This window comes from Rana temporaria, chromosome 4 (genome assembly GCF_905171775.1).
Source record: "Rana temporaria chromosome 4, aRanTem1.1, whole genome shotgun sequence".
Lineage (NCBI taxonomy): Eukaryota > Metazoa > Chordata > Amphibia > Anura > Ranidae > Rana > Rana temporaria.
In genome coordinates, this window is record NC_053492.1 from 321777906 (window position 1) to 321922084 (window position 144179).

At 43.6% G+C, this 144179-nt stretch overlaps 2 protein-coding genes across 2 annotated transcripts in view; both read right to left on the reverse strand.

The window, feature by feature from the left end:
- Nucleotides 1–7079: 7079 nt before the first annotated feature.
- Nucleotides 7080–109722, reverse strand: AGT (angiotensinogen). The gene is given in 6 exon segments (XM_040350690.1): nucleotides 7080–7311; nucleotides 59979–60123; nucleotides 60199–60472; nucleotides 80536–80791; nucleotides 80793–81328; nucleotides 109562–109722. Coding segments are annotated over 5 exon segments (1389 nt in total). The 5' UTR covers nucleotides 81315–81328; nucleotides 109562–109722; the 3' UTR covers nucleotides 7080–7119.
- Nucleotides 109723–139751: 30029 nt separating this feature from the next.
- Nucleotides 139752–144179, reverse strand: part of CEBPZ (CCAAT enhancer binding protein zeta) — a 173040-nt gene continuing 168612 nt past the window's right edge. Inside the window, 1 exon segment of the mRNA XM_040347790.1 lies at nucleotides 139752–140127. Coding sequence (XP_040203724.1) covers nucleotides 140003–140127 — 125 coding nt within the window. The 3' untranslated portion in view covers nucleotides 139752–140002.

The window sequence follows — 144179 nt, forward strand, 5'->3', positions numbered from 1 at the left end:
CCCGTCACACCGATCATCCCCGACTGTCACTGGAGATTGATGTGTGTGTACAGAAGTGACAGGGGGCTGCGAGCGCACTCTGCTTTTACCAAGAACGCGCTCTGCCTTTCCTGTGCACGCTCTGGCCAAGGGGATTGTAGAGGTGGGCAGGGAGTCTGCTGACATTATGACTCCACCCACCAAGCACCGATAACAGACCCACCCACTGAATCTGCTGTTTTTGGGGGGCTTCTAACTGCTAAACGAGACACATTTGGCAAGTAGGGATACATGCAGGAGGCATGTATATCCTAAGGCTTCATTTCCAAGGACGTTTTTACAGCCACTTTCTTTAGCCTTTTTTACAGCTTAAAAACGCTTAAAAACGCCTGTCCATGTTATTTATTTATTTGTATTTTATTTTTATTTTTATTTTTTTTTGAGCTGGAGCTCAAAAACGCAGCGTCAGCGTTTATGGGCGTTTTTGCGCGTTTTTAACGTCTGGCGTTTTTACAGCTCTACTTTTTTTTGCAGCTTAAAAACGGCTCAGTCATCTACAGCTCAAAAACGTCATAGTGGGCATGAGGCCATAGACTAACATGGAGAGCTGTTTTTAAGCTGCAAAAAACGCTCAGAAAAGTGGCTGTAAAAACGTCCATGGAAATGAAGCCTATGTCAGTAGTTTATAATTGATGAGAGTGGGTTTACATCCACTTTAATATAATACTGTTAATATTTGAGTATAAACATCTGACACTACTTTCCGTGGAAATGCATGTGATGGCATTCTTTGCGAAAATGTTTGCTTTTGCCCCGGGAAACTCTCCCTTGACCTTAAACTCATGTCATATTGTATCACCGTTTAGAGTTTCATCAGTGATTGTGTGCTTGCATTCCTTCGCATTCCTTCTAGAGCTTTTTTTTTTTTTTTGTTCCTTGGCAAGGTTTTTTGCATAGGGGTCTCCTTTGTAGTTCTTCCTGTCATCCCTTTTGTGATTTTGTTGAATTTGCATTTGGTTCTTTTGCGCCTCCTACTCCTTTAAACCTATGAAACATATTTTTCCTTTCACCTTGACACTCTGGGTTGCCTCCTCGTAGCCAGGACCTTTTCAAGATGTGTTTTTATAAGCTGCGGACTTGTCCTTTATTATTTCAATGAGCCTAAGCAGGGATGGATTTATGTTGAGGCCTAAAGCCTCCGTCCTTTCTCATGTGTTTTGGACATTCTATCTAACATGGGTTCCTCATCTGCCTGTCAAATTCCAGTGTTGTTGCAGCATATTGTTCTGGTGAGAAGTCTGGCTAGTCCAGGATTGCCAGATGAGGCCTTTAGACCCTAAGGCCACTTATCTGAACTTGACCCTTAATTGTTACTCAACCAGGGGGACCTCTCATATGGAGGAGGTTCATTTTATTTGAAGCGCATGCGTCTCTCAATGTGCATTGTTCTTTTTCTGAGTGAATACAAATTCAGCGCTATGGATGCTTTGTGTACCTTTTATACCTTTTAAAATGTACCTTATTGTAAAAAATAAAGCACAGTGTGCTTTAAACGATACAATAAACAAAATAATAACCAACTTGTGCGATTAGGAGAGGAGAGATGGTGGAAACCTCCACATTTGAACAATTGCAGAAATAAGGACGCAGAGCACTTTTTAGCAATATACATTTTATTGATTCTTGCATGTGAAGGAGGAAGATTTAACCAATTGTGAAATTGAGGAGGGATGATGGAAACCTCCATATATGAATAGTTGTTTTGTTTTTAGCACGTTGCATTAGGCACTTTATTTTATATTGCACATGTTGGTGCACTCCACTCCAGCTCAGGAATGTTTGCATGACCAGGCTAATTTTTGTAAAACGGCATTGTTATTTTATTTTTTATTCTACTTCATCAATTTAGGCCAATATGTATTCTGCTACATATTTTTGGTAAAAAGACAAAAAACAAAAACAATAAGCATACAGCTGTGCTCATAAGTTTACATACCCTGGCAGAATTGATGATTTCTTGGCCATTTGTTCCAAAGAATATGAATGATAACACACACTTTTCTTTCACTTATGGTTTGTGTTTTGCTGAAGCCATTTATTATGAATCAACTGTGTATACACTTTTAAATCATGACAACAGAAATTACCCAAATGACCCTGATCAAAAGTTTACATACCCCAGTTCTTAATACCGTGCATTGCCCCTTTACCATCAATGACAGCTTGAAGTCTTTTCTTTTGGATCCTCTGACAATTCTTTTGCTTTCCCCATGACTCAGAATCCAGAAAGGTCAGTGCAGCACTGGATGAAAGATGCAAGGGTCTGTCAGGAGTCCAGAAACTCATTGACCTTTTATATACACACACTAATTACAAGCAAACAGATGGTTACCTTTAATACCCATTCAAACCCCTTTGTGTCAACTTGTGTGCATGTTATCAGGCCAAATCACCAGGGTATGTAAACTTTTGATCAGGGTAATTTGGGTAGTTTCTGTTGTCATTTATGATTTAAAAATTGTAAACACAGTTGAATAATAAATGGCTTCAGCCAAACACTAAGACCCCTTTCACACTGAGGAGTTTTTCAGGCGGTACAGCGCTAAACATAGCGCTGCTATACCGCCTGAAAAACTCCTGCCCAGCAACCTCAATGTGAAAGCCGGAGGGCCTTCACACTGTCAGCAGCATCTTTGGAGTGGTGAGAGGAGCAGTATGTATACCGCTCCTTCCCGTTTAAAACAATGGGAAACCGCGGCAATACCGCCCGCAATGCGCCTCTGCAGAGGCGCATTGCGGGCGGTATTAACCCTTTATCGGCCGCTAGCGGGGGTTAATACCGCACCGCTAGCGGCCAAATCCCGCGCCAAATCCAATGGTATAGCGCCGCTATTTTTAGTGGCGCTATACCGCCACCGCGGCTCCTGCCCCAGTGTAAAAGGGGCCTAACCATGAGTGAAATTTTTTTTTCTGTTATCATTCATATTCTCTGAAAAATGCCCAAGAAATCATAAATTCTGCCAGGCTATGTAAACTTATGAGCACAACTGTATATTGATTGGTTTGCGCAAAATGTAGTCTCTACAAACTATGGAATATATTTTTTTAATTTTTATTAATTTATTTATTTTTAATAGTAATGGTGGATATCAGTAACTGCGATATTGCGGCGGACAAATCAGACACCTAACTGACACTTTTTTTGGGGACCAGTGACACTAATACAGTGATCAGTGCTAAAACATATGCACTGTCACTGTACTAATGACACTGCAAAGGAAGGGGTTAACATCAGGGGCAATCAAAGGGTTACATGTGTTCCTAGGGGGAGGGCTTGCTAACTGTGTGGGGGGTGCTTGTAGTGTGGGAAGGTAGACATCCGTGTTTCTGCTTGGCAAAACACAGGATCTCTTCTCCTCTTCTCACCGAATGGCGATCTGCCTTGTTTACATAGGCAGATCACCGTTTTTTCTGTTTTCCGAATGATCGGGGTGTCCCGCCGAACATTTAGCCCTCCGGACCTGCTGATTGGCTCCTGCCCCAGACCGGGAAGTGCAGAATTATGTGATTATGCCCAGAGCGGCCGTCCTGCCACAGTAAATTTATGTGGATCAGTCAGCATTTGGTTAAAGCACACTACATTTTCTTTTTACAGAAAAGGTGTGTGTGTATATGTATATTTGTATATGTGTGTGTGTATATATATATATAGATGCTTCTAATGTAGGACTACTTTGCATCTGATGGTCATTAAAAATAAGTTTCAAAAAGGTTCACAGAAGCCATTAAAGGCCAACTCCACAAAAAAATATCCACCCTTCCAATGGGATTTCCCTGACACTGCAAGGATTATTTGCTTGTTATGTCTAGGGAGTTCCAGAACAGGCAGTATTACTTACCTATAGGTAACAAGAAAAAAACTGCGCTAATAAATAATATAACCCTAAACAAGTATTGTGATCAAAGCAGCAATTCTGTGTGCATCACAAACACCTACAATAATAAATATAAAGAATTGCGCTATTAAATATAAAATTCATATATACATGAATAAAAAAGTGCCAAAGTGCACGTTGGCACTTTATTCATTCTTATATGTATATATGAATTTTAATTTATTAGCACAATTATTATTATTATTATTATTTAGTGTTACTTGTTTCCCTGCTCTAGTCGGGTTCAGCACTCTCCTCCTCTGCCGGAAAGCTCCGAACTGTAAGCTCATCCTCTGTGTCATCACATACAATGCAAGGATATTAACCCTGTAGTGTAAATTTTGAAGGCTGGATCGTGACTTGAGCAGGTCACAATTTACAGAAGGGCTATGGGGGACCAGTCTGACCGCTGGAGGGACCTTGCTGGAGCAAGGATTAAAGTATTTTCTCCTTGATCCTCTGCCTCCAGACTGAATGAGCAATTAACCCTTGCAGTGCAGGGGACCCTAACTGCAAGTGTGATTTTTATATATTTTTTTCATTTTCATGGAGTTGGGCTTTAGGATAATAGACAAATATGCTAAATTTAATTGTATGTGCAAATATTCACTCCAAGTACTCATGTCTGGCCAGTATAACTTGCATGTTCCCTGTGTCGGCTTTGAAAATTGATCTATTTAAGGACCATCGTTGTTGGTCATATTGGTGGGTAATAAATCTATTTAGTAATATCAGGCCAACCTATATTTAAGGTGTATTCCTTTGTGGTTTCACCAATTATCTCTTTCTATCTGCCCCTGTGATTTTGGAGCCCAATCTTATTGGTTTTTAAGATATTCATCAAATACGAAAGGGGTTAAAGCCGTTTAGGATATTCCCTTTCCGAACACAAGGCAGCTACCGACACCCCACAGTCAGGCGAACGAGACCCAAAGGAATAATTCCCCCCATTATCGAGACACAGCTCTGTTTTGAGGTTAAAGCAGGAAAAGACCATCTTTATTGAAAAGACCACAAGTTTTATACACAGTTAAAAGAGGAGGTGCATCATATTACTCTGGAATTACACCTGTGACCAGACTTAACATGCTAATTACCTAATCCCTTTTAAGCAGCCTGGTGCCTCAGACTTTCCTAGCCTGGCTGTCTCCTAAACTCCAATACACATCATCACAGTACTCCTTCATACAATACAGGGCCAATTAGCCCAATCCACAAAGAGAAGATCTTTAGAAGTTAGTCTGGATTCATTAACATTACAACAGGCAAGACAGGTGGTTGAAGTTGAACACATGAGCCTATTCAATTAACCTGTTGAGTTCATAATCCACAAACAGTAAATAGGTATTTTCAGATATCCTAGAATATATTGTGGATAATCATTACTGTCCCATCTCAGGTAGTCCAAGATATAATTTCTCAGTCATCCTATGCCCCTAGTGGACATAGGATGATTTTAGACATAAGAGGGTCTGGGGAAGCTGAAACAAGGGTATCTCATACTTTTCAGAAGCTTCTGGGTTCCACGGGCCCTCCCGTTACAATCAGTATTAAGGTAAGGGAAACCCTGGGATGATGTACAAGCTTATACATATGCAGTGGCGTCACCTGGTGCGGTAAAACTTGGTGTCACCCCCCTCCTGTCGAGGCTGCCCAGCGCCCTACAGGCAGCGCACGGTCATGGGATGCACCCCAAACCGGCCCCTGGAAATTATAGTATAGAGCGTTATAGTGGCAGGTTGGAGTGGTATAGGGCAGGTTAGAGTAGTATAGGGTGGTATATTGGATAGGCTAGGGTAGTATAGGGTGGTATATTGGATAGGCTAGGGTAGTATAGGGTGGTATAGTGGCAGGCTAGGGTTGTATAGGGTGGTATAGTGGCAGACTAGGGTGGTATAGGGAAGGCTAGGGTGGTGTAGTGCAGGTTGGGGTGTTATAGTGGCAGGTTGGGGTGTTATAGTGGCAGGCTGGGGTGGTATAGTGGCAGGTTGGGGTGGTATAGGGCAGGTTTGGACTTGTAACTTACAGCATGCCTGCAGATGAAGACACCCAGACGGGGCTGCTGTGTCCTCACCTCTTTCTCCTTCTTCAGCTACAGGATCAGCCAGAGTAAAGGAGTCTGTAAGAGGAGTGGAGGAGGCAGCCACACCCTCAGCTCTGACCCACCAACTCCAGCTGCCTCTGGAGATATTGGCGATCCCTGAGTGACAGCTTAACCAGACTGGGCAGTGTTAAAGGCAGCCATACTCACACGGCTGGGTGCCCTGCTCGCACCGCTCCGCTGTAAGCAATATTGACTGTGTAGTGGTGGCCGGGTGTCGGGTGTCACTCGGTGCGGCCCCCCATAGCGACGCCACTGTACATATGTATGTATATGAGATATATTAATTTGTTTCTGTATTAGTAATGTATCATTAAATTGTTTTGTTTCAATTGATATGTTTGTCTAAAAACTATTTTTAATTCTTGGAGATCATATATGCAGTACCTGATAAAAAATCTCCTGATGAAGCCATTGTACGGTGAAACGCTAATCCCCATGTATGTACAAAGGCAGACATTATTGAAATCCAGCCTGGGTAGCAACTACTGCTCCCTCCAAAGGGACAGGTGTGTTATTCACAGGATTACCAGGTTAAAAAAGCAAAAGAATACTAATGCCGCGTACACACGATCGGTCCATCCGATGAGAATGGACCGATGGACCGTTTTCATCGGTTAACTGATGAAGCTGACTGATGGTCCGTCGCACCTACACACCATCGGTTAAAAAACTGATCGTGTCAGAATGCGGTGACGTGCTAAAAAATGAAATTCAATGCTTCCAAGCATGCGCCGACTTGATTCTGAGCATGCGTGGATTTTTTAACCAATGGTTGTGCCTACTAACGATTGTTTTTTTCCCATCAGTTAGGAATCCATCGGTTAAATTTAAAACAAGATTGCTTTTTTTTAACCTATGGATGAATAACCGATGGTGCCCACACACAATGAAAACGGTCCATCAGACCATTCTCATCGGTTTAACCGATCGTGTGTACGCGGCATAATACATCCTCCATGTTTTAAAACTTGTAAGAGGCAATATATTACATATATTTTTTTTTGGGTGTAGATATGCTTCACTGTAATTAAGAAAAAAATAATTGATATGAATAACAAAAATGGTTATCAAATGTGTCTTTTAACTCATACATAACAGATATTAATTGATGTTAAGTGGATTTACAATTCTTCCAAGTAGTATCAATGCCTTTGTGGTCCCTTCAAAAAAGACAAAAATGAAGGGTTTGTTGAAATTTACTTCTAGAGGCTCCTGGCCTTTATTTTTCTCTGACATATAATTGGCTTCATTTTCACCACTGTCCTCCAGTTCAAAATGCACTATGTTAAGTATCTGTAATTAAAAAAAAAATTGATCACTGTCATGTGAATAAACATTTCATTACCAAGTAAGAAGAACATTATATTACACAGTTCCTATAAAATGAAGGTAGGCATTAGATGTGCTTAGCCCTACTACAGTGAGTTTGATCTGATTGTAGCAATTTGGAAACTCTACATCTGTGGTATACTCCAAAATCTTGCAGATGTTTTATTCATATTTTTTTTATATATATTTTTAAATAAAGGCAAAATAATTTGGTGTGGAAGATATTGTAATTGTTCATTTGATAAACCGTATGTATAGAATACCTCGCTGTGAGTCTCTAAATTTGATACTCATACTATAGGGGAGTCAGTCAGTCATTGTGCAAGCAAAAAGTCATTAAGTCCTTATGCTGGCCATCTGAAAAAGAGCCCAAGTAGATAATGGCAGGATCTATGGTGGTCCAGAGGAGGTGCAAGTATGTTCCTAGTGAAAATGGTTGTAACTTGGGAAGACCTCCCTCACACCATGGATAAGTGCGATTGATTAGTAATGTATAGCATATAGTGGATTATCCATATGAATAGGTAGTCCTTTTTCCAAAAGATGAATGTACAGCATTACATATAGCAGCTCCCTCAAATGCTTCAACAGTCACATATATATGAAAAGGAGATATAACTATCAGTCATTGTGCAAGCAGAAAATCCCTCAGTCCTTAAGCTGGTCATCTGAAAAGAGTTCCATCTATAGCAGGGGTGGGCAATTATTTTTTCGATGGGGCCACATGAGAAACTAAAAATATTTTGGAGGGCCGGGCCAAAAGGCTAAACTCAATACTGCATAAAATCAATTGTATTTCTTTATAAAAAGCAGTAAATATCATTGTTGGACAACTGGTACGAGTACTTGTTATAGACATGGCACAGGAGGGGGACAGACGCTGGGGACATGGCACAGGAGGGGGACAGAGGCTGGGGACATGGCACAGGAGGGGGACAGAGGCTGGGGACATGGCACAGGAGGGGGACAGACGCTGGGGACATGACACAGGAGGGGGACAGATGCTGGGGACATGACACAGGAGGGGGACAGACGCTGGGGACAGGCAGCCACTGTTTAATCAATAACAATTGATTAAACAGTGGCTGCATGTGATGGCACAGTGGCTGCGTGTGATGGCACAGTGGTTGCGTTTGATGAGCACAGTGGCGACAATTGATGGCACAGTGGCTGCGTTTGATGGCATGTCACAGTGGTGACAATTGATGGCACAGTGGCTGCGTTTGATGGCATGTCACAGTGGTGACAATTGATGGCACAGTGGCTGCGTTTGATGGCATGGCACAGTGGCGACAATTGATGGCACAGTGGCTGCGTTTGATGGCATGGCACAGTGGCGACAATTGATGGCACAGTGGCTGCGTTTGATGGCATGGCACAGTGGCTGTGTTTGATTGCACAGTGGCTGCGTTTGATGGCATGTCATAGTGGTGACAATTGATGGGCCCAGTGGCTGCCTGCATATGATGGGCACAGTGAGGCTTCAATTTTTTTGTTTGTTTTTTCGTTTGCGCGCCCCCCCCCCCCCCAAAAAAAAAAATTTGAGCACCAGCCGCAGGCCACTGGACAAACTAATGCAGACAGACAGTGCACAGTACCATGAGGAAGTAACAGCTGCCCAGGCCCCCAGCACACATGCCACAGCTATACTTACTTTTCTTTCAGTGTCTGAGAGGCTGGCTCACACTGTCAGTCAGACTCAGTCAGGTCGTTGGTCGGCCACACTCAGCACAGTCAGCACTGCAGCTCTCTCACCTCCTTGTCCACTCCTCAGCCCTCAACCCCACACTTCCCTGAGTTCCCTCACGCTGTGGACTCGAGATGGGCGGACGCAATTTGCAATTTGGCGCGGAGGCGCGCTGTGAATGCTAGGGCGGCCGCGGCGTCCTCGGCTCCTCCTCCTGATGTCCTGATCACTCTGCTTGCTAGGTGCCGGTCGCCGCGGTCGGCATCGCTCTGCTTTCCGCCGCAGCGCTAGTATTATAACTTTCTGCCGCCGGAATTTGCCGCTCCCTCCTAGGTGCCGCCTGGTACCAATGGTCCCATTGGGTCCCATTGACGGGCCGGCTCTGGCCCGGAGCACTCGCCCCTCCCGCCCCTGCCTTGTACCGGCCCTGCCTACCAGGGCCGCTGTTAGAAATCATGGGGCCCCGTACAGTCTACCTGAAGGGGCCCCCTTCAACCACGCCCTTGCCCCCCCCCCCGCCTTGAAGCGAAATGCAGGTTTGTTGCCGTTTACACAATGCATGTGTTTGCAATTAGTAAGCATGAAGGAGCAGGGGGCAGTTTAAATTTATTTTAAATTGTATTTTATTTATTACAAATAATAAAAAAATTAATCTTACACTGTATCTTTACATTTTTGCTTTCACAAGGGATGGACAACATCCCTTGTGATAGCATGGGCCATCACAGGTTCTCTTTATGGAGAGATATGAGGTCTTTTAGACCCCACATCTGTCCTCTGACCTCCAATGCATCTGATCAAACCGAGATCATTTTAATCAGATGCTTGTTCAAGTTTGTAATGGCTTCTTTACAGGAGCCTGAAACAGGAAGTGATAAAGTCCTTGTTACTGCTCCCCCAAATGAAGTTTTTACTGGGCACTTAAACCCCCTTCGTGCCCAGACCAATTTTCAGCTTTCAGCGCTGACGTATTTTGAATGACAATTGCACGGTCATACAACAGTGTACCCAAATTATATTTTTATAATTTTTTTCCCACAAATATAGCTTTCTTTTGGTGGTATTTGATTATCTCTGCGATTTTATTTTTTTGCGCTATAAACAAAAAAAGACAGAAAATTTTGAAAAAAAAAAACACAATATTTTTTTACTTTTTGTTATAATATCCCAATTTAAAAAAAAAAAAATTTCCCTCGGTTTAGGCCGATACGTATTCTTCTACATATTTTTGTTAAAAAAAATCGCAATAAGCGTATATTGATTGGTTTGCGCAAAAGTTATAGCGCCTACAAAATAGGGGATAGATTCTGTTTTTTTTTTTTTTTTACTAGTAATGGTGGCGATCAGCAATTTTTTTTTTTTGGCAGGCCTGCGATATTGCGGCGGATGTATCAGACACTTTTGACACAATTTTGGGACCATTCACATTTATACAGCGATTAGTGCTATAAAAATGCACTGATTACTGTGTAAATGTGACTGGCAGTGAAGGGGTTAACACTAGGGGGTGAGGAAGGGGTTAAACGTGTATCCTGGGTGTGTTCTAACTGTGTGGGGGGAGGGGACTGACTGGGGGAGGTGACCGATCTGTGTCTCTATGTAAAGGGACACAGATCGCTCTCCTCTCTCCCTGACAGCACGTGGAGCTCTGTGTTTACACACAGAGCTCCACGTCTCTGCTGTCACCGCCGATTGTGGGTACCTGGCGGACATCGCGGCCACCAGGTACACCATCGGCTTCCCAGCGATGCGCCGGGCATGTTGTTTGAGAATGACAACAACAGGACGTCCACCCGGCACTTGAGAGCCGCGCTGTGGACGTCTTTCATCCATAGCGCGGATCCCAAGTGGTTAAAGTAGCATATTTCTTATTATCATCAGGTTACAATTATCACACAGGCAGCACAGTAACCATGGGGTCGATCATGGCTCTATGTCACATGGCTGTTAGGTGCTGACTTAACTTATGGCTGTATTGTATATAACAGACTGTAACAGTACAACCATAACAAAGTCAGCACCCAACAGCAATGTGACACAGAGCCATGACAGAGACCCTGCTGTTCTGCCTCACCTGTGTGATGATTGTAACCTGATGTGCTGCAAGATACATATAATAGGACACAGTGAGTATTATTTCTCTATTGCCCACTCACTGTGTCCAAGTGCAGCCATGATCGCCTCCTGCTCTTCCTTGTCAGCCGCTCAACTCTATCATGTCTCATGAGAGAAGCAGCCGGGAGCCGAAAGGAGAATCGCCGTATCACTCCGCCTGCCGGGACTATTATAATAGTGGGGCGGCATGATGTACATGTGCCCGAAAACAAAGAAATAGTCCCTCCGCTGTGCTCCCCTCCTGGGCCCCTGTGTTGACCCGATGGGGTCCAGTAAATGTATATAACCACTCTGTAAGCAAGTGGAGGCGGGGAAGATTTTAGAAAACATTTTTTTTTTTAAATGCAGTAAAGCATTTTAATGATGCCCGGCCCCACTGTGTAGCTGATGGGGGCGGGCCCGGTACAACAGGGCTACTGTTATCACCGCGGCGGGAACATTACAGACAGCGTTCGTTTGAACAGCTGTTTTCCCCGCTGCGCATAGACACTCCCCCTTGGACGGATCTGTCCAATCGCGAGCAAGGGGTAGTGTCTATGTGACTCCCCCTTGCTCGCGATTGGACAGATCCGTCCAAGGGGGAGTGTCTATGCACGGCGGGGAAAACAGCTGTTCAAACGAACGCTGTCTGTAATGTTCCCCGCCGCGGTGATTAACATGGCAGCTGCGGCGGCGGCGATTTCGGCGGCGGGGGGGGGGCGGATTAAAAGGTCCGCCGGGCCGTATACGGCCCGCGGGCCGTAGTTTGCCCAGGTCTGATCTATAGGCTTAGAGGCTAAGCCTTAGAGGCCTGTCATGGGTCTCATCTAGCTCTATAAATGGCCGCCATGGCACCAAACAAGAGTCACATGGTGCAGATTTAGTTTAATCTTCTAATCCTTTTTGTCCTTATGTTTTATGACTCATTGGAAAATTTACATTTTTTACTTGTATAGATATAGATTAATTAAGATTTAAATATTGAAGGTACCTATGTTTGGCATGTAACCCATCATGTGTCTCTATAACCCAGCATCCATACTAGATTAGTAATTGTTACTATAGTCTATTTGTATTTGGCTTGCAATTAAAGCGGGAGTTCACCCATTTAAAAAAAAAAAAAAAATCTCCCCTTAGCTTCCTGCTCGTTCGGTCTAGGGGAATCGGCTATTTATATTAAAATATGTGCAGTACTTACCCGTTTTCGAGCTGCATCTTCTTCCGTCGCTTCCGGGTATGGGTCTTCGGGAGCCGGCGTTCCTTCTTGAGTGACAGCCTTCCGAGAGGCTTCCGACGGTCGCATCCATCGCGTCACTCGTAGCCGAAAGAAGCCGAACGTCGGCGCGGCTCTATACTGCGCCTGCGCACCGACGTTCGGCTTCTTTCGGAAAATCGTGACGCGATGGATGCGACCGTCGGAAGCCTCTCGGAAACCTGTCAATCAAGAAGGAACGCCCATTCCCGAAGCCCATACCCGGAAGCGACGGAGAGGATGCGTCTCGTAAACGGGTAAGTACTGCACATATTTTAAAATAAATAGCCGATTCCCCTAGTAATAACGAGCAGGAATCTAAGGGGGAAAAGTGCCCTCTAAGGGTGAACCCCCGCTTTAACTACAATAATGTGAAAAAAAATCACACATAGGTGGCGCTGTTGCACATTCAGAGCATGCAGACAGTGCTGTGATGTGTATACAGCTATGTCATCAACATGTGTGATGAGATGACAGATGAGATGAGGGCAACCAAACTGATAAGAGGCATGGAGGACCTATGAGGAAAGATTAGAGGAACTGAATTTTTTTCACTCTTGAGAAGAGGAGATTGTACAAATATATAAGGGGTCCATATCGTGAACTTGGAGTTGAGTTATTTACTTTATGGTCAACACTGAGGACAAGGGGGCACTCTTTACGTCTAGAAGAAAAGAGATTTCATCTCCAAATACGGAAAGGTTTCTTCACAGTAAGAGCTGTGAAAATGTGCTGTGAAAATAGACTCCCTCCATAGGTGGTTTTGGCCAGCTCAGTAGATTGCTTTAACCACTTCATTACTGGGCACTTAAACCCCCTTCCTGGCCAGACCAATTTTCAGCTTTTTCCGCTGAGGCCTCGTACACACGACAGAGATTCTCGGCAGAATTCACCGAGAAACTCGGTCAAAACCCGGATTCTGCCGAGAATCTCTGCCGTCTGTACAGTTTTGGCTCGATTGAGCCGCCGAGGAACTCGACGAGAAAATAGAGAACATGTTCTCTATTTTCTCGTTGTCCTCGTTCTTCTATGGGAGAAGCCGGCCCGCCGAGCTCCTCGGCGGCTTCATCCCAAAACTCGACGAGGAACTCGACGTGCCAAGCACGTCGAGTTCCTCTGTCGTGTGTACGGGGCCTGACGCATTTTGAATGACAATTGCGCAATCATACAACACTGTACCCAAATTATATTTTTATCATTTTTTCCCCACAAATAGAGATTTATTTTGGTGGTATTTGATCACCTCTGCGGTTTTTATTTTTTGCTTTTTGTTATAATAATATCCCAATTTTAAAAAAAAAATTTTTTTTCCTCAGTTTAGGCCGATACGTATTCTTCTACATATTTTCTGGTTAAAAATAAAAAATCGCAATAAGCGTTTATTGATTGGTTTGCACAAAAGTTATAGTGCCTACAAAATAGGGGATAGATTTATGTTTTTTTACTTTTTACTAGTAATAGCGGAGGTCTGCATTTACACACAGAGCTCCACGTCCCTGCTCTGTCACTGCCGATCGCGGATACCTGGCGGACATCGCGGCCGCCAGGCACGTGCATCGGCATCTCAGCGATGCGCCGGGCACAGATTTTCCCCACTGCGCACCCCCAGCGGCGCGCGCGGGGAATGCAAATAAAAGGATGTCCAGGGACGTCCACCCGGCAGTTAAGAGTCGCGCTGTGGACTTCTTTCGTCTACAGCGCGGGTCTCAAGTGGTTAAGAAAGGCCTGGATACTGTCCTAAATGTACATAATATACAGGTGATACTCGAAAAATTATAATATCGTGCAAAAGTTCATTTATTTCACTAATGCAACTTAAAAGGTGAAACTAATATATGAGATAGACTCATTACATGCAAAGCAAGATACAGTAGTTCAAGCCATGATTTGTCATAATTGTGATGATTATGGCTTACAGCTCATGAAAACCCCAAATCCACAATCTCAGAAAATTAGAATATTGTATGCAATCAATAAAACAAGGATTGTACATAGAACAATTTCGGACCTCTGAAAAGTAGAAACATGCATATATACTTAGTACTTGGTTTGGGCCCCTTTTGCAGCAATTACTGCCTCAATGCGGCGTGGCATGGAAGCTATCAGCCTGTGGCACTGCTGAGGTGTTATGGAAGACCAGGGTGCTTCAATAGCGGCCTTCAGCTCTTCTGCATTGTTCGGTCTCATGTCTCTCATCTTTCTCTTGGCAATACCCCATAGATTCTCTATGAGGTTCAGGTCAGGCGAGTTTGCTGGCCAATCAAGGACAGTAATCCCACGGTCATTGAACCAGGTTTTGGTGCTTTTGGCAGTGTGGGCGGGTAATTTCCTACTGGAAAATGAAGTCAGCATGGGGATAGAGCTTGTCTGCGGAAGGAAACATGAAGTGCTCCAAAATCTCCTGGTAGACAGCTGCGTTGACCCCGGACTTAATGAAGCACAGTGGACCAACACCAGCAGATGACACGGCTCCCCAAATCAACACAGACTGTGGAAACTTCACAGTGGACTTCAAGCATCTTGCAGTGTGTGCCTCTCCATTCTTCCTCCATACTCCGGCTCCTTGGTTTCCAAATGAGATGCAAATTTTTTGCTTTCATGAGAAAAGAGGAGCACTTTGGACCACTGAGCAACAGACCAGGTGTGTTTTTCTTTAGCCCATGTAAGATGCTTCTGACATTGTTTGTTGTTCAGGAGTGGCTTGACAGATGGAATATGATATTTGTCCAGGATCTGTCTGTTGATGCACTGACTTCAGCCTCAGTCCACTCCTTGTGAAAGTCCCCAACACTTTTGAATGGCCTTTTCCTGACAATCCTCTCCAGGCTACGGTCATCCTTGCTGCTTGTGCACCTTTTTCTTCCACACTTTTCCCTTCCCCATAACTTTCTATTAATGTGCTTTGATACAGCACTTCGGGAACATCCAACTTTTGCAATTACCTTTTGAGGCTTTCCCTCCTTATGGAGGGTGTCAATGATGGTTTTCTGCACAACTGTCAGGTCAACAGTCTTTCCCATGATTGTGATTCCTACTGAACCAGAGTGAGAGACCATTTAAAAGCTCAGGAACCCTTTGCAGGTGTTATGGCTTAATTAGCTGATTAGAGTGGGACACTTTGACACTTTGAACAGCCTAGAATATTGCACCTTTTCAAGCCTCGCTTGAATCGAGGAAAGTGTGCCCGCATTAACTCCCGTCAGCTAACAAACTCACCAGGATTACACAGAGGCATGCACACTGTTGTAATTATGATGAAGAAATAATAAGTTGTATAATCTTCTGGCGGAAATGTTTAATTTGGTTAGGCCTCAAGACAAGATAGATGAATTAAAGGTTTTTGTGACTTCATATGCTTTCCAAGTTTTAATGCATCAACTATTGAAAAATATACAAGCCTTATGTTGAAACAGAGACGCTTGATCAATAGTGGCTCTTTTCACAAAACCAGAAGATATTTACCTGTCCTTGTTGGGTAGATAAAGACAAACCCCGCCATTAAAAAAAAAGTTTCACAGATAGGTAACTAGGCTGTTATCACATGGAAATCACCCTTATCTAGCAAAACCCATTGTGTTGAAGTCTAGGACTTGTGTGTACAGCTAAATTCTGTCTAAATATTCATTGAGGCTGTTCAAAGGTCATTTCAACACATGTTAGGAAAAGATTTGAATTTTGTGCAGTCAGTATTACGTTAAAAATACCGATGTTTGGTTATAAGTCACTCAAATTATATATATTATAGTCCAATACCTAGATTTGATTATAAGTCATTCAAATTATATAATATATTCCAAGTCACAGATATGATCATTTTAGTATCTACTGACCCAATGATAAGTCTATCAAAAGGTAAAAATATAAAGGTAAAAATTTAAAGATTTTGATGTTTGTACAAGTAGAATTTTTTTTTTTTTAACGTTCAATTTTTCATTTAGTTATCAGAACATAAAATAACAAGTAAAGACATTAAGAAAAGTATAACAGGATTCACACCATTACAGTTACATAGTATAGCGAATGCATTTTTGATAAATACATTAAGTCAGTATAATAATTGTGAATAATCCTTCAAATTCATATCTTTAAATTCCGTTTCTAGCTAGTAAACCTCCAAGAATAAACCTATTCACCCCTAGGGGAGCAAACTGTGAACAGGTCTATTCTAACATGAATAAAAAAAAAAGAGAGAACAGGATGTCGTCAAGTAAATCAATGTATTCTAGCGAGTCAAACCAAATCGACCAGGAAATGAAATCGGCATAAGTCTCTGCAAGGAATAAGTGATACCAACAGGCTACCTAGTGGTAGTTAAGAATGAGCGTACAAGTCTTTTAGTGCTGTAGATGCTTTCGTTTGCATGATCCATACATGGCAGTGATTCCTAAAGTGAATTACATTATAATTTTTAAGTGCTAACAGTAATTCGTAGTATGCCTGGGTGTTGACTCTAAGAATGACATCACACAGGTTAGGGGCCTCAATTGATTTCCACATTTTCTTTATGGTAAGTCCAGTCACTATAAGAATATTCGCCACTAACATTGTGTATTGAAATGGGAAACTGTCAAGGTTGATACCTAAAAGGGCCATAGCAGGTGATAGTTTTAACAAGTTGCCTGTGAGAGAGGCAATAAAGGTGGATATCGAGTTCCAGAAACTGGTCAGATTTTTGCAACTCCAAAAATGTGGAATAAGGAACCAACTTTATCCATACAACACCAGTATAGTGGTGATGTAGATGGATATATTTTAGCTCATTTGTAAGGAGTTAGGTACCATCTATTCAATATTTTCTGGGAGTTGTCCCAATGCTCTAAGCAGGATGTTGCAGTTTGGTTTATTCTCATAGCATTGTACCAACATTCATCCAAAAAGTATAGTCCTAAATCTTTTTCCCATTTATACATATTAGGGTTTTTCTCATATTTAGAATACTTAGAAAAAACTTTATAGAAGAAAGCTATACTTTTATGTTATATGGGTTTGTTAAGGGTGAGGTGTGACCAAATTAAAGATGGAACTTCAAAATTCTGATGTGGTTCAAAGCTTTGCAGACGGTTAAGCTTATTTAACTTATCATCAATCGTGGCTTTGTATCCTGAGGGAAGGTGTACTTAAAAGTTAAAGCCCTCAGCAATCTATTTGTTCATCGAGAGTTGGCCTCTACAAGTGGTCAAGGGCTCTGAGCGGTATAGGTATATTTTGTAATAGCCCTAGAGCATGGAAGTTTGAGATAATAAACTTCCATGCTAACAGGGTAGCTTTAATCGAAAGCAATTTAGGAACTATGGGCCAGATCCACAGCCAGGCGGTTACACCAAAGAGCAAATAACAGCTCAATCAAATCCAGTGAAAAAGTGAGAATATCCAAACATCAAAATAAATAATATATATAAAAAAATGTATATAGAAATATATATATAATATATATAGTAATAATATACAATAGATATATAATTAATATGGTGGAGTCTATAACCGTGAAAAAGTGTCCATTAATAGGATGAGAAATAAATAAATAAATATGGTGATCCAGTGCCAGTAGTAAATCTTCAAATAAACATAAGCTGCCAAAAGAATGTAGCTGATGTGATCACAAGGCAATCCAGTAAAAAGTGTTGACAGACGGGTGTAATAATCCCTCCCTGAGCTCCCGGGACTCTTACCTCCGCGCAGATAATCAAGTGCATCCACTATAGGTATCTCAACCAGACCTCCGTATGTATGTTCCACTAATCCTCCTTAGATATCCATGACTGGGTCCTCTTATCCGTCCAGACAGTCAGTGTGCCCAAGAGAAGAAGCAGGGGAAACACAAAAACAAAGGAGGGGACTCCAATCGTGAAGTAGTAAGCACAAGCCGATATTTATTAAAAGGGGAAAAAGCTGCGCTTACATGTGATCTAAAAAATATATACAGCAAGGAACTATTTCAAAAACGAGCGGCGTTTCAAGCGCCTGTATACGTCACTCCAGGTGTACGTCCTCCCGTCCAATCCCTACGCGTTACGACACGTGACAACCTTTTTCCCCAGATGAAGACACGTGACACGTGTCGTAACGCGTAGGGATTGGACGGGAGGACGTACACCTGGAGTGACGTATACAGGCGCTTGAAACGCCGCTCGTTTTTGAAATAGTTCCTTGCTGTATATATTTTTTAGATCACATGTAAGCGCAGCTTTTTCCCCTTTTAATAAATATCGGCTTGTGCTTACTACTTCACGATTGGAGTCCCCTCCTTTGTTTTTGTGTTTCCCCTGCTTCTTCTCTTGGGCACACTGACTGTCTGGACGGATAAGAGGACCCAGTCATGGATATCTAAGGAGGATTAGTGGAACATACATACGGAGGTCTGGTTGAGATACCTATAGTGGATGCACTTGATTATCTGCGTGGAGGTAAGAGTCCCGGGAGCTCAGGGAGGGATTATTACACCCGTCTGTCAACACTTTTTACTGGATTGCCTTGTGATCACATCAGCTACATTCTTTTGGCAGCTTATGTTTATTTGAAGATTTACTACTGGCACTGGATCACCATATTTATTTATTTATTTCTCATCCTATTAATGGACACTTTTTCACGGTTATAGACTCCACCATATTAATTATATATCTATTGTATATTATTACTATATATATTATATATATATTTCTATATACATTTTTTTATATATATTATTTATTTTGATGTTTGGATATTCTCACTTTTTCACTGGATTTGATTGAGCTGTTATTTGCTCTTTTCTGTGTTATCACTGATTAGTATTTATATTTATTTATTTATTTATATTTACTACTTTCACCATGTCTGCGTGTTAGGATGCGCGGAACCCCTTACCCTTCTTCATCTATATATTTGTGTGTATTGTAAACACTCTAGGTTTTGCAGCAACTTATTGATACATTTTGTTTAGGGTTTATTTATTGAGGATCTATATTAGCGCAAAAGCACTGTCACTTTATTTAAGTTACACCGCCGCAAATTTCCCAAGTTAGTGCCCGATCCACAAAGCACTTACCTGGAAATTTGCAGCGGTGTAACTTAAATCCGTCCGGCGCAAGGCGTGCCCAATCTAATGGGGCGAGTCCCATTTAAATTAGGCGCGCTCCCGCGCCGGACATACTGCGCATGCTCCGTCGGGTAAATTACCCGACGTGCATTGCGCTAACTGACGTCGCACCGACGTCATTTGCTTAGACGTTAACGTAAATGGTGTCCAGCGCCATTCACGGACGTCTTAGGCCCCATACACACGAGAGGATTTATCCGCGAATACGGTCCAGCGGACCGTTTTCGCGGATAAATCCTCTCGAGGATTTCAGCGGATTTCTATGCGATGGAGTGTACTCACCATCGCATTGAAATCCGCGCCAAAATCCTCTGGCGATGACGTGTCGCGCACGTCGCCGCGATTATGACGCGGCGACGTGCGCGACGCTGTCATATAAGGAATTCCACGCATGCGTCGAATCATTACGACGCATGCGGGGGATCCCTTCGGACGGATGGATCCGGTGAGTCTATACAGACCAGCGGATCCATCCGTTGGGATGGATTCCAGCAGATAGATTTGTTTAGCATGTCAGCAAATATTCGATCTGCTGGAATCCATCCCAGGGGAGAAATATCCGCGGAAAAAGATCTGCTGGAGTGTACACACCATAGGATCTATCCGCTGAAACCCATTCGCTGGGATTTTTCAGCGGATGGATTCTATCGTGTGTATGGGGCCTTACGCAAACGACGTTGAGGTTTAAATTTCGACGCGGGAACGACGGCCATACTTACCATGGCTTAGTCAAATGTGACTCGGCCCTAGTTTTACGCGACGTAACTCGACGGAAACTACGTAGATTTAGATCGACGGGCCGTTCGGGACGTTCGGGGATCGCCGTAAGTCTTCATTTGCATATACTACGCCGGCCGCAATGGCCTCGCCACCTAGCGGCCGGCCTAGAATTGCATCCTTAAGATCCGACAGTGTAATTCAATTACACCTGTCGGATCTTAGGGCTAGCTATGCGTAAGGCCCCATACACACGAGAGGATTTATCCGCAGATACGGTCCAGCGGACCGTTTCCACGGATAAATCCTCTCAAAGATATCCGCTGATTTCGATGGGATGGAGTGTACACACCATCCCATTGAAATCCGCGCGGAAATCCTCTGCCGATGACGTGTCGCGCCGTCGCCGCGATTATGACGCGGCGACGGGCGCGACGCTGTCATATAAGGAATTCCACGCATGCGTCAAATCATTACGACGCGTGCGGGGAATCCCTTTGGACGAATGGATCCGGTAAGTCTGTACAGACGAGCGGATCCATCCGTTGGAATGGATTCCAGCAGATGGATATGTTGTGCAGCACAACAAATATTCGATCTGCTGGAATCCATCCCAGAGGAGATTTCTCCGCGGAAACAGATCCGCTGGCGTGTACACACCATAGGATCTATCCGCAGAAACCCATTTGCTGGGATTTATCTGCGGATAGATTCTATCGTGTGTACGGGGCCTAACTGATTCTAAGAATCAGTCGCATAGTTAGAAACAGAGATACGACAGCGTATCAGTAGATACGCCGTCGTATCTCGTTTGAGGATCTGGCCCTATGGGCCAGATTCACAGAAGAGATACGACGGCGTATCACCTGATTCGCCGTCGTATCTCTGAGATACGATTGTCGTATCTATGCGGCTGATTCATAGAATCAGTTACGCATAGATAGCCCTAAGATCCGACAGGTGTAACTACGTTGCAATTCTAGGCCGGCCGCTAGGTGGCGATTCCATTGCGGTCGGCGTAGAATATGCAAATGACTAGTTACGCCGATTCACGAACGTCCGCTTTGCCCGTCGATCTAAATTTACGTTGTTTCCGTAGAGATGCGTCGCGTAAAACTAAGGGTGCCCTCTAGGTGGTGTAACCCATGTTAAGTATGGCCGTCGTTCCCGCGTCGAAATTTTAAATTTCACGTCGTTTGCGTAAGTCGTCCGTGAATGGTGCTGGACACCATTTACGTTAACGTCGAAACCAATGACGTCCTTGCGATGTCATTTAGCGCAATGCACGTCGGGATAATTTGACGGACGGAGCATGCGCAGTACGTTCGGCGCGGGAACGTGCCTAATTTAAATGGTGCCCGCCCCATTTGAATTAGGTGGGATTGCGCCGAGCGGATTTACGTTACACCGCCGCAAGTTTACAGGTAAGAGCTTTGTGAATCAGGCACTTACGCTGTAAACCTTCGGCGGTGTAACGTAAATGGGATACGTTACGCCGCCGCAGCGTAACGTATTTGTACCTGAATCTGGCCCTATGACTTTAGGGAATATCATGTAAGCCACTGACAGGGCAAATAAATAATTTCCCTTGGTGATTTCTCTTTCAGTGGATAACCACAGCTTATCGTCATTTGGGAAGAACCAGTATTTAATTTAATTCAAAAGTGTTGCGTAGTAGTATTTATACTTATTAGGTAAGTTCATACCCCAGTTTGTTTTTAGAAGATGTTAAAATAGAGAAAGCTACCCTTGTTTTTTTGTTATTCCAGACCAGGTTTCTCTATTTAGTATAGTTAGAATCTTGAAAAGGCTAAGATATTGGAATAGGTATAGATCTAAAAAGGTAGAGATCTAAAAAGGTAGAGTATCTTGGGTAGGGTTTGCATTTTAAATGCTGCAATTTTGCCTATCCAGGATAGGTGTGTTTGTTTTTTATATTTTGAAAATCTTTAGAAATCAAGTCTAATAACTTAGGAAAATTAGCTGCATATAGTTTTTTTGCGGGAAATGTAAGGTTGATACCTAGATAGGTGAATGAAGATGCATCTGAATTATAATTATATTTTTCTTTGAGGATGGTAAAGGTATTGTTAGATATATTCATAGGTAGGGCAAAGCTTTTCCTATTGTTAATTTTGTAATAAGATACTTTACTAAAGGAGTTAAGTACTGATTGCAGCATGTTCAGGGATTTGTTGGGATTAGTTAAAAATAGAATGTTGTCATCAGAAAATAGTCCAATTTTATGTATTCTACCACCTATCTTTATTCCTGAAATATTTTCATTGCGCCTAATGGTTTACGCTAAGGGTTCAATTACCAAAGAAAATATAATGGGTGAGAGTGGGAAACCCTGTCTGGTGCATGAGGTTAAATGTCTTAGACAACATTCCTGAAGTGGAAACATTTGCTGATGGTTATGTATAAAGTACCATAATTGCTTCATGGATAAATCCTGAAAATCCAAACTTCTCAAGAGTCCTGGAGATATAGGGCCAGATTCAGGTAGAATTGCGGCGGCGTAACGTATCTTAGATACGTTACACCGCCGCAAGTTTTCATCGCAAGTGCCTGATTCACAGAGCACTTGCAATGAAAACCTACCACCGGCGTAAGCCCGCGTAATTCAAAGGGGCGTGTGCCATTTAAATTAGGCGCGCTCCCGCGCCGGACCTACTGCGCAAGCTCCCTTTTGAATTACCCGCCGTGCTTTGCGCGAAGTGACGTCATTTTTTCAAACGGCGACGCGCGTAGCGTAATTCCGTATTCCCAGACGGCTTATGCAAACGACGTGAATTTTTAAATTTCGACGCGGGAACGACGGCCATACTTTATACAGCAATACGTTTGCTGTGTAAAGTTAAGGCACCAAAAACGACGACTAACTTTGCGACGGGAAACTAGACTAGCGGCAACGTAGCGAACGCGAAAATCCGTCGTGGATCGTCGTAACTCCTAATTTGCATACCCGACGCTGGTTTACGACGCGAACTCCCCCCAGTGGCGGCCGCGGTACTGCATCCTAAGATCCGACAGTGTAAAACAATTACACCTGTCGGATCTTAGGGATATCTATGCGTAACTGATTCTATGAATCAGTCGCATAGATACTCTGAGAGATACGACGGAGTATCTGAGATACTCCGTCGTATCTCCGCTGTGAATCTGGCCCATAGTTCCAATGCACTTTATCAAATGCCTTCTCTGCGTCCAGACCTAGGAGCAGAGAAGGCGTTCGTGTGTTATCAATGTAGTTAATCAAATTGATCATCCTTCTCGTGCTGTCCAGGGCTTGACGACCCTTAACAAAGCCTACTTGGTCAGAGTCGGGGGTTAGGGGGTTATTTCTAACAAATGATTGGTCAATATTTTGGCATAAATTGTAATGTCTGTAATGTCTGAATTGAGCAACGAGATTGGTCGATAGTTTAAAGGAGATGTGAAGTCTTTGTCAGATTTCGGGAGAGTAATTATTGCCGCTTCTAATAGTTCTTTTGGGCAACATTTGGCTGTAGCTATGCAATTAAACAGGTTTGTTAAGTGCGGAGCTAAAATATTAATGAATGTTTTGTAATATTCGTTGAATAGACCGTCATTACCTGGCGATTTATGCAGCGGAAGGTCTTTTATAACTTTCTGGGTTTCCATTAACGATATGGGTTGATTTAGTGCGTCAAGTGTATTGGAGTCAATTTTGGGTAAATTCACTTTGTCTAAGAATACTGTAATGTCTTGTAATGTTGGTTGGATTGTATCCTTGTGAAAAAGTGATTTTTTTTTATAAATACAATTTTTTTGGATAAACATAAATCGTTGAGTTTTTACAAACGATATATTGACGACGTGATTTTGTTTTGGGAGGGGTCAGCCGTAGGTCAGAAGTTGTTTATAGAAAAATGAACAATAATAAATATGGGTTTACTTTTGTGGCAGAAACCAGCACTACTGTAGTAAACTATCTAGATTTAACAATTAGAAAAAAAGATTCAAGGTTTCAGACCCTTATGTTTTTAAAGCCACCGACCGGAATGGGTTTGTACCCACTCATAGCTTCCACCATCCCTTATGGATAGGGGCAGTGCCCAAAGGGCAGTATATGCGACTCAAACGCAACTGCGATACAGATGAAGATTTTACAGTACAAGCCAAACATCTCACAAATAAATTTTTGGAAAAGGGGTACACAGCAGATACACTGCAACAAGTTTATGCCCAGGTTGCTGGTTTGGTCCTTGCTGACTTCCAGTTTAAGAGTGAAGTTGCTTTTGTCTCCAGATTTCATAGACAATATCGGCAGGTTGAAGCCATTTTTAAACGGCACTGGCCCATTTTAATGAAAGACAAATATTTAAAAACATCTATTTCAAGTGTACCTAAATTCATTTATAGGAGAGCTCCAGGTCTCAGAAATAAAATAGCTTCCAATGTACCCGATCCATCTAAGAAACTTGTAACATTTTTGGATGGATCTGGTTTTCATCACTGCACTCGATGCAAGGCATGTAAAACCACGCGTAAATCAGGAGATAAAAATAAAATTACTCAATTCAAATCCAATGTGACAGGAGAGTCTTTCAAAATTAAACCCCTGATTACTTGTGGATCGGATCATGTCACTTACGTGCTGGAGTGTCCTTGTTCACTGCAATACGTGGGAAGGACTACACGACAACTTAAAATCAGAATCAATGAGCATCTAGCAAATATTGCAAAAAGTTTCCCGAACCATAGTGTGTCCAGGCATTTCGCCAATCATCATGACAGCGATCCCAGCCTGTGCACATTTTATGGTATAGATAAGATTAGTAGACATTGGCGGGGAACGCACATGACCCGTAGTGTCTCACAAAATGAGATGAAGTGGGTGCATAGACTACGTACAATGCAACCCCTGGGTCTCAATATCGAGCTAGATCTGAACTGCTTCTTAGCCAATGACTGATGTGAATAGTTCAGATCTAGCTCTATGGAGATTACATTTTGGTAACTATAGAAGTAACTTATGCCTAATGGTTAATGTTTAAGATCTGAGCACTAAACATTCGGATAGTAATTGAGGATAGGAGGGATTGTTAACGTGTGACAGAATCTAGTTATTGTGATGGTTAGTTTTTTATGTAATGATATGATGATTTTTTTGTCTTTTTGAGATAAGGACTTAATTTTATTATGCATTTTTAAATATGGGATTCAGGGATAATATTATGTTATGTCTCTTATCTATCTTACCAACATGGATGCCGGTTAAATCCTCCAAATTAGGAGATCGCTGTGCACATCTAGAGGGAGGCAGAGGTTGTTCCTTTTGTCTCTCTCTATTGTATTGATGCCAGGACTCCCGTAATATATATATTTAATATTTGTAATGATCAACACCTATATATATATATATATATATATATATATATATATATATATATATATATATATATATATATATATGTATTATACCATATCCCTCGATTAAGATATTTAATCCAACTATGTTTTTCGGTTGGATGTAATGCTGAATGTTCACCATTGGAAGACTAAGATGCACGTCCGGAGGGATGCGAGGGTGGCACTTGTTTCCCTTCCTATGTTTTCTTGTGCATGTTGCCAGCGTTTTAAAAATGTCTATTAATATGCTCTTATGTTTTATATTTTTATGTTATGAAGTGGTTCTCAGCTACTGTGTAGCAGCTTGTAATGTTTTTAAACCTAACGGCACTGAGGCTGCTCTGTAAATGACTTTCCCCATACGGACCAATGAGTAGTCTTTTGAGACTACATATACCATGATGCATCAGTGACCGGGCACGCCCCCCTGAAGACGTTCAATACAACGAAACGTACGTCGGAGGCGGTACCCGGTCACGTGACGTGCCCCCTGACTCGTGGAGCTGACAGCTGGGAACGCGGGGTTGTGCTACGGCGGTAGCAGAGATCCCGGACGACCCAAACATTCGTACCGCAATTTGGCGGTGAAACGTCTGCAGCCCCAGTGCCGGGTAGGCACCAATACAGTAAGAGGCCATCTTGGCTTTTCCTTTGTTTTTAAATACGTTTTTATTAAAGCAGTATTACGCTATTGGCTTCTCCATTGTTTTTTTTCACATATCCTTATTTGGAACTCCTGGTGATGAGGTTAACATCAATCTTTCCTGTCGGCATGTGTGCAGGCACAATCCTGCATAAGCTCTTTTGACTAACTTTTTCAGTAAAGTAGTTCATTCAATCTGGTAAGCGCATCCATTTTTCATCAGCACATATTTGGGTGTTAAAGAATTCGAGTGTGGTGGTGGATTTTATTTTCACATAAACAAGATACAGCAAAATAAGAAGATTTATTATCATCTATTTGTTACACTTCACTTATTTTGGGACTTGATGTCATCGAGTTGCTCATGACATAGAGACACTATTTTATTGAATTATATTTGTATTATTTATTTTAGTAATTTTAGTTCATACTATGATCACGAATATTAATGATTTATTGATTTATCACTGTGTGGATAGTATCCTTGTCATTTTTTAAGTTGTATAAATCTCCATAATAATCTGAGAAAGCATCTGCTATTTCTTATGGGTTTATTAATGCTTTCCCAGATTTATGGTGAATTCATCTATCAATTTTTTGCGTTATTTGGAGGTGACGTATACAGAGGCCATCAATTTGCATACCCTATTATTTTGGAAGTAATAATTCAATTTCAGTCGTTTGAGGTATTTGTCATGGTTAGTTAATAAAGTTGGCCTAAGCTCATTCCTTTTGTTGTTGAGTTTTTGTAATAAGTTAGAATTATCTGGAGATTGTTTATGTTCTTTTTCAAGACTAGATATATCTTTTAAAAGGGTATTGTAACGGTCAGGGGTTAACGGCATTTACGATATTCCATTCCGAGCCCACGACAGCTTATCGACACTCCACAATCCAGCAGACGAACACGGCCCATATGGATTCCCCAGAAACGAGACACACAGCTCTGTTCTCTGGTTCAAAACGGATAGGCTTTAATGGGAAACTCAGGCTTCTTATATACATACATTTTGAGTATAGCCTCAGATTGATTCTTTACTTAATAGTAAAATGTACCATCATCCAGGATCTTATAGAGAAAAGGAGGAACCGGGGAATAGAGTGGTCGCGGCTGCTAGCACCGCCAACCCACACCTACTATTACCCAGAAAAAATGTGTGTAAATGGACTTTCTCGGTACTGATAACACAAAACAATATGGTAAAACATTTATTTATTATACATAAAATTATACAACTTAAAAAACATGGCTAAGACAATCAACCTCACATTAGTTACAGCGATGGAATTAGAACGGAAGGCCGTAGAGTATCTAACGTTATGAGGTGAAGTCAGAGAAGGACCTCAAAGGTAATAGATAAAGTGATTGGTAAATGGTCTGACCAAGTGATATTATGAATTTGTGCATTTGAAATTTTTTGTAAGAGCATTTTGTCTGCAATGAAGAAATCAATTCTGGAATATGTTTTATGTACATTAGAGAAAAACGTGTAGTCTTTTTCAGTAGTGTGCAAACACCTCCATGGATCGTATAAATCTTACTCAGCGAAAATATTACCAAGACTCAATCTATTTGTCTTTTTTAGTAGTATCTAAATTAGGATCCATCGGGGCATTAAAGTCTCTGCAGTAATATGCCCTTTCTGTATTTTCCGTGCCTTTCTCAACAGCTTAGGGATGAATTTTTGTTGATGCTTGTTAAGAGCGTAAATGTTGGCTATTGTGTAAGTAACAGTGTCTATATTTGCAACTAAAATTATATAAAATGATATACTGACCATGGCCGTCTATTGCCGAGTCCAAAATGTGGAATGACACTGTCCCTTTGATTGCCGTTATAACACCTTTCTTGATTTTGAGGTTTTAGAGCAGAAGATATGAGGGAAAAGACAATGCAAAAATTGAGGTGCTTTATCCTTCGCAAAATGTGACTCTTGTACACATATGATGTCACTTTGAAGTTTGATAGCATCAGTCCAGAGAGCTTTTCTTTTATGAGGACTGTTAATGTTAAGCCCATTGGTGTTCAGAGAAAAAAAAATGTAAGTTCCACCCTTTTTTATAAGGTGTTGATAAGTAGCAGTGACATCCTATTGTGGATAAGCCAAGATATATAATGATCATGCTCCTGAGTGGAGAGACCAACCTTGAAGGAAAAAAGATAGATTCTCATACAATGTTTTGAAATCCTGTTGGAAAAAAGTATAAGGAGACAAAAATAGAAACAATCATAAAAATTCAGAACGTTGAAGAAAAACTTTGGGTCGCCATGCAACTGTAGGGTGCACCAATGTGCACTTATAGATAGAGGGAAATTTACCATTTCCTTCCGGGGTTAAAGTTTCCCTGAGAACAGATAGGTTTGAGGGTTTAGCAATATAAGCAGTGAACCGTAGTAATCCAGTGAGTTTAGACATGACCAATTGCTTTTCTGTGCGATTTATATGGCAGATTATTTGCTCTGTGAGTTATCATCTTCCATAGGAAGCAACCCCCATTTCCCCAACAACTTCAGGCCATCATCCAGTGAATGGATATTGTAGAAAACATCATTACGATCGACGATCAATTTGGTGGGGAAACCCCATCTATACTTGAGATTATGATCACAGAGTATCTTAGTAATGGAATTTAGGTTTCTCCATGCCAATAAAGTTGCTTGTGAAAGGTCTGAGTAGAAAAAAATACCTGCATATGGATCAGGTAGTGGGACATGTTGTTGTGCACTTTGCATCAGGAGATCTTTAATATGATAGAAATGAATTCTCACAATAACATCTCTCGGGAGTTTTTCTGGTATATGCGAAAGGTTTTGGAAATCGATGAGCCCTGTCAATTGTCGGCTCCTGATACAGGATTTTGGGGAGTAGGTCAGACATAATTTTTTCAAAAATCCCTGCAATTCAGTATTTTTGGGATTCCTCTGAATTTGATATTATTGCGTCTGGATCTGTCCTCGATAACTGACACTTTCAGCTTAAGTTGCCTCAATTCTTCTATTAGCTCAAAATGGGAGTCTACCAATTTATTTTGCGCGTCAGCGTCATCCTCCATTTTATTTTCCTTATGATCAATTCTTACTCCTAGACCTTCTATTGCCACATTAGTTTTGTGCATATATGACTGCACATCTTGTTGAATCGCTCCTCTCAAGGACAGAAGCATTTCTTTGATTTCTGTATCAAGTATTGGATGTCCAGATGTGGGGAAGGCAAGCAGTTTATCAGCACAGGGATTATTAACAGGTGGCAGGTCATAATCAGGCAGTGAACTACTGGCATGTTCATCTGAGGGGGAAATCCTTATTCTTTGTCTCTGAGGTCCAATAATTTCCTCCCCCATGTCAGGGTCAGTCACATATCTGTTGTTTTCAGTGTTACCAAGCTCACTGTTTCTGTCACTGAGGCGTGCTGTCTGCTGTCCAGTGCCAGGGTTCTGAGGTAAAGCTGTGACATTTTTCCTCACAGGATAATTATGGTGATTCTTAAATTACCCCAATTTCCTGGGTCCTCCATGGTCTTTCCTTTTCCTCATTGTGATACACTATTACTCCAGAATTATATATACATATATATATATATATATATATATATATATATATATATATATAACCATTTTATGTGATATTCATTAATCAAAATTATACTGAGAGTATTGTATATTATGCCGGTTACCAGAATCCCTGAATAATATATATTTCCTGACGCATTCATGGCTGCACACACTGGGTTGTGACTCCGCCCCCACAACCTGACAGGATTGGTTAGCTATAAATTCGAAGAGGAGACACCCGGCATCATTCTCTTTTTTTATCCTCACCTGACAAGGACGTGGTCGTACAGCTTGCCTCCTACCGCTATCGCCCCAGCAGGTTCAGCCTCTCCTGTTTGGAAGTCCCCCCTGTACAGTCTCTTATAGAGCTTTATGGGGGGATCCCCGCTCTGGTGGTCTCAGGGGCTAAATCCCGGCAGTATCCTGGCATCTAACAAGCTCTAAATGAGCTTAGAACACAGGCAGTGGGTCCCCTCCTAATCAGGTATTCTTGCATTGAAGTAAGCTGCAACCTATGTGCTTTCCCTTCGTTTTTATTGTTAGTGCATTTACCTTTTTCCAGCAGGCTTGCTGGACTGTGTAGTCCCATGCTTCCCCCCCCCGCTCCGCCGCGTCCCCCGTCCGTTCTGCGCATGCGCGCAGCATTCTGATGATGTGGCAGTCACTCTCGCCCTCATCCAAGGTGGCGATGGGATGCGCGCGGCGCTACTGCGCATGCGCGATGACGTCATCAGCGCCGTGATGGCGGCGCCAAATTTAAAAGTGCTTTTTGTATTTTTTCCTTTCTGAGGCTGCTGCTCTGCCGTTTTTCCTGGGAATTCTTCCTCAAGGTACCCAGCTCTTCTTCCCTTCCAGGCTCACCTCATTCTATTCATCCTGCCTTTTTTTAACCACTATTTTTGCTTTCCTTCAGCTCCCATATCTGCTGCTGTCTCTGCTCACTCCATGGAACCCACTGCCCTAGCAGACCACTACCAACAAACAAGGTATGGAGGCCATCATTTGACAGGTAAGTACTGAAGAGACAAAAAGAGAGCCGGCCACTGAACACTGCCTTTTTTTGCAGTCCCATCAGGCCTAGAGACGCAAGCCCACGGCGCAGGGAGAGATCGAGGCATGTATCAAGCAGGAGGTCCCACAAGAGTCGGTCAAGATCATCCTCCCGTTACCACCGATCAAGGCATAGCCGATCACGCCACAGCCGCTCCCGTCGCAGACGGTCTCCCTCATCGCACCGTAAACATTTCCATGCCTGTCCTGCAGCTAACGCTTGCTGGGTATGCAGTGCTACTGCAATGCCAGGGAAACTAGCCTGTCACTCCTGCTTTAATGAAGCAACGAAGGAAGGGAGACGGATGCTAGAGTCGCTTCTGGTCGTACAGGAGAGCCTGCGCAGGAAGCAGCCTGGACCATGGCCCCTCTGGCCTGCGAAGACCCCACCCCGGGCACCTCTTCAGCCTTCTGTCCGTATGCCCAGCTAGCAGGAACCTTTCCCGATCATGAGGAACATGAGATGATGTCAGGGTTTGATTTTAGCTTGGTCGAACCCTTTGCACGCTCTGTTAAGGAGGCCATAGGCTGGGAAGAACCTGTGGCGGAACCACCAAAGGTTGGGAAATACTTTCCAGAATTAAGGAGGGACCCCGAACTGTTCCCCTTCATTGAGGAATTAGAAGACCTCATCAAGGACGAGTGGGAAAAACCAGATAAGCGGCCTGGTCTGTCCAATAAACTCGCTAAGTTGTACCCTCTGAAGGAGTCTAAAGTTTCTTCCCTCATCAACGCTCCCATCGTTGATTCGTCCCTAATGCGGCTCGCCAGGCATGTCACGCTGCCTATAGAAGACGCTGTCTCGTTCCGAGATGTTCTCGACCGCAAGATTGACTTGGAGCTAAAGAAAGCATACTCTACGGCAGGGGGAGCATGCAGACCAGCTATTACCACGGCGGCTGTTGCCATTTCCGCATGGGCAGCCAATGCTGAGAAGGCCCTCCTAGAAGGTACTGACCAGGGGGAGGTGATATCCTCTTTACAGGAAATCAGACTGGCGGGCGACTTTGTGGCAGGGGCTTCAGTAGACGCCATTCGCTCCTCGGCTAGATCCATGCTAGCCTCAGTGATGGCCCGCAGAGCCTTATGGCTGAAACCCTGGGTCGCTGACACAGCATCGAAGTCCAATTGGTGCAAGATACCGTACGATAGCACAAACCTGTTCAGCGCTAAATTGGACTCAGCGATCTCCAAGGTCACTGGAGGAAAGTCGGGGCTTATTCCCTTAGGACAGGAGGCCCAAGCCTCAGAAGGGTCCTACCTTCAGGCGTAATCTGCCTGACAGATACAGAGAAGCCAGAACCTATCGCCCCGGCAAGGAGTTTAGGAGAGATTGGAGAACTACTCGCCCTCCCTTTGCAAAGGCTCAGAAGACCAAGGCCATTACCGCGGGGGACCAACCAAAGTCTTTTTGAAGTTTTGCCTGCCCACCCAGCTCAGGTGGGCGCCAGGCTCAGGGCTTTCGCACAAGTTTGGTCAGAGCACATAAAGGACCCATGGACTCTTTCCACGATCGATCAGGGTCACAAGTGGAACTTTATGGGGGCATTGCCTCACACAGTCTTCCAACCCACCAAGATTCCATCTTCTCTGGACAAGAGGAAGCTTCTCGTTCAATATTTTTCAGAGCTAATTCTGAAGGGAGCAGTCGTAGAAGTTCCTTCGCACCAAAGGGGCAGGGGATTTTATTCCCCTCTATTTTTGGTGCGAAAGAAATCAGGGGACCGTCGGCCCGTTCTGGACCTCAAGCGACTCAACAGGAGAATTCAGATAGAGGCTTTCAAGATGGAGAGTCTCCAGTCTATTCTTCTGGCAGTGAATCTGGGGGATTGGATGCTGTCAGTAGATCTTTCAGACGCTTACCTTCATGTGCCAATTCATCCTGCATTCCAGAAGTTTCTACGCTTTTCCATCAGCCAACATCACTTCCAGTTCCGATGCCTACCGTTCGGCATCTCTTCGGCATCTCTTCTGCCTCAGCGTACTGGGCTTGATGTCTTCAACTATTCCCATGATACAGTGGTCCCAATGGAACATGAGAGCCTTCCAGAACACCTTTCTAAAACAGTGGGACATAGTTTCAATGCACCAACACATCAGGATTCCCAGCCGAGTGAAACACGCTCTCTTGTGGTGGACATATCCTCCCAACCTCAGGAGATCCAGACCTATAGCTCCTCCGAGTCCGGAGATCGTGACATCAGATGCCAGCGAGAAGGGATGGGGGGCTCACTACCGGTACCAGACAGCCCAGGGACCGTGGCACTTCCCTGCTCGGGGCACAGTTTCAAACATACTAGAGCTCCGAGCTGCGTTCCAGGCCCTCTTAGCCTTCGCACCTCTGCTACAGGGGAAGACCGTTCTAATCCGGATGGACAACAGGGTGGCGGTAGCTTATGTCCAGAGACAGGGCGGTACCCAAAGCCACACTCTACTAGAGGAGGTTCACCCCATAATGGAATGGGCACAGAGACGGCAATCACGGCAGAACCATGGATCTGTGTGTGTAAACACACAGATCCATGTCCTGTCAGCGGTGAGTACAGAGGAACACACATCAGTCTCCTCCCCTTGTGATTCCCCCTCCCCCTACAGTTAAAACACACTTTAGGGAACATATTAACCCCTTCCTCTCCCACTAGTGTTAACCCCTTCCCTTGCCAGTCACATTTACACAGTAATCAGTGCAGTTTTATAGCACTAATCGCTGTATAAATGTGAATGGCCCCAAAAATGTGCCAAAAGGTTTCCGATATGTCCACCGCAATGTCACGGTCACAATAAAAATCGCAGATCGCCGCCATTACTAGCAAAAAAAAAAATGCCATAATTCGATTCCCTATTTTGTAGATGCTAGAACTTTTGCGCAAACTGATCAAATACGCTTATTGAGATTTTTTTTACCAAAAATATGTAGAAGAATACGTATCGGTCTAAACTGAGGAATTTTTTTTTTCTTTTTACAAAAAAATTATGATATTTATTAAATCAAAAAGTAAAAGATATTGAGCCAGATTCAGATACAATGGCGTATCTGTTGGACGGCGTAGCGCATCCCATTTGCATTAAGCCAATGTAACATAGTGAGGCAAGTACAGTATTCGCAAATGGGCCGGCGTAACCCTGCCTAATTCAAAGTAGGCATGTAGTGAGCGGGCTACATTTAAATTAACCGTGACCCCATGTAAATGAGGGCCGTTCATACGGCGCATGCGCGCGTCAGAATCACGTCGCAAATACTCCTTACGAAACAACGTTGGCTCAATGCTTTCGATGTGAAAGCCCAGCCCCATTCACGTACGCTGATGCAAACGACGTAAAATACGACGGCTGTTCCATCATCCATACCTTGCATGGGCTGCGCCATCTTTTTGGTGGTTTATCTTTACGCCGGCGTATGTCTTACATAAACGGCGTAGCTTACTGCGACGGGCGTACATACGTTCGTGAATCGGCGTATCTTGCTCATTTACATATTCAACACGTAAATCCACGTACAGCGTAAATATGCACATAATATACGACGGCGTAGGAGACTTACGTCAGTCGTATCTTAGCAACAGTGAGGCGTATCTCTTTTTAAGAATGCGCGCATTCGGACTTACGACGGCGTATCTACTGATACACCGTCGTAAGTCTTTCTGAATCCGGCTAATTGTGTTTTTTTTTTCAAAATTGTCGCTCTTCTTTTGTTTATAGCGCAAAAAATAAAAACAGCAGAGGTGATCAAATACCACCAAAAGAAAGCTCTATTTGTGGGATAAAAAGAGCATCAATTTGGTTTGGGAGCCACGTTGCACGACCGCGCAATTGTCATTCAAAATGCGACAGCGCTGAAAACTAAAAATTGGTCTGGGCAGGAAGGGGGTGAAAATGCCCTGTATTGAAGTGGTTAATAAGCACAACAACACCAAGCCTCATTTTTATTTTAACAGGCATCAGTATGCCACATAGACAAGGACCAGCGAAATGCCTCTCTCTCATAGAATTAACAGGGGACAAACATCCCAAGCCTTTGTTGTATGAAGGTTAAGTACACACATACGTATACAAGGAATATCAATGTATTGTGAATGGATAACATGTCACCCTAAAGTACATTCTGTGTCACCATCAAAGCAAACATTTCCCATTTCTTAAAGGGACCCGGAGCGATAATAACTAACATTAACTACACATATGTCCTAAATGTTGTGACATGGGATATCTCTCCCTACCTATGCTGGACCTAAAAAGAAAATGAAATGTGAAATTAAAAATGCAAAAATATTGATTGGGCCTGTACTCTGCTCTAACACCCCCAATAATTTGGTCTCACTCCCCTCGACACAGCTGTGGTGCAGTGCTGGTGTGAAGCTCAATAATAAAAGACTGAGGTGAATAGACACAGATTATATTCACTTTACCTGTGTTGTTACCCGGGCATACACTGCTACACCTGTTTGGAGAATTAACAAGCCTCACAACAGATTGTGTTAAAACAAAAGGTAAATTTACTAGAACAGGTTTTATCATTAACATGGAACCACAATTGGTATACAATAATGAGACAAGAGGTTGTAGGTGGCAATTGCCTGAGAGCCACCTGTATTGCTTCAGCAGGAGTGTCTCCAAGTGGAACTAATGCTCTGGCAACAACCTCAGCACTGGGCACCTTCCCACTTCCAGCACACCATGTAGACACTATGAAACCCCCTATGCGGCACACAGTATTTGTCAAGAATGATATATCACAGTATAATTAATCAATATTCCCCCTACAGTCTCTAGTAAGTGGTAACAGCACTGCAAGGCCCTGCAGTAAGAATACAGTATAGCCTCTGGTCTTCTTTCTTCTGTCTTCTGCTAGCTATTGTGAGACAAAGATTGTAATCCAAAGGGTTCTCTGGTCAATAAAGCAATGTAGAACAACATAGAACAGTAGCTTAAATTGTAAAAAGTATCTGTGTACTTCTTCTTAAAAATGTACCTCCAGCGGTAGTCACTAAATAGTTAAATCAGGCTTGAGGCCTATGCACAGGTGACTGTATTGAACTGAACTGTTCCGTGGAACTACCGGTCCCAGCAACACTATGCAATCAGTCTAGGTGTGTGAAAAGCAGTACAAAGTTCTGAGCATCAGCCCTCTCACCACACAAGGTCCAGACAGATGGATGCCTCTGCTCCACAGGATCTCAGTCTGTTTGCTGCGACCACACTGTCACGCTGTTCTGTTTTACAGATGACCGGGAGTCCTCAGTTACCTCCTTCAAGGGTCTCTGGTTCGACCACACTGCTGCTCCAGCACGCTGTGGTATAAAGCAGAATCAAAAGGATGCTGTTCTGCTCCGCACGATGTAGGCCAGAGCTCTATGGAACCCACACACAAACAGAGCTCTGCTAACAGGCCATGCGTCTCAGGGACAAGAGACCCAAGATGGCCACCTCAGGGCCTTTTATCTCCTACCCAGCATGCACTTCAGCCCTGAGTGTTCATGGGTAGGTCATTTGCATAATATTTCACAATGTTCTTGAAAACAAAAAAATAAATGAAGTCCATTTCACGTTTTAGCCACTAGGTGGTGCCAAATACCAATTTATAGCATTAGTCATGGAATAACACTGCACAACATTAATATAATATTAAAAGGCAAAAATGCCTGCGCTACATTAGTATTAATAAAGGCATTGATATCCTACTCTACATTCATTCCGAATGGAGAGTGGGATCTCAGCTCAAAAATCCAGAATGTTTCAAGTCTTGAAACGCCCCTTTTAGTTGAACCACCTTTTCAAGGGGGCACATATTTGTTAATGATCAAAAATGGTGTGCCTTTAGGGTCGTGATTGGAGTAACGTAAATAGTGTTTGGGAATGCTGTGATTGGTCAAGCCCTTTTTAGTATTGGCAATGTGTTCATTCATCCTCACAGAAAAATGGCGAATGGTCCTTCCCACATATTGTTTCCCACATGGGCAGGTTATCAAATAAACAATATTCTCAGTAGCGAAAATGCTTCATAGAATATGTTTGGTTGGTAACAGTAGATTTAAACTGATCTGTCTTTTTCTTGCCGCAGGTATTGTGATGATATACATTACACTTGCGGCAAGGGTAATAATCAAGTAAGTTGTCCTGACTGGAGGGTTAATTACATTGGGGCAACTTTGTTTTTGCAGTGAAGGGGTGCCTCTGTGAATAACCCCTGCTGTATCTGGAAGTAGTGGGGCCCAAAATACAATAATTTCTGATGATATCCCAATGTTTGTTGAGGATATTCCTAATCTGCCTGTTCTGAATGGGAAAATAAGTAAAAAAGACCATTTACATGTGTCCATCTTTATTTTGGCTTTCTTGATCTCAGTATCCTCCTCGCTCTTATTGTACCCTTTTTCCTTTGTCCTTTGTCTTAGGCTCAGAGCCTGTTGTTCAAGATCCTGGGTAGTGGAACAATTCTGCCGTAGTGGTCAAAATTGACCATGAGGGACTGACCGAAGCCACGCCATATGATAGCAACTGTCAATGGGAATAAACCTGTTGCGATCAGTAGGCTTGAAATACGTTTTAATCTTAATCGTGGTCCCAATTATTTTTTTTCCGCTTTAGTCACAAAATGGTTGGCTAGACTGTGGGGCAAATTTAGCCCTCATCGCATTTTTGCTTTGATGGTGACGCAGAATGTACATTAGGGAGACATGTTACCCATTCAGTATAGATTGGTATTCACTGTATACTTATGTGTGTACTTAACCTTCATACATCTATGCATAATTTATAACTGTTTATTGCATATGTTTTTTTAGTTTATTTTGGAGTTTTTTTTTTATGTCCAGTGAATTTGTGACCTGTCTCCAATCATATGAGATAAATGGGTTCATAACATAAATGGCTACTCCAATAAAGGCTTGGGACATTTGTCCCCTGTTAATTCTATGTGAGCGCGGCGGTTCACTGGTCCTTGTCTATGTGGCATACTGATGCCTGTTGAAATGAAAACGAGGCTTGGTGCGCATGCCTGGTCTGGCATTGATTTTAAGGGGAACTTCATGGCAAAAAAAAATAAAAAATTGGCGTGGGGTCCCCCCAAGATACAAAAATTAGACACTTAATTGAGCAAGCAGTCTGACAGGCCAGGAAAGTGGGGGACGAGCAAGCCCCCGCTCCTAACTCATACAAGGGCCACTTTCCCTCAGCATAGGGAGGGTGCTGTGGTCCATCTTCAATCACGCCGGCGGATGGACCCGAAAAGTAGATACAAGTAGAGAAAAAAAAACTCTGCCTTGATGGGAGGCCTCCATGTGACTGCTGTCTCTTGGCTGTAAGAGCTGTTATATAGGCAAGGCGGGGCTGTTATAAGTGAGGGCATGTGGTCTACTATGGTTCAGGAGGGGGGCTGGTATGGATTTTGGGGGGGAACTCACGCCATTTTTTTGCGTGGAGTTCCCCTAAAAATCCATACCAGACCCAAAGGGCCTGGTATGGACTGAGAGGGGGAACTAACGCCAATTTGTATTCCTTATTATTTAATCTATATTGCCGGGAGCTGACAATACATTGCAGCCGCAAGCAAGTTTAAATACAATTTTTTCCTTTAGAAATGTAATTGTGCTGCGGCACTGTTCTACACATTTCACAGATGTGCCACTTTACAGGCAGACTAAGGGGACCCCCCCAGGCACGATATTTAACCACTTCCCTACCCATGTATAGTCATATGACGTCCACAGGAGGGATCTCCCATCCTAGGTGGGCGTCATATGATGTCCTCTGTTTCCTGGCAGTATAGGACACGCCCGCCGTGTAACTGAGGAGCTGATGCACGTGCCCGGTGGTCGCAATGTCCGCCAGGCACTCGCGATCGCTAGTTACAGAGTAGGATCGTGGATCTGTGTGTGTAAACACATAGATCCACGTCCTGTCAGGGGAGAGGAGACAGATTGTGTGTTCCTAGTACAGAGAAACACTGATTGGTCTCCTCTCCTTGTCAGTCCCCTCCCCCAACAGTTAGAATCACTCCCTAGGTAACACATTTAACCCCTTGATCACCCCCTAGTGTTAACCCCTTCCCTGCCAGTGACATTTATACAGTAATCAGTGGCTATTTATAGCACTGTTCGCTGTATAAATGTCAATGGTCCCAAAAAAGTATCAAAAGTGTCCGATCTGTCCGCTGAAATGTCGCTCTTTGTTTATAGCGTCCGAAATAAAACCAGCAGAGGTGATCAAAAACCACCAAAAGAAAGCTCTATTTGTGGGGAAAAAAGGACAACAATTTTGTTTGGGTACAATGTCACACGACAGCGCAATTGTCTGTTAAAGCGACGCAGTGCCATATCGCAAAAAAATGGCCTGGTCATTAAGGGGGGAAATCCTTCCCGGGGCTGAAGTGGTTAAGAGGTTTTGAATGTTTGCTCAAACTTTTTGCCTGTTCGCATGTTCTGGTGTGAACCGAACCACGGGATGTTTGGCTCATCCCTCCAAACGACACAGACCTGATTGCGTGTGTGGAAATATAGGGCAACTTAGGAAACATCGACCACAGGTCAATTCCGTTCAGCATAAATCACAGAAGTAGGAAGCACAAAGCTACAAAGTACACTGAATTTCAAAAGAGCCAACTGCTCTAAACTGTGCTCTTTGCTACACGTTATTAAATGGGATAAAATCCTAGGAACAAGGAACACTGAGAAAAAATGGGAGTGCTTTAAGAGCACTAAATAAAGGTTAGTGCATTCCAATAGGCAATAAGTATAAATAAGTATAAAAAAGATAAAATTAATCCGGGGTGGCTAAACTCTAACATAAAAATGCACATAAAAGCAAATGAAAAGGGCCTCAAAAAATATTGTCAGCGTTACAACAATACAAAGAATGCAATAAAAAAATTAACAGCGCAATCAGAGCAGCTAAAATAGACCACAGAAGGCACATAGCGGAGGAGAGTAAAAAAATCCCAAGATATTTTTAAAATATATTAACAGTAAGGCCCCTTTCACACTGGGGCAGTATGTGCGGTGGCGGTATAGCGGCGCTATGCCGTCGGAATTGCGGTGGTATTCGGCCGCTAGCAGTGCGGTATTAACCCCCACTAGCGGCCGAAAAAGGGTTAATACCGCCCCGCAATGCGCCACTGCAGAGGCGCATTGCCGCAGGATTGCGGTGTCCCATTGTTTTCAATGGGAAGGAGCGGTATACTTACCGCTCCTCTCACCACTCCTAAGATGCTGCTTGCAGGAGATTTTTTTTTCTCCCACCAGCGCATAGCCTCAGTGTGAAAGCCCTCTGGCTTTCACATTGAGAATTCTGGGGCAGGAGTATTTCAGGCGTTATTTATGCGCTATTTTTATCGCTAAAATACCTGAAATACTCTGCAGTGTGAAAGGGGACTAGGAAAGTGAGGCCAGAGCATATTGGCCCCATGAGAGATGATCAGGGGAATTTTGTTATGAAAGAAAAGGACAAGGCAAAGGTTTTAAATGCATTATTTTCCTCCGTTTTTACAAGGGAAGCCAGTATCAGAAATAAAACGTAACACAAATAAATCACCAGGGTCCGAAGGTCCTTAACAAACTCTTAAGAACTCCTAAGAAAAGTGCTGAGATATATTCTGGGAAACTACAGGCCAGTCAGCCTAACATCAATAGTCTGAAAGCTATTGGAGGGGATAAGGGACTATAACCAAGATTTTAGTCATGAAAACAGTATCATTAGTAGTAATCAGCATGGATTCATGAATGATCTTTCTTGCCAGACCAATTTATTAACAGTTTACAAGAAAGTGGGCTGCCATCCAGATAAATGAAGGCCTGTAGACATTGAAGGCATTTGATATAGTTTCCCACAAACTTTTACTTTACAAACTGAGTTTTTTTGGCATGGACCATAGGGTATGTACTGTATCTGGATTAAAAACTGGCTACAGGGGTGGTGATAAATAGCGAGTACTCTAAATGGTCCGGTGTGGTAAGTGGGGTCCCCCAAAGATCTGTCCTGGGACCAATTTCTATTTAATTTATTTGTAAATGATATAGAAGATGGAAAAAATAGCTCAATCTCAGTATTGGTGGATGATACAAAGCTAAGCAGGGCAGCAATTTCTGTGCAGAATGTGGAAACTTTACAAGACAACCAAATAAAATAATGGGGTTGGCAACTACATGGCAAATCAGTTCTAATGTTAAAAAATTAAACCCACTAACGTATCAAATAAAACAACATGTTTCTAACTCCTCATTTAACCCCTTTGGGGCCAAAGAGTCGAACATGTAGATCCAAAATACCTCCCTTTTACATAGGAGAGAGAATCTCTCATTAGCAGTTAAGGTGCCTTTCGGTATAGTCTCTATCACGAATACCTCTAAAAGTTTGATATCCCTATTGTGAAATCTGATGTCAAGGTACACTATGCTCCACACAGCCTTTTTGGATAAGCCTGAGGTGGTCCCCTATATTTGCTCATAGTGCGCGTCTTGTGCGTCCCGTGTACAAGAAATCACAGGAGCACCGCAGTACGTAAACCACAAAATCAGTGGAGCATGTGACAAAATGTTTTATTACATACTCCTTGCCAGAGTTGGTACAAATTGTATTAGTCCCATGGATGATAAACTGGCATGTAAGACAACCCCTTTTCTTGCATTGAAAAATGCTTGTCCTGTTGTCAAAATAGGACCTAATGTCCAAAGGGGATCTAGAGGTCTTATTTGCAACTTTCCTCGGGCCCACTACATTTTTGACTGTTTTAGCTCTACGGAAAGTGACTTGTGGGGCAGGTGGTAATACCCAGCCTCTGAAGTCCTTATTGAAAGTGGAGACAAATCTCACAGTTTAGTTATCGTTTGTCTCATCTTTCAACCCGTCCTTATGACCTGGAGGGTTCAAATGGGACAAAAAAGCCTCCTTTACCAACTCTGGAGGATATTCTTTGTCCTCGAATTTCTTGGTCATAAGGATACTTTGTTCTATATAATCCTCTCTCCTAGTGCAGTTTCTTCTTAGTCTGTTAAACTGTCCACTAGGGATATTACGCTTCCAGGTAGGATGATGACAACTATTAAAATGAAGATAAAAATTGCCACTAGTAGGTTTTATGTGATTACGGGTGACAATTCTATCTTCTTTGTTAGTCAACACAAAATTAAGAAACACAAGCTCTTGTGAATCTAATAGATGGGTAAAAGTCAGCCCAAAAGTATTGGCATTACAATGTTCCATGAAGGAGCAAAACAACTCCGGACCCCTGCTCCATATAAACACAATATCATCAATGTACTGGCCAAAGTACACAATGAACTTGGCAAATGGATTGTTAGTCCAGATGTTCTCCTCCTCCCAGTGGCCCATAGTCAGGTTGGCATACACCGGGGCAAAATTAGACCCCATCACTGTACCTCTGCACTGTAAATAAAACTGTCCACAAAAGGTGAAGTAATTATGCTTAAGACAGAATTCGATATATTGCTTCAAAAACTGCGACGGAAGTGAATGAAAATCCCCACTTTTAGATAAAAAGTGTTGTACGGCCCTAAGGCCTATATTTATCAGGGCACCAATTCCGCCCAGTTCCACAGAGCGGCGCAATCGCGCCTATTGGCGCTGCGCGCGTGCACGTGTCCGGCCAATCAGAGCCCTGAGCGGGCAATTTAAACCAACCCCTTCCTCCTGGCTAGTTGCTGGCTTGTCACAGCGTTTGATGTGTGTACTTCCTGATTGAAGAAACTACTCTTGTTCCTGTTTACCTGACCTTTGGCTCTACTTACCGGATTGCTGTTTTCTCCTGACCTGGACTTTGGCTTGAACACCGGATTGTTGATCTCACCTGCCCTTGACCTTTGGCTTTGAACTCTGGATTATCCTGCTCTCTGAACTCCCCTGACCACGGCTTGTTTTCTGGACTATCTTCTGCTACTTCCTGTTTCCGGTTTTCTGGATTTCCAAGATTATCCTGGTGTGCATCCCAGTGACCTTCACCGGACTGTCTCCAGATTGGTTCCTGTTCCACGCACCCGGCCCCCACCTTCTTGTCGGTACCGGTGCCTCCTGGTGCGTCTTTCCCCCTGTCCCCACTTCAGGGGGAGGACCGCGCCAGGTCGTAAAGGAAGCCGCCCTCAGCATCTTGGCCTTGGTAAGTGTACTCTTGTTAACCCGTGATAATATCATGGGGTATAGAGGTGTAGAGGGAGGCCACATCTAGGGATGCCCACATGTACCCCTCCTCCCACGTATATTGCTGAAGAACATTAATTACTTCACTAGAATTCTTGATGTAAGCAGGTAATCGATTTACCAGAGTTTGCAGACAAGAATCAATATATATTGATAACCCATTAGTGAAACTGTTGGTACTGGCCACAATGGGTCTTCCCAGGGGGTCTATTAGGGACTTATGGACCTTGGGGAGATGATAGAAATGAGGGGTACTACACTCTGGTGGCAACATAAATTGCCGTTTTTTCTTGGTGAGTACACCATTTTCCCATGCCTCATAAACTAAAGATTCTAATTCCTGCTGGTATACTGGAAGGGGATTGGTACGTAACTTGAGGTAAGTTTCTGTATCAGCCAACAGTCAGTCTGCCTCCTTAATATAGTCTACCTTATTTTGTACTACTACACTGCCTCCCTTATCCGCTTGTCTAATGGTAATCTGCGTGTTGTCCATCAGGTGTTTTAGGGATTGATTTTCCGCTTCTGTCAGGTTATAATGTTTGTGCTTTTGGGGTTTGTCACAAAGTGTTATAAGATCTTTATACACGGCCTGATAGTATATTTCAATGTGTGGGCCTTTCGAATTTGTGGGAAAAAAAAGTAGACTTAGGCCTAAATGAAATATGTAGAATCGGTGGTTCTAACTGGGAAGTGCCCTCTAGCCACAACTCCTCGAGTATAAGTAAACGCATCTTCATCAAGTGCCATAGGAGATAAGGAATCTGCAATGGGCGCTATTGTATTATGATTTCCAATATAGTTAGGGAAATTAATTTGGGGGTTAGGGGCATAGTGCCGTTTGAGGGTCAAAGATCGAATTAACCGATGTAGGTCCTTAAACAGACCAAATGTATTCGGTCCTACAGTAGGGGAGAAACTCAAGCCTTTTTGAAGTAATAAAATATCAGAGGGGGTAAAGGTCCGGGAGGATAAGTTTAAGATTTGTATTGTACTAGCTGTTCTACTTGCTCTGTCCTTTCTTTTTTGTGAGTCCTTCCTGTTGGTTCCTCCTCTTCCTCCTCGTCTAATTTTCTTTTTACTACATGTGCTCCCTTTGGAAGCAATATCTAAAAAAAAACTGCCCAGTGAAGGGCAAACACGTATAAGCGGGAACCAAAGATGGAGATATGCCATCATTACTCTCTAGTTGTATAGGCCTGTCTCTTAACTGAATGCAACTCTCTAAGTCTCGAGCTAACGGACTGAAACTATTATGAGTGGAAATATTGAATACTGGAAATGAAGTAGATGGCGCTAAATCAACCACTTGTGTGGAGGTGAGGGGGATACGCGATTCTAATGTAGGGGAAAGGGAAGAAAGCAAAGGTGGGATGGGGTCCAAAATGGTTTCCTCGTTTTGAATACCCAAATGTGATGAAAATGACTGCGGGGGTATATGAGGTAATGTAGGTCTAGGCCTGGGTCCTTGTGGAAGTGATCCGGTGGTCCTATGTGAAGGTAAATGTGATTGATTAATATTATTTCTTTCTCTCTGATTTTTTGTTCTTAGACTTAGATTTATTTACCGGGTTCCTATTCAATTTCAATGGCAAGGGGTCGGTGTCTTCATGCAATGAGCGTTTCCAATTAAACACCTGACCATTGCCATAATCAAACAAATCACGTTCTAGTTTACTGGGGTTTTTTTTCTGAATTTTTACATTTTTTATTACGGACTTTTCTGGTACAAACAAGATGTATTAAACTCTTTTGACCGCGGTTTCTCTCTCTGCAGCCTGTAGTTGTACTGCAGCTAATTTTCTTTCTCTTTGAACCACCAGGATTTTAATCCATTTGATGGTACAAAACTCTGCCAAAGATCTCCATTCCTTAGACAGATCCTCATCTAAAAAACGGCATTGTTTTTGACACGGAGGCCTCGTGGGGTAATACCTAATTCTAAATATTTCTTAAGGAATGCCAGATCCCACCATTGGGTATGTTCAAATTCCTTAGCATCCTGTAGCTGTAAAAAAGCTTTCCTCATGCGAATCTCAAAGGCCTCGGTGTGTGGCAAGGAATTAAGGGCCAAATCCACAGCCCCGCAGCGCAACGTAACTTAAGTGATTTAAGTTACACTGCCGCAAATTTCCTAAGTTAGGTATTGATCCACAACACACTTACCTGGAAATTTGCGGCGGTGTAACTCAAATCTGTCCGGCGCAAGGCGTGCCGAATCTAATGGGGCGAGTCCCATTTAAATTAGGCGCGCTCCCGCGCCGGACGTACTGCGCATGCTCCATCAGGTAACTTACCCGACATGCATTGCGCTAACTGACGTCGCTCCGACGTCATTTGCTTAGACGTTAACGTAAATGGCGTCCAGCGCCATTCACGAACGTCTTACGCAAACGACGTAGAGTTTAAAATTTCGACGCGGGAACGACGGCCATACTTAATAGGGCTTAGTCAAATAGGACTCAGCCCTATTTTTACGCGGCGTAACTCGACGTAAACGACGTAGATTTAGCGCGACGGGCCCGTCGGAACGTTCGTGGATCGCCGTAAGTGTTCATTTGCATATTCTAGGCTGACCGCAATGGCCTCGCCACCTAGCGGCCGGCCTAGAATTGCATCCTTAAGATCCGACAGTGTAATTCAATTACACATGTCGGATCTTCTGCCTATCTATGGTAAACTGATTCTGTGAATCAGTTCCATAGATAGAAACAGGGATACGACGGCGTATCAGTAGATACGCCGGCGTATCCCTTTTGTGGATTACCCCCTAACTGTCTTGACGGCTCTACTGATATGGCATGGGTGCTGTTTTTACCAATATTATTGAAAATGGCTTGTAGCCAGTGGGCCCTGTCCATTCTATATATAGGGGGGGGGGGGAATAATAATGATAATAATGCAAGAAACACACACAATGTATAATAAAAACAATGACCACATAGGATAAGTACATTGAAAATATAGATATAATAAAAATAAAAATGCTTAAATAAATGGAAGATATCAGATATCAGATAAAAAGTCTCAACGACAGAAGAACTGCTCACTTCACCTTATAACATTAGACCCCCCCCCCCTCAAGGATTGAGATATACATGTATATATATATATTTATATTTGGTTTTAAGATTTGCATGTTGATTGAGCAGCGGGGGGGGGGGGGGAACACCAGTTGATTTTAGTAGAGCCCCTATGTCTATTGCCCCTCCTGTTTTTAAATTTCCCACCTGAATAATTCATTAAGTTTTTCGCCTCCCATTTTTCCCCTTCCTTTTTACTATTTAAATTCCCCTGGGTTTCCTTGACTGTGATAAAGCGCAGGTTGCGCGAAACACGTAGTCAAGGCTACCCAGGACCATCACTGTAAGACCAGGCTCCATTTGCCACTGATTATCATCACGTTTTTCTGCCTCCCAGGAGCTGTGGTTCTGTTGGATTCCATTACCAGTGGAAGGTTGCCAAGTGATTATCCCACAATGTGTTAATTTCATCACACATCTTTATTATACCATCAGCAGATAGACATGTCTGTGTGGAAGATATATCTTCAGTTCCGGTGTCACGGCCCATTGGTGCTGCTTGTTATTTTCTGTCCGCCTCGCCTGTGTGTCAGCTGGTCTGACACCACTAGCCGACGCGGGACCTGGCCGCCGCTCTCGCCTCCACCGCTTCAGTTACCATTGTTTCTGTTCCCTATACGCTGGAGGATCCCCCACAGTCTCACCGGATAGTCTGATCCCCTTTCTTTAGCCAACCAGGCGGCCGCCCTTGGGTTCCACTCCCGGGTTAGATAGGAAGACCTGTCGACTAGAACGGACTGGTGTTGGCTCCTTGCTTGCAATGGATGACAGGTGACTTTTATTCCTTGGAGATACTCTGCCTGTGTTTACCCAGTGTTCTAAATCCACAACTGTTCCTAGTTTTTATGGAAGTTTAAAAAAATGTTCTCTTAGTTTTATCAGCTTTAAGACTGCCTGCCCTTTCTTTTCCTGCCCATCGTGCGCTGGAAAATTTGTGTGTTTGGTGTGTCAGTGTAGTGGGGAAGGTGCTTTTACTAGTGTAAGGCATGGATCAGTGTTCCTGCTTTACAGGAACACATGATCCATGCCCTCTGTACTGACAGAACGGCAATCTGCCTTGTTTACATAGGCAAATCGCGGTTCTGCCTGTGTACAGAATGATCAGCGGGTGCCGATTGACATCAGGTTCACGGGACCCACTGATCAGCTCCCACTGAGTAGATTCATAGCAGGAGCGATACGCACCCGATACCCAAAAGTGCAGGATCACGTACTGTATATAGATTATCCTATGTGTTGCCCTGTAGCAGTAAATGTGCTATAGGGCGGTCGGCAACACCCTGGTCGTGAAGGGATAAAACCTTCTGGAGGTCAAGTGGTTAAATTTAGTTGAATTATGCACTTCCATCACCATTTCTACCATGAATGCAAGAAGCACATCTGCTGGTCTTCCAGTTGCTTGCTGTTCCAGAGACACATCTATAAGCCATCCTTTCCCAGTCAAGCCAATACCCTCTTATTCTGTAATTATTTTATAACAGGGGAATCACCCACCTAGCAATGATGGGGGAAAAGGCACAGACAGGGCCAGATTAAGAACACCATGGGCCTGGTGCTGAGGATTTTGGTGGGGCCTTTTATAAATAATAAATAAATGCATGGGAATGACATGAACGCAGCCCGGCCAAGGCACGGAATACCGGGTGAAGATGGAAGTGACCGGGCGCCGCCTGATTCATCAGAGCGCAGCACTGGAGGGCTCAGTCTGAAAATGTAAGTGTACCCTCATGTGCTAATATGCTGTGCATACTTGTACATTGTGGCATAACCTACCCCAGGGCCTCTAAAAAGTAGTAATGTCAGGAAAGTTTACTACCACTTTAATATCACAGGATCCCAGGAGCCTCTCATGGGGCCCCTACTTACCCAGTGGCCCTTGGGCAGTGCCTAAGTGCACAGTTGCCAACATTTAAAAAATATTTTCAGGGACACTTTTTTATATAAGTGCTATATTTAGAGTAGCTGAGATCCCCTATGTTCCTCTATACATCATAGTAGTAATCACAAAATTAAATGAGTACTAATAATGGGGCAGAACAAATATGAGAACTGAGATTTCCTTTAGTTGAACTAACAAAAGTGTGCCCATTCTAGAGCTGGTAACATTGAGGATATTCAGTATAAGTTTAAAGAACTGTTTTTGTGGGTAAGCGACATAGGGGAGGAGTATGGACGGTATATAAGTGGGAAGTATGTGCAGGTGAGGGAGAGGAATGTGGAGGGTCTTACAGTGGGCACTATGTACAGGAGAGGAGTGCAAAGGGTACGGCAAAATGCACTATGTATAGGAGAGGAGTGTGAAGGGTATGACAATGGGCAGTATTTACAGGAAGAGTGTGGGGGTATGACAGAGGGTAGTACGTACCAGAGAGAAGTGTGGAGGGTATGATAGTGGGCACTATGTATAGGAGAGGAGTGTGGAGGGTATGACAGTGGGCGCTCTGTATAGGAGAGGAGTGTGGAGGGTATGACAGTGGGCACTATGTACAGGAGAGGAGTGTGGAGGGTATGACAGTGAACAGTATGTACAGGAGAGGAGTGTGGAGGGTGCGACAGTGGGCACTATGTACAGGAGAGAAGTGTATGACAGCAGGCACTATGTACAGGAGAGGAGTGTGAAGGGTATGACAGTGGGCGCTCTGTATAGGAGAGGAGTGTGGAGGGTATGACAGTGGGCGCTCTGTATAGGAGAGGAGTGTGGAGGGTATGACAGTGGGCACTATGTACAGGAGAGGAGTGTGTAGGGTATGACAGTGGGCACTATGTACAGGAGAGGAGTGTGGAGAGTATGACAGTGAGCACTATGTACAGGAGTGGAAGGATATTTAGGGACTGCGTAGTGGTTAAGCGGGTCATGCATGGATTGAAATTACGCCAATTATGCAGAGACCAGCCATAGTCGATCTATGTATGGGCTAGCTGGTTTTACACAACTCAATCTATTAATCGACTTGAGTACAACTAGCCTGTTAGGTTTTTCCCAAAACAATCAGTGCTGCCAGCTATAGTTAGCAACACTGATCATTGTACTCACTGGCAGAACACAATAAGTGATTCCCCCATCCACAGGCCAGCAGGTGAGAGGGTGTGTGGGGACAGGCTGGGGAGAGATACTAGTCAGTGGCTGGGTAGGCACTGGTAGTATCAGAGCCAGATACACACAGGTTACATACGCCACGATCGTTAGAGCGAGAACAATAATTCTAGTAACTAGAATAATTTGTAGTAACTAATAATTCTAGTAACTCTAAACATGTAACCTAAAAAAATTTTAAAGCATCGCTTAGGATACCAAAAAAATCGTGCTAACTTAACTAACTAGTGTTTTTTTTAATGAATGAAAATACCGTGCTAGAGCTGCACAATTAATCGTTAAAAAAATCGTGATCTCGATTCAACCCCCCTGACGATCTCCAATGCAGAGTTTGCTGATTCTTTCATATGACAAGTGGAGAGATTTTCAGCTGTCAAAAGAAAATATCTTGGCAGTCTGCCAAGTTTTTAACAGGAAACATTGTAACTAACGCTTCCTTCTTAGATCAAAGGGATACACTTCTGTGTGTAAAGAAAAAATCTGGTCAGTCTGCCAAGTTTGTTGTAAACAACATTAAAACATTGTAACCAACTTCCTTCTTAGAACAAACTTCTGTGTGTAAATGCAGGAAATGTAACCACTTAAAGTCCAACACTTGTTTCTTAAGTTAAAAAGCAATATTATTTGCTAGAAAATTACTTGGAACCGCCAAACATTATATATATTTTAGCAGAGACTCTAGGGAATACAATGGCAATTGCTGCAATATTTTATGTCACACTGCATTTGCCCACTTTAATGAATAATAAAAACCATAAAAACAGTGAAGTTAGCCCATTTTTTTTTTTTTTTTGTTTTAATGTGAAAGATGATGTTACGCCGCAAGAATCGTGAGAGAATCGTGATCTATCTTCTAAGCAAAAAAATTGCAATTCTCATTTTAGCCAGAATCGTGCAGCTCTATACCGTGCAACATAAAAAGTGCAAGGACCACCATAGAGTAATTTTCTAGCAAAAAACAAATGATGATTTTTACATGTAGGAGAGAAGTGTCAGAATTGGCCTGGGTGGCAAGGGGTTAATTACCATGAGTAATATACAAATAATTATTATAAGTCCTTTGATCCTATCAGTTTGCTGCAGTGTGTCAGCTTGTATTTATACTGGCCGCTCTGAATGTAGCTTCTGACAGGCTGTGCAAGCAGGCCTGTATCTGTATCTGTATCATAAATGATAGCTGTCCCATATTTTGACCAGTTGTGGGGTAGGTCTTCCCCTGCCTACCCCCCAAATGTGGAGTTTCTGTGACCTCTGGTTGTCGAGCTACAACCCCCCAAAGTCGATCTTTTTTTTTTTTTTTTTTCTGAATTTTTTTTTTTTTTTGGGCAAATGGGCCTATCTTGAGAAAGGGGCCTGGAGCTGCAGCTCCATCAGCCCCCTTGTTAATCCGGCCCTGGGCACAGAGGATCGAAGAAAAGATGCTATGTTGTTGGCCACCTCTCAGTTTATTGCATTGGGACATCATGGGCCAGATTCTCGTAGAATGGCGTATCTTTGCGGCGGCGTAACATATCCGATTTAAGTTACGCCACCACAACTTACACGGGCAAGTGCTGTATTCTCAAAGCACTTGCTCCGTAAGTTGCGGCGGCGTAGTGTAAATCGGCCGGCGGAATTCAAATTCGGCGGGTAGGGGGCGTGTATCATTTAAATTAAGTGTGTCCCCACGCCGAACGAACTGCGCATGCGCCGTCCGTAAAATATCCCAGTGTGCATTGCTCCAAATGACGTCGCAAGGACGTCATTGGTTTCGACGTGAACGTAAATGACATCCAGCCCCATTCACGGACGACTTACGCAAACAACGTAACTTTTAAAAATTTCGACGCGGGAACGACGGCCATACTTAACATTGGCTGCGCCTCATAGACCCAGGGGCAACTTTACGCCGGGAAAAGCCTAACGTAAACGTCGTAACTTTACTGCGTCGGACGCACGTACGTTCGGGAATTCGCGTATCTAGCTAATTTGCATACTCGACACGGAATTCGACGGAAGCGCCACCTAGCGGGCCAAAAAAAAATGCAGTTAAGATCTGACGGCGTAAGAGACTTACGCCTGTCAGATTTAATGGATATCTATGCGTAACTGATTCTAAGAATCAGGCGCATAGATACGACGGCTCAACTCAGAGATCTGGAGATACGCCGTCGTATCTCCTTTGTGAATCTGGGCCCATATTCCTGTCATGTGTCCTGTACTGTACAAATAAGATAATGGGAATTTTAGACTTATTAGTAAATTCCATGAATCTTAAAATACAGTATAGGACACGGTTCCCTCCCCTCTGTCCTCTGTTTCTCCTCCCTCTATACTACAAAACTAAAGTCCAACAGAGTGGGTGGAGTTACATGAGAGTGCACTGGGGGTGTTTCCAGCAAAGATTTCATCAGTGTCACCTGAATCTAGCGGCATATGACTTCCTGAACCATACTTTACTCCAAAACATGGAATTTACTGGTAGGTTAAAATTCCAGGTTTTTTATTAAAGTTTAACTAAAGGGTTTAATTAGGTTCATTTAAAGTTTAACTAAAGATTAGAAAACAGTAACGTTTTTATTATTGTCTGTGCCCCCTCTAGGGGGATTTACCTTCTCTATTTGTGTTTACCATTATCAGTGAGAGTGATCGAGTACACACGATCATTTTTTTTTATAATTCTTTATTTTATATCTTTTTTCTACATACAAGTCAGAATAGGTACAGCTTCATCTTTACAACATACATTGCAATCCTTGTCTTAACATCTCTTATGCTTTATATTGCGACCTCCTGTACCCCTTCTGGTCCCCCTTCTACAGCCTGGGTCTCCTCTCTTGTGAATAGCCACGGTCTTCTTATACCATCCTCAGAGAGGTGTCCTGTGCCTCCGAGATTTTAAATCACCCTCCCTAACCTCCCCCCCCCCCCCCTTCCCACAACAAAAAAAAAAAAAAAAAGTCGGCCGTAGTCTCTCCCCTCTTCCCCCCCTACCTGCTCCGCTCCCTGTATTCCATGTATGGAGTCCATACCCTCCAGTAGGTCTCCTCTCGTTCCTGTATTCCCATTGTGAGGTTCTCCATCATCTGTATCTCGTTTATTCTACTTAGCCATTGCGATTTGGTTGGGGACGAGGTGTTCTTCCATAAGATTGGTATACACGCCTTAGCAGCTGTTATCAGATGACGTATTAGGGATTGTTTATAGTTTTCCATTGATATGGGAATGTCGAGTAACAAGAACGCCGCGGGTCTGTGTCCCAGGTCAATCCCGGTGATTTCCAGGACCGTCTCCGAGACCATCTCCCAGAATTCTCTTATCACCCGACAGTCCCAAAATATGTGCACCATAGTGCCCTCTTCCTTCTGACATCTCCAGCAGACTTTGGACGTATTAGGGAAGAGTCGGTTTAGTATTGATGGTGTCCTATACCACCTTGTCAGGACTTTGTATCCCCCCTCCTGGTACCTAGATGCGATTGAGGCCTTGTGTGTGAATGCAAAAATCTTGTTTTTCTGTGTCTCAGTGAACTTGGTACTCAGATCCTTTTCCCATGCCTGCATAAAGACGAGCTCTTGTGGGGCGTTAACTTCAGTCAATATGTTATACATATAGGACAACATATGTCTCATTGGTTCTTTTTTTAAGCAGATTTCCTCAAATTTGGAGGGGCTTCCTATTTCTGCCTCATGGATCTTCAGAGAGCCTAGAAACGTTCTTAGTTGATTTCGTCTCCAACTATCTATATCTTCTCCATATGCCATCTCTAAGTCTTCACTCTGCATTACATGGTTTTCTCTCGTGAAGTGTATCAGCCTACTGGCTCCCTTCCGTCTTAAGTTGTTGAACTGTCGGTCTCTTATACCTGGCTCAAAGCTCGGGTTTCCCAGAATAGGTGTCATAGGGCCAATACACTTCACCAGATTCGATTTCATACCTATCCTTCTGATAACTCTAAGTGTGGCCTTTATCATAGGATGTTTCTTTGCACACTGGGATATCTTATTCACATCCAGCCACGCCATTCCTTCTATGGGGATATTGCTTACTTCTTGTTCCAGGTTCACCCAGGGTTTGTTTGCCTGATGTGTACACCAGTCCACAACTCGTGCTAGATGAGAAGCCTCGTAATACCCCATAGGGTCTGGGAGGCCCACTCCTCCTTTTTCTTTGGGTAAGATCAATATGTTCCTCCGGACTCTGGCCGGTTTTCCTGCCCATATGAACTTCGTAAATTTAGAACTCAAGTCTTTCAAAAATCCCCTCGGGAGTGTTATGGGAAGGGTCTGAAATAAATAGAGTAATCTAGGCATCGTATTCATTTTAACTATATTTATTCGGCCAAACCATGAAAAGATTTCTTTGTCCCACCTTAGTAGATCTAGTTTTATTTGTTTTATTAGGGGTAGAAAATTTAGTTCATAAAGCCTGCCCAACTTCCTTGGTATTTTTGTCCCTAAATATTCTACATGGGATTCCGTCCATCTAAAGGGGAAATTACTGGCTAATTGTTGCCGCAATCTACTGTCCACCTCAACTCCCATTGCTTCTGATTTATTATAATTTACTTTGAAATTGGAAATTTTTCCGTATCTTTTTATTTCTGCTAATAGACATGGAAGCGATGTTATCGGGGATGTTGATGTGAACAGTAGATCATCGGCATATGCTGCCACCTTATAATCCACCTCCCCTACCCGGATACCCCGTATATCATTATTTGCTCTTATAATTCTTAAGAAAGGCTCCAGCGAGAGGACAAATATAATTGGGGATAGCGGGCATCCCTGCCGGGTACCATTATGAATAGGGAAGGGGTCTGATTTTTTCCCATTTACCCTAACTCTTGCCGATGGGCAGGAGTATAAGCTTGTGACCCAGTTCTGTACACCCTTCCCCAAACCAATATGTGACAACATCGCTTTTAGATACCCCCATTCCACCCTATCGAACGCTTTTTCTGCATCCGCGGATATCAGAACTACAGGCTTATGGCGTTGTTGGGCAAGGTATATTGTACTTATTATCCTTTGAGTGTTCTCTCTACCCTCTCTGCCCGGGATAAACCCCACTTGATCAGGATGTATCAATAACGGGATATATGTCAGTAGTCTATCGGCCAAAATCTTCGCCAGAATCTTTAAATCAACATCCAGCAAAGATATTGGCCGATAGCTGGAGCACTGGGCAGGGTCTTTCCCTTCCTTGGGGATCACTACAATCTCAGCCAACAAGGTTTCCGCCGGCATCCTCTGTCCAACGCGGATCGAGTTAAATGCCGCTACATACCTGGGCGCCAGTTTTTCCGCGAAAATTTTATAGTATCGCAGTGTATATCCGTCGGGACCTGGCGCCTTTCCCGCTTTTAGGGCGCCCAGTGCTCCCATAAATTCTTCTACAGTAATCGGGCCGTCTATCTTCTCTGCGCTTTCTTTGGGTATCCTTGACATTTCTGAGGACACTAAGTATTCCTTGATAATTTCTTCTCTTTCCACGAAGTTTGGTCTTAAACACTGCTTTTCTAGATTATATAGGTTTGAGTAATAATCTCTAAATGCTTCCGCTATTTGTTGTGTAGAGCTCACCATCCCGTTCCCCTGTGTTTTAATTTTCTCGATCTGATTACGGGCTCTCGTGTCTCTGAGTGCATTTGCCAATAGTCTGCTGGGTTTATTCCCATATTCATAATAAGTTCTTTTACACCTATTCAATGTAGCTTTTGCTTTATCCGTTAACATAAGATTTAATTTTTCCCGCAGCCCCGCCAATTTCTCTCCTATCTGGTGCGACTGTAGTTTCTTATGCGCCGTTTCCAGCGATTGGATTTCCCCCAGCAGACTATCGAGTTTAGCACTCTGAGTACGTTTTCTGTGTGCCCCCAATGATATAAGCACTCCTCTCAAATAGCATTTATGTGTTTCCCATATACTTATAGGCAGCGTTTCATCCAAATCGTTAGTAGAGAAGAAATTATCCAGTTCCTGGGCTATCTGTTTCTCATATTCCGGATCTTTTAGGAGTGTCTCATTAACTCTCCAGTTCCATTCTCGTGGGCCTCTCTCACCCCATTCTATGCTGCAATTGGTTGGCGCGTGATCAGATATTGTGAAAGATCCTATTTTTGCATCTCGTAGCCTAGAGAGAATGTTCTGGTCTAAAAAAATATAGTCTATCCTTGTGTATGTCTTATGCTTTGCGGAAAAAAAACTATAATCCTTGTCGTACGCATGCATTATCCTCCAGCTATCTATTAACTGTGTATCTTTCAGTAGACGCCTTGCTTTATGTAATTTTGTATTAGATATATGAGATACTCCCCTTGACACGTCTATTGCTGGGTCCAAAGCTATATTTAAATCGCCCCCCAAAATTAGAAACCCTTCCTTGTTTTGTTGTACCACTTCCAAATATTTTTCCAGTGTAGATATAGGATCCTCATTGGGTAAGTACAGATTCGCCAGAGTAACTTTTTGATTCCATAATTCTCCTTTCACTATTAACATCCTTCCTACGTCGTCCGTAATTACATTTGATTCTTTCCAAATCATTTGTTTTGAAAACATAATTGCCACCCCGTTCGCTTTGGATGTTTGGGAGGCACCATGGTACACTGTCGGATATCTTTGATTGCCCAGTCTTGGAATTTTATCTCTTCTGAAATGTGTCTCTCGTAAAAAGATTACTTGAGCTTTGATTCTACTGAGTTCTGCCATTAATTTAGTACGTTTTTCTGGGCTATTCAGACCCTTGACGTTGTACGATGTGAAATTTATTATATCCATTTTATCGCCTTTCTAATCTGGTATACCTCACAAAGGGAGCCAGTAGTACAAAATAGAAACAAGGAGGGGGAGGGGGAGAAAAAGGGGAGAGAGACAGACAAAAAAAAAAAGGGACCCCCCTCCCTTTCCCCCGTACCTCGAGAACTAGTCACTCGTCCAAGTGCCCGAGTAATTACCCTCCCGCCCCCCACTCGTGTCCCCCCCTGATACTGGGGGCCAACCACCGCAGGCGCGGAAGGGACAAAAACAAAACCACGCTAAAAAAAAAAGAAAAAAAAAAAAAGAGAAAAAAAAAAAAAGGGACCAGAGAAAAAGTCCCTATCCCTTTATTTAACGCTTCCGGTTTACCTCACACGATCATTTTTCAGCATGAAAAAAAAAAAACGTTTTTCAGCATGTTGAAAAAACAACGTTTTTCCAACTTCATCATTAAAACGACGTTGCCCACACACCATCGTTTTAAAAAAATGATCTAGCAAAGCGCGGTGATGTACAACACGTACAATGGCACTATAAAGGGGAAGTTCCATTCGCCTTTGGGCTGCTTTAGCTGATTCCGTGTTAGTAAAAGACGATTCGCGCTTTTTTGTCTGTTACAGCGTGATGAATGCACTCCCGTCTCATAACTTGCTTCTGAGCATGCGCAGGTTTTTAACATCGTTTTAGCCCACACACGATCATTTTTTACAACCCGAAAAACAACATTGTTTAAAACAATGTTAAAAAATGCAGCATGTTCGAATTTTTTTTTTTTTGTCGTTTTTTAGAACCTGAAAAATGATGTGAAGCCCACAAACGATCATTTAACCACTTCCATACAGGGCACTTATACACCTTCCCGCCCAGACCAATTTTTAGCTTTCAGAGTTGTTGCACTTTGAATGACAATTGCGCGGTCGTGCTACACTGTACCCAAACAAAAATTTTATCATTTTGTACCCACAGAGCTTTCTTTTGGTGGTATTTGATCACCTCTGGGATTTTTATTTTATGCAAAAAATAATAAAAAATTACCGAAAATTTGGAAAAACAACTTTTTTTTGTTTCTGTTATAAAACATTGTAAATAAGTACGTTTTCTCCTTCACTGATGGGCACTGATGGTACTGCACTGACGGGCACTGATAAGGCAGCACTGATGGACACCGATGAGGTGGCACTGATGTGGTGGCATTGATGGGCACTAATATGCGGCACTGATAGGCGGCACGGATAGGTGGCATGGATGGGCATGGATAGGCGGCACGGATGGGCACAGATAGGCGTCACAGATGGGCACGGATAGACAGCACGGATGGGCACGGATAGGCGGCATGGATGGGCATTGATAGGCGGCATGGATGGGCACTGATAGGCGGCATGGATGGGCACTGATAGGTGGCACGGATGGGCATAGATGGGCACTGATAGGTGGCACTATCGTATGTGTTATACTAATGAATGCCAATCAGTGCCAAACAATGCCTGCCAATCAGTGATGCCTATTGTGGGCTCTGATTGGCATCCATTGCGGGCACTGATTGGCATCCATTTTTTGTGTCATTTTGTGTCAAACCCCCCTGTCACAGGAGCAGCCGATCGGCTCTCCTCTACTCGCGTCTGACAGACGCAAGTGAGGAAAAGCCGATTACCGGCTTTTCCTGTTTACTTTGTGATCAGCCGTGATTAGACACGGCTGATCACATGGTAAAGAGTCTCCGTGAGAGACTCTTTATCTAGATCGGTGATGCAGGGTGTCAGACTGACACCCTGCAACAACGATCGCCGCGATCGTCCACTCAGGATATTGAAACCACTTTTCCGACGTCAATTTGTCATTGGCGGGCGGCAAGTGGTTAAAATTACATTTTTTAAAAACAAAGTTTTTTTCATTCCGAAAAATGATTGTGTGTACGCAGCATGAGCAGTGGCGTATCTAGGGTATGGCAGCCATGGCAAGTGCCATGGGGGGGGGGTGGCAAAAAGCCACCCTGCATAAAAAAAACTCCACCCGCCTCCCGCACCAATGTAGCACCCAGCGTTGCAGTGCATTAACTTTAACTGAATGTGGACTGTTTAATAAGCAGGGGTGGCCTGACCCATCGGGCACTCAGGCACTGCCCAAGGGCCTGGGGCCATTAGGGGGGCACCATAAGAGGCTCTGCAAGACTGAAACACATACAGTCTAGCATGGGCAGTGGCTGTAATAGGACCTCTTATGGCGCACTGCTCCCAGCCGGCCCCTCCTTCCCTCCGTCCATCCCAGTGCTTGTACTGTAAATTACATCACCCAGGACAGATGAGAAGAGAGGAGGGGCTGGCGGGGAGCAGTGCGCCATGAGAGGTCTTATCATTACAGGCATTAGGCTGTGTACGTTTTACAGGAGTCTAGAGACACCAGGGCCGCCACCATCGGTGGAGGGGTAGCCAGTACAGATGTAGGGGATCTGGGCTCCCACAGGACCGCAGGAGGCCCAATGATATTCTCCTGGTCTCCCCAGGGTGTCCCCACCCCCACGCAGTGTCCCCCTCTCTTGCATCCCTCTGTGTCCCCTGTCCTCATAACACTGCGTCCCTCTGTCTGTCCCCAGCGTCCCTCTCTGTCCTTGACTCACTGTGTCTCTCCCTGTCCCCGGATTCCTTCTCTGTCCCCAGTGTCCCTCTCTGTCCTCGTCACACTGCGTCCCTCTATGTCCCCAGTGCCCCTCCCTGTCCCTGGTTATCTGAAAGATGGGTTTCAATTGTTTTGACAGGGGCACAGTTTCTGTGCTTGCCATAGGCGCCATTTTTACTAGATACGCCTCTGGGCATGAGAGTGAAAAAAATCCCAAATTCTGAATTGTCACCTCAACAGGAGTAGAGAATAAATCCTCCAATGGGAACACTAGTCTAGTTCTGGTTACAACCAGCGATTTTTTCCCTTTTCCTATGGCACAGGAAGTGAAATCTCACCAATGGCACGCGGATGGCTAAAAAAACTGAAAGGGTGTCAGTTTTGAAGAAAACTGTTTTGCCTTTAGTTCTACTTTAAGGATAACCTGAAATATTGTATATACAATTGGTATAGTATAGCAGATAGAGCTTTAGTGGTAGCTGAAATTTGTTTTCTTGTCACATGACATTAGCACATATGTTTATCAAATGCAAATTTGTTGTAAAAAACAAAAAACAAATACACAAATATTAATTGTAGTGCATGCAAATACAATATATTACCCATTTTTTTTCTTGTAAAATTTAAAATCCCTGTCTGTCAGCACCTTTGTAACAGCACTGTTTATTGTGTGGGGCTCTCTAAAAACAAGAATAGCAATGGCTGATGTTTAGTGAAACAAGTTATTTAGGACTGCGGCACTACATTGTTTTTTTTGCACTACACACTGCAAAAGAAAACCTTTACCTACCAGTAAGCCATGATAAAAAAAAATACAATAAATTATAATTTTGTTAATATTTACTTTCATTGCTAAGGAAAGCTTTAGGACAAAAAGATACGCTATGATGTAGCCACAAAATGTGTTTCTTCTGTTTTCTTTTGTGGGGGGCATGAGAGCAGCCTCACCAAACCAATTAAGCTTAATACATTTGACAGTCGCTTACAATCATGGACATTAACAATCTAACAAAAAGAGATCTAGTACCTCTTTTTGCATATACTACAAAATTCTTCTATGCCATTTCTAATGTGCAGAGGTAAGATTTTTGTTATGTCATGGCTACTTTAAAACAGAGCTTGCATGTATATGCAGAGTCTTGTAATTTCCTTGCTGCCTGCCCTGACCTCTGGAAGTTTTCTGGTTTTCCATGTCTGCCCTGACCTTTGGCTTGTATCCTAACCATCTGTACTTTAATCTGGTGACCTATTCCATGTCACTGTCACCTGCAGTTCACTTAAACTCTGCACTACAGGGGTGGATCCCATGGTCTGACTTGTTCGGTGAAGCTATGCCTAACCATAAGCTGGCTATTTGCCTATGCATTCTAGGTGTGCCTATCCAATTTCACTGGCTGTTCCATACAGTGTAACTAAAAGGGCCAGATCAGTGAAATCACCATTCTGACAAGTTGACAGTTCAAAAAAATTTCAGGTATAAATAGAAAAATGATATAGTAGATTACCTTTCCAATGTTTATTTGTTCATTACTCATTTTGCCAAAATGTGCAGTCTTTTGCAGCAGGCTGGACAGATTCATATAAGTAAGAAGGTCTTTGGCATCATATGAACATTCTATTTCAAGCTTTGGTATGGTTAAATGGAGGTATCTGTAAAATAAAAGAAGGTCATTTTATAGATGCAATTATATATACCACAAGACTGCTGAAACCGCTGAATCTTACCTGTTTGATAAACCATTTAGCCAGTTTAAAGTTTGCCAGTTATAGCTTGTGATGGAAGATTCTATGTTCTCAATGGTATTTCCATTAGTTGGTAGGATAAGCAACAGGAAATCATTTTCACCAAGATAAATCTTTAGAACCAATTGATTTTTAATACTGTCATCTTTGAACTGAAATATTCCTGATGCTGAAATCATGGGGACTGAGATTTGCCTGTTTGGCTTAATCCAAAATGGCTGAAACTCCGGAATTAAGAAAGACTTAGTCACTTTACCTTGAATAAAATACAAAAAAAATATAAAAAATTAATAGTAATTACTGGTATTTTATTTATACATAGGTTAAATGTAAATTCCAGCCAAATTCCTTATATATATGTTTAATTTAAGTTGTGAATAGTATTGGAAAGGATGTAAACCCATGTCAAGTATTCATACATATTTGTATCCAAGATTTCTTGTGTCAGTGACTATTAGCCAGATTCAGGTATAGTTACACCAGCGTATCAGTAGATACGCCGTCGTAACTCTGAATCCACGCCGTCCTACATTTAAGCGTATGCTCAAACTGAGATACGCTTAAATGTTGCTAAGAGACTAGCGACGTAAGTCTTCCTACGCCGTCGTATCTTAGCTGTCTATTTACGCTGGCCGCTAGGGGCGTGTACGCTGATTTACGCCTAGAATATGTAAATCAGCGAGATATGCCTATTCACGAACGTACGCTCGCCCGTCGCAGTAAAGATACGCCGTTTACGTAAGGTGTTTTCAGGCATAAAGATAAACCATCAAAAAGATGGCGCAGCCAATGTTAAGTATGGACGTCGGAACTGCCGTCGAATTTCACGTTGTTTGCGTCATTTGCGTAAGTCGATTCAGAATAGGGCTGGGCGTAGGTTACGTTCACGTCGAAAGCATTGACTATTTGCAACGTGATTTGGAGCATGCGCACTGGGATACGACCGCGGACGGCGCATGCTGAACTCTCAGCACTGGAGAAACTGCCGTTTATCATGTAACCGTGGTATACAGATCACCCAAAAAGGTATATAGTGGCAGTATTTTTATGTAAAAAGAAGATTTATAAGCTGTGAGCACTGTGGGTGGGGGGGAGGATGAACTATTTTCATATTACTGGGTTTAGTAACACTTTAAGATAACAAAGTATTATATTTTTGTCATTAGCTAGGCTTTCTTTTGGCCACACTGTCATGCAAAATTTTTTAAATTTGGTAAATACTCTATAGACTAAAACATGTAGATAAAGGTTTTTTTTTTTTCTGGTATGACCAATGTTTTAAAATGTGTAGTGATACTGTAGATGAAATGTATTAACTTTGCTCTATAATTTGTTCTATTTAAACAGACAGTAAATAAAGCTGAACTAAACCCTCTAAGGCCTTGTACACACGATCAGTCTAAACCGATGAGAACGGACTGAAGTTCAGTTTCATCAGTCCAAACCAACCGTGTGTGGGCCCCATCAGTCAGTTATCCTCCGGTCCAAAAATGTTGAACTTGCTTTAAAATTGAACTGACGGACTGATAACCGATAGGTCAAAACCGATGGTTAGTACGTAAAAGCATCGGTTCAAAACCCGCGCATGCTCAGAATCAAGTCGACGCATGCTTGGAAGCATTGAACTTCATTTTTTTCAGCACGTCGTTGTGTTTTACGTCACCACGTTGGACTCGATCGGTTTTTGAACTGATGGTGTGTAGGCACATCAGACCATCAGTCAACTCCATCGGTTAACCGATGAGAACGGTGCTTCAGTCTGTTTTCATCGGTTTAGACTGATCGTGTGTACAGGGCCTTATCCTTTTCAGACAAAGAGGCTGCCATCTTAGCCTATGTTTGAATTGCAATTGCTAAGGTGCTGCACATGTATTCAGGTAAGATTTCAGCCATTTGACAGTTTGGTTGAAAAACCCGGAAGCGGAACTAAACCCACTGATTTAACAGGTTCTAAAAACAGTTACTTTTGGGACATGCCATGAATGATACATTTGCTTGTAATCTCAATCAAACTGTCAAACTATCCAAATGCTGTCATGACTGATTACATTGTCAGCATCCATGGCAACTGCAGATTAGAGTTGGGCGAACGGTTTGGGCTGAGAAAAAATTTGGCCCAAACATCGCCTGTTCTCCCATTCAGCAAACAGCTGAATTTGGAGGGTGTTTGTTCGCCCCGCCGAACACCATGCAATGCACTGTGTGCTGCTCAGTGCATTCTGAGCCCTGATTGGGCAAAGCTTTCGGGTGCAGTAAATAGCTGGTTGTAAAGGAGTCGGCTGGGATGCTGGTTGTTTAGGAGCAGGATGTCCTGCTGACAGCTGAATTAAAAAAAGTGAAATAAAAGCGGCATGGAGTCCCCCCCCCCAAACCCATACCAGACCCTTATGCGAGCATGCAGCCTGGTTGGCCAGGAAAGGGGGGGCGAGCGAGCACTCCCCCTCCTGAACCATACAAGGCCACAGCCCCCTTAACACCCCCCACCCCAAGACACCTTGTCCCCACAACCCTGGGCTGTGGGGGTCTCCGGGGCAGAAGGCTTATCTGCATCTGTAAGGCCCCTTTAACAAGGAAGCCCCCAGATCCCACCCCACCCCCCCCCCCCATGTGAATATAGTACCACTACCCATTCACCAAAAAAGTGGCAAAAAGTAATAAAAACACAGAGACAGTTTTTGACAATTCCTTTATTAAAAAATAAAAGAACAGTGTCCCCCGATGTAAATCCATCAATCACAATGCCGACGTCACTGCAGGACCCAAAAAATAATAAAAAAGCTCCGTCATCAACTAAGGCAAACCGCCAAATGCCTGGCTTAGGTAAGGGGCAGAGCAACCTGGCAACATCACCTGATGGAACCGTCCCTTGAGACGTCACAAACCGGTGCTTGCTGTGTCGGTGACATCACAAGAGACGGTGCCATCAGGTGATGTTGCCAGGTTGCTCTGCCCCTTACCTAAGCCAGGCATTTGGCGGTTTGCCTTAGTTGACGACGGAGCTTTTTTATTATTTTTTTTTATTCCTTTCCTGGCCAACCAGGCTGCATGCTCGCATATACAGTATAAGCCATAACGACAAGCCAGGTATTCGGCGGTTCGGTGGAATCATTTTTTTGTTTTCTTTTTTGGGTCCTGTAGCCGCTGTCGTGATTGACGATACAGACATTTTTTTTTTTTTAAATACTGGAATTGTCAAAAACTGTCTTTATAAATTTTTGCCACTTTTTTGGTAAATAGGTAGGGGTATGTACCCTACACTCATTCACATGGGGGGGGTGAGGTCTTGGGACCGCCTTCTTCCACAGGGCCACAAAGCACCCACTTCCTAATGTTAAGGCAGTGGTTCTCAACTCCTGTCCTCAGGAACCACTAACAGGCCAGATTTAAATTATTACCTTGGGGAGATGCAGACTAGAATACTGCAATCACTGAGCAGCAAATAATTTCACCTGTGATGTATTTCAGTTATCTTGAAAACCTGGCCTGTTAGTGGGTCCTGAGGACAGGAGTTGAGAACCACTGTGTTAAGGGCATGTGGACTGGTATGATTTTAGGATGGGGGAGATGCTAACCCCCCCCCCCCCCCTTCTTTCCTGGCCTGCCAGCCTGCATGCTTGAATAAGGGTCGGATATGGATTTTGGGGGGACCCCACGCCATTTTTCCAAAAATTATATTGCCAGCAATGGTATTGTATTGCTGGCAATTTAAATGTTATTTCATAAAAAATATATATATTTAGAAATTTTATTTTTGCTGCAGCATGTTCTATACATTCTACAGATGCACCACTTTACAGACAGACTAAGGGGGCACCCCAGGTACTATATTTAATGATTTATGTATTCTTATTGTTGCACTTTAAGCTTCATTAACCACTAAAGGACAAAACCTCTTTTTGAGACTTGTTGACAAGTTAAAATATTTTTTTTCTGGAAAATTACTTAGAACCCCCAAACAAATATTATATATATAAGATATATATATTTTAGACACCCTAGAGAATAAAATGGCGGTCATTGCAATACTTTATGTAACACCGTATTTGCGCAGCGGTCTTACAAGTGAATTTTTTTGGGGGAAAATACACTTTTTTAAGTTAAAAAATAAGACAACAGTAAAGTTAGCCTGCTCGTGGAATAGCGACAAACTTTGGCATTTAAAAATTTCCATTGGCGACGTTTAAAAATTATAATTTATATTTTATTACACAAATTTTAGGGTTTTAGAATATGTTTTTCACAGACCTCCTCTGTAACTTAAAACGGGTAGCCTGTAGACATTTTTAAATGTCGCCAATGGAGATATTTAAGTGCCCAAGTTGTCGCTATTCCACGAACGGGCGCAATTTTGTACAAATAGAGCTCTTAGACAAAGAGAGCTCTTAGAAGCATGCGATCATATAAGCTGCCACGTCTCAGGGGTAAATCCTCACCCAAGGCCTGCTCCCATTTGCACGTTTAGACATGCTGAGGCCCGGTTGGTGACAGATCCGTTTTCAGGAGCTGGTAGGTGCGCAAAATCATACCCTTAGGGGACGAGCCCTCTAAACAGATTTCCTCAAACTCGGTTAAAGGGGAGAATTGGAGGTTTGTTACCAGAGATTTTGCAAAGTGACAGATTGGTATTTAGCTAAAAAAAAGCCTGTCTGGGCAAGTCATAAGCATCCCTCAGATCCCGAAAGGACCGCAAGGTTCTGGTATTCACCAATTGACTGTAGTGAAATAAGGCTCTTTCCATCCAGAAGTGGGACATCTGCAAGGTCAAACTGTCCGGGACATTGGGTGTGAACAGAAATGAGGTGATCAGGGAAGTAGTAGAGGTAAGTGGGTATAGTGGTTTAGCACGCCGCCATAGTATCTGCAAGAGCGCCATTGGTCCCAGCAGTTGTAACCCACCGAGCGGTACATCCGCACTCCACAGCATGGAATTTGGATGGGTGGGGGACCAGCCACAACTTCGCAATTTGTTTCCATTTATTATATGCATGGAGGGTACACCAAGAGGCTACAGGGTGCAACTGGATGACTAAATAATACTTGGCTACATTTGGGAGCCCAAGGCTGCCTTGGCCATGGGGTGCGAAGAGAATTGGTCTAGCGATCTAATGTCTCTTATAGTTCCAGAAGAAATTGATACATACAGGATACATACGGGATCTGGACAGGCTCAAGGGATCTACTGGTTAAATTTATCAACTCAACAATTCAGAAACTCAACATTAATAATTTACCCTTTACTCATAATTTTGATCCTGAGAATATACAATTTTTGTACCTTACAATCATTAAACATTCAGACGGTACACTTGTCACAGACCTCTATTGTAAACCGACAGCAGGCAACACTTTGCTGCATGCATCTGTAACGTTCCTGTCTTGCTATTTTTATATTTGATTACTTGGATCTCAACTGCGGAGGTTTCTCAGTGTAAACCAAAAGTCACTCTATAGTATGGTTAAGAGTTAATGGTTTATATCATCACAACCTCAGATAGAGCACCAGCATAATCAAGAAAGCCTATTAACTCATAAGCCTTTATAATGCAGTTTAAAGTCACAGTCTATGAACAAGTAGGTATAAGGTTTTGGGTAGCAGTATTACTTAATGTTTCTTACTGAAAGCAGTGCAGATAGAGCCAACACATATATGTATATATATATATATATATCTATATATATATATCACGAGCTGAGACCATGCATAAGTATATTCAGGCAGGACTTGGATATTGAGATATGCAATTGATAGACAAGCACAGTTCAGTATAGGCTGGAGATCTTAACAATTTGTGTAGAGATACTTGCGGTACTGCTGGTAGGAACAGAGATGGCTATATTCAGGTCTGCAGAGTGCTGGTACAGATGGGAAGCCTGAGAAGCTGATGGCTGAAGGGTGAGCTGATCCCAATCCTGGATGGTCAGACTGTAGGCAGAGGACTGCAGGGAGCGCTGATCCTGAGCTGGAGGGACAAGAGAGTGTCTCCTGATAGCAGGTTCACAGGGCTTGAGGAGCGGTTCCTGGGTGACGGCAGGGGTCCAACAAAATAGCGGAACACCCTGCCGTCATTGCTGTGTGTTTAAATAGCCCGCACAGCGCGGGAAACGAGGAGTCTTGCTGGGGGCGCGCTTCCGCGTTCCAGCGTGGAACGCAAGCCGCGGCGCACAGGAAGTGACACGCCAGAGTCAGGGAGACGAGCGCAGCTCACAGGATTAGGTAAGGCTGCGCTCGTCCTGTTCAATACAACGCCAGTAACGTTACATACTCCCCTCCTCAATGGGGCACCACCAGCGCCAATAATAGGTGAAGGACGAGTGGGGTACCTCTGATGGAATTGTCTAATTAAACGAGGGGCATGAATGTGAGAAGAATTTTCCCAAGAATCTTCAAGTTGGGAGTACCCTTTCCAACGTATTAAATATTGAATGCCAGAACCTCTTTGTCTAGAATCCAGAATCTTTTCTACTTCGTATTCTGTCTCGCCCAGAACTTCAACGGGTGGAGGAGGTTGGGCAGCCCGGTTGGAAAATGGATTGGGTACATACGGTTTTATAAGAGAGACATGAAAAACTGGATGTATCTTCCAATCAAGGGGTAAACATAGTTTTACTGCATTAGAGTTAATTACTTGAGAAATAGGATATGGACCTATGAATTGACGACCCAACTTTTTCGATGGTAAATTTAGACGTAGATTTCTGGTAGACAGCCAAACTAGGTCACCAACGTCGTAAGAAGGAGGTACTGATCTATGAAGATCATAATTTCGTTTTTGTCGTGTTTGCGCACTTTCTAGGTTTGACCGTATGATTGGAATGGTGTTTTTTAGGGTGGTGAGATAATCGTCTACTGCAGGTACTTCGTTAGAGAGAAATGAAGTCGGTAAACTGTTTGGGTGAAACCCATAGTTAGCAAAAAATGGTGAGAGTAGTGATGAAGAGCTGGTTGAATTATTGTATGCAAATTCTGCATGGGGAAGTAGTTGAAACCAGTCATCTTGGAGATGAGTGCAGTAACAGCGTAAATACTGTTCCAAGATTTGGTTAATACGTTCTGTCTGTCCGTTCGTTTGAGGATGGTAGGCCGTGGACATTCTATGATCAATTTTCAGTGCCTTACACAAAGCTTTCCAAAACTTGGAGATGAACTGAGATCCTCGATCGGAGATAATTTGAGTGGGTAACCCATGCAACTTAAGAACATTATTTATGAAAGCTGTTGCTGTCTCTAGTGAAGTTGGAAGATTCTTTAAGGGAATAAAATGTGCCATTTTAGTGAATAGGTCTACAGTGACCATAATGGTATTAGCCCCATTCGATCTAGGAAGCTCGACTATAAAGTCCATTGATACAACCTCCCATGGTCTATTGGGTATTGGGAGGGAGGTAAGTAGACCAAATGGCGGTCTCCTAGAAGATTTGTTGCTGGCACAAATCTCGCAGGAAGAAACATATTCTTGCACCATTTTAGCTAATTGAGGCCACCAATAGTGTCTTTTAACAAGATGTATTGTCTTGGTGATTCCGGGATGACCAGCTAATGGAGAATCATGTAATTGTCTAAGTAATAACAACCGTAATTTTGAAGGGACATACAATTTATTTTTATAAGTGTATAATCCGTCTGTTTGTTTTGTAACACCATTAGGAAGCTCAGAAGTATCTGTGGATATGGTTTGAGAGAGTAACTGTTTAAAGGAAGTAGTTATTCCTATGAATCGGTTATCAGGAATGATAGAATGAGGTGGTGACTCGGTAGAACGGTCTTCATTCATGCGGGATAAGGAATCCGCTTTTAAGTTTTGTGTACCCGGTCTATAGGAGATTTGAAAATCAAATCGATCAAAGAACAAGCTCCATCTCACCTGACGGGCAGACAAGGTTTTGCAGGCCTTCAGATGTTGCAAATTTCGGTGATCTGTCAAAATAGTGATCGGATGTGTAGAACCCTCTAGAAGGTGTCTCCAATTGGCTAGAGCATCTCTGATTGCTAGGAGTTCTTTTTCTCCAATTGGGTAATTCCTTTCTGCACTGGTTAAAGTTCTGGAATAGAATGCCACTGGATGTAAAGGTTCAGACCCATTTTGTTGTTGTGAAAGTACTGCGCCTAATGCGAAATGTGATGCATCAACTTCTACAGTGAAGAAGAATGAAGGATCAGGTAGTTGGAGAATAGGGGCAGTAGTATAAGATTGTTTGAGTGTCTCGAAAGCTGCTTGTGCCTCATTAGTCCATTTGAAAGGTGTGTTTTTACTTGTTAGGGCATTCAGGGGCTTCACAATCTGCGAAAAGTTTTTAATGAATTTTCGGTAATAATTAGAAAAACCAAGGAAGCGCTGTAAAGCCTTCCTAGAATGGGGAACTGGCCAGGAGAGAATACAATCAACTTTTGAATTGTCCATCTGTATACCTTCTGGGGTAATTTGGTACCCAAGGAAAGAAACACTGGTCTGGTTAAAAACACATTTTTCGAGTTTGACAAGAAGATTTGAAAAAGAAGATTTATAAGCTGTGAGCACTGTGGGTGGGGGGGAGGATGAACTATTTTCATATTACTGGGTTTAGTAACACTTTAAGATAACAAAGTATTATATTTTTGTCATTAGCTAGGCTTTCTTTTGGCCACACTGTCATGCAAAATTTTTTAAATTTGGTAAATACTCTATAGACTAAAACATGTAGATAAAGGTTTTTTTTTTTCTGGTATGACCAATGTTTTAAAATGTGTAGTGATACTGTAGATGAAATGTATTAACTTTGCTCTATAATTTGTTCTATTTAAACAGACAGTAAATAAAGCTGAACTAAACCCTCTAAGGCCTTGTACACACGATCAGTCTAAACCGATGAGAACGGACTGAAGTTCAGTTTCATCAGTCCAAACCAACCGTGTGTGGGCCCCATCAGTCAGTTATCCTCCGGTCCAAAAATGTTGAACTTGCTTTAAAATTGAACTGACGGACTGATAACCGATAGGTCAAAACCGATGGTTAGTACGTAAAAGCATCGGTTCAAAACCCGCGCATGCTCAGAATCAAGTCGACGCATGCTTGGAAGCATTGAACTTCATTTTTTTCAGCACGTCGTTGTGTTTTACGTCACCACGTTGGACTCGATCGGTTTTTGAACTGATGGTGTGTAGGCACATCAGACCATCAGTCAACTCCATCGGTTAACCGATGAGAACGGTGCTTCAGTCTGTTTTCATCGGTTTAGACTGATCGTGTGTACAGGGCCTTATCCTTTTCAGACAAAGAGGCTGCCATCTTAGCCTATGTTTGAATTGCAATTGCTAAGGTGCTGCACATGTATTCAGGTAAGATTTCAGCCATTTGACAGTTTGGTTGAAAAACCCGGAAGCGGAACTAAACCCACTGATTTAACAGGTTCTAAAAACAGTTACTTTTGGGACATGCCATGAATGATACATTTGCTTGTAATCTCAATCAAACTGTCAAACTATCCAAATGCTGTCATGACTGATTACATTGTCAGCATCCATGGCAACTGCAGATTAGAGTTGGGCGAACGGTTTGGGCTGAGAAAAAATTTGGCCCAAACATCGCCTGTTCTCCCATTCAGCAAACAGCTGAATTTGGAGGGTGTTTGTTCGCCCCGCCGAACACCATGCAATGCACTGTGTGCTGCTCAGTGCATTCTGAGCCCTGATTGGGCAAAGCTTTCGGGTGCAGTAAATAGCTGGTTGTAAAGGAGTCGGCTGGGATGCTGGTTGTTTAGGAGCAGGATGTCCTGCTGACAGCTGAATTAAAAAAAGTGAAATAAAAGCGGCATGGAGTCCCCCCCCCCAAACCCATACCAGACCCTTATGCGAGCATGCAGCCTGGTTGGCCAGGAAAGGGGGGGCGAGCGAGCACTCCCCCTCCTGAACCATACAAGGCCACAGCCCCCTTAACACCCCCCACCCCAAGACACCTTGTCCCCACAACCCTGGGCTGTGGGGGTCTCCGGGGCAGAAGGCTTATCTGCATCTGTAAGGCCCCTTTAACAAGGAAGCCCCCAGATCCCACCCCACCCCCCCCCCCCCATGTGAATATAGTACCACTACCCATTCACCAAAAAAGTGGCAAAAAGTAATAAAAACACAGAGACAGTTTTTGACAATTCCTTTATTAAAAAATAAAAGAACAGTGTCCCCCGATGTAAATCCATCAATCACAATGCCGACGTCACTGCAGGACCCAAAAAATAATAAAAAAGCTCCGTCATCAACTAAGGCAAACCGCCAAATGCCTGGCTTAGGTAAGGGGCAGAGCAACCTGGCAACATCACCTGATGGAACCGTCCCTTGAGACGTCACAAACCGGTGCTTGCTGTGTCGGTGACATCACAAGAGACGGTGCCATCAGGTGATGTTGCCAGGTTGCTCTGCCCCTTACCTAAGCCAGGCATTTGGCGGTTTGCCTTAGTTGACGACGGAGCTTTTTTATTATTTTTTTTTATTCCTTTCCTGGCCAACCAGGCTGCATGCTCGCATATACAGTATAAGCCATAACGACAAGCCAGGTATTCGGCGGTTCGGTGGAATCATTTTTTTTGTTTTCTTTTTTGGGTCCTGTAGCCGCTGTCGTGATTGACGATACAGACATTTTTTTTTTTTTAAATACTGGAATTGTCAAAAACTGTCTTTATAAATTTTTGCCACTTTTTTGGTAAATAGGTAGGGGTATGTACCCTACACTCATTCACATGGGGGGGGTGAGGTCTTGGGACCGCCTTCTTCCACAGGGCCACAAAGCACCCACTTCCTAATGTTAAGGCAGTGGTTCTCAACTCCTGTCCTCAGGAACCACTAACAGGCCAGATTTAAATTATTACCTTGGGGAGATGCAGACTAGAATACTGCAATCACTGAGCAGCAAATAATTTCACCTGTGATGTATTTCAGTTATCTTGAAAACCTGGCCTGTTAGTGGGTCCTGAGGACAGGAGTTGAGAACCACTGTGTTAAGGGCATGTGGACTGGTATGATTTTAGGATGGGGGAGATGCTAACTCCCCCCCCCCCCCTTCTTTCCTGGCCTGCCAGCCTGCATGCTTGAATAAGGGTCGGATATGGATTTTGGGGGGACCCCACGCCATTTTTCCAAAAATTATATTGCCAGCAATGGTATTGTATTGCTGGCAATTTAAATGTTATTTCATAAAAAATATATATATTTAGAAATTTTATTTTTGCTGCAGCATGTTCTATACATTCTACAGATGCACCACTTTACAGACAGACTAAGGGGGCACCCCAGGTACTATATTTAATGATTTATGTATTCTTATTGTTGCACTTTAAGCTTCATTAACCACTAAAGGACAAAACCTCTTTTTGAGACTTGTTGACAAGTTAAAATATTTTTTTTCTGGAAAATTACTTAGAACCCCCAAACAAATATTATATATATAAGATATATATATTTTAGACACCCTAGAGAATAAAATGGCGGTCATTGCAATACTTTATGTAACACAGTATTTGCGCAGCGGTCTTACAAGTGAATTTTTTTGGGGGGAAAATACACTTTTTTAAGTTAAAAAATAAGACAACAGTAAAGTTAGCCTGCTCGTGGAATAGCGACAAACTTTGGCATTTAAAAATTTCCATTGGCGACGTTTAAAAATTATAATTTATATTTTATTACACAAATTTTAGGGTTTTAGAATATGTTTTTCACAGACCTCCTCTGTAACTTAAAACGGGTAGCCTGTAGACATTTTTAAATGTCGCCAATGGAGATATTTAAGTGCCCAAGTTGTCGCTATTCCACGAACGGGCGCAATTTTGTACAAATAGAGCTCTTAGACAAAGAGAGCTCTTAGAAGCATGCGATCATATAAGCTGCCACGTCTCAGGGGTAAATCCTCACCCAAGGCCTGCTCCCATTTGCACGTTTAGACATGCTGAGGCCCGGTTGGTGACAGATCCGTTTTCAGGAGCTGGTAGGTGCGCAAAATCATACCCTTAGGGGACGAGCCCTCTAAACAGATTTCCTCAAACTCGGTTAAAGGGGAGAATTGGAGGTTTGTTACCAGAGATTTTGCAAAGTGACAGATTGGTATTTAGCTAAAAAAAAGCCTGTCTGGGCAAGTCATAAGCATCCCTCAGATCCCGAAAGGACCGCAAGGTTCTGGTATTCACCAATTGACTGTAGTGAAATAAGGCTCTTTCCATCCAGAAGTGGGACATCTGCAAGGTCAAACTGTCCGGGACATTGGGTGTGAACAGAAATGAGGTGATCAGGGAAGTAGTAGAGGTAAGTGGGTATAGTGGTTTAGCACGCCGCCATAGTATCTGCAAGAGCGCCATTGGTCCCAGCAGTTGTAACCCACCGAGCGGTACATCCGCACTCCACAGCATGGAATTTGGATGGGTGGGGGACCAGCCACAACTTCGCAATTTGTTTCCATTTATTATATGCATGGAGGGTACACCAAGAGGCTACAGGGTGCAACTGGATGACTAAATAATACTTGGCTACATTTGGGAGCCCAAGGCTGCCTTGGCCATGGGGTGCGAAGAGAATTGGTCTAGCGATCTAATGTCTCTTATAGTTCCAGAAGAAATTGATACATACAGGATACATACGGGATCTGGACAGGCTCAAGGGATCTACTGGTTAAATTTATCAACTCAACAATTCAGAAACTCAACATTAATAATTTACCCTTTACTCATAATTTTGATCCTGAGAATATACAATTTTTGTACCTTACAATCATTAAACATTCAGACGGTACACTTGTCACAGACCTCTATTGTAAACCGACAGCAGGCAACACTTTGCTGCATGCATCTGTAACGTTCCTGTCTTGCTATTTTTATATTTGATTACTTGGATCTCAACTGCGGAGGTTTCTCAGTGTAAACCAAAAGTCACTCTATAGTATGGTTAAGAGTTAATGGTTTATATCATCACAACCTCAGATAGAGCACCAGCATAATCAAGAAAGCCTATTAACTCATAAGCCTTTATAATGCAGTTTAAAGTCACAGTCTATGAACAAGTAGGTATAAGGTTTTGGGTAGCAGTATTACTTAATGTTTCTTACTGAAAGCAGTGCAGATAGAGCCAACACATATATGTATATATATATATATATCTATATATATATATCACGAGCTGAGACCATGCATAAGTATATTCAGGCAGGACTTGGATATTGAGATATGCAATTGATAGACAAGCACAGTTCAGTATAGGCTGGAGATCTTAACAATTTGTGTAGAGATACTTGCGGTACTGCTGGTAGGAACAGAGATGGCTATATTCAGGTCTGCAGAGTGCTGGTACAGATGGGAAGCCTGAGAAGCTGATGGCTGAAGGGTGAGCTGATCCCAATCCTGGATGGTCAGACTGTAGGCAGAGGACTGCAGGGAGCGCTGATCCTGAGCTGGAGGGACAAGAGAGTGTCTCCTGATAGCAGGTTCACAGGGCTTGAGGAGCGGTTCCTGGGTGACGGCAGGGGTCCAACAAAATAGCGGAACACCCTGCCGTCATTGCTGTGTGTTTAAATAGCCCGCACAGCGCGGGAAACGAGGAGTCTTGCTGGGGGCGCGCTTCCGCGTTCCAGCGTGGAACGCAAGCCGCGGCGCACAGGAAGTGACACGCCAGAGTCAGGGAGACGAGCGCAGCTCACAGGATTAGGTAAGGCTGCGCTCGTCCTGTTCAATACAACGCCAGTAACGTTACATACTCCCCTCCTCAATGGGGCACCACCAGCGCCAATAATAGGTGAAGGACGAGTGGGGTACCTCTGATGGAATTGTCTAATTAAACGAGGGGCATGAATGTGAGAAGAATTTTCCCAAGAATCTTCAAGTTGGGAGTACCCTTTCCAACGTATTAAATATTGAATGCCAGAACCTCTTTGTCTAGAATCCAGAATCTTTTCTACTTCGTATTCTGTCTCGCCCAGAACTTCAACGGGTGGAGGAGGTTGGGCAGCCCGGTTGGAAAATGGATTGGGTACATACGGTTTTATAAGAGAGACATGAAAAACTGGATGTATCTTCCAATCAAGGGGTAAACGTAGTTTTACTGCATTAGAGTTAATTACTTGAGAAATAGGATATGGACCTATGAATTGACGACCCAACTTTTTCGATGGTAAATTTAGACGTAGATTTCTGGTAGACAGCCAAACTAGGTCACCAACGTCGTAAGAAGGAGGTACTGATCTATGAAGATCATAATTTCGTTTTTGTCGTGTTTGCGCACTTTCTAGGTTTGACCGTATGATTGGAATGGTGTTTTTTTAGGGTGGTGAGATAATCGTCTACTGCAGGTACTTCGTTAGAGAGAAATGAAGTCGGTAAACTGTTTGGGTGAAACCCATAGTTAGCAAAAAATGGTGAGAGTAGTGATGAAGAGCTGGTTGAATTATTGTATGCAAATTCTGCATGGGGAAGTAGTTGAAACCAGTCATCTTGGAGATGAGTGCAGTAACAGCGTAAATACTGTTCCAAGATTTGGTTAATACGTTCTGTCTGTCCGTTCGTTTGAGGATGGTAGGCCGTGGACATTCTATGATCAATTTTCAGTGCCTTACACAAAGCTTTCCAAAACTTGGAGATGAACTGAGATCCTCGATCGGAGATAATTTGAGTGGGTAACCCATGCAACTTAAGAACATTATTTATGAAAGCTGTTGCTGTCTCTAGTGAAGTTGGAAGATTCTTTAAGGGAATAAAATGTGCCATTTTAGTGAATAGGTCTACAGTGACCATAATGGTATTAGCCCCATTCGATCTAGGAAGCTCGACTATAAAGTCCATTGATACAACCTCCCATGGTCTATTGGGTATTGGGAGGGAGGTAAGTAGACCAAATGGCGGTCTCCTAGAAGATTTGTTGCTGGCACAAATCTCGCAGGAAGAAACATATTCTTGCACCATTTTAGCTAATTGAGGCCACCAATAGTGTCTTTTAACAAGATGTATTGTCTTGGTGATTCCGGATGACAGCTAATGGAGAATCATGTAATTGTCTAAGTAATAACAACCGTAATTTTGAAGGGACATACAATTTATTTTTATAAGTGTATAATCCGTCTGTTTGTTTTGTAACACCATTAGGAAGCTCAGAAGTATCTGTGGATATGGTTTGAGAGAGTAACTGTTTAAAGGAAGTAGTTATTCCTATGAATCGGTTATCAGGAATGATAGAATGAGGTGGTGACTCGGTAGAACGGTCTTCATTCATGCGGGATAAGGAATCCGCTTTTAAGTTTTGTGTACCCGGTCTATAGGAGATTTGAAAATCAAATCGATCAAAGAACAAGCTCCATCTCACCTGACGGGCAGACAAGGTTTTGCAGGCCTTCAGATGTTGCAAATTTCGGTGATCTGTCAAAATAGTGATCGGATGTGTAGAACCCTCTAGAAGGTGTCTCCAATTGGCTAGAGCATCTCTGATTGCTAGGAGTTCTTTTTCTCCAATTGGGTAATTCCTTTCTGCACTGGTTAAAGTTCTGGAATAGAATGCCACTGGATGTAAAGGTTCAGACCCATTTTGTTGTTGTGAAAGTACTGCGCCTAATGCGAAATGTGATGCATCAACTTCTACAGTGAAGAAGAATGAAGGATCAGGTAGTTGGAGAATAGGGGCAGTAGTATAAGATTGTTTGAGTGTCTCGAAAGCTGCTTGTGCCTCATTAGTCCATTTGAAAGGTGTGTTTTTACTTGTTAGGGCATTCAGGGGCTTCACAATCTGCGAAAAGTTTTTAATGAATTTTCGGTAATAATTAGAAAAACCAAGGAAGCGCTGTAAAGCCTTCCTAGAATGGGGAACTGGCCAGGAGAGAATACAATCAACTTTTGAATTGTCCATCTGTATACCTTCTGGGGTAATTTGGTACCCAAGGAAAGAAACACTGGTCTGGTTAAAAACACATTTTTCGAGTTTGACGTAGAGGCAATGTGTTCTGAGTCTGCCTAAAACCCATCTGACATGCTTGGTATGTTCTTCAAAGGTGTCGGAATAAATCAAGATATCGTCGAGATAGATCACAACACAAACGTCTAGTAAATCACGAAAATGTCATTAATAAAGCGTTGGAAGGTTGCAGGTGCATTAGATAAACCAAATGGCATCACTAAGCACTCAAATAAACCGTAACGAGTTTTAAAGGCAGTTTTCCACTCATCGCCTGGACGAATTCTGATCAAATTGTAAGCACCCCTGAGATCTAGCTTTGTGAAAATTTTAGAAGTTTGCAGCCTTTCTATTAGTTCTGGAATTAGTGGCAATGGGTAACGATTTTTTATCGTGATGTTATTCAATGAACGATAATCGATTACAGGTCTGAGAGATCCGTCTTTTTTTTTTACAAAGAACATGGCAGCACTAGCTGGAGAGGTAGAGGGTCTAATGAAACCCTTTCTAAGGTTGTCATCCAGGTATTCCTTGAGATAACCCAGTTCAGGCTGTGATAATGGGTAAATTCTCGCAGTGGGAATGGTAGCCTCTGGGATTAGATCAATAGGACAATCATAAATTCTATGAGGTGGAAGGATCTCAGCTTTGGTTTTGCTGAAAACGTCCAAGAAGTCCATTAAATAAGATGGAACACCATTGAAGTTTACATTATTTACAAGAGAGTTATGTGAGGGATAGCAAGTATGTTTGCAATAAGGAGAATCTAAACAAAGTGAAGTTTTGGACCAATGAAAGGTTGGTTGATGGATGTGCAACCATGGTAACCCTAGAACGACCGGGAATAAGGGGGATGGGATGATGTCAAATACAAGATTCTCCATATGTACATTATCACATGTAACTAATAATGGGGCGGTTTGAGACAGTACTGGACCAAAGGAGGATTCGGATCCGTCAATGAAAGTGACAGACGAGGGATTTTGCTTTAACTCAGAAGGAATTTTATTTAAATTAACAAAACTCAAATCAATAAAATTGCCACAAGCACCAGTGTCGACCATCGCGTCAATGGTGGTCCTATCTTGGTCCCACTGTAAAGTAAGGGTGAGAAAGATGTATTGGTTAATATTTTGACGAGTTTTGGGTTTTGTCAAGTTTAAACTACTAATATTTAAGTTGTTACCTTCAGTTTTACTCCTTAAAATGGGGCAGGTAGAGACCATGTGGTCAGGGGCGGAACAGTAGAGACATAGATTGTTGCTTCTGCGTCTCTGTCTCTCAGCTGGGGTCAGTGGGCCCCTAACTGTACTAACTTCCATAGGAATCTCTTTGGGAGGTGATCTAGACCTCCTGATTGGTGCCGGTTGGTAGTAGTTCGCTCGTTCAGCCTTTCTTTCTCTGATGCGTCTATCAATTGAGAGGGAGAGATGCATGAGATCTTCCAGGGATGCTGGAATCTCCACACGTGCGAGCTCATCCTTGACGGATTCGGATAACCCAATGCGAAACTGATTCCTGAGAGCTATATCTGTCCATAAGGTTTCACGACACCAGCATTTGAACTCTGAAATATAGTCCTCCACTTGTCTCTTACCCTGTCTCAAATTTCTGATGGTATTTTCAGCTGTGAGCTGTTTGTTAGGGTCCTCATAAAGTAAAGACATCTCATCTATGAAAGTATTGAGGGTGCCTAGTAGATCGCCGTGCTCTTCAACATAGGCATCTGCCCAGACTCTGGGTTCCCCTTTAAGGTATGAAATTAAAGTCAGAATTCTGACTCTGTCAGAATAATAAGTCCGTGGGCGTAAATCAAACATTAACCGACATGAATTGATAAATTGACGAAAATTTTTCCTGTCACCAGAAAAGCATTCTGGGGGGCAGACCTTAGGTTCTGGTCGCTCCCTGGCTTGAGCAAAATTCTGATCCCTGAGGGCCTCATTTTCTAAACGGAGATCAGTCAAATTAGCAGTAAGTGTATCCACACGTTGTGACAAGCCCACTAAATGGTTTGTTAGCTCCGCTGGATCCATAATGTTAAAGGTTCCGCTATTATGTAACGTTCCTGTCTTGCTATTTTTATATTTGATTACTTGGATCTCAACTGCGGAGGTTTCTCAGTGTAAACCAAAAGTCACTCTATAGTATGGTTAAGAGTTAATGGTTTATATCATCACAACCTCAGATAGAGCACCAGCATAATCAAGAAAGCCTATTAACTCATAAGCCTTTATAATGCAGTTTAAAGTCACAGTCTATGAACAAGTAGGTATAAGGTTTTGGGTAGCAGTATTACTTAATGTTTCTTACTGAAAGCAGTGCAGATAGAGCCAACACATATATGTATATATATATATATATCTATATATATATATCACGAGCTGAGACCATGCATAAGTATATTCAGGCAGGACTTGGATATTGAGATATGCAATTGATAGACAAGCACAGTTCAGTATAGGCTGGAGATCTTAACAATTTGTGTAGAGATACTTGCGGTACTGCTGGTAGGAACAGAGATGGCTATATTCAGGTCTGCAGAGTGCTGGTACAGATGGGAAGCCTGAGAAGCTGATGGCTGAAGGGTGAGCTGATCCCAATCCTGGATGGTCAGACTGTAGGCAGAGGACTGCAGGGAGCGCTGATCCTGAGCTGGAGGGACAAGAGAGTGTCTCCTGATAGCAGGTTCACAGGGCTTGAGGAGCGGTTCCTGGGTGACGGCAGGGGTCCAACAAAATAGCGGAACACCCTGCCGTCATTGCTGTGTGTTTAAATAGCCCGCACAGCGCGGGAAACGAGGAGTCTTGCTGGGGGCGCGCTTCCGCGTTCCAGCGTGGAACGCAAGCCGCGGCGCACAGGAAGTGACACGCCAGAGTCAGGGAGACGAGCGCAGCTCACAGGATTAGGTAAGGCTGCGCTCGTCCTGTTCAATACAACGCCAGTAACGTTACAGCATCTAGGGCACACCCAAGATCTTTGGTGAGCAGTATCCCCTATGCACAGTTTCTCAGATTGCAGAAAAACTGCAGAGGAAGAAAATTTCTGTTTACAGGCCAATGCCCTGCGTGAGCGCCTTTTTTTCTCAGTTACCCTTGCACGGGCATGGGAAAGTCATTCAATCGGAACTTGTCTCGTACAAGGACTTCACTTCTTTATGGCCCCCCAAAACTAAACGGCCAGACACAGTTTAATTAGTTACCCGGCCCACCATCTTCAATTACACACCATTCTGTCACAGCACTGGCACTGGGGGATACCAGAGGTGGCAAGGGGGTCGCTATCATTCTACAGCGGGAACCCTGTGGATTGAGAGGCTCAATGCCACCATTCCACCGGGCCTCAATGAGGTGTTGTCCTATAGACTATTTCTGTGATGGGATGAAGTGTGGGATAAACTGTGATAAGATATTTGTTTTATTTAACGAACCCTGTCCGTTGGGAATAATGGGCGTCAAGGGCCTATATCAGGCCCTTGAGGTCTCCTACCACCAGTACCTGTCTAACCTTGCCTGTATGCTTGCCCCCCTCCTGATCTGATATTCCCAACATCACGCAACTTGGCATATTTGTTGGGATGTACCAACTCAGGACTGGATTCCCCAAGGCTCTTCCCTTTACCCCTCCTTCTAACTGTAACCCAGCTACCTACTGTACCTCTAGCTTCTGTACCTCCATATCTCCACCCCTTCTACACTAGCCTCCACCAGCACCTGCTGGGCAATGCTCAAACTCCTTTCCAGGTTGTTGATGCTGTGCAGTGTTGCCACCTGATTATCTAGATCCAAGATTTGGGCTTTCAGAAAAACAACTCGCCCACATCTCGCACCGCAGTATTCACCCTCGAACGAATGGCTCTTTAAGGAACCATACATGTAGCAAGATGTGCACTGGCTCGCATCACCAATCCTTGGACATTTTACCCGCAACTCTAATGGGGATATTAAATGGTTACTCTCAGTACTCTACACCAGTGTTTCTCAACTCCAGTCCTCACTCCCACTCCCGCACTGCTCCAGCTGTCAGTAAGTCGAGCTTCGGTCCCCTCACTCCCCGGTGCCCAGGCTCCCAGTCCACAGTGACTTTAGCTGCTTCTCCTGCAGCGTGTAGCATCCTCCTCATAGTGCCTTCCTCACAGCTCCTCCTCTGGTCAGTGACTGAACAGCCAAAATGTCAGTGGAAGGACATCAGATATTTTCTGAGAAATACCAAATATGTGATCTGTTGGTATGAGTATCATAGTCCTTTCTACACAAATAATTTGCTCTAGTATTAAATGTAGCTAGTATGTTGAGGAAGTCATTGGTTATGTGCACTTTAATGGTTTTCTTCATATACATGTATACTGATAAACTATTACAAGATTTTCATTCTTACAGTGTGCTGACCATGCTAACATCCGTCTTAATTATTCTGAACTTGGAAATAGATTTACCTACCTTTGTAATAAACATGGCTAATGTACATAACATTAGATGCTTCATCAAATGATGTCAGTCCAGATTTCATTTTTTTGGGTAGTTGAGTATCCAAAAACTCATTGATTAAATGTACTGCTATTGCTGAATTTGTGAAGTTTACAGCTCTTGTATACAAATGATCAGCAGATGGTCCCAAGTCATGAATAAAGTTTTCAGACAAAGGGACCCCTGGAGAGACAAAAATGCAGACTGTTCTCCACACTGAAATGCTGCCAATTTTTAGAAAAGAGCGCACTGTCAATGGTTTTCAATTTTGACATTATTTTTAAACCATTTACTTGAGAAGTGCAGCTTGTGCTTCCAGATGGATGTTCAAACCCTAGAAGTTTCTGCAAACTGATAGCAGTTTCTCCAGAAGCACCAAGATAAAAGGATACCATTGACCAATAAAAATTTGTTGAGGGTAGAAGGATAGTGTTACTTGTATGTATTCCTTTCAAAGCCTCAAAGGCTCGAAGACCCAAATCATTAATAAGTAAAGTCAGAAAGCTTTCAAGGTAACCAAAACGATGTTTTCCCGGGTACGTTTTGACTTTCCAGATTCTTTCTTCAGATGTGATCTCTGTTTCAATAGATATTGGCAGGAATGTTTTTTCAATTGTGTCATTTTGTGTTTGTATATGTTCACATTCACTTTTGTTGTACGCAAATAGGTTGAACGGATGAACATAGACCCGATTGCATGTTGATAAGACAAGGGACGCAATCAAGCACAGCAGAATATTTTGAAGATACATTGTTAAATGCAGATCTGTAAAAATAAGACAGTAAATGTATTACAAACTATACATTTTATCAAGCAGACATGTTGGCATTTCATTTGCAAATTGGTGTTGCTGAAACTATTTATTTAGGAAACAATTATGTCTTTATTTTTCCTGTGTCCACTTAATGCTACAATGCAAAGTAATTATACTTTAACCCCAAGAATATGTTGACAAATAGCATTCAAAATTCATCTTCAGTACCCAAATTAATACTACAGATTCAGTGTTTATGATTGCAGTATTATGAAATTATCTGCTTAATGTAGCATATCAAGAGATATCATATGTTATGATGACTTAACACCTGGAAGTTTTGCTTCTTTGATGAAATGGACAACTGAAATGTTTCCTTGTGATTTTAACATCTGATACACTAAGCTTTTATACAGAGTGAAAACGTAAAATGTGACAAGATTGTTTTAACATTTTTATCTTCAGTAAGATCAAAGGTTATTATTGCAAATGTAATAAAATTAAAATAGGTTTTGCTGTACAAAGAATCCACGCACATTAACATTTTTAGAATCACCTTTTGCAGCAATAATAACTTTGAAGGCAATATTATAAAGCAGTGAATCTTGCATTCAGCAAACATTCACTGTAGGTGAATCAATCTTCCAGATGCATGAATTTTAAATGAAGTTAACTGATTTATCACCAGTGAGGTTTCTTGTTTTTTTTAAAGAAAATAACACTCATTGTTTTATAAATATAGCCCTAAGTGTTGTGCCCGTCAGTCCAGGTAGCAGGATTTGGATATACACTAATTTTAAAGGGGTGTGCAATGATAGCTGTTCAATCTGTAGCGTTTGTGTGGGCAGGTGAAGGTAAGCTCCATGAAGGTATACTTTGTCATTAGACATGGTGTGTGCTGTAAGTGTCTATCTTTTCATGGTGGGAGGGGAAAGATGCTTGTGGGGAAGGGGCATGGTATGTATTTTTTTTTTTAATCAAGAAAAATGTTTTTATTGTGCAAAAATAAAAGAAATTCAGATACAGAGATATAAATCAGCATACATGAGAAATGCACAGAATATCGTCCACTGAAAGACAAGGTGGCTTACGCATGTCAGCACTGAGGCACAAGGAAAGATACCAAAACCATACATTGTCAATAACTAAAGTAACACAGGGTCAGGTAGGCAAAAAGACGCCTTGCCCTCCACTAGACCAAACACTAGGCCAACGGGCCACATTGAAATTCTGCACTTCACAGTCTGCCCAGACATTCAGAACCACCACCCACCAATAATGTAATCTCACGTGTCCACAGTATAATGCCCATAGTGTAAGACTTGCCATGCACAAACAGGTACTAACACCCCTGAGGGAGAATAACCCTACATCTGTAACAACCGAGTCATGACCAGTCTCGGAGGGTGCTAATCCAGGCGTCTCCAACCAGGGCTGCCAGATGGGAGGTAAATTTTTTGGATGCATTTTCTATGCTGATATGTATAGTGCTCCCTTACAATAATGAGGTTTACCTGATCGACCCATTGTTTTTTAGTCAGGACATGCGGAGGAAAACCAGAGTCTAGCTATCTGTTCCTTGCTAGATATAAAAGCCTAATCACTGCGATATTAACCAGTGGAGGATATACCTCTTCGTCAAAAGCGCCTAGTATGCATACCTTGGGGTCCAACGGGACCCTAACCTGGAACACCGAGGAAATAACCTCAGTGACACTCCTCCAGAACCGATGCAATTTGGGACAGCGCCACATTAGGTGAATAAGCGATCCTTCTCCCACAGTGTTTGGGGCACAGAGAGGAATCCCTCCTTCCCCAACGGAACAGTTGAATGGGTGTGCGGTAGACCCTGTGCAACAGAAACAGGTGAGACAATCTATGGGATGTGAAACTGAGGTCAAAGGGCCTGCTTGCAAACAGGAGTCCCATGTCTCCCCGTCAATGTCCCCCAGGTCCTCCGCCCAGCCTCTCCTACATGGTAAAGTCGCTGAGTTCTGTATAGACGACAGAAGGGAGTATACCTGGGATATCATTCCTTTTTTATCTTTGCCAGTAGATATATCTATGATCAGCCTATGACTAGATAATTGGAGGACAGAAATCCGACCTTGGGCCTGAAGGGCATGCCTGAGTTGCAGATATCTGTAGAATTGCTGTCTAGGTAGATCAAACTCATTTTGTAAGTCTTGAAACGATTTAAGTACATTGTTATGGTAAATCTGGGCAATATTTTGAATCCCCGCCAATTTCCAAGATTGGAAGCCGTCAAGTTTGAAGACCTCCGTCAAATTCAGGTTGTCCCACAAAGGAGTGTCCACTAAAAATCCCGAGACGCCCAAAGTTGACTTGACCGTAGTCCACAGTTTTCCTAAGAGGACCACAGTGGGCGCCGCCCGTGGCAGATGCGGAAACCCCGCCGCCAGACACGCCAAAACCGACGCATCCCCCGATCCCACTCGGAGCAGCTTGTCAACGGAGTCACCGTCGTTAACTCGCCCCATACCACACAGATGCTGTAATTGGGAGGCAAAAAAATAAAATTTAGGATTGGGGACCGCTGCTCCCCCTGGTCTTTGTCATATTGCAATGTAGAGTCGAATGCGGGCAACCTTCTTTTTTCCCAAATCAATGATCGAAACAGGGAGTCTATCCCGGGTGAACCAGCGACGAGGTATCCACTGAGGAGAGTATGCATAATATATAAAGTTGGGGGCCCCACACCATCTTAATTAAATTTATTCGTCCTATCACTGACAACGGGAGTTTACACCAGGTATTACACGTCGATTGTAAGCGTTTGAAAAGGGGTAAGAGGTTCTCCTCCAAATATTTCTGTGGGTTGACTGACACCTGAACCCCCAGGTATTTGAAGGAAGTAACCACCTGTAAGGACCCTGCCGCCTCTGGTAAAGAGTCAATCGGGCCATCAACGGGTAACAGAACGGATTTGCTCAATTAATTGAAAAACTGACAAGGAGCCAAAAGCGTTGGATCAGCTCCATAGCCGCTGTGAGGGATGTATCCACATCTCCCAGATACAACAAGGTATCATCTGCGTAAAGTGAAATCTTCTCTATACAGTCGCCTCTCTGGAATCCGGCTATCGAGGGGGAGGACCTAATTAGTGCCGCCAACGGTTCAAGGGCCATGGCAAAAAGCAGGGGTGACAAGGGACACCCCTGCCTCGTGCCTCTATACAAAGGAAAGGGGTCCGTGAGGTCCCCATTCACTCGAAGCTGACCGTGGGGGCAGCATACAGTAGGCGTACCCATTGCCACAAAGTTGTCACCCAATCCAAAACGACACAGGACCTCCCATAAATAAGGCCATTCGACGCTGTCAAAGGCCTTGGCCGCGTCTAAAGAAAGTATTGCTCTCTGGCCTTCTTTATCGGCGGGTATCTGTAGATTAAGAAAAAGACGCCTAATGTTAATGGCCGTGGATCGGGAAGGGATGAAACCTGACTGATCTGTGTGTATGAGCTTATTTATGACCTTGGCTAATCTGGTGGCCAATACTCTGGCTAATAATTTAACGTCAGTCGTCAATAATGATATAGGTCTATAAGAATCAGCACTCTTACCCGGTTTCAGTAATAATACTAATATGGCTTCATTCATAGATTGGGGCAGTGAGGATTGTCTCCTTTCCCAGTGGATGCCTATTAGAAGGGCGAAACGCAGCGTAGGTTGGAGTCTATATTTTTGCAAAAGACATTGCCATGTTTTAGCTTGCTGTGTTACCGGAGCTAATTTGATTTTAAAGATACCGCTTTTTGTTTCTGTGTAAACTAATGCTTCACAAGTATCAAAACTGTGTTGTTTCTACTCAGAACTTTTTTATTAAAGGAGTGTTTTGCTACTAAGTATTACACTATGAAGTCTTCTTTTTCTTTTTTCATTTTGTTGCTAATTGTTTCCTAAACACCCGGGGAGAGCTGTATATGCTAATCATCCCACTGCTGAAGAGTTGATCATCTCACTGCCGAGGAGTGAATTACAAGTACTGCTACACCTGAAGCTCAGAACGCCAGATCCTGTCGGCTTGCATGAACTACAGCTCCAGGTCGGGGATGACATGCCTATGAAATCGTCTCTCTGGTAAGAGCTCATTTATCTTGCATCTTCCATTGTATTACCCATACTGCATGGATGTAGAATTTTTCCTATACTGAAGCAAGCTGATCGTTGGTGTCAGAAATTAGGAATTTTCTTTCCCCCCTTTTTTTTGGACTATATGTGATTTTATGCACCTAATCTCAACATTTTATGTTTTTTGGACTATTTATATTTCATGTTTGTGGGTTGCGCATTATTACTATATTAACACATCTTTGCTTGCTGAATATTCCAGCAAATTCCACTATTGCAGCACCAAATTGAAAACTTTTTTCATCTCAAACTCTCCTTTCACCTATTGAATTCTATTGGAGTCCTTTGGTATCCCAATTAGAACCCAATTTTTTGTTTAACACCCCACCCACTTATTTGTCAACACTTTTTTTCATTTATTTTTTAATATCTGCTACCAATAAGGAGAAGCGCAAATCTACCTTGCTTTACAGATAGCAGAATATCCCTTTGATGAACCAAGTCCGTGCAACTGGGCATAACCTGTTGAAGGCAAAAGTTAGGCAGACTGTAAGTACGCCGTCCAACAGGACGCATTTTTAAACTCAAAAAAGTCAAAATTAAGAAAAAAAATCAACAAACTGAAGAAGAAACCACCCCGTCCACGAGGGACCCATTGTCAGGGGGCTAAGTTCACTAGCCAGCTCAAAGGCCTCCACGATCAGCAGACCTTTAGTCAGGGTAACTCAAAACGTAGTCAAACAGTGTAGGCACTTCCCATGGAAATAGTCCTCCGCCTTGTTAGGAGATTGAAATAGAACAGTGCTTCGTCCCCGCTGTCAGAAAGCGCAATTAGCAAAAACAGACCCGATAGGGGACAGTCAATCATTTCTGCGTCTTCTCCCCAAATCTTCCCGCAAGGAGCGTTCCTCCCTATCCATCCACTGCATGGCTTGAGCAGGTCTCTCAAAGAAGTGTACTTCATTTCTGGCTACCACTCGCAGCCGGGCAGGATAAAAAATGGCATATTGCAATTCCGGGAAGCGCAACCGCTTCTTAACCTCATTAAAATTGGGCACGCTGTTTTTGCACCTCTGCAGAAAAATCTGGGAACAGGGAAATCTTGGAGTTGTCCATCACTAGAACATCTCCCAAAGTGCGCGCCTTAGACAGAATGACATCTCTATCCCTGCAATGTAAGAGTTTGAACAGGAAGGCCCTGGGGGGATTCCCCAGGGGGTAGAGGCCTCAAAGGGACACGATGCGCGCGTTCCACAGCAAACATATTTGAGAATGATTCCTTGCCAAACTTTTCTGTCAGGCCATTGTTCTATGAATGTCACTGGATTTTTCCCCTCCATCCTCTCAGGGATCCCAATAGCTCTAACATTATTGCGGCGCATTCTGTTCTCGAGTTCATCAATTTTTGCCGCGTGCTTGGCGACCAATAATTGCTGGGCATGAGCCTCCCTTTGCATGGGGGCTAAGTCATCCTCCAGTACACTCACACGTCCCTCCACATCAGTAGTGCGGTCTCGCAGTTTTTGCATGTCTTGGCGCAGAATGACATTTCTGCCTTACCCCTTTAAGCTCAGCTGCCATATGTGTCACCGAGGAATTACACGCTGTTATTGCGGTGAATATGTCTCTGAGCGTGGGCTCGGGCTCGTCCGAGCCCGAGGCCTCCACAGTGCCTTGCACGTGGGACCCCGGTGAGATACTCACTGCGTTCCATGGCAGCACCGGAGCAGACGGATCCTCCAGGGGTACTGTGTCGTCGGCATCCGACTGGGAGCCACTGCGATTGTCCTCGGCATCCCCGGGGACCTCCAGCAGCTCCCGGGTACTGATCGGGGAGAACAACTTCTGGGCAGCCGCCCTGTACTTCTCCTTTGCTAACTGCGCGGCGCCGCCATCTTGGCTCGCGTGGTCCGGAGCCGCGCGGCCTGCAGGAATTCGCCGAGACATCGTTCCAGGGCCGATTTGAGGTCGCCAAGGGTGCTCGGATCAGCCGGGGGGAGCCGAGTATGTTGCGGAATCAAAGGTAAGCCTCTGGGGGCCAGTTAGAAGGATAATCGGACGGATTCTCGGCGGAGCTCCTAGGACGTGCGACCTTCTACATCCCCAGCCAAGCCACGCCCCCCATGGTATGTATTTTAGTACTGGTAGTGTAAATGTTGTGTGATCATCAGGGACGATGTGTGCAAGTGGCTTTCAATTTTTGGTAGAGTTTGAAGTTGCCTTCAGTCCAGGGCATGTTGCCAGTTTCATTCTGGATCGGATTGCAGATTGGGGTTAGTGGTCAGTATTTGTAACAGGTAAGATGGCATAAGTGAAGGATGGAATAGAGTTACCAATAAGACTGGGGAACAGGTTACATGTTGTAGTTTGTCAGAGACAAGAGAGTGCAGATAATCATCACTGGGAGTACTAATGGTGTTATTCAGTACAGGGTGCATACAGGTAGCCATCAGTCCAGGGAGTAGGGGATGCAGGCAGATGTTTTTATGTCTGGAGGGTGTAAGTAGGTATCTTAAATTCTTCAGGATCAAGGGTCACAGGTACTGTAGGTGTCTTTACACTAGACAGAAACGCAAAAACAGTGTTCTCCGTATAACTTTTAAGCTGGACTCACTGCTGTGAGCAGCGGCCGCAGCATGTGTGAACCTAGCCTTAACCTCCAAGGCGGTATGATTCCTTATTATACAAAAGTACATGTAGGGCACTGGGCAGACCACTGGGGACAAAGGGTGTGTGTATTTTTTACATACAGTACTGTAATCTGTAAGATTACAGTATACTGTATGTAATGTGTTTATTTACTTTTTTGAATTTGGCGCCGTTCTCCGCCCCCGTGCGTCGTACGTCATAGGGAACGGAGATCGGTGGCACACAGGGACTGTGTGAATCGAGCGAGGACGCCGCTCGCTACACAGCGGGAGGCATCGCAGGATCCTGGGACAAGGTAAGTAACTTTGCCTGTGGCTGCTACGAGGCGATCCCGAATACGCCCAGGGGGGGTTAAACCATGTGATCTGCCCATAATGCCCAATTATACCTATCTCAGAAATCATCAGTGGTACATTTTGATATAGAGTGGCAAAACACTCTTAGCAGCAGTATTTGCACCTGACATAGATACAGTACAGACCAAAAGTTTGGACACACCTTCTCATTCAAAGAGTTTTCTTTATTTTCATGACTATGAAAATTGTAGATTCACACTGAAGGCATCAAAACTATGAATTAACACATGTGGAATTATACATAACAAAAAAGTGTGAAACAACTGAAAATATATTTAATATTCTAGGTTCTTCAAAGTAGCCACATTTTGCTTTGATTACTGCTTTGCACACTCTTGGCATTCTCTTGATGAGCTTCAAGAGGTAGCACCCCATCACTCTCCTTCTTGGTCAGATAGCCTTTACACAGCCTGGAGGCAGGGCCAGATTAAGAACATCATGGGCCTGGTGCTGAGGATTTTGGTGGGGCCTTTTATAAATAATAAATAAATGCGTGGGAATGACATGAACGCAGCCCGGCCAAGGCAAGTGACCAATGGCACAGAACCCAGAAGGAAGACCGGGTGAAGATGTAAGCGCCGGGGCCCCGCCTGATTCATCACAGCGCAGCACTGGAGGGCTCAGTCTGAAAATTTAAGTGTACACTAATGTGCTAATATGCTGTGCATACTTGTACGTTGTGGCTTACCTAACCCCAGGGCCACTAAAAAGTAGTAATGTCAGGAAAGTTACTACCGCTTTATTATCACAGGATCCCAGGAGCCTCTCATGGGGCCCCCTACTGACCCAGTGGTCCTTGGGCAGTGCCCAAGTGCACAGTTGCCAACATTTAAAAAATATTTTCCTGGACACTTTTTTATATAAGTGCTATATTTAGAGTAGCTGAGATCCCCGATGTTCCTCTATACATCATAGTAGTAATCACAAAATTAAAGGAGTGCTAATAATGGGGCAGAACAAATATGAGAACTGAGATTTCCTTTAGTTGAACTAACAAAAGTGTGTCTATTCTAGAGCTGGTAACATTGAGGGTATAATTTTAAAGAACTGTTTTTTGTGGGTAAGCGACATAGGGGAGGAGTATGGACGGTATATAAGTGGGAAGTATGTGCAGGTGAGGGAGAGGAATGTGGAGGGTCTAACAGTGGGCACTATGTACAGGAGAGGAGTGCAAAGGGTATGGCAAAAGGCACTATGTACAGGAGAGGAGTGTGAAGGGTATGACAATGGGCAGTATGTACAGGAAGAGTGTGGGGATATGACAGAGGGTAGTACGTACCAGAGAGAAGTGTGGAGGGTATGATGGGGCAGTATGTACAGGAGAGGAGTGTGGAGGGTATGACAGTGGGCAGTATGTACAGGAGAGGAATGTAGATGGTATGATAGTGGGCACTATGTATAGGAGAGGAGTGTGGAGGGTATGACAGTGAGCAGTATGTACAGGAGAGGAGTGTGAAGGATATGACAATGGGCAGTATGTACAGGAAGAGTATGGGGGTATGACAGAGGGTAGTATGTACCAGAGAGAAGTGTGGAGGGTATGATGGGGCAGTATGTACAGGAGAGGAGTGTGGAGGGTATGCCAGTCGGCAGTATGTACAGGAGAGGAATGTGGATGGTATGATAGTGGGCACTATGTATAGGAGAGGAGTGTGGATGGTATGACAGTAGGCACTATGTACAGGAGAGGAGTGACAGAGGGTATTACGTACCAGAGAGAAGTGTGGAGGGTATGATGGGGCAGTATGTACAGGAGAGGAGTGTGGAGGGTGCGACAGTGGGCACTATGTACAGGAGAGAAGTGTATGACAGCAGGCACTATGTACAGGAGAGGAGTGTGAAGGGTATGACAGTGGGCGCTCTGTATAGGAGAGGAGTGTGGAGGGTATGACAGTGGGCACTATGTACAGGAGAGGAGTGTGTAGGGTATGACAGTGGGCACTATGTATAGGAGAGAAGTGTGGAGAGTATGACAGTGGGCACTATGTACAGGAGAGGAGTGTGGAGAGTATGACAGTGAGCACTATGTACAGAAGTGGAAGGATATTTAGGGACTGCGTAGTGGTTAAGCGGGTCATACATGGATTGAAATTACGCCAATTATGCAGAGACCAGCCATAGTCAATCTATGTATGGGCTAGCTGGTTTTACACAAGTCAATCTATTAATCGACTTGAGTACAACCAGCCTGTTAGGTTTTTCCCAAACCTATTCCCAGACACTATTATTTTTGTTCTTTTTCTTTCTTGTTTCCAAAACAATCAGATCCGCCAGCTATAGTTAGCAACACTGATCATTGTACGCACTGGCAGAACACAATAACACTGCAGGAGTGATTCCCTCATCCACAGGTCAGCAGGTGAGAGGGTGTGTGGGGACAGGCTGGGAGAGATACTAGTCAGTGGCTGGGTAGGCACTGGTAGTATCAGAGCCAGATACACACGGTTACATACACCACGATTGTTAAAGCAAGAACAATAATTCAGTACTAGACCTCCTCTGTAACTCTCAAATGTAACCTAAAAAAAATTAAAGCATCGCTTAGGATACCAAAAAAAATTGTGCTTTACTCAACTAACTAGTGTTTTTTTTTAATGAATAAAAAAAGTAAAAAAAAAAACATGTTTGAAGAATTGCAGGCAAATACCGTGCTAGAGCTGCACAATTAATCATTAAAAAAATTGTGATCTCAATTCAACCCCCCCTGACGATCTCCAATGCAGAGTTTGACGATTCTTTCATATAACAAGTGGAGAGACTTTCAGCTGTCCAAAAGAAAATATCTGGCAGTCTGCCAAGTTTTTAACAGGAAACATTGTAACTAACACTTCCTTCTTAGATCAAATGGATTACACTTTTGTGTGTAAAGAAAAAATCTGGGCAGTTGCGAAGTTTGTAAACAAAATGAAACATTGTAACTAAATTTAACCACTTAAAGTCCAACACTTGTTTGTTAAATTAAAAGTAATATTAATTGCTAGAAAATTACTTGGAACTGCCAAACATTATATATAATTTAGCAGAGACTCTAGGCCCTAGAGTCTCTGCTAAATTATATATAATATAATAAATATAAATAAAAAAGCGAATATGCCTTTGAAAAACTCACTGCAATAGTCACGGATGGAGCACCGTCGATGATTGGCTCAGTAAATGGACTTGTGGGTCTTTGTAAAGGTGATGACGCCTTCCCTGAATTTTGGAACTTCCACTGCATCATCCATCGTGAGCAACTTGTGTCCAAAACACTGAATTTAGACTACGTTATGAAGCCTGTGATGGAGATTGTGAACTACATCCGTACGCACGCCCTTAATCACCGGCAATTCAAGAAACCTCATTGCAGAACTTGACGCAGACTTGCCCGGTGACCTGCCACTGCACAGCGCAGTGAGATGGCTCTCAAGAGGCAAAGTAGTTTCGTGCTTTTTTGAGCTTTGGAAGCAGTAAAATTGTTTATGGCAGAGAAGAACAACACATATCCTCTGCTTTCAGACCCCGAGTGCTTATGGATTTGGCATTTTTAGTGGACATGCTTTCACACTTGGATAAACTAAACATGGACCTGCAGGGGAAATTAAAAACTCTTCATGAGCTGACACAAAGTGTATTCTCCTTTGTAAACAAGTTGAAGCTTTTTAAAGCACACATTCAAAACAGCAATCTATCCATTTTCCTTCTTTGCGCAGCACCCTGCAGAAGACCGGTATTAAAACAGATATAGCTGGATATGTGAAACAACTTACACAACTGCAAGAGAAGTTTACTTTGCGGTTTGAGGACTTGGACCAAAAAAGACCACAGATCACTTTTCTCATCGACCCGTTTAATGCTGACACCGACTGCCTGAAAACCCCACTTGTTACTGATGAGGCAGCGAGTGAACTAGAAATGATTGAGCTACGCGAGGACGATTAGACTGAAATCTCTTTTGAAGGAAGGCCATGTTACGTTTTGGAGAGCTGTGCCAACTGAAAATACCTGTGTGTAAAAAGAGCGCTCTCAAGCTGCTTTCTATGTTCTCGTCAACATACGTCTGTGAGCAGCTGTTTTCTACTTTGAAACACGTGAAATCAAAGCACCGGTCCATTCTGACCGACACTCATGTAAAGGAACTGCTCCGAGTGGCTACAACTGAATACAAACCTGATTTGCAGAAGATTACTGAAAACAAAAGATGCCAGAAATCCCACTGAGATTATCATCCCATCACTCCAACAAGGTAACAAAAAACACCTGACTGAGCATGTTATATTATGTGTTTAATATATTATTGTTAAAATGATATGCTTTTGTGTGAGTGTTTGGTCTGTTTGGCAGGTCACTGCGTGGTGTGGCTCTCTGACTCTCACAGTTTAAAATGTTGGCTCTTTTTGTCCGCCACCCCTGCTCTAGGGAATACAATGGCTATTGCTGCAATATTTTATGTCACACTGCATTTGCCCATTTCAATGAATAATAAAAACCATAACAACAAAACAGTGCAGTTAGCCCATTTTTTTTGTTTGTTTTTTTGTTTTAATATGAAAGATGATGTTATGCCGCAAGAATCGTGATCTATCTTCTAAGCAAAAAAGTTGCAATTCTCATTTTAGCCAGAATCGTGCAGCTCTATACCGTGCAACATAAAAAGTGCAAAGACCACCATAGAGTAATTTTCTAGCAAAAAACAAATGATGATTTTTACATGTAGTAGAGAAGTGTCAGAATTGGCCTGGGTGGTAAGGGGTTAATTACCATGAGTAATATACAAATAATTATTATAAGCCCTGTGATCCTATCAGTTTTGCTGCAGTGTGTCAGCTTGTATTAATATTGGCCGCTCTGAATGTAGCTTCTGACATGCTGTGCAAGCAGGCCTGTATCTCTGGAACCATAAATGATAGCTGTCCATATTTTGACCAGTTGTGGGTAGGTCTTCCTATGCATACCCCCCAAATGTGGGGTTTCTATGACCTCTGGTCGTCGAGCTACAACCCCCCAAAGTCGATCTTTTTATTTATTTATTTTTTCTGAATTTTTTTTTTTTTTTGGGCAAATGGGCCTATCTTGAGAAAGGGGCCTGGAGCTACAGCTCCATCAGCCCCCTTGTTAATCCGGCCCTGCCTGGAGGTGTGTTTGGGGTCATTGTCCCTGTTGAAAAATAAATAATGGTCCAACTAAACGCAAACCGATGGAATAGCATGCCGCTGCAAGATGCTGGTGGTAGCCATGCTGGTTCAGCATGCCTTCAATTTTGAAGAAATCCCCAACAGTGTCACCAACAAAGCACCCCCACACCATCACACCTCCTCCTCCATGCTTCACGGTGGGAACCAGGTATGTAGAGTCCATCCGTTCACCTTTTCTGCCTCACACAAAGACACGGGGGTTGGAACCAAAGATCTCAAGTTTGGACTCATCAGACCAAAGCACATATTTCCACTGGTCTAATGTCCATTCCTTGTGTTCTTTTACCCAAACAAGTCTCTTCTGCTTGTTGCCTTTCTTCAGCAGTGGTTTCCTAGCAGATATTCTACCATGAAGGCCTGATTCACACAGTCTCCTCTTAACAGTTCTAGAGATGTGTCTGCTGCAAAAGGTGGCTACTTTGAAGAACCTAGAATATGAAATATATTTTCAGTTGTTTCACACTTTTTTGTTAGGTATAATTCCACATGTGTTAATTCATAGTTTTGATGCCTTCAGTGTGAATCTACAATTTTCATAGTCATGAAAATAAAGAAAACTCTTTGAATGAGAAACTTTTGGTCTGTACTGTACACAGTGGGGGTTATTTATGAAAGGCAAATCCACTTTGCACTACAAGTGAAAAGTGCACTTGAAATTGCACTTGGAAGTGCAGTCACTGTAGATCCAAGGGGGACATGCAAGGAAAATAAAAAACAGTATTTTAGCCTGCACACGATTGGATAATAAAACAGCAGAGATCCCCTCATTTCAGATCTACCCCTCAGATTTACAGCAAATGCACTTCCATGTGCACTTTCAGATGCAATTTCAAGTGCACTTGTAGTGCAACGTGGATTTTCCTTTGTAAATAACCCCCAATGTTCAATTTTGTACTCAGTGTCTTGTAAAAAAAAGCTGTCGAAGCCCATTGTTGCAGGCAGAATGGGGTCGATTTACTAAAACTGGAGAGTGCAAAATCTGATGCAGCTTTGCAAAAAATCTAACCAGCTTCAGGCTGTTTTTTTCAAGCTTAATTGAACAAGCTGAAGTTAGAAACTGGCTACCATGCACAGCTGCACCAGATTTGCACGCTCCAATTTTAGTAAATAAACCAAATTTGTCATAAATGGGCATTTTACTTATACTCAACATCATGTATACAAGGAGAATGGAATATATGTGTCGTGTATACAGGTATAGGTAGAAAAAAAAAGTCTAACTAGGTAAACCAATAGAAAAAAAAATTAAGCCTCCTATACCCACATTGATCCAGAGAAAGGCAAAAAAAACACTTAAAACATGGTCCAATTTTAATCTGAAACCCCTGAAGGTAATGAATATTCTGGGATCAAACAATATTTAATGTTGGGGGTCATGGCAGGCAGCATTGGTGAATGAGGCTTACTAACAGAGCTCTGCAGCCTCCCTATAGTGGCTGAAAACAACTACAAGACCCCTCAGGACACAGACCTGCTCCAGTAGAACCAGAGATGCGGCAGGTCAGGATAGGGAAAAGAAAGGACTGTGCAAACTGGCTAAATTTAGAAGCCCGGGCAGCGCACCAGAGAAAAAAGATGGCGCCAGATCGTCACAGTACACGATGCTGGGAGACAGAGTGAAGGGGAGAGCAGTCGGGCTGCAGTGATACACACATTACTTATCCTGCCGTGGATTAAATCAATAGCCTCTAAACAAAGAAAGTGGATTTCTCAGGCAAAGAAAACTGTTAGGGAACCATCTACTATGACTATTATCTAAAAATCCTTATGCTCATAAATTAACTGCCTTTCAACCCATTATTGACACTGACATTAAAGAAATGCTCCTGTCCTTAAGACGAGCAATTCAGAAAGACATGCAGTCATATATGCATAAACCAAATGTGGAAATAGAGGAGCTCGGGGAACGAAAAATGAAATAAAATTAAAGATTTCCCAGAAGCTCACAATGACCTAGTGGATGCTCATTTTGAAGTTGAAGAATTCTTAAATTAAAGTTGCAGACCTTGAGGATCGGTACAGAGGTAATAATATCAAATGCAGAGGAATTCCTGAAAATTTCAAAAATGCGGATTTAAAACAATTTCTAAGAAGAATTGATGTCTGACCTACTCCCCACAATTCCTCATGAGGAAATAGCTATTGACAGAGCACACATGCTTCCTAACCCCTCACACATTCCAGAAAAACTACAAAGAGATGTAATTGGAAGAATACATTTCTACTTTGTTAAAGACCTCCTGATGTAATACGCATGCCAACACTGCCCACTCCCGGACCTATATTTGGGCATTCTCCTATTCAGATCTCTCACAAGCAACATTACTAGAATGAAAAAAACTGAATTATATTACAAAAATTCTACGCAATATTACTTACAATGGGGGATTTCCCACTAAGCTCTCATTGATCGAAATGACTTATCACACTCCATATACACAATCGATGAAGGTCTAATTTGCTGAAAAAAATGGGGTCTACTACTCATTGATGAGGACCTCCACAGGGGAAATCATCTCCAGGAAAAATACTACAACAATGGCACTGTTGCCAGTCCTGGCTAAACCTCTCTTTCCTTTCGTTTCTAAGGTTAAGCTCTCTACACCTCCCTATGATCACTAATATTTAACCCTTCTGGTTCTTCATTCTCAGGGAACTGTCTGCTACGGAAGGAATTTTACCTTCCCCCAAGTTAAAGTGCGATTTGTTGCACACTTGGGTGGCTCTGCCGTTCGCAAACAATTTAAATATAACTGGGACGAACCGGTCATTTCATATTTAGGTATTATTAAAAATGTGTAAAAAAAAACAAAAAACAAACACACTATGGAAGAATCAAACATGCAAAATGTTATAAGCAGCAAACCTCCTGTGAGGCCTCGTACACACGACAGAGTTTCTCGGCAGAATTCACCGAGAAACTCGGCTCAAAACCCGGATTCTGCCGAGAAACTCTGTCATCTGTACACTTTTGGCTCGATGGAGCCGCCGAGAAGCTCGTCGAGAAAAATAGAGAACATGTTCTCTATTTTCTCGTTATTCTATGGGAGAAGGCGGCCCCGCCGAGCTCCTCGGCGGCTTCATCCCAGAACTCGACGAGGAACTCGACGTGCTTGGCACGTCGAGTTCCTCGGCCGTGTGTACGGGGCCTGAGACATACACAGTGGAAAAAACATAAAAAATATAGGTTGCGCTAATCAATCATATTATACAAATGAGAATAATTTTTTTTTTTTTAAAACAGTCCATCAGTGAGGTGATATCCTAATCCTGATGTCAATCTGCATCGGTCACCACCATAGTGATCATTAAAACATCAGTGCCTCCAGCAACAGCTGAAAGGCTCACTTACTAGCTTCAATTGATCCCTCATTACAAGGTATCATACGCGCTTGTGGTTTAGCACAGCCAAGGCCTTTCCCTGGGTCTGAAAGGCCTCCTACACAGGACCACCCCTTGCCACCATAATAGATATAAGGATTTCTGAACTTCTCTCCAATTCCAATGAGGATCATGTGTGTCTGAGTGTCACTGAGCACCTCCTGCCCCGAACACAGCTCTCATGCGCTTTGTGAAAATCCCATAGATGGTTTGACTGTATGCTTTGCTCTGTGCAGCGTGTAGTACCCACATACTCATCTCCTCTTTTACTTTTTATATTAGGTATTAAGTGGTACTAAAGCTTCCTTTTTTTTTATAAAAACAAACATGTCATACTAACCTCCACTGTGCAGTTTGTTTTGCACAGAGTGGCTCGAATCGTCCTCTTCTGGGGTCCCACGACAGCTCTCTCGGCTCCTCCCCGCAATAGCTAAACCCCTCTGGGAAGCATTCTCCCGAGGGGGTTACCTTGCGGGCGCGCTCCCGTGTCCATAGACAATGAATTTATGACTCAGTCCCGGCCCTGGCGGCCGCGTCATTGGATTTGATTGACAGCAGCGGGAGCCAATGGCTGCACTGCTATCAATCTATTCGATCAACGCCAGGACTCCGTGGAGAAGAGGATGCCAGGGATAAGCTGAGCAGGTGAATTGGCTCAGGTAAGTAAAACTGGGAGGCCTGTGACAGGCAGACGTTTTTTTACCTTAATGCATAGAATGCATTAAGGTGAAAAAACACAAACCTTCACAACCCCTTTAACCTCACTTTTCCCACAAATAAACTATATGATGTCAATTATTCCTACTGTATTAAATCAGATCAATAAAGATTTTCAAAAACCACAACTGTCATGGGTAGGGAAAAATCGCTGCATTCCAGATGCAAACTCTACCCAAAATACTCAACTTTTTCAAATTCCTGCCTATACCAATGCCCTTGCAATTTTTTACGCAAGTAAACGATAAATTAAGAAAATCTAATTTGGAACGGAAAAAAAAACTAGAGTGGCGTTCACTATTTTAACATCTTCTAAATATAAAGGATGAGCGAATCTTCCCGATACGCACAATTTCTATTATGCTACTCTCCTAGATCAATTAAAGTACTGGTTCCTTCCAATTAATGGCAGCACAGTGGTGCAGTGAGTAGCACTTTTGCCTAGCAGCAAAAGTGTCGCTGTGCATGCGTGGGTTTCCTCCGGGTACTCCGGTTTCCTCCCACACTCCAAAGACATGCTGGTAGGTAAATTTGATCTTGTCCAAATTGGCCCAGTATATATATGTATATCTGTGTGTATGACCCAAGCGTGTCATGATCCTACGGGGTAAAATGACCGCACCAGCCAAGCAGACTCTGGCTGGAAAAAGCGCCCAGAGGCGATTCAGTTTGCATGAGTTGCGCTATACAAGTCATTCATTCATTCAATAATGACAAACTATGGTTAACCATCGAAAAAGAACCACTAAAGGTAACAACCTAGTTGCCTTAATGCTAGCTTATACTTTATTTCCAAAAATAATTATACCCAAATTAATTTACATACCAACACTATTAGCATGGAAATTTCTTGCCTCAAAATTTCACCTTCTAGGTGAAGTACATAACTTACCTATACCTTTGAGAACCTTATGCCCTGTACACACGATCGGTTCGTCTGATGAAATGGATTTTTTCATCAGATATCCGATGAAGCTGACTTTCATCAGTCTTGCCTACACACCATCGGTTAAAAATCCAATCGTGTCCAACGCGGTGACGTAAAACACAACGACGTGCTGAGAAAAGTGAAGTTCAATGCTTCGGGGCATGCGTCGACTTGATTCTGAAAATGCGTGGATTTTTGAACGATGGATTTCCCCACAGACGATTGTTTTTTTCTATCGATTTTTTAACCATACGAAAATTTTAAAACATGTTCTATTTTTTTTTCAGCGATGGGAAAAATAAACTGATGGGGCCCACACACGATCGGTTCATCCTTTAGAAAACGGTCCATCGGTCCATTTTCATCAGACGAACTGATTGCGTGTACAGGGCATTAGACTACTGCAGAGCCTGACTTTTGATGAATAACTAGATTAATCAGGGTTTTAACTTCTATAAAAATCTCCCCTCAGAGAATAAAGAAACTTTGGTTAAAAAACTTCACAAATAAGAACATTTGAAGCAATTCAGTCTAAATAAGGGATTTACTTATCAAACGTGTGTGTATATTCTGTTAGAAGTCATATTGTGTAACAATGTGACTTGACTATGTTCAGAGATTGATTAAGCAAGTTTGAGTCACAGGATGTAGCAACTGTTTCTTCTGTTTGTGGTCAAATGCCATTCACACCTCCAGCTGGGAAAAAGGTCAATTTGTGGCATTTTCCCAGAGATTCCTGGAAGTAACTTATAGGTGCTAAATGAAACATATGTTTTTGAATGTAAATAAACAACACATAAACAACAAGGATTTCAAAAAAGGACCATTCAAGGCTCCTCCCCCTTTAAAACATATAAATTGTATTGCTCTGCCTAGCTAGTCAGAACACTCATATTGATTGTATACCATATACAAGGTTGTTCTCCATGCTTGTGACCTGCATGCTTGAATATTAAATACATCTTTTTGGATTCGGCTTCAGCAGTCAACGTTACTGAAAGTCCTTGAGTTCAGGGCTTTCCCGAGCAGAACCAAGTTATGATTTGCACTGGTAGGCTTTCACCTGTTAAGTGTATCACTTTGTATTACCTATATAATACTATAAGACTTCTACCGTTGCATTTATATTCCAGAATATATTTTGTTATATGGTTTTACTCATTGTGTTAACTTTGATATATAACCCAATAAAAATTGTTTGAAAACGTAAAAAAAAGTAATGGGTGGGTCATTTAAATAGCAGTGAATAGGGTAGGGCTAAAACGATATTCTGCTTACAGGCTGTCATTGCCCACTCATCCTCTGATCCAGGGAGCTGGTTCTCAGTGGTCCCAGCCACTCATAAACTGGGACGGAACCAGTACTTTAATTGATCTAGGAGAGTAACATAATGTACAGACTCTCAAAGAGAAGAAGGGAGAACCTTTCTCCACTCCATTTTAAAAGCCTTAAATATGGTTTATTAATGTCTGCAGCATACAGACTGATTCATCCTGATAAGCTCTAATGCATTTATCTCCTTTAGGAGCTTACTCATAGGTTAAAATTCTCAGGGGAAAGCTGCCTTTTCTATGACAGACACCTGTAACCACTGAGAGTAAGTCCCCTTTCACACTTTGGCGGTACGTGCATTAACGGTAAAGTGTTGCTAGAGGCACTTTACCGCTGTTATATTTTCGTCCACTAACGGGGGTTACAAGCCGAGGAAAGGGTTAATAGTGCCCATTTTGCGGTGCTTCGGCAGTGCTGCCCATTCATTTTAATAGACAGGGGCTTCTTGTAGGACTTTTTTTTTCCTGTCCTGCAAGTGCACGACCCCAGTGTGAAAGCACTTGTGCTTTCACACTGGGGTGGCTTGAGAGGCGCTTTAAAGGCCTTGGCCCAGATTCAGTAAGCAATTGCGCCTGCGTAACCATAGTTATGCAGCGCAATTGCTGACTTGCGCCGGCGTAACGAGTTCTCCTGATTCAGAGAACTCGTTACGCCGACTGCAGCCTAAAATCTGCGTGGCATAAGGCTCTTATGCCACGCTGATTTTAGGCTGCATTCTTGCGTTGACCGCTAGGGGGGCGCTCCCATTGTGATCAGCGTATAGTATGCAAATTGCATACTAACACAGATTCACAATTGTTGCGCGGGCCCTGCGTACGCAAGTTACGTCGTTTCCGTACGGCGTGCTTAGCGTAAGGCTGCTCCTGCTAATAGCAGGCGCAGCCAATGCTAAGGATACCCGTCGTTCCTGCGCCGCGAAATTTGAAATCTACGTCGTTTGCGTAAGTGATTCGTGAATGGCGCTGGACGCCATTCATGTTCACTTTGAAGCAAATGACGTCCTTGCGACGTCATTTGCCGCAATGCACGTCGGGAAAGTTTCCAGACGGAGCATGCGCTCTACGCTCGGCGCGGGAGCGCGCCTAATTTAAATGATTCCCGCCCCGGCGGGATCATTTACATTGCGCGCGCTTACGCCGGGCAATTTTGCCGGCGCGCCCTCGCAATTTACCGAGCTACTGCTCCGTGAATCTAGGGCAGCGCAAATAGAGCGCAAATGTACCTGAATCTGGGCCACTATTTTTAGCTCTAAAATGCCTGAAAATCATCCCAGCATGAAAGGGGTCTAAATGAACATGCTGATGGATGACTAATTAACTCAGACACCTCAACAGTACTATGCATAGAACCCAAATGTATCTTTTGAATCAAAAATAAATGCATTGTTTCAAAATCTCTAAACTATTCCAAAGCTGGCCATACATTTTACAATTTCGTTACTCAATTTTATTTAGATTTACCTTCAACTATGTAGCTCAAGGGCCTGCCTGATTGCATGCAAATTTAAAGTGTTTAGGTTTTGATCTCATATTATATGGTTTTGGGAGAATTGTATAATGTATGGCCAGCCAGAATGCCACATCTTAAGAGGACCGTTTTATTGGTCATTACCACCTTTATTAAACATTTAATATATGGGCTTCTATATACCTTTACAAATATAAATACGTTATATATAAAAATCTCTAGCTTACGTGATTTTACATTCCTAACTAGGATTTTAGTCTCACTATTATGTAGCCAGCAGTCATATTAATATTACCATTGTCACATTTATTCAAAATAATATTAAAAAACAAGTGCAACATATGAACATAAATAACAATTTTGGTGTCTGAATGAGATGGGAAACATAACAGTTTACCACATTCATCTAATATACACCAACATTCATCAGAAAGACTCTTCATGTAGAGCTAGGAAAGGGTTTGGAAGAGGAGGAGTAAAGTGTGAAAAATGAAATAGAAGGGAGGCAAGGGGGCAGAGGGAAAAGGAATAGAGGGGAAGACAGAGGAGAGGGGGAAAGGGATTTGGGGGGTAGGGAAGAATTGCAAAGAAACATGGGGAAGGTGCTCTGTACTGTGTACAATGGTCTAGCAATGCCACTGGATTTTTATATGAACTTGTTTTGCCTGAGTTTATCTTTTAAAATTGCGCATCCCAGTGTTGTAATTGCTCTGTCTATCTATCTTTAATTTTCTTTTCTTTTATTTGATGCATGCATGTGATGAATCTTAAGCCGTTTTAGCCCTGGTTCTAACTGACAGTGGGAATGAAATCGAATAAATTTCCGCGTGTCAGTCCCGACTTCGGGGGCGATTTCAGAGACAGTTGTGCAGATTGCTGCACAGATGTCAATGGAAATCGCACCCCAAAGTCACCAAAAGTAGTACAGACGAGGCCCTTGCCGGCAATTTCTGACGATTTGGTATGTGATTTGACATGTTGAATCACATGCCAAAGCAATCCAATGTGAACCAGGGCTTAAGGCTGGGCTTTTCATGTGTGTGCAAGATGAGGAGGTTTGAGTTAAGCAGGTAAGCATGCTGTCAGATTACTGGTGTTCTGTGTTAAATTACACAGTAAATTTCACTTCACATTTGCCTTTGTACACCAGTCATTCTAATGCCGCGTACACACCATCACTTTATGTGATGAAAAAAAACGACATTTTCTGTGAAGTAAAAAATGACGTTTTTGAAACTTCAATTTTCAAAGACGAAGTTGCCTACACACCATCGTTTTTCTCACAATGTTCTAGCAAAGTGAGGTTACGTTCTCACCACTTTTTCCATTGAAGCTCGCTTCATAAGTAGCTTCTGGGCATGCGCGGGTGAAAAAACGTCGTTTAAACGACGTTTTTTACTACACATGGTCAATTTCTGTGAAGTAAAAGTTGACGTTTTGAAAAACGACACATAAAATTGAAGCATGCTTCAATTTTTTTTGGTCGTTTTTTAGAAGACATAAAACGACGTTTTCCCCCACACACGGTCAATTAAAGTGACGTTTTTAAAAACTTCATTTTTTTTCATCACATAAAGTGATGGTGTGTACGGGGCATTACAGTTTTCAATACTAAGGCTGCATTCACACCTGAGCGTCGGTCGTTTGGTCGTTTTCTCGCGCGTATTCATGCTTATTTGCGCGTTTGCATCCAGCGTCGTCCAACGTTTTTGTACTTCGACGTTTTTTATTTTAGCCAATAGGAAAAATTATCATCTTTTCATCACTTGTTGCTATGTTGGTAGATCTTTTTAATCTTCTGCCTGGGTGAAAAGTTCTATTGATTAAAGCGACGAAACGCCCGTAGCAAACGCTCGTTGTCGCGCTGGTCGCTTAATTTGAGCGTTTACATTACTTTCAATGGGGAATGGAAACGCTCAAATACGCCCAAACCGCGTGATTCGCGCGACAAAAAAGGGTCCGGAACTTGTTCGAGCTTCAGGCGTTCGGCGTCAGGCGTATTGGCGTGGAGATGTGAACCATCTCCATAGGGAATAATGTATTTTTTCCCCTCTAGCGTATTTGAGCGTCGCGCTTCAGGCGACAAAATGCTCAGGTGTGAATGCAGCCCTTGTACACACGACCGTTTTTCCCGGCAGGGAAACTGCCAAGCAAGCTTTTGGCCGGGAAAACTGGACGTGTGTATGCTTCCTCTCAGTTTTTTTCCGTAAGTAAAACAGCCGGGAATCTCATCTGGAAAATAAAGAACCTGCTCTCTATTGTCCCGTTGTTTTTTGTTTTTTTTTCGCCAGATCTACTACTTACCTATGGGAAAGACTGTGAGGCAGTGCAGATGTAGCAAACACATGGCTGGGATTCCCGGCCAAAGCTCCATGGCAGTTTTCCTGCCAGGTTCTCGGCTTTCCCCTCGGTTTTCTCGGCAGACTTTTTACCGCCGAGAAAACCGAGCGTGTGTACAGGGCTTGAATCATCATTTGTTCTACATGTAAACAATGTTGTTCTGATAAAAAAAAAAAATTATTATAGAGAAAAAAAAAAAGAATAAAATAACTTAATTGGGCACAGCAACTGCCTATATTTGAGTACTAGCCTAATATTTGTCATAATACATGAAAGTTTTAGTTTTACCAAAGCAAAGTTAACTTTGTCACACTTCCAAGAAAGAGCAAAAGTAAACTTGCCAGCCATAAAAAAATACATAGGAAATACACTATATTGTCAAAAGTATTGGGACACCTGCCTTTGCATGCACATGAACGTTAATGGCATCCCAGTCTTAATCCGTAGGATTCGAAATTGAGTTGGCCCATCCTTACATAACTGCTTCAACTCTCCTGGGAAGGTTATCCACAAGGTTAAGGAGCATGTCTATGGGAATGTTTTACCATTGTTCCAGAAGCGCATTGGTGAGGTCAGGCACTGATGTTGGATGAGAAGGCCTTCCTCGCAGTCTCCACTCATCCAATTCATCATAAAGGTGTTCTATCAGGTTGAGCTGCAGGCCAGTCAAGTTCCTCCACCCCAAACTAGCTCATCCATGTCTTTATGGACCTTACTTTGTGCACTGGTCTAAATCATTTGGTGGAGAGGGAATATGGTGTGGGGTTGATTTTCAGTGGTTAGGCTTGGCCCCTTAGTTCAGTTAAGGGAACTCCTAAGGCATCGGCATACCCAGACATTTTGGACAATTTCAAGTTCCCAACTTTGTGGGAACAGTTTGGAGATGGCCCCTTCCTGTTCCAACATGACTGTGCACCAGTGCACAAAGCAAGGCCTATAAAGACATGGATGAGTGAGTTTGGGGTGGAGGAACTTGACTGTCCTGCACAGAGTCCTGATCTCAACCCAACAGAACACCTTTAGGATGAATTAGAGTGGAGACTGCAAGCCAGGCCTTCTCGTCCAACATCAGTGCCTGACCTCACAAATGTGCTTCTGGAAGAATAGTCAAACATTACAATGGACACACTCTTAAACCTTGTGGACAGCCTTCCGAGAAAAGTTGAAGCTGTTATAGTTGCAATATTTAACCCTACGGACTAAAACTGGGATGGCATTAAAGTTCATGTGCGTGTAAAGGCAGGTGTCCCAATATTTTTGACAATATAGTATATATTTCTGTGAAACTTCAGAAATATTTCCAGAATTGCCATCTTAAAAAATAAATACAGTTTAAATAACATTTTACCATCTTACACTTTAGATAATCTTGCATAGAAATAATGGTGTGGCTTTTCACAGTCTTTCATTTTTGTAGTTAATAAAATGTAATTAATTTGTTATTTGAAAAAAAATATATATTTTTAATTATTTAGTCAAGATCAGGATAGTTTTGTAATCTCCTAACTGGCTCATATGTCGCAAATCCTTTAATGCACTTTTATTCTCAGTCCGTTAGCTCTGCATTATACTAAAGATTAATGGCATGAAAACTTGAGACATCTTTCACTTTTTTGTAAAATAAATTGTAAATAAAAAGGTATTGTCATAATAGCTATATAATAGCTATAGCTAATAGCTATAATAGCTGCCAGCTATATAACTGCTTCCATTTTAAGCTTGAAAATGGCAACATGAAACCTTGATGTTTATCAAAAGTATTTTTTTGTTAAAAATGTAACCCATCTCATGAGTAGTACAACATGCTTTTAACAAACAGAAAATGATTCACCCTATGTGCATTCTCGTTTGCGTTTAGTGTGGCCGCATTTGCGTGAAACGGTAGCCAATTAAAATGAATAAGCTGCCGTGCTTGTGTTTCTGCAAAAAAAAGGTGCATGCACCTTTTCAAAGATGCAGCATCAGGAAAATTGCATGGTCTTTTTGACAATGCGATTTCCCTTCAGTTTCCACACACGCAGTGCGATTTTACATGCATGGGGGTACCATTGAGAATGAATGACAACCCTGCATGTTTCTGCAGAGCAGTGCGGGTGGTTGCAAGTGCGGAAATCGCTGCGATACCCGCAGCCACACGCATTGATGTGAACGTAGGATCAAAGCATATTTGGTTCAAGAACCAATTTTTAGTAATAAAGGGCCAGATCCACAAAAACCTGGCACAACTTAAAAAATCCCATTTAAGTTACACTGCCTTAAAATTTCTACCTAAGTGCCCGATCCACAAAGCACTTACCTAGAAATTTCAGGCTGTGTAACTTAAATCCGGCCGGCGCAAGGCCTTCCTATTCAAATGGGGCGAGTCCCATTTAAATGAGGCGCGCTCCCGCGCCGGCCGTACTGCGCATGCGCGAAGTTACGCTACGCCGAGTTTTGTGGATCGCGCCGGCTTAAAAAAGTTGCGTCGGGAAAAAAAAAAAAAAAATTTGACAGCGTCGCTCGGCATGCATTCCTGAGGGAGAACTCCATGCCAATTTTCAAATAAAAAACCGGCATGGGTTCCCCCCCCAGGGGCATACCAGGCCCTTAGGTCTGGTATGGGTTGTAAGGAGACCCCCCCTACGCCGAAAAATCGACGTAGGGGGTCCCCCTACAATCCATACCAGACCCGTATCCAAAGCACGCTACCCGGCCGGCCAGGAAGGGAGTGGGGACGAGCGAGCGCCCCCCCCTCCTGAGCCGTACCAGGCCGCATGCCCTCAACATGGGGGGGTTGGGTGCTCTGGGGCAGGGGGGCGCACTGCGGGCCCCCCCACCCCAGAGCACCCTGTCCCCATGTTGATGAGGACAGAACCTCTTCCCGACAACCCTGGCCGTTGGTTGTCGGGGTCTGCGGGCGGGGTGCTTATCGGAATCTGGGAGTCCCCTCAAATAAGGGGGCCCCCAGATACCGGCCCCCCACCCTAAGTGAATGGATATGGGGTACATCGTACCCCTACCCATTCACCTGGAGGCAAAGTGATAGTTATTAAACACACAACACAAGGGTTTTTAAAATCATTTATTAGTCTGCTCCGGAGGCCCCCCCTGTCTTCTTTAGCTCTAATACCAGGGGGGGCTTCTTCTTCCGCTCTCCGGGGGTCTTCTCCGCTCTCCGGGGGGGGTTTTCTTCCGCTCTCCGGGGCGGGTCTTCTCCGCTCTCCGGGGGTCTTCTTCTATCTTCACCGCTCTCCGCTGTTGACTCGGCGCACCCCGGTTCTTCTGCAGCTGTCCGGTGCCTTCTCCTTCAGCGCTGGCTGCCTGCTATCTTCGTGTGTTAGCTCAATTAATAGCAGGCAGCCAGCGCGGTCTTCTGTGACGTCATGTTCTTCTCTTCTGTTCTTCTCCCCTCTTCCGATGTTGACTCGACGCCTCTTCTCACTGCAATGATGGAAGCGCGCCTTGCATCCCATTTATATAGGCATCACCGTCCCATCATGCTCCGGTAGGTACCCACGTGGTGGGTGCCTACCCACGTGCACCCACCACGTGGGTACCTACCGGAGCATGATGGGACGGTGATGCCTATATAAATGGGATGCAAGGCGCGCTTCCATCATTGCAGTGAGAAGAGGCGTCGAGTCAACATCGGAAGAGGGGAGAAGAACAGAAGAGAAGAACATGACGTCACAGAAGACCGCGCTGGCTGCCTGCTAGTAATTGAGCTAACACACGAAGATAGCAGGCAGCCAGCGCTGAAGGAGAAGGCACCGGACAGCTGCAGAAGAACCGGGGTGCGCCGAGTCAACAGCGGAGAGCGGCGAAGATAGAAGAAGACCCCCGGAGAGCGGAGAAGACCCCCCCCCCCGAGATCGGAAGAAAAAAACCCCCCCGGAGAGCGGAGAAGACCCACGGAGAGCGGAAGAAGAAGCCCCCCCTGGTATTAGAGCTAAAGAAGACAGGGGGGCCTCCGGAGCAGACTAATAAATGATTTTAAATGATCAAAACCCTTGTGTTGTGTGTTTAATAACTATCACTTTGCCTCCAGGTGAATGGGTAGGGGTACGATGTACCCCATATCCATTCACTTAGGGTGGGGGGCCGGTATCTGGGGGCCCCCTCATTTGAGGGGACTCCCAGATTCCGATAAGCACCCCGCCCGCAGACCCCGACAACCAACGGCCAGGGTTGTCGGGAAGAGGTCCTGTCCTCATCAACATGGGGACAGGGTGCTCTGGGGTGGGGGGGCCCGCAGTGCGCCCCCCTGCCCCAGAGCACCCAACCCCCCCATGTTGAGGGCATGCGGCCTGGTACGGCTCAGGAGGGGGGGGGCGCTCGCTCGTCCCCACTCCCTTCCTGGCCGGCCGGGTAGCGTGCTTTGGATACGGGTCTGGTATGGATTGTAGGGGGACCCCCTACGTCGATTTTTCGGCGTAGGGGGGGTCTCCTTACAACCCATACCAGACCTAAGGGCCTGGTATGCTCCTGGGGGGGGAACCCATGCCGGTTTTGATTTTACAAATTGCCGTGGAGTTCTCACTCAGGAATGCATACCAAATGCCGTCGCTTGAATGGGCTTTTACATGGTGTGACTAACTTTCCACTTTGTAAAACCAGCCCTAGTTTTACACTTGCAAACTAAAAATTACGGCGAAAAAACGAAGCTGAAAAGCTTTGTGGATCGCCCTAAGTGCTAATTTGCATACTAGAAGCGGCATTTCGACTCGAAATGCCCCCAGCGGCGGATGCGGTACTGCATCCTAAGATTCGGCAGTGTAATTCAATTACACATGCCGGATCTTCTGCCTAACTTTGGAAAACTGCTTCTGTGGATCAGTTCCAAAGTTAGGACAAGGGATACGATGGAGTAACAGCAGTTACTCCGTCGTATCTCTTTTGTGGATCTGGCCCAAAGTAGGTAACTGGAAAATAATCAGAAACAGTAAAATAGCAGGAGATTATTGCAAGTCTTTTGCTCAATTGCTTGTTAGATTAAAGGAATAATTAGATCAATTATATCTTATAGGTTGCCTGAAGATATGCGAGCAACAATATTTGAGAGATAAGCACAATTCTTACCCAGAAATTCAAAGACCAGAGCTGAAACTTGTTTTCAGGAAAGTGGGGATTAAAAACCTGCCGTCTACTTGCTCAAAAATTGGCTAATATTTTACACTGTGAAAAATGTTTTTAGAATATTTTCATTTAAATTAATAGGATTTGAAATACAAGTCCAATGCCTTCTTCACGCAATATAACCCTTGCATTTTTAATATTATGTCATTTAAACAATTTCACTTTAAACAAAAAAAAATAAGTATTTGAGCAAGATCAAGATACTTTTGTAATCTTCTTATGCTGCGTACACACGATCGGAATTTCCGATGGGATAAAATCAGACGGAATTCTGATGAAGCTGACTTCCATCAGTCTTGCATACACACTGTCAGACTAAATTCCGACCGTCCAAAACTACGACGAGCCGAGAAAAATGTCAATGCTTCCGAGCATGCGACGACTTGATTCTGAGCATGCGTGTTTTTTTTCTCCCTCAGAGTTGCACACATACGATAGGAATTTCCAATCTTTTTTTTTTCCCCATCGGAAAAAATAAAACATGTTCTATTTCTAAATACCGATGGAAAAAAGTCTGATGGGGCTCACACACGATCGGAATTTCTGATGAAAAAAGACCATCAGACTTTTTTCATCTGACTCACATGTGATGCAGCCCTCTAAACATCTACTTTTGTTCTGAGTTCATTAGCTCTGTATACTTTAAAATTAATTAATTACAAATTAATAGCATGAAGAAATGGTTGCTTCTACTTACTTTTCAGAAATCTCTCCTTTCAATCAAATGTCCTTTCTGTCTCTCGAAAACTGGGGAAAAATGTATTTGCTTCAAATGTTATATGAAAAGTTGCATAACTCCAGTTACTTATTAGCCCAGATTAGTGGGCCCCCCTATGTGCTCAGAATGTTCTGTGAACACTTGCTGTTTATATATGTCTTTTTTTTTGCATCATCATCATCATCCGCCTGACCTCATGAACCACAGAGAGAACAAACATCAAATGTTGAACCTTTTGTTTCATATTATCTCGGCATGATGCATCAAAACAAAATAAACAGAGTTGTTTCACAAGAGTGAAAATGTGTCTTCTTGTCTGTTAAGCATTTTCTTACACAAAATTTGTTTCTAGTGTTTACTACATAAAACAGTTTCATAACACAAGTACAGTTATGCACAATAAACATTTAATAAAAGTAAATATGTCAAGACAAATTATTTACAATATTTCTACGGTTCACCTAACAATTACAGAGGTGAAAAAAATTATTTGATGCCCTGCAGATTTTGTAAGTTTGCCCACTTACAAAGAAATAAAGGGTCTATCATTTTTATCATAGAGGTATTTTAAATGATAGAAACAGAATATCAACCAAAAATGCAGAAAAAAGGACATAAAACAAATGCTATAAATTAAGTTTCAGTTCAGCGAGTAAAATAAGTATTTGATCCCCAAGCAAAACATGACTTAGTACTTGGTGGTAAAACACTTGTTGGCAAGCACAGAGGTAAGATGTTTCTTGTATTCAGTGAACAGGTTTGCACACATCTCAGGAGAGATTTTGGTTCACTCTTCTTTACAGATCTTCTCTAAATCCTTTCTTGGCTGACGCTTGGCAATTCAAAGTTTCAGCTCCCCCCATAAGTTTTTTATAGATTTATGGTCTGGGGACTGACTAGGGCATAGACTTTAATGTGATTTTTCTTGAGCCACCCCTTTTTTTTCTTTGGCGATATGGTTGGTGTCATGGTCATGCTGGAAGACCCATCCTCGACCCATCTTCAGCCAGAACGGCTGAGGGAAGAAGGTTCTCACTCAAGATTTTACAATACATGACCCCATCCATTGGCCCCTCAATGTGGCAAAGTCAGTATGTTCCTTTATCAGAGAAACAGCCCCAAAGTATCAGGTTTCCCCCTTCGTGTGTAAGGTACCTGTGATTGGTAGTGTCCGAAGTGGAACTTGTGTGCTGAGGATTCTGGGGAAAAACTTAGTCAGGCAGATTAGGTTGGCAACAGATCAGGCAAAACGGTACACGATCAAAATCCAGCGAGTGGTCAGGCAAGCAAAGGTCATACACGAGTGAGCTGGCAGTGAAGTACAAAATCAGCAGGCTAGAGAGTAGTCAAGAATTCGGGCAGAAGTTCAACACGATAATCAAGGTCACAAAGCAGAACACCCAGGGAGCTAATCCACAACAAACGGGCGCTGAGAGATAGCATCACTTCCTATTTATGGGCTTCTTTGATTAAAAATTGTCCACAGCTGGCAGCAGGTGGGGCCAGTGAGTCCAAGGTAATGCTTAATACTGAGAGGACATTTCCATAAGTCCAGATCTCCTCCGTAGCACAACAGGTAAGGCTACAGCTGTAGGACCAGGAAGATCCCGGTTAAAATACTCCCAGGTACATGACAGGGCCCCCTCCTCAGTGGACCCCTCCGGGGGCCTAGCAGGGCTTAGTGGGAAAGGAGGCATGGTAGTCTCGAATAAGAGAAGGGTCATGCAGATCTGTGTCTGGAACCCAGGAACCGTCTGTGAGAGGATATCCCTTCCAATGAACCAGATACCAAAGGCCACGACCCTGTCTTCTAGAATCAAGAATCTTGGAGACTTCAAACTCATTTTGTCAATCAACAAGAACAGTGAGTACGAGGTAATGCTTAATACTGAGAGGACATTTCCAGAAGTCCAGATCTCCTCTGTAGCACAACAGGTAAGGCTGCAGCTGTGAGACCAGGAAGATCCTGGTTCAAATACACCCAGGTACATGACACCATGCTCTGTAGGGATGGTGTTCTTAGGGTCACAGTCAGCATTTTTCTTCCTCCAAACATGGTGAGTCAAGTTAATGCCAAAGAGCTCAATTTTGGTCTGGTCTGACCACAGCACTTTCTCCCAATCCTTCTCTGAATTATTTAGATGTTCATTGGCATGACTATACATGTGCCTTCTTGAGAATGGGGACTTGCCGTGTTTGGAAGAAGAAAAATGCTGACTATGACCCTAAGAACACCATCTCTACAGTCAAGCATGGAGGTGGAAACACTATGCTTTGGGGCTGTTTCTCTTCTAAAGGTACAGACCGACTTTGCTGCCTTGAGGGGCCAATGGATGGGGCCATGTATTGTGAAGTCTTGGATGAGAACCTTCTTCCCTCATCCAGAATCCTGAAGATTAGTCATTGATGGGTCTTTCAGGATGACAATGACCCAAAACATAAGGACATGGAGTGGCCTACCCAGTCTCTAGACTTTAATCCTATAGAAAATGTATGGAGTTATTCTGTTTACTCTTTATTGAACTGCAACTCAATTTATAACATTTGTATTATGTGTTTTTTTTCGGGACTTTTTGTTGATATTCTGGGCCAGATTCTCGTACATTTGTGGCGGCGCAACGTAACCCGTTTACGTTACACTGCCGCAAGTTTTCAGTGTAAGTGCCTGATCCACAAAGCACTTACCTGTAAACTTGCGGCGGTGTATCGTAAACACGTCCGGCGCAAGCCCGCCCAATTCAAATGGGGCGTCTACCATTTAAATTAGGCGCGCTCCTGCGCCGGACGTACTGCGCATGCTCAGTTTAGAAATTCCCGCCGTGCTTTGCGTGATGTGACGTAATGTTTTAGAACGGTGACTGCGTAGCGTCCATTCGTATTCCCGGACGTCTTACACCAAAAAAATAATAATTTTGAAATTCGACCCGGGAACGACGGCCATACTTTAACATGGCTCGACTAAAGTTAAGCCATGTTAAAGCAGGTGTAAATTTGCGACGGAAAAAAATTACTAGCGACGACGTAACGACGGGAAAAACCTTTGTGGATCGACGTAACTGCTAATTTGCATACCCGACGCTGGAATACGACGCAAACTCCCCCCAGCGGCGGCCAAAGTATTGCATCCTAAGATCCGACGGTGTAAGTCAATTACACCTGTCGGATCTTAGGGCTATCTATGCGGAACTGATTCTATGAATCAGCCGCAAAGATAGGACAGGAGATACGACGGTGTATCAGGAGATACGCCGTCGTATCTCCTCTGTGAATCTGGCCCTTTGTCTCTATCATTTAAACCTATGATAAAAATGATAGACCCTTCATTTCTTTGTAAGTGGGCAAACTTACAACGTCTGCAGGGGGTGAAATAATTTTTTTTCCCCACCTTAGCAAGTCCAGTGGTGGTGTCAGGGTTACATAGTAACATAGTTAGACAGGTTGAAAAAAGACACACATCCATCTAGTTCAACCATGAAAAATAATATCATACAATCCCATATACATAATCCTATATCCACAGTAGATCCAGAGGAAGGTGAAAAAACCCCAGCAAAGCATGATCCAATTTGCTACAGCATGGGGAAAAATTCCTTCCTGATCCCCCGGGAGGCTATCGGATTTTCCTTGAATCAACTTTACCTATAAATGTCAGTACCAGTGGTGGCCCGTCCATAGGGGGCGCTCGGGCGCCGCCCCCCCAAGCTGTGAAAAAAAAAAATCGAAAAAAAAAATGTCACTTTAAGAGTGACCAGGCGCCGGACATGCAGCGGTCTATGGGAAGCTTCCCAGCTTGCAATCAGCCGATTGCAAGCTGAGAAACTGATTTGCCCGTGTGCAGGGCATGTGCAGGGCGCAAGATGTGCGCCCGCACACACTCCCACTCGCCACTGATTTGTCCCTGGCTTCTGCTCTGTCATTTTTATTGGCCGGACCGGAGGGTGATTGGGCGGTGCTTTTTCTGCACTGTCGCGTCACTTTCAGCTTCCCGGCACTGGGGCTGACTGACTCTGCGACTTGTGGAGTGCGGCAACGGCAGCTATCCGGGACCGGGACCCTTTCATGAAGGCAAAGAGCTGATCACAGTGGCAGGCTGCAGTGGATGGATGGACACAGAGCACCAGGTGAGTGCCGGGATCGGAGAGGACTCCTCACCTTCCCTATTTGCTGTTGGCGTCATCACGGTATGGCATGTCTCTCTCTCTCTCCGCACCATCATGCTTCCGTGTAGCTTCCCCCTCCTCGGTCTCCTCTGCAGAGCAGCAAACCGATTGGAGTGTGACTGTTTGTCCTGCCGTGATCCTGGCCCCCCTCCCCCACCTCTGATCACCTTTCTCAGCTGCTGAAGAGCTTCATGGAGGGTGGGGAGGGGGGGCTGCTGAGTGTTGTGGTTCATGGCAGTGACTGGCAGCTGTGGGGGGTTTCTCCACCCTAAACACCCCCCCTCCCTGTAACTCCACCCTAAACACCCCTCCTCCCTGCATCTCCACCCTAAACACCCCCCCTGCATCTCCACCCTAAACACCCCCCCTGCATCTCCACCCTAAACACCCCCCCTCCCTGTAACTCCACCCTAAACACCCCCTCCCTGCATCTCCACCCTAAACACCCCCCCTGCATCTCCACCCTAAACACCCCCCCTCCCTGCATCTCCACCCTAAACACCCCCCCTCCATGTAACTCCACCCTAAACACCCCCTCCCTGCATCTCCACCCTAAACACCCCCCCCCCTGCATCTCCACCCTAAACACCCCCCTCCCTGCATCTCCACCCTAAACATCCCCCATCCCTGTAACTCCACCCTAAACACCCCCCCCTCCCTGTAACTCCACCCTAAACACCCCCCCCTCCCTGCATCTCCACCCTAAACACCCCCCCTCCCTGTAACTCCACCCTAAACACCCCCTCCCTGCATCTCCACCCTAAACACCCCCCCCGCATCTCCACCCTAAACACCCCCCTCTCTCTGCATCTCCACCCTAAACACCCCCCCTCTCTCTGCATCTCCACCCTAAACCCCCCCCCCTCCCTGCATCTCCACCCTAAACACCCCCCTCCCTGCATCTCCACTCTAAACCCCCTCCCTGCATCTCCACCCTAAACACCCCCTCCCTGCATCTCCACCCTAAACACCCCCCTGCATCTCCACCCTAAACACCCCCCCTCCCTGCATCTCCACCCTAAACACCCCCCTCCCTGCAACTCCACCCTAAACACCCCCTCCCTGCATCTCCACCCTAAACACCCCCCCCCCCGCATCTCCACCCTAAACACCCCCTCTCTCTGCATCTCCACCCTAAACACCCCCCCTCCCTGCATCTCCACCCTAAACACCCCCCTCCCTGCATCTCCACCCTAAACACCCCCCTCCCTGCATCTCCACCCTAAACACCCCCCCACATCTCCACCCTAAACACCCCCCTCCCTGCATCTCCACCCTAAACACCCCCCCTCCCTGCATCTCCACCCTAAACACCCCCCCTCCCTGCATCTCCACCCTAAACACACACACACCCCCTGCATCTCCACCCTAAACACCCCCCTCCCTGCATCTCCACCCTAAACACCCCCCTCCCTGCATCTCCACCCTAAACATTCCCTCCCTGCATCTCCACCCTAAACACCCCCCTCCCTGCATCTCCACCCTAAACACCCCCCTCCCTGCATCTCCACCCTAAACACCCCCCTCCCTGCATATCCACCCTAAACACCCCCCCTGCATCTCCACCCCCTCCCTGCATCTCCACCCTAAACACCTCCCCTCTCTGCATCTCCACCCTAAACCCACACCCCCTGCATCTCCACCCTAAACACCCCCCTCCCTGCATCTCCACCCTAAACACCCCCCTTCTCTGCATCTCCACCCTAAACACCTCCCCTCTCTGCATCTCCACCCTAAACACCCCCCCTCCCTGCATCTCCACCCTAAACACACACACCCCTGCATCTCCACCCTAAACACCCCCCCTCCCTGCATCTCCACCCTAAACACACACACCCCCTGCATCTCCACCTTAAACACCCCCTCCCTGCATCTCCACCCTAAACACCCCCCTCCCTGCATATCCACCCTAAACACCCCCTCCCTGCATCTCCACCCTAAACACCCCCTCCCTGCATCTCCACCCTAAACACCTCCCCTCTCTGCATCTCCACCCTAAACACACACCCCCTGCATCTCCACCCTAAACACCCCCCCTCCCTGCATCTCCACCCTAAACACCCCCCTCGCTGCATCTCCACCCTAAACACCCCCCCGCATCTCCACCCTAAACACCCCCCCTCTCTCTGCATCTCCACTCTAAACCCCCCTCCCTGCATCTCCACCCAAAACACCCCCCCCCCCCACATCTCCACCCTAAACACCCCCCTCCCTGCATCTCCACCCTAAACATCCCCCCTCCCTGCATCTCCACCCTAAACACCCCCCTCCCTGCATATCCACCCTAAACACCCCCACTGCATCTCCACCCTAAACACCCCCCTCCCTGCATCTCCACCCTAAACACCTCCCCTCTCTGCATCTCCACCCTAAACGCCTCCCCTCTCTGCATCTCCACCCTAAACACCCCCCGCCCTGCATCTCCACCCTAAACACCCCCCCTGCATCTCCACCCAAAATACCCCCCTCCCTGCATCTCCACCCAAAACACCCCCCTCCCTGCATCTCCACCCTAAACACCCCCTCCCTGCATCTCCATCCTAAACACTCCCTTCCCTGCATCTCCACCCTAAACACCCCCCCTCCCTGCATCTACACCCTAAACAAATAACCTCTCTTCCTGCCTCTCCACCCTAAACACCCCTCATCCCTGCCTCTCCACCCTAAACAAATAACTTCTCTGTGTTTAATGATGGGGTTAGTAGGAGGGAGGGGGTCCTGTGTAGCAATGGGGGGTAGTGTTGAGGAAGGGGTCCTGTGTAATGATGGGGAGAGGGATGGTGGTAGGGGTGATAGGGGTGATTGGTTTTGTTTAACCATGCCCCTTAAGCCCCTTTCATTTTTTGGCGTGATGTGCCGCATGTTTACAGTTGGGGGGTATGTACTCTGTCCTGTGATGCTGAGTTGTATACTCTGTCCTGTGATGCTGGGGCTGTATACTCTGTCCTGTGATGCTGGGGCTGTATACTCTGTCCTGTGATGCTGGGGCTGTATACTCTGTCCTGTGATGCTGGGGTTGTATACTTTGTCTTGTGATGCTGGGGCTGTTTACTCCTGACACTATGGGTGGAAGTTAGTGGAATAGAGGGGACGGAGTGGGTGAATTATATGAGGGGTGGGGCTTATGAGAAGTGGGATGGACCAAAAGGGAGGGTGGGGTCTGGCGCCCCCCCATCCTAAAACTTCACCAGCCGCCACTGGTCAGTACCCAATTATATTATGTACATTTAGAAAAGAATCCAGGCCTTTCTTAAAGCAATCTACTGAGCTGGCCAGAACCACCTCTGGAGGGAGCCTGTTCCACATTTTCACAGCTCTAATGCCGCGTACACACGACCATTTTTAATGGTCTAGAAAAGACGACGTTTTTTTCGACCTGATTCTTGTACAGCCTGCCTTGCCTACACACGATCGTGAAAAAAAGCGCGGTGACGTACAACACGTATGACGGCACTATAAAGGGGAAGTTCTTTTCGGATGGCGCCACTTTTGCCGATTTTGTGTTATTAAAAGTTTGGTGAGAGACGATTCGCGCTTTTCAGTCTTCGTGCTTTTCAGTCTGTTACAGCGTGACGAATGTGCTATCTCCATTACAAACGCTAGTTTTACCAGAACAAGTGCTCCCGTCTCATAACTTGCTTCCGAGCATGCGTGTTTTTTCACATCGTTAAAGCCTACATACGACCATTTTTCACAACGTGAAAAACGACAACGTGAAAAGCTACGCCGAAAAAATAGAGCATGTTCTAAATTTTTAATGCCCATTTTTCACATCATGAAAAATGCTCTGAAGCCCACACACAACGTTTTTAATGACATTTAAAAAAAATTAAATTTTTCACGTCATGAAAAACGGTCGTGTGTACGCGACATTAGGCTGACAAATGGTCCGGGGCTGAAGTGGTTAAGGCTAGGCCAGGGCCGATCCTAGGGTCACAGGCGCCTGGGTGCAGAAAAATTTCTGGCGCCCCCACATGGGCGTGGTCATCTTACTAACTCCTCCCTGTTACAAATGTGTCTATGGCAACGACTCTGACACAGAGATGCTGCCTTAAGGAGTCTTCATTATCCTGGGATCCTCCAGTGATCTCTTAACAATAAACCAATTACAGGAAGAGAGTACACTAATGGGACCAGGAGGGGGGGGGGTCTCTCTGATGGACACAGAGAGGGCTTCTGTTAGGAGGTCTGGTAGAAAGAGCCCCAGAAATACTACAGACATGATACAGGAGATGATCAGAGACAGCAAACATGATACAGGAGATGGTCAGAGACTGCAGACATGAAACAAGAGATGGTAAGAGACTGCAGACATGAAACAAGAGATGGTAAGAGACTGCAGACATGAAACAAGAGATGGTCAGAGACTGCAGACATGAAACAAGAGATGGTCAGAGACTGCAGACATGAAACAAGAGATGGTCAGAGACTGCAGACATGGTACAAGAGATGGTCAGAAACTGCAGGCATGAAACAAGAGATGGTCAGAGACTGCATGCATGAAACAAGAGATGGTCAGAGACTGCAGGCATGAAACAAGAGATGGTCAGAGACTGCAGGCATGAAACAAGAGATGGTCAGACTGCAGGCATGATACAAGAGATGGTCAGAGACTGCAGGCATGATACAAGAGATGGTCAGAGACTGCAGGCATGGTACAATGGATGGTCAAAGACTGCAGACATGGTACAAGAGATGGTCAAAGACTGCAGACATGGTACAAGAGATGGTCAGAGACTGCAGGCATGAAACAAGAGATGGTCAGAGACTGCAGACATGATACAAGAGATGGTCAGAGACTGCAGGCATGATACAAGAGATGGTCAGAGACTGCAGGCATGATACAAGAGATGGTAAGAGACAGCGGAAATGATACAAGAAATCAATTCATCAAATGCAGCCTACCAGTGCCCACCAATTGCAGTCCCATCAGATGCAACCTACCAGTTCCCACCAAATCCAGCTCATCAGTGCTCCTGGATCACAGAGCAGCGACGATCTCCTGCTGTCACAGAGCTTGGATTTGAATCTCACGGGCAGCCACTGTAACAAAGTCCTGCCTCCTAGACCAGCTTGCGGCTTCTATGATACACGTCACACTGATTCAATTTTACTGCATTAGATCAGTGTTCCGTCTAGCTCACAGGACTTTGTTACAGTGCCGCCAGGAATTTCAGACCAAAGCTTGTGCGATGTGCGAGACACACACAAGCAGCGGCATCGCTAGGGTTGGTGTCACCTGGTGCGGTCAGCGGGAACCACAGGTCAGCAGCCAGCAGGACCCACAGGTCCTCAGACAGTTCCCTGCAGGACCTACAGCCTGTGGGTCCTGCTGGGAGGTGGCCGCTGATCTGTGGGTCCTGCAGGGGGCTAGCTGCGGATCTGTGGGTCCTGCAGGGGGCTTGCTGCGGATCTGTGGGTCCTGCAGGGGGCTGGCTGCGGATCTGTGGGTCCTGCAGGGGGCTTGCTGCGGATCTGTGGGTCCTGCAGGGGGCTGGCTGCGGATCTGTGGGTCCTGCAGGGGGCTGGCTGCGGATCCTGCAGGGGGCTGGCTGCGGACCTGTGGGTCCTGCAGGGGGCTGGCTGCGGACCTGTGGGTCCTGCAGGGGGCTGGCTGCGGATTGGTGGGTCCTGCTGGGAGCTGGTTGCGGACCTGTGGGTCCTGTTGGGAGCTGCCCATTACCTGTAGGTCCTGCTGGCCTGTAGGCCACCATGGCTAGCTCCCAGCAGGACCCACGGGTAATGGGCAGGACCCACAGGTAATGGGCAGGACCCACAGGTAATGGGCAGCTCCCAGCAGGACCCACAGGTAATGGGCAGGACCCACAGGTAATGGGCAGCTCCCAGCAGGACCCACAGGTAATGGGCAGGACCCACAGGTAATGGGCAGCTCCCAGCAGGACCCACAGGTAATGGGCAGGACCCACAGGTAATGGGCAGCTCCCAGCAGGACCCACAGGTAATGGGCAGGACCCACAGTTAATGGGCAGCTCCCAGCAGGACCCACATGTAATGGGCAGCTCCCAGCAGGACCAACAGGTAATGGGCAGCTCCCAGCAGGACCCACAGGTAATGGGCAGGACCCACAGGTAATGGGCAGCTCCCAGCAGGACCCAAAGGGGGGGGGGGAATAAATAGGATTAGCATGTGGGGGTCAGGGTCTCTCACCTCAGCCATGGTCCGATGGCAGCTGCTAGCTCAGCAGGACTTGCAAGTTGCATGGCCTCCTCCATTTCTTTGTGGGGGGGGGGGGCGATGCTTCTGTGCTGTGGTCAATTCTATATCACATGCACTGATTTCAGCCGGCAGCATAAGAGGGATCCAAACCCGGAGTTGTATCACAACTCTTCTCTACTTCAGTGATGCTTGCCGCGCATTTCTCAAGACTCATTTCATACACCAGGAGCCTCAGCACACAGCCACGGACTACAACTCCCAGAAGCCACGGCGGCCGTCACATCACTGAAGTCAGCCGCCGCCGTGGCACTGGGCAGGCTCAATCGGCTCAGCTGAATCAGGCAGCAGCAGCTGTAAAATGCTCCGCTCGCACCAGTCCCTCCTCTCCCTCTTAGCTACCACGCTGTCTGAAGATGGCAGAGGTGGGTGGAGCCGAGCGGAGCTAAATCTCCAGCCGCAGAGGCGGCGCGCTGTGGATGCTGGGGCGGCCGCGGGCTCCGACGTCACGTCCTGCTCGTCCTGCTCGTCTCGCAGATTGCTTTGGCGAATCGGCGGCTCGGCTGCTCGGCTTTAAAAAAAAAAGTCCCGGCGGCTCGCTCGGCGCCTTGGGACCCACTGCACCCCGTGTAGGATCGGCCCTGGGCTAGGCCCTTTCTGTTTCACCCAGAGCGGACATCAAAAAAGACCTACATGTGTTACCAACATCCCTGGGTTAAATCAAAAGAAAGAAAACCCCCCAAAATGGGACTTTAACCACTTCCTTACTGGGCACTTAAACCCCCTTCCTGCCCAGAGGACTTTTTGCGATTCGGCACTGCGTCGCTTTAACTGACAATTGCGCGGTCGTTCGACGTGGCTCCCAAACAAAATTGAAATTCCTTTTTTTCCCACAAATAGAGCTTTCTTTTGGTGGTATTTGATCACCTCTGCGGTTTTTATTTTTTGCGCTATAAACAAAAATAGAGCGACAATTTTGAAAAAAAAAAAAATGTTTTACTTGTTGCTATAATAAATAGCTCAATTTTTTTTTTACATTTTTTTTTTATCCTCAGTCTAGGCCGATACGTATTCTACATATTTTTAGTAAAAAATAAAAAAAATCGCAATAAGCTACTGGTTTGCGCAAAATAAGGGACAGAATTATTATTTTTTATAATTTTTTTTACTAGTAATGGAGGCGATCTGCGATTTTTTATTGCGACTGCGACATTATGGCGGACACATCGGACACTTTTGACACATTTTTGGCACCATTCACATTAATACTGCAATCAGTGCTATAAATATGCACTAATTACTGTATAAATGTGACTGGCAGGGAAGGGGTTAACACTAGGGGGTGAGGAAGGGGTTAAATGTATTCCCTATATAGTGTTCTAACTGTGGGGGAAGGGGGGTGACTGGGGGAGGTGACCGATCTGTGTATCTATGTATCTATGTCAGGGTTTCTCAACTCCAGTCCTCAAGGCGCACCAACAGGTCATGTTTTCAGGCTTTCCATTATTTTGCACAGGTGATTTGATCAGTTTCACTGCCTTGGTAATTACCACAGCCATTTCATCTGAGGGAAATCCTGAAAACACAACCTGTTGGGGCGCCTCGAGGACTGGAGTTGAGAAACACTGATCTATGTACAAGAGACACAGATCGGTCTCCTCTCTCCCTGACAGCACCACTGTCTGTGAGAGCCGGCAATGAGAAATGATCTCATATGTAAACATATGAGATCATCTCTCATTGGCCGCACAGATCGCCTAGCAAACGGCCACTCCGATTGGCCGTTCACGGCGATCTGTAATTGGCTGTGTCCAAGGGACAGAAGTTCCCCGCTGCGCGTTTGGGAGCGCGCGTGGGGAACGCGGAAAGGGGCGGACGTCAAATGACGGCGCCCCAGAGAAGTAGAACCACCCTGCGGCCGTATATAGTCGTACGGCCGTCGGGAAGTGGTTAAAGGGCAACAACTCGGAAATACAAGAGTAATAATAATAATAATTTATTCAACAAATATACAAATGATTAAAACCACATGATAGGTACATGGTGCATGAATTTTCCCATGAGGATCCAGTCAGGCCCAACGCGTTTCGGGACTTAGTCCCTTCGTCAGGGGCTAATATCCGAGTGGGATCACACTGTATAATGAAAATAACATCATTTACATATGTTATACATGATACATTAAATATTTCTACATACAAGTATTAAAAACAAGGTGATCACATAGTGTACAAATCATACCCATCAATGCACTGTACAAGCTCTTGGCCGAACTGACCAGTGGAGGCAAGGACAACCCCCCGAGGGTCAAAAGACACAGGGGTAAGGGGGTCCCCTATACCTCCCAGCAGATCCCAAATGCACCGCCCAGATCCGGGCAAAGGCGCCACAACACCGACTCCTGGATCCTAGACACAACAAGGTAATGATGAAATGTCATATAAATTTAAATTACAATTACCCAGTCCCTTTAGGGGGCTAAACCCCATATCTAGATTCTCTACAACCTTTATTAAAAATAAGCAAAAATTCCCCTGGGCCATTACCTGATAACAATAAGGAGGTTTTATTGTAGAATGGCCACTGGTGTCACTGGTGAGCAGCACTAAACAAGTAAGGCACCCAGTAATGATGTCATCTAAAAAGACAAATACAAATTCCATCAGTATTGATGAGAATATCATCTAGCAACTAGGGATGAGCTTCGTATTCGAGTTGAACTCATGTTCGACTCGAACATTGTATGTTCGATCGTTCGTCGAATTACGAACGTTTTGGGCCGTTCGCGCCAAATTCAAGTTACGTTTCACAGCCCATATTTCCCTGCCGCAGTGCATTGCTGGCTGATGATTGGCCAAGCATGCACTATGACCTGCATGCTTGGCCAATCACAGCTTGCAAAAAACGGAGAGCCACGGAGAGCAATTATGGCTCAGAGGGTTTAGTACACGCCCCACACTATAAAAGTCTGCCTGCAGGTTGGCCTTGTGTAGTGTGTTGCGGTGGTTAAAAGAGAGAAGACAGAGAGAGAAAGAGAGTGTCATTTTTAGTAGGTAGATAGAGCAGGCAGGCAGGCAGGCTAGTCAGTTAAAGTTACAGTGTGTAGAGGATATATATACATCCCAGGTGTTGTATATATATTTATAGTTTAGCCAGATCAGCTCTTCCTAATGTACTGGCAGGCAGGTGATTGTGCTAGCTGCAGTATTCTCATGTGGTGTATTGCCTGTGTCCTCTGCAGTGTGCAACAAATAGCTACGTGGTGTGTGTACTGCCTTTGTCCTCTGTAGTTTGCACCTAAAGCTACTTGGTGTGTACTGCCTGTGTCTTTTGCAATGTGCACCTAAAGCTACATGGTGTGTGTACTGTCTGTGTCTGTGCTATTTTTCTCAATGATTTTCATCCATATTGCAGGGACCAGCCGCAAGCATTTTTAAATTACTTTTTTCTTATAGTAATCTTATTTTGTGCAGGGACAGTTCTAAACACGTGCCACTTCACAGGCATACTATAGACACCCAGCAGGTACGATATTTAAAGGAATTTTTCTTTGTTTTTCTTTTTTTTTTATTGAAGCATCATTAAAATCACTGCTCCAGAAAAAAACTATCGTTTTTAAAAAAAATTTCCATTGATACATGTTCCCTGGGGCAAGACCCGGGTTCTCAAAGACGTTTTACTACAATAACAATAAGCATATTAGGCTTTAAAATGAGCACTTTTGAATTCAAACGTTCGAGTCTCATAGACGTTAATGGGGTTCTAAATGTTCGCGCGAACAGTCGGTCTGTTCGAAGGTTCTGGTGCAAACCGAACGGGGTGGGGGGGGGGGTGTTCGGCTCATCCCTACTAGCAACCGAGCATAATGGGATTAAATAATAGTGTACCATAACTGCGCCGTTTAACCACATCATTGCTGTCAGCCGTGACAAGCAGGCCGAATGGTGATGATGGTTAAATAGGGAATGCAAACCAGGAATGGGAGGCGGGGGCGAGAATCCAGCATGTGGCGTTGTGATGCTATTGTGTCCAATGCCGCCAGGTTCCAGCCTAATAGCGGGGACGTGTGTCATTGTGACGCAATCACGTACAGCGTCATGCGGCACACCAGCGTGAGAGTCCGCATCAGTGTCTCTTCATCGCCAGAAGGACCAACAACATCCCGGGTCAAAGGTCCGAAAAACATCACATAACCACCCGCATAGTGTCCACAGGCGGCACATTCAGTCATTGTATCTGAAAGGGGCATCACAGAAAACCCCCACAAGCCAAATAACCACCTAAACTTCAGGGGAAATGACATACTCAGGATTGTATTAAACTATTGTGTACATAGGTAAGGAGCACAGTCGCAGCCATTACCCACACATAAACGGCACCACCAGAACCCAGGCGCAAAACGGCGGAATACAAACACACTGACACTCCAGCCCACCAAAAAAAAACTGGGGGCAGTGTGCAAGCCCACTATATGCACCCGCCGACGCACGTATAGCCCCAAGGTTATGCAGTGACAGCACACCAGGCTACAAAAAGGCCGCCCCAACAAGGGAGGTCGGCCTACGTGCGCTGGGTGGGAGAAAGGGGAATTACCTTTACCTTTAGTTCCTAATTAGTTTTTTAACGAAAGTTCGAAAATTCGTTAAATTACGAATTTCCGTATGTCCGAATTTTTTAATTCCGAATTTTTGCATTTCCGAATATTTTGACATTTCCAAATCTTCGGATTTCCTAATTTCCAATTTTTTTAATTTCTGAATTTTCGGACTTCCGAAATTTCGAATTTCCGAATTTTAAAATTTCCGAATTTCGTAAATTCGTATTTTCGGATATACGAAATTTTTTGAATTTTTTAATTTTCGATGTTTTTAATTTTCGATTTTTTAAATTTTCGTTTTTTTTTATTTTCTTTTTTTTTTTTTTGAATTTTCAAAATTCCAAATTTTCGAAATTCCGAATTCCAAATTTAGAAATGAAAAAAATCGTAAATAGGAAAATTTGGAAATACAAACATTCGAAGTTTAGAATTTTAAATTTTAGAATTTTGCAATTTCGAAATTCCGAATTATTGAATTTTTCAAATTTCGATTTTTTTTATTTTCGATTTTTTTTATTTTCGAAATTCCAAAATGAAAACATTCGGAAATACGAAAAAAAAAAAAGTGAAATTTCGGAAATACCATTTTTTTCGAATTTTCGATTTTTGAATTCTGCAATTTCGAAATTCCGAATTTTCGATTTTTTTTTCGAATTTTTAAATTTTAGAATTTTCGAAATTCCAAATTTTCGAATTAAAAATGTTTTAATTTTAGAATTTTCGAAAATTCGGAAATACGAAAATTAAAAAAACAAAAGGAATTTCGGAAATTCGGAAATACAAACATTTTGCGAATTTTAGGTTTTAGAATTTTGCAATTTCGAAATTCCGAATTTTCAAATTTTTCAATTTTCGAATTCCAAATTTCCAAAAATCCGAATTTCTGAAATACAAGAATTCGGAATTTCGGAAATATTTTTTTTTTCGAATTTTCGCATTTTTCAATTTCGAAATTCCGAATTTTTCAATTTTCGAATTTTTGAAATGCCGAATTTTCGAAATTCCGATTTTTCGAATTAAATTGTTGTCGTATTTCCGATTTTTTTCATTTCCGAATTTTCGTATTCGAAAATGAAATAATTTGAAAATTTGAAAATTGAAAAGTTCACATTTTTAAATTTTCGAAAATTCAGAATTTTGAAAATTCGAAAATTCAGAATTTCCCGAAAAAAGCAAAAAACTAATAAAATGAAAAAAAGTCATTTTTTGAATTTCCCCCAAAAAAAAAAGAAAATAACATAAACGAAAAAAATGAATTTTTCGGCAGTGCACATGTCTACAAAACATTACCCCACAAGAGCAAGTGCGGGTAAAATTTAAAAGACTCTCCATATATGCGTAGAGGCACCTGCATAGGTTTCTTATTACTTAGGGGTGAGCTTGTGGACCTCTAAAAAATAGGTTGCCCAGAGACGTGAACAAACCCAATCGAGCCGCTTCTAATGTCATTGCCTGGTTATGTCTAGGCTGGGAGAACCACCATTGGACTGGATATCGAGGAACTGGAGAAAGTGCAGAGACGGGCAACCAAACTGATAAGAGGCATGGAGGAGCTCAGCTATGAGGAAAGATTACAGGAACGAAATCTATTCCTTCTTGAGAAGAGGAGAATAAGGCCCCTTTCACACTGGGGCATTTTTCGAGCGTTATTTGAGTGAAGCCTCATCTGCAATCCCAATGTGCTGGTAAAGCACCGCTAAGACCCTTATGTTTTAGGGCATTTTTGCAGTGCCTCAGTGTGAAAGGGTAAGGCGTTTTTACAGCGCTTTCAATTCATTTCAATGGAGAGGGGCGTTTTTGGAGCGTTTTTTTTAGTGCCCAAAAGCTGCTCCAAAGATGCTGCTTGCAGGAGTTTTCTCAACTCCCCGCCAGTGCAACGCCTCAGTGTGAACGGGTAAGGCATTTTTACAGCGCTTTCAATTCATTTCAATGGAGAGGGGTGTTTTTGGAGCGTTTTTTCAGCGCCCAAAAGCTGCTCCAAAGATGCTGCTTGCAGGACTCAGTGTGAAAGGGTCTATTGAGATGCATGGAGAGTGTTTTATGAGCGTTTTAATAGCGCTATTTTTAACGCTAAAACGTTGTAAAAACGCTTCAGTGTGAAAGGGGTCTAAGGGGGGATATGATCAACATGTACAAATACATAGGTGGTCCATATAGTGAACTTGGTGTTGTGTTATTCACTTTAAGGTCATCACTGAAGATAAGGGGGCTTCTTTACGTCTAGAGGAAAAGGTTACGGAAAGGTTTCTTCACAGTAATAGCTGTGAAAATGTGGAACAGACTCCCTGCAGAGGTGGTTCTGGCCAGCTCAGTAGATTGCTTTAAAAAAAGGCCTGGATACTTTCCTAAATGTACGTAATATAACTGAGTACTAAGATTTGTAGGTAAAGTTGATTCGGGGAAAATCCGATTACCTCTCAGGGGGGTCAGTGAGGAATTTTTTCCCCTGCTATAGCAAATTGGATCTCATGCTCTGCTGGGGTTTTTAGCCTTCCTCTAGATCAGGGGTCCTCAAACTTTTTAAGCAGGGGGCTGGTTCACTGTCCCTCAGACCGTTAGATGGCCGGACTATAAAAAAAACTATGAACAAATTCCTATGCTCACGATCATTGCAACCCCCCCCCTTAACCATCATCATTGTAAGCCCCTCATTGCAAGCCCCCTCCCACAATCATTAATTGCAAGCTAATCAAGATCATTGCAAGCCCCCCCCATCATCATTACATCATCATCATCAGCCCCTCATTGCAACCCCCCTCACCATTGTAAGCCCCTCATTGCAAGCCCCCCCTCACCATCATCATCAGCCCCTCATTGCAACCCCCCTCACCATCACAAGCCCCCCCCCACCATCATCATTACATCATCATCAGCCCCTCATTGCAACCCCCCTCACCATCGCAAGCCCCCCCCATCATCATTACATCTTTATCAGCCCCTCATTGCAACCCCCCTCACCATCGCAAGCCCCCCCTCACCTCACCATCGTAAGCCCCTCACAGCCTTACTGTGCCAAACTGCTGCTGTGTCACGATCCCGCTGTGTCACAGAGCTCACAGTGTTGTTAACAGTTCGGGCGCGCTGTGATAAAAGCCCCACCCTCCTCCTCCTAGACCAGCTTGTGTGATAGACAGAACACTGGCTCTATCACACGAGCTAGTCTAGGTCAGGAGGAGGGCGGGACATTTATCACAGTGTGCCTGAACAGCGCGCCAGCGTGACCGAACTGCCCGAACTGTTAACACGGGACCGCTGTGTTACAACCTGCCGTGCATGTCAGGGTGGGGTGGGCCGGTTAAATGTCCTCCATGGGCCGCATGTGGCCCGCGGGCCGTAGTTTGAGGACCCCTGCTCTAGATCAACTGTGGGTATAGGATTGTGTATATGGGATTGTATATACATTTTTTTTGGTCAAACTATATAACGCACTGGAATAGCTGAACATCATTCAGCAACTGAAACTACTGACAGACTTCCTTATATAGGCCCATGTGAAGTACTGGTAAGATGTTGGGTCCTAGAGCCCTTCTTCTACTGTTGGTGTCCTGAGAGATGCTGGGTCCAAGAGCCCTGACAGAGTCTACCAGCAGGTGCATTTGCGTGCCGTAATGCCCTGACTCAGATTCCAAAAAAAGTGAACTCATCCACTCATTGAAGCTGCATGCCGGTGTCAACCCAAGGGACAGAGGGTACAACAGAAAAAGTACAGACTTGTCCCAATTAACACAAATCCCTTGGAAAATGGGAAAAACAAAACAATCGATGACCTGTTGAGGTGCGGAGAGACCAAGACGCATCTCCCAGGTACAACAGAGTGTCATCGGCATATAAACCCACCTAAATAACCCATACTGCAGGATCTGCTCAGAGCAGAATAGCAAAGCGTTCCATCGCCAAGACGAGCAGCCCTGTCAACAGAGGGGAACCCTGACGTGTCCCCCCTACCCAAAGAAAAGGAATCAGATAGGGTGCCATTCATTCTAACCTTGGCTCTAGGATGTGCATACAGCAGTTTCAACTAGGACAAAAACAGGGGCTGAAGCCTTCTTCACGTGGCTATCCCGTTCTTTAAGTTCTTACAAATTAGACATTTCCTGGGTAAGGCCCGGTCACCAACACTGTGGTCCAGAAGTCTGACTCCATTTAAACGCATATGTAGTTCTCCAGATCCCCAACGTCATCTGAAATCGTCTTTATACTCCATGTTGCTATCCAGCTATGTCAGCCCTCACGCCTACGTTCAGGTCTGTGTGGAATGCAGACCTGTCCGTGGACCTGTCGGATGACGATTGGGCCAATATCCTGGAACACACACACAAAGGCTCCGTTAACGTCTCGGTGCAGGAAAACAGGTTTAAACTTTGCTCCCGTTGGTACCGCACCCCTGACAAATTACATAAGATCTTTCCGACGGTACCCCCTGAATGCTGGAGGTGTGGCTCGGATTCGGGCTCGCTCCTCCACGTTTGGTGGGATTGCCACGCATTGCAACCGTTCTGGAAAGAGGTGCATGGCCTCATTGCCAGGATTACATCATACCATCTAGAATTCACCCCGGCACAATATTTATTGCACAACACGACCTTGCCAAAATCGTGCTACCGTAAATCACTGGCGCTCCACCTCATTAATGCAGCCACCCAGTGTATCCCTCTGAGGTGGAAATCTGTTAATCCTCCCACTGTGTTGGAGTGGCACCTTAGGGTAAAGAAAGTTGAAGAAATGGAACAGCTCATACATCGTGCACATGATACTCATGCAAAATTTATGGAAACCTGGGCCTGCTGGATTCACTACAGAGAGTCCTGGGACCCCGTGGATCCGGCAGCCCCAATGATTTGTTAATTGACTGCTAATGTGGTTGTACTGCTTTCGATTGCGTTCCCAGTCCCTCAGTGGCCCCTCCTCTCTCCCTTCCTCCCCTCATCTTTTTAGTCTTTTCTCTTTTTCTGCCCCGATACAAGAGGGAACCATACGTTGATACAGATAGCGTTCCCCGCCTAGGAGCTCCTCTCCGCTCACTGACAGCTCCCCTTTGGGGTGGGCGTAATGAGGGGGGACCAGTTGTGAAGGTTTTATGGCTCTGTTAGCCATTCTTGCTACCCTGTTGGAAGTAATTGCAAATGAAAACCTCATTGGTACAACTAGGTGCTGCTCTCTCCTCTCTGAAGCTACCTATGCATTATTGTTGAGTGGTTTTCTAGCCTTCCTGCATTGCCTCCAGTTTGCATCTATCTGTTTTTGAATGTACCTGCTCCTATACCCTTTTACACATGCTACTGGTTGCATCCAGTCTAGAATTGTTCTGTACTTGTTTCTCTGCTGAATATTCAATAAAATGTTTACAACTGACTGATATATTTTAAAATGTTGGCACAGGTAAAACCATACACGAGCGGCGAGCTTGTCTCCCTGCCGTCAAAGCATGAACGCTCTAGTGCTCCTGGGACCAGAAGCACTAGAGCGTACACGCTTTGACGGCAGGGAGACGAGCTCGCCGCTCTTGTATGGTTTTACCTGTGCCAACATTTTAAATGTGAGTTTTTATTTTTCTTTCCATTAAAATATACCTTTTACTGCGGTACTGTGCTATGTGCTTTCCTTTCTCTCCTTGTACTTATATCCTCTGAACGACCTACCCAACCACACCTGCAAACCAGGAGGAGGAGGAAGTGTAAGGGAAAGATCCAGGAATACACACAGGACCACTTGCGAACTCGGCGTTCGTTGGAGATAGGCCCACTATTCATGGCCTCCATGTGAGTGCATGTCTATGTGATTTATTCATACTCCTAAGTGCCCTCACAGTATTATGCCATTATCCCTTTGCTGTTTCCTTTATATGTCAATCTGATGTGGAGTCCTTCAGTTACATACCAGTCTTTGCTGCATCTGTTCAAGTATACATATATATATATATATATTTTTTTTGTTCACATTGTGCCAATGTACATGCTTGTTTGAATATTTATTGATTTTGCACGAGTAGTTCATGCTGTTCTGTCAGTATATCTGCTTGTAATACACCCTACCACATAGGAGATTATTGCCCTTAGTGGCTTACCCACTCACTTAGTGAGTCTTGAAGTGGTTAAATGTTTTTTCAGCATCCAAGGACGCTACATCTCCCAAGTGGTCCGGACCAGCCAAGGTCATGTGCATGTGGAGGCGTCTAATATTTATGTCCGTGCCCCTACCTGGCATAATTTCCGATTGATCAGGGTGCACCAGTATTGTAATCATTGTGTTTAGACGGTTGGCCATGATTTTTGCGAGAAGCTTCACATCTGCATTAAGCAGACCGATATGACGGGAGGGTGAGCACAGATTTGTGTCCTTCCCCGGTTTCAGGATCATCACAATTACAGCATCACTCATAGAATCCAGAAGAGAAGGAGACCTTGCCACCCCTGTAAACAGTGTACCTCCTTCAAGTGACAGGAGAGTCTAACTTGTCACGGTAGGTAGAGGTAAGAACAGGAAAGTCTATCTCAGCCAGATATAGCTGAAGATCCCCAGTTTCGTAGAGCCATAGAGGGACTGGAAATAAGTCTTAAAACATGCATTGATCTCCAGCGGGTCGGTAAGAACATTTCCAGAGGGGAATACTAGCAGTAGCCGTATGCTTCTTGGCCAGACAGGCTAAAAGCTTCTCAATTCTCTCACCCTGTTCAAATATCCTCTGCGACTGGTGCAAAAGTCTCTTTTTAGTCAACGATGTGAGGAGTAAAATTACTTACCTAGTAAGGGACTGTAGCTCCTTTATTCTTGGAGTCCCTAGTCTGTATATACCGTGTCTTCTCAAAGAATGGTGGCTGGTTCACTTCCTGTGAAGATTCTACCCAGAATTCCCTGCTTACTAACAACTTCCTTAGCTACACATACAGTAATCAATTAAACAGAACACTGCAGCAATACCAAAAAAAGACTAGATGAAGCCTGCACTCCACATATGATTGTCTTATGTAAATTACAAACCTCACATGTAATTTTAACAACACAGATATCAAATAATCAGTATAGACATCTGGTGGACAGAACACTAATGGTGTATCTAATGTATCATTCATACTGCTTTAGGCACATTGTTGTTTACTTCTTTGGTATTTTTGGCTCCTTATATCGGTCTATTTGGCTACCCATTTTGGATAAAGGCCTTAAAAACCGATTTTCACACTGTTTTCTATATCCCTGTATAATATAGTTTCTTCAAATACAAGGGGACTAAATTCTCCAGTTAAATGAAAACCCATGCCCCCCACATCTGTATCCTTGTTGGAAGCAATACTCTGAGTCTCATAAAAGACATCCCTTCAAATTGTTGCACATTGTCTTGGACCCGGATGGACAATATGCAATTATACATGCACAAATTTAGTTTTTTGAGATCCCCTTAGTGGGCATCTATATCTGCATTCTCTGGCCTCTGTTAGGTTGCTTCACAAGTTGGTAGCTGAATTCACGACAGACAATTTCATCATTATGGGTGATTTTAATATGGTTCCTGACCCGGGTTTGGATATATTTGGAGGTGGAGACACCCTAATGTTTGGTCCTACACCTGTCATTCAGCCTCCCACAAAACGTTTTCACGTATTAACTTTGCAGGGGGGACTGTTCTAACTAGTGTTGGGGAGGTCTCCATTCTGCCATGGGGAGTCTCCGACCATGCTTCCTCTATTGCTACAACTTCGGATGGCAGAGCATTCTCCAGCTGGTTTGTGGAGGCTCTCCAGATTCTGGATAACTGATACTGCTGTTGACTCCAGGTTTAAAAAGCACCTAGATGTTTTTAAACCACTAATCCAGGATCTTCCTTTGACCCTATTGTATTGGACGCCTTTAAGGCCTATACTAGGGGACAGTCTACCTCACTTATTTGTAAGACCCGTAAATCTAGAAAGGTGGACTTGGCTCGGGCAGAAGATGCTGCTACAAAGCATAAACAGCAGAATACTAGGTAAATTGAGTTTAAGAGCCTACGCTGGGGATAGCATAATAAACATCCCCAGGAATTTGAACGAGGTGACCCTCGAGAGGTCCTGCAGCTTCTCCTCCAGATGGTACCTAAGGACAAAGAGGCATCTGAGCTGACTTCTGCCAATTAATTTTCAATCCCGAATAAGTACCATAGACATCCATAATCTGTATAGCAAATCTCAGTGATGTTATATTATCTTGCAAATATAAAATGAGATCATCAGCATACAGACCTATTGTATCAGTTCTGTCACCCAAAGAAATACCTTTTAGAAGAGGAGACTGTCAAAATCTGAATGCCAATGTCTCAATAGCCACTGCAAATAATAGTGGGGACAGAGGGCATCCCTGCCGAGTGCTTCTGTAAAGTGGGATAGAAGTAGACAGTAGTTGATACAAAGGGCTTGCATTAAGAATAGATACCCATTTTTTTTTTATTTCACCAAAACCAAACAATTGTAATGCTGTCTGCAGAAAAGGCCATTCTAGAAAGTCAAAAGCTTTAGCTGTGTCCGACGAAACCAGCACACTAGACTCAGGTTAATATTCTTTAACCACCAGACGTGGACCATTATGCAGGTTAAAGGGGTTGTAAAGCTAAATTTTTTTCCCTAAATAGCTTCCTTTACCTTAGTGCAGTCCTCCTTCACTTACCTCATCCTTCGATTTTGCTTTTAAATGTCATTATTTCTTCCGAGAAATCCTCACTTCCTGTTCTTCTGTCTGTAACTACACACAGTAATGCGACACTTTCTCCCTGGTGTGAAGAAAGCCTCTTGAGGGGGCGAGCAGGAGTGTCAGGACACCCACTAACACACAGCTCCTTTCTCTATCTGCAAAGTAGATAGCGTCCTGACCCTCCTGCTCGCCCCCTCAAGAGGCTTTCTCCACACCAGGGAGAAAGTGTCGCATTACTGTGTGTAGTTACAGACAGGAGCCGTGCCATTCTGCCAACGTACATCGGCCTTAGGCAGTGGTTAAGTTGTACAATCGTTTGTGTTCTGTGGATCTTGATGGACTTTCCTGGCATAAAGCCAGTTTGGTCTGGATATATGATACTAAAATTACAGAATTAAGTCTTTTGGCCAGGACTTTCATAAGTATTTTATAGTCTAAGTTAAGCAAAGAGATGGGGCGATAAGAAGCACAATCAGAGGGGTCCTTATCAGGTTTTGGTATAAGTACCACCGTACATAGATGGTCACAGTCTCCCATTCCGAAAGGCCCTAGAGTACATCTGCACCAAGACTGGTGCAATAATGTCTAGGTGCCGAACATACACTTCAAGGTGAAGGCCATCAGGGCCAGACGCTTTGTCCGCAGCCAATGAAGCCACTGCTTCTCTATCATCATCCTGTTATGTCTGCATCCAAGCCTGTTACTTGTTTATGTGTCAACTTGGAGAATTGTAGGTCAGATAAATACAATTCTATATCTTAGCTTGTGTATACAAGAGTGCCACTGTACATGTTAGTATAGAACTCATGAAAAAAGGCAAGTATGTCCCCTGCAGTACATGCCTCCATGCCATCCGGTCTAACTATTTTCGTCACCACTGAACTATTAACCTGTTGTCTCACCATATGTGCCAGTAACTGACTGGATTGATTTCCAGATTCAAAATATTTTTGTTGTGCATAAAATGCTTTGCGTTTGCAGACATTTGGGCTGCATACATACGGGACATGAGTTCCCAATGCATTTAGTTGGAGGTGGTAGGGGATGCTAGATAAGTCACTGCCTGATTTTTCTTTGTCAATTCTTCCTCATCCTGTCTAGAAGATCGTTTAACATAGGATCTAAGGGCACCTCGTAGGTATGCTTTGAGGGTGTCCCAGAATATCAGACCCCCAGCATTTCCATGAGGTTCCAAAAAAAAAAAAAAAAAAACATGAATTGGTCAGGGATAGTATCAGTGGGCCCAATCAAGGAGAGCCAGAAAGGTTGAACCCTCCAAGGTCTATGTATCATCGTGTAGCCAGTATCCAGAGTAACAGTGGTGAGTGGTCGGATACTCCTCTGGGAAAATAAGTAATCAAGGACAACTTGAATGACAGCTTATTTCCCAGAACTAAATCTATTCTCGAGAGGCAACCTTTACTGGGGACTGACCATGAGAAAGCCCAGGTACCTGGGTCAAGTTTACGGCATCAATCTTCACAGCTAAATCCAGTAACTATAGATTAAAGGCAGTTGGAACCTGAGCTGTGGAAGCGAAAGGGTCACTGCGTCGATCTAGCTCTAACTAGAGGTTAAAATCTACCAAACATAATACATAGGCTTCTGGGAATAATGCTGCAAAAACCATTGCTTCCTTAACCACTTCATCAAAATGACAAACAAGTACTGCAGCCAGAGTCATCACCCCAGCACCGGTTTTTAGAGATGTCGGTCAGCTTTCAAGTGATAACGGCCGAGCGGCACATTAGCCGCATTGGTTATCACAAGCAGCAGGAAGGGACGTCCTCCCGCCCCACCGGGAGACCCGAGTGAAGAGCTGGCACATGTTTGGGTCTCCAATGTAGTAACCCGTTTACTCGGCTGCAAACAGTGCAGATTTAAAAAAAAAAAAAAAAATTGGTCTTTTTGAATAATTTAAAGTGCAGAGGGAGGGATTTGGGGTCTTTTAGACCCCAAATCCCTCCATAAAGAGTACCTATCACTGCTTATTACTGTCACAAGGGATGTTTACATTTCTTGTGACAGCAATAAAAGTGATAATTTTTTTTTTAAAGGGACAATGTTAAAAAAAAAAAAATCGAATAAAGAAGAAAAATTAAATTTAAAGCGTCCAGTCCCCGCATACCAAAGAAAATGCATACATAAGTCACGTCCGCAAATGTAAACAGTGTTACATACACACATTTGAGGTATTGCAGCAGTCAAGCAATAATTTTAGCAAAGGACCCCCTTTGTAACTCTAAACTAGTAACAGTTAAAACAATGTAAACGTCGCCCATGGAGATTTTTAAATATTGTAGTTTTTCGCAATTCCATGAGTTCGTGCAATTTTAAAGTGTAACAGGTATCTACTTGGCATAATATCTTTTGCAATAGGTAAAACAATTGGACTAACTTTATAGTTTTCAATTTTTTTAAGAAAAAAGTGTGTTATTTCCCAAAAAATTGTGTTTGAAAGAATGCTGCACAAATCATAAGACACAAAATATTGTAATATCCATGTCATTCTTTAGGGTCTTTGCTAAAAAAATTATATATAATGTTTGGGGGTTCTAAGTAATTTTTTAGAAAAAAGTACTGATTTTAACTTTTAAACACGTGTCATAAATATGCTTGGTCTTGAAGTGGTTAATTATTTATATATTAGCAGGCGGGGGATTATATATACACCAAGAATGACAAATGGTAAAGCATGCATTTGTGCACGGATGAACACATATCGTCCATGAGGATCACTTTTCATTTGCACACATTCCCATGGGACCAAGCAATGCACCATAATAGAGACCCTCTCTTGGAGTATGAGGAATGACATATGAGTGCTCTGTCCACTGTATCCAAGGTTTATGCAAATAATCCATATGATCAGACACTATATGAGTTTCTTGTAAATATATCAGGTGTGCATTGGATTTTAAAATAGTGGTAAATACCTGCGAAGGCTTATGAGGGAAACCCAATCCCCTTACATTCCATGACATTATATTAGTAGCGTTAAAGTTACTAGAGCGCTGAAGTGAACAAATAAACATGAACCAAAAAATTAAGATGATCAAATGATGATTGCTGCCATTATTGTGTTGTGTACGGATATAACAAAAAGACAACAGAAGGGTTAATAAAGCACTATCATCAACCTTAATTATTGCACAGTGATCCAATATGTAAACAATTATATTAATATCCAGTGAACATCCACTAAAATAAATGGGGCTCCTCCATCAACCTCAGTGCTGTGTTAGCATGGACAGCTAAGTGAGGAGCTGTTATGCAACTGACCTTCCCTATATGCGATCATATTGCGGGGCATGTGTGAGTGCAACTGTGTTTCTATTACACATATGTTGTTCCCAGTTAATTTATTTGCGCAATGAGTTTTGTCACTCTTTTCTTTTTAAACAACATGTGTCTATGAAGGATTGAAAGTAACGAAGGTTTGAAAGCAATCCATCACATCATTGGAGACTCTAATCCTGATCATCTGGGTATTGTTGTCCTCCCGATTTCTATTTTCACCAAGGAGTGGTGTCTGACTTTCTTTCTTAAACATTAATAGATATTTGGAAAGCACTTTCATTTATTTTCAGAACCACTTTATTTATTTTAGTGGAGGTTCACTGGATATTAATATAACCGTTTACATATTGGATCACTATAATTGTCTACATATTAGATCACAATGATAGCGCTTATTAGAGCAATAGAATTGTCAGATCAGGATGCAAAGCCAAACTTTGGTGTAGTACATGGATTCTCATTGTCAGGTTATGTGTGTAGCAGATTACCTCCTGGCAAATGACCCACTGCAACCGGATCAGTGCCAAACTATACACAACTTGTATAACTAAGATTAATATATTATAAAATAAAAAATATTTAACAGGGCATTGCCCACACAATCTCTTAATAAAGCATAATTAACAATTTTAGTAATAAAAGAAAAGTGCAACGCCACATGAATTGTCATATTGGAAATCAAAATAAGCATAGGAACGTGGTTTTAAAGGCAAGCTTCTACAAATTCTCCTGTGTTTTGTCTCGCAGCCTTCTCTGGTAGTCCCATGATTCTTATGTTATTCTGCCTGAGGCGGTTCTCCAGGTAGTTTGCTTTTTGACACCAGAACATTATCTGCTTTTCAGCAGCCGAGACCCTGCTCGGGAAAGGAGAGAAATTATCCTCCAGTGACGAGTCTACTCTCTGTATCTGCTGCTCGCTCCCACACACGCTGCATTTCATGTCTCATCAGGCATATATCAACCTTAATTTCCTCCATCTTGCCTGTGAGAGATGTGCTGCAGGAGGTAATAGCTTGCATGAGCTGGGAATGCACTTGTTCCAGGGTTGGCTTGCCCGGTTTATCTGCTGCTGCACCCAGCTTCTGTGCCTCTGGTAACATAGCACCACTGCTCCTTGTGGAAGTGAGAGCGGCGAGTACCGTTCAGGATGATGCAGGATTGTGCGGGCAGCTGCAGGAGCTCTTCTCAGACAGGTCCAGACATCTTGAGGACAGTCATGCCCCCCCCCCTCTTCTTCCATTTTTTTTTAAAGCGGCAAACATCATGGCAATAGGAACTGATACGCTTAAACATGGGAGCCACGGCAGCTGCCTGAAGCGCCTCAGCAAAAGGGGTAGTACACTTACAGCCTCTACATTCTAAGTCAACAGTCATAGCTACAAATCTAGCACAGTTGTGAACTCTTCCTTGGATAAGGCAGAAGAGGAGGCCACACCTGATGGAAGTAGGACTCAAAAGGAGCATATGGACTCAAGCGAGGGACATTTGATCCAAACTGTCAGTGTCAGGTCCCTGAGGAGGAACACTGCATGCTGCCTCAGAACTGTTTGAGGATCATGAGCTGGACAGATTCAGTACAGAGGGATTGCTCATTCTTGCCCTTGGTAGCTGTTGCACTGCTTAACAGACAACGGACACCAGGTAAAAACCTTGGGCGCGCTGAAAACAGAAGCATTTCACCCCGTTTGTACAGTTCCTCATACAATAGAAGCCAGTCTCAACAATTGGCTTCTGTCGAACGAGTATGCTGGGGTGGGAAGCCCCCCTGTCAGAACACAATAGCTCACCTCACTAACATCAGATGTGTTAGTACGGCGATCTGTAGGGTTTTTTGTTTTGTTCAGCCGCTGGGTTGAATGAGAAAACTTCCTATGCGTAATCAGCAAAACAGGCCAGCAAGATATGCTGAAAAATTAGGAACAGAGCGACAAGTGCACATGACACTGCAGCTAGTGACTTAGCATTTAATTTCTCAGCCTGTTTCTACAGAGACCAATGTAAAGTAGTTGTTCATGGTTCTAATAAAATGTAGTAGTTCCTTTTTGCTGGGTCCACATGGCAGAATCATTAAAGAATCTACAGAGGCTGTACTTTGGACCTGGAAAGAGCTCTGCAGCCAAAACAGAATAGCTGCATAAAAAGCCCAGTTTAGCAGCAGGTAGAAGCCTTGATTGAAGAAAACTGTCATCTCAAAAAATAAAAAATGGCTGGTAAAAAGATAAACTTTTCAATATAGAGAAATGACAATCGCCACACAGCAAAATTCTTTGGTAGGCGGTAGTAAAACCAATTGTTTTTGAACTACTGGATCATGTGTCCATTATTGAATTAAAATCAATGGTTCTACTACTTCTGGAATCTCTGGCCCAAATTAAGCCCTCGTTCACATTGAAGGCGGGTTTGAAATCGTGTGAGTTCAGCTGAAACTCGCACTATTTCAAACCCGTATTTCAGTGCGTGTTCGGGGAGATTTGAAAGATCTGTGAGGGTTCATGCACAGATGTCTATAAATCGCCCCCGAAGCCACCAAAAGTAGAACAGGAACTTCTTTTGGAAATCTGTGCGCATTGATTGGGACAATGCCATTTCCAGCAATAGACTGTGAATTGGCATGTCAAATCGCTCTAAAGCGAACAGGGCTAAAGGATAAGTTCACCTTTCCAGACAAGAATTTACATATTTTTGCAGAAACAAAATGTGCATTTATTTTTTTTTTGCTGCAGAAGCCTGGAAAGCATTGCATCCGTGACCAGTGGATCAGGGGGTGCAAAAATCAGGCTTCTGCAGACAAGCCCTGCAACTTTCTGCCCATTTCTATCATGCAAGCTGTCTGTTTGAAAGCTGCAGGGTTTGTGAATGAATGAGAGCACTCATTAGCATCCTTGCGAGTCATTCAGAACTACAAACCATCAGCCGTGGTGAATAACGGTACTTGTAGTTCATTCAATCACAGGAATTTGTGAATGAATGACGTGGTTGTGTGGGCTTAGGCTCCAACGGCCAAGCTCTTTTTTAAAAGTGACAGCGGGTGCAGGGAGAAGATTCCCCACCCGCTGTCGCACTGAGGGGGAAATCAGGGGAACGGGTGACAGGAGCTGGATACATATTCCACCCCAAATATGGGTGGAACACCTAACATGTTCCAAAAGGTGAACTTGGCTTTTAAGTACTGCCTTTTCAGCTCGGAATGCCTCTTGGACTCAGCAACTCAAAGTACTGAAATCAGACGTGGGTCAGTCATCCTGCATTTCCAGATGGTGGTCACATGTATATACAAAAGTTAAGATTTTACATATTTTAATAATCAACACCAACACAAAATGTATAAAATATAAGGGATTGGAAAATGCAGAAATATAAAATTACACTTACGATGCTACAACATATTTTTGGGCATGTTTGACATTGCACTCTGTTGTACCAATTTCCGATTTTCTATGTTTATTGGCAATGTATATGTCAATTTTCTGCATTATAAATGCTTACATAAATAAAGGAGTTACAAAAAAATGTAAAATTACAAAATAAGTTTTATTTTATCTTTTTCTTTTGTGGCTTCTTTTGGTTAAATTTTCTTTTCTTCTGGATGATACTTCTGGCATCTCTACCATGAACCCATTTGTCTCTTTCTGCTTCCCATTTCAGTTGTTTGACACCTAGTTAAATAATATACATTTACTAGCAGTGTGAATCGGTTGTCAAAAATCTATACATGTACAAATATTAATTTCTAAATTAAAGTAGCATGCCAAAGTTCATGTGTAAAGAACAAAACATTTAAAACTTTTGGACAAGTAACAGTAATTAATGAGCACATTATCGCAATTTGTGAAAATACTGGATGCACCTTTTTGAAGTGTTTACAACACATTTAAATGCATAGACTACCCCTATTACAATGTAATTTAACGTGTGTCTAATCCAGTATGAAAAAAAAATATATAGCTAGAAATGCAACCTTCCGTTTCAGCTCCTGTGAGCGCTTACACCAATCCAATGTTGGCTCGTATTTTGTCCAACTGCATTTTTTTTTAAACACAATAATTTTTTTATATACACAACAGCTTAATTATCCGAATAACCTTATTCCAGAGCAAATTAAACTACCGTATATACTGGAGTATAAGCCAACCCAAATATAAGCTGAGGCACCTAATTTTACCACAAAAAAATGGAAAAAACAAATTGACTCGAGTATAAGCCTAGGGTGGCCCTCTGCTTGCCTCACTTTGCCCATGTGCATGCCTCACTGTCCCCATGCCTCACTGTGTCCATGCCTAGACCGACGTTTAAAATGGAAGAGCCGCCCGGTTTTGAAAAATCTGTGCTCCCCGGCCGTAGGTCCCCCTGAACAACAAACTTTGCACACTTGTAGAGGAAGAGTGGGGCTACATGCGTGCTAAGCTAGGATTCCAGAGCCACATACCGTATATACTCGAGTATAAGCTGAGTTTTCAGCACATTTTTTTTGCTGAAAATGCCTCCCTCGGCTTATACTCGAGTCAACTTTTTGCACCTGATCTCCTGGCCGGTACCGGGTCCCCAAAGTCCGGGAGATCAGGTGCAAAAAGTTGACTCGAGTATAAGCCGAGTATAAAACTTGGCTTATACTTGAGTATATACGGTATGTGGTTCTGGAATATGTAAATGCACTAAAACAAACTAAAAGGTCAGAAAGGACAGATCTTTCTGTATTTTTTTTTGGAAGTAGCACTCCCTTCTCTCATCCTTTATGTTCTACCATATCTCACACTGGTGAGTCTGCAGCATAAGTGGCTACAGCTGTCTGCCAGTTAAGTATACAATTATCCTGCTGCTCTTAGTATCATTAATGTGCCTTCTTGTCCAGAGAAGGAAATACTCAACCACCTGTACATGGGATAGGAGAATACATAGAAAATTAACCGCTTCAATACTGGGCACTTATACCCCCCTTCCCAGGCCAATTTTCAGCTTTCAGCACTGTCACACTTTGAAAGACAATTGCTCATTCATGCAACACTGTACAAAAATGTAATTTTTATAATTTTTTTCCACACAAATAGAGTTGGGTTTCTTATTTTTTGTTCCAAAACATCTGGGGTGCCAAGGTCCGCCATCACTGCCTAGGGTGAGAATGCAGCAGCTACTGCAAGTGGAAAAGAGGGTCAACAATGCCCATTTGCACGCCCCACTGTGCCCATTGCCACTTCACTGTGCCCAACTTCACTGTGCCCATTGCAGCCTCCCTGTGCCCGAGTCAGTGCACCTGAAATTCTTGACAGGCTGCGGGCGTCCATTTATTGTTTAAAAGTCGCGGTCTCCTCCGGGTTCCGTTCCGTGATAGGAGTTTCCCAGCAGCCTATCACAGGGACGTCTTCTCATCCTTGGACTAGAGAACGTCCGTGATAGGTGGAACACTAAACACAGTGTCTGCTGGGAAACGCTCATCATGGAAGGGACCGAGTGGAAGCCGCGACTTTTAAACAATGGACGCTGGCAGCACTTCAGGTACACCGGCTCGAGTATAAGCCGAGGGGTGTATTTTCAGCCCTAAAAAAGGGCTGAAAACCGTGTCTTATACTTGAGTATATATGGTAAGTAATTTTTCTTACTCACTGATGTGCGCTAATGAGGCTGAACTGAAAAGCAGCCATGACTTGCATCACTAATGGGAACAAATTGGCAACACTAATGGGCACTGCTGAGGCTGTACAGATAATCAGGGCACTGTCTCCCCTGTGAGATGCCGCCGATCGACAATCCCCTCCTCACACACTGACAGTGTGAGGAAAGGAGAGCCGATTACCGACAGCTCCTTGTTTACCTGTGATCAGCTGTAATTGGACAAAGCTGATCACATGGATAAAGAGAAGCGTCATTGGCTCTTTACAGAGATTGGAGTTGTGCCGTGCCTCGGACACAACATGTCCACAATTGCCATGTGACAGGATTCTGCCCGCTGTATAGACAAATGAGGCAGTTAATAGGGCAGGGCATCTTCTACATCCACATAAGGTGAATAGTTGTCTGAAGCAATCATCCAAAGCATCAACTGGAAAAATAAACAAAATGGGTACTCTTACCGACAGGTGTGGACTCACATGTTATTACTAACAGCAAGTCTAAAAGGCGTAATGGTTTCTGCGGACCTGGATCTCTGCACAGATGGTCACTCCGGGCGGCGATGGCTGTATCAATCCGATGAGACGAATACCACCAGTACCAGGAACCAAATGGATGTGACTTCCGATGCAGGTCATGTAGAGGGCCTCAATGGACAGGCAGAACATAAAAAATAAAAAAAGTGCTCCAGATGGTGCAGGTCAAATTAAACCATGACAGGTTTTATTTGAAAATAAAAAGAATTCATAAAATCATGTGAATGTATAATAAAAGCAGTATAGGGTGCTGTAATAGCAAAAATCTGACGCGTTTCGGCTTAGAGAGCCATCAACAGGGGCATATCACTGCACCCCCATACTGCTGGCTTTTAAATACAAAATGGACTAAAGCCACCCCCCTTGTGGGAGGAGATAGGAAATGACGCAAGGCATAATACAGGAAGTAATATCATACATAATCATATCCATCAAACAATGACATTCATCTAAAAGGGGTCCATCATAATATATAAAGAGTTAATCTCCATATAAAATATATACAACTGATGAATATATATATTGTGTTATAGTTTCCTTTGCTTTTATTTTTATATGGAGATTAACTCTTTATATATTATGATGGACCCCTTTTAGATGAATATCATTAATGTTTGATGGCTATGATTATGTATGACATTACTTCCTGTATTATGCCTTACGTCATTTCCTGTCTCCTCCCACAAGGGGGGTGGCTTTAGTCCATTTTGTATGCCCCTGTTGATGGCGCTCCAAGCCGAAACGCGTCGGATTTTTGCGATTACAGTACCCTATACTGCTTTTATTATACATTCACGTGATTTTATGAATTCTTTTTAATTTAAAATAAAACCTTTCATGGTTTAATTTGACCTGCACCATCTGGAGCACTCGTTTTATTTTTTATGTTCTGCCTGTCCATTGAGGCCCTCTACATGACCTGCATTGGAAGTCGCATCCGTTTGGTTCCTGGTACTGGTGGTATTCGTCTCATCGTATTGATACAGCCATCGCCGCCCGGAGTGACCATCTGTGCAGAGATCCAGGTCCACAGAGACCATTACGCCTTTTAGACTTGCTGTTAGTAATAACATGTGCGTCCACACCTGTCGGTAAGAGTACCCATTTTGTTTACTTTTCCAGTTGATGATTTCTTCAGACAACTATACACCTTATGTGGCTACACCCACTTATCATTTACTTATTGAACTGTGAATGCATCTACTTGCCGGAGTGATTCATTTACCTTCATCATCTTTGAGATTTTTTATTTGGACTTTATTCACACATGTGTGCATAATTATTAGTCAACTTCCTTTCCTTTGGCAAAATGGGTCAAAAGAAGGACATGACAGGCTCAGAAAAGTCAAAAATAGTGAGATATCTTGCAGAGGGATGCAGCACTCTTAAAATTGCAAAGCTTCTGAAGCGTGATCATCGAACAATCAAGCGTTTCATTCAAAATAGTCAACAGGGTCGCAAGAAGCGTGTGGAAAAACCAAGGTGCAAAATAACTGCCCATGAACTGAGAAAAGTCAAGCATGCAGCTGCCAAGATGCCACTTGCCACCAGTTTGGCCATATTTCAGA